This window comes from Amblyomma maculatum, chromosome 8 (genome assembly GCF_055883805.1).
Source record: "Amblyomma maculatum isolate TAMU_Amacu chromosome 8, ASM5588380v1, whole genome shotgun sequence".
NCBI lineage: Eukaryota > Metazoa > Arthropoda > Arachnida > Ixodida > Ixodidae > Amblyomma > Amblyomma maculatum.
Window position 1 is genome coordinate 124,672,548 of NC_139351.1, and position 116,774 is coordinate 124,789,321.

Below are 116,774 nucleotides of genomic sequence, written 5' to 3' on the forward strand. Positions count from 1 at the left end.
AAATCTCGACGCTACGCGCCGCTGCGATACTTACTCGCTAGAAAGCGAGTTCGTGTAGACACCAATCGGGTCGAGTAATGGTGACCTCACTTACTCGACACTTACTCGACCCGGTGCTGTCGAGTCCATGTATACAAGGCTAGTGACTGCGGTACAGCCTCTTATCGAAAGTCGTTGCCGAAGTTCTTCACGCGTCATCCACCCTTCATAAGACAACCTCAAGCTACCATCCCCAGACTAACGGTCTGACTGAGCGATTTCATCGCAGCTTGTCGGACATGTCAATGTACATCACACCAGATCATCGAAATTGGGACACTATTCTACCATATCGTCACATTCGCCTATAATACAGCAGTACAGCGAACTACCGGTTACTCTCCATTTTTCCTTGTTTACGGCCGTCCTCCCACTACAATTCTCGACGCTTCCTTCTTCTCTACGCCCGACTACTCCACATCAGTACCTACCCATTTTTTATCTCGTGTGGCCAGATGCCGTCATCTTGCCCGCCTCAACACGGCAGCGTGCCAGGAAGTCCGCAAAACTCACTATGATTCTACACATCGAGTGGTCTCTTTCCGTCCTGGTGACGAAGTACTGCTTCACACACCATTGCGCAGCCCTGGCCTTAGTGACAAATTCCACTACCGCTGCGTAGGTCCCTATGAAGTCATAAGCCAAACCTCCCCAGTGAACTACAAAGTGACGCCTGTTGATCCCCCAGCTGATCGACGCCACCGTGGAACTGAAATTGTTCGTGTGTCTCGCCTGAAACCGTTTGTGCGCCGCGATGCATCGGTTAGGTAGGAGCGGCCAGGCTGGCCGCTTCCGACCCCCCGGGCAGATTGTGTGAGCCTTCCGTGGATGTTTTAATTTGTACATGCCATGACCTTCCTCTTTCATTTGTACATACCATCATCATCGTCCCGCGGCGCCGGCTCCGGCACGCGCCTGGGTTTTTTTTTGTCACCGGATTAAAACGCTAGACAAGGCATCGCTGGCCTTGCCGTCACGACCTTGTCGTCTCAACCTAGCCTTCTTTCACAATATACCGGGTGTCCCAGCTAACTTGAACCAAGGGTTACAAAATAATATATTTGAGGTAGGTCAGTGAAACCAATTTCATACAACTGCCAGCCTGTTTGCGCACTACAGGCAATTTTTTGTTCTGCAATTACTTAATTAGCTAATTATGTTAATTTCTCTAATTTATTAAATATCGACTTTAGACAAAAAATGTGAATTGGAAAGTTGTAGAGCACCTTCAGAAACCCCCATTCCATTTTTTTGCGGTAAAGAAAGTCTCACGTGTATCCTTTTTTCCGGGCTCAGAAGAAAGCCCGCGAAATACAAATAATACCACGTGACTAGTGCATTTGTGCGTCGCGATTGTGGTGCTCTCAGTCGTGGTTTAAGCGAACGAAATCAGCTGCGGCCGTGTCTTCTTGGCCCCGTTAAAGCGGCAGGCCGATATGCCTGCGATGGTTTCTTCGCCCGGTTCAGACAGCCGGCCCACGTGACGGTGCAGTAGCAGCGAAAGCGGCGAGCCGACACCACCGAGATTCTAACAAGGCCTCCTTCTCTCCCATCAGCGAACGTCACGACAAACGGATGGGCGATAATGTATCAGCCACTGTATCTGCGCATACAAGCTTGGGTAAAGGGGCGAGATGACATCATGTGACTCGACTAAAATTAGCGCTGCATCTTCATTTGCCGGTTCTTTATCGTCATCCGCCTGTCGTGATGATAGGCTGCTGCGGTGCGCAGGTCTGGCCAAAATCGCGGTGGCGACGGGCGAGCTCGAGCTCGCTCGAACCATCGCCAACATTTCTGCCTGCCGCTGCAACGGGACCATCGGGTCACGGCCGCAGCTGATTTCGTTCGCTTAAACCACGACTGAGAGCACCACAATCGCGGCGCACAAATGCGCTAGTCACGTGGTATTATTTGTATTTCGCGGGCTTTCTTCTGAGCCCGGAAAAAGATACACGTGAGACTTTCTTTACCGCAATTAATGGAATGGGGGTTTCTGAAGGTGCTCTGCAACTTTCCAATTCACATTTTTAGTCTAAAGCCGATATTTAATAAATTAGAGAAATTAACATAATTAGCTAATTAAGTAATTGCAAAACAAAAAATTGCCTGTAGTGCGCAAACAGGCTAGCAGTTGTATGCAATTGGTTGCACTGACCTACCTCAAATATATTATTTTGTAACCCTTGGTTCAAGTTAGCTGGGACACCCGGTATATATATATATAGGTACCAAAATTGACCGAGCTAGCGGTTGCTTGCAATACAGGTTAAAAGTAACTTCCCCTTCAGCAAGATTGTGCTCATTAAAGAGTCTCAGGTGACTGAAGTTGACCATGCTCTCTAACCTGTGGATTTTGCCACAGAGTCCACACATTGCGCTAATATATAACAGAAACAATGACGGACGGACTTCATCCACGCGACGGCTGCAGGATGCCCTTTGAATAATGGCTCCTGCCGCAAAAAATATGTGGACCAATCCGTTATCTTGCAGTCGGTGTTAATTAGTAGAAAGAAGTTAGTAGAAAGTTAATTGGTAGGAAACATTTCTTCAAACCCCGACCGCTATATATGCAACATGCAGTACACAAATTCGTTTACTACAGGGCAGATTCCTGTATATATATAGGTACCAAAATTGACCGAGCTAGCGGTTGCTTGCAATACAGGGCAAAAGTAATTTCCCCTGCAGCAATGATGATGAATCAACATTTATTGGGCCCGAAATAAATTGGTGGTGCAAGCTAGCACCAGATGGGGTGGTTTCCTAGTTGCGGGAACCATCGTTTATAGTCTATAAACGTTTGCGGGAGCCATAGGTTTCCAGCAACTCCTTGCCCCTGTTGGTCAGTGCGAGCCGAATCGATAGGGCAGGATTGTGCCCATTAACTTCAGGTGACTGAAGTTGACCGTGCTCTCTACCCTGTGGATTTTGCCGCCGAGTCCATACATTGCACTAATATAACAGAAACAGCAAATATTGACGGCAAACGCGCGTGCACAGTAAGCATAGCTGTTCATGAAGTGCAGTAGCCACACGCTCGTGTGTAGGCTCTAATAAATTTTGATAAATGATAGAAAGGCCACATCCTTGCAGCTATTTGTAATTTCTCTGATACTGAGAACCTGGCTCCACTATGCAGTCCAAGCAACTGAAATGCAAAGTAGTGTAAAAAAGAACTTGTCAAGGTCAGCTGCAAAACATTGTGTGCCTTGCAGCACTCGCACCCCGAGGAACTGCCGAATGATATGCCTCAACGCCTACCATGGCTTGACCGGTTAGATAAGTTAGCATCTCCTTCAAAGTTCTATATAACGTACCTTCTTGATCTTAGACACAGGGCGCATTCGCCACCATGCCCAAAGCTTTTTATACTTCCTGCAACCCTTCAACTCTGAATTTTGTTTTAAATTTCAATTTAGCATCCAACATTCTCGCCCTGCTATTTAGCCACCAATCCTCCAAATGCCTCTTGCGAACCTCTATCACAGGCTCATTCGTTTCCTTTATTTCTAAACCAGTGTGTGACTGCCCGCATCAACATCTGGATGGATACCGACACACTCCAGTATCAGGTGTTTGTTTCTGCAAATCTACTGCAGCTGGCACAAGTTCCAACTTCTTGATTAAACATATTTGTAGCGACGCATTCCAAGATGCTGATCTAGCTTCAAAGAGAAGGCCGTAGACTCTCGGATGTCACAGAATACTTCTTTCTTAATCTTTTTTCATTTTCTATATAGATCTAGAGTATATACTTCTCTTCTGTTGAATTATTCCAGCTTTAACACGTTTTATTTTACCTGTCACTCAATTCTCAAATTTTCATCCAGTCTTCCCACATACTGGCTAGTTTTCCGGCCCTTTGGCGCCACTGAGTTGATAGCATTTAAATACCTTAGCTATCCACCTATTATTGCAAATTTTCCTGACAAAACCTACACAAAATATTAATGCGAAAGCATTACTTCGCTATGTTCACAGATTTCTGTCCGCAGACCGCGTCAGCACACTGCGTCCGCGGAAGGTGTATGCAGCAGTTGTAATTGAAGAGTGATAGAGGTTAATGAGTAGTGTCGATAGAGGGTGACGTAATGTTGTGGACAAAGAATTAATTAGGCCAATAAGTTAATTAATTAAAGGGAAAACATGAAAAATCGTGTCTGCAGCAGTTGAGTAATTGAGAAGCGGTAGATATTAATGAGTGGTGTCAATCAATAGAGGGCGATGCAATGTTGTGTCAGAAAAATAATTAGGCCAATAAGTTAATTATAGGCAAAAATGTAAAAGTAAAAGCAAAAATGGTCTCATTAGTCAATGGCTTGGCGCCACATTTAAATGTATCAAACACTAAAATAGTTCATTAAATCAATTAGGGTGACGTCGTGCTACCGGAAATCGAGCCAATAAAGACCACAGGAAGGAATTGGCGCGTAATTTGAAAGTACCAAAGACTAAAATAGGTAAACAAGAAGTGAATTAAGCAACTAGAAGCAACCAACAGCAGCATGCGTGCTTTCGCATTACTCCAATGCAGATCCTGCAATGCTCATTAAATTTTTTTTTGCTCCAAGCTTCTCGCGCTTTAAAAGACACCCAGCCCATGTCCCCTTGTACTGCTTCGTTCACAGTTTTGCAGATCCTGCAATGCTCATTAAATTTTTTTTTGCTCCAAGCTTCTCGCGCTTTAAAAGACACCCAGCCCATGTCCCCTTGTACTGCTTCGTTCACAGTTTTGCCGTGTGTCCCAAGAACTCATTTTCCCCCAGCTGATTTATTTCTAACCCCGAATGAACTTTGCCCTTAAGCACAAAACGGCCTGCCCGCAGACAAGACCTAGTAGCATTATTGCTTTCCAAATACCTTTTTGTACTTCACACCTGTTGTACCCCCGTAATGTTCTGTGCTTCATTATTGAGGCCTCTGCCCTGCCATGGTGGTGCAGCGTTAGAGCGTCCAAATGCTGTGCCGAAGAATGCGGGATTGAATTCCGGCTGTGGCGGCCGCTTTTCAATGGAGGCAAAAAGCAAGCCACCAGTGTGCTGCGAGATGTCAGTGCATGCCAACTAGTCCCAGGTGGTCAAAATTTCTGATGTCTTCCACAACAGTCTCTCTCATAGTCGCTTTGGGACCTTGAACCCCAATAACCTAACCAAACTATTATTAAGGCATCTCTTCATCCAGTCTCCCTGGTGGTCTGCTTATACTTTTCCTTGTATATCTATCTGTTCTTTGTTTATCCATACCCTCAAGTATTTATATTCCACCAGTCTTCGTATCTTAGCCCTTATGTTGTAAGCTTTTTATCAGTGGAATCGAATACCATCAGACCCAACTTGATTCTGCTGAAGGCAAAACCTACTGCATCTGCCTCCACAGGTATTAACCAATGCTTGTATATCTTACTGGCCATCAGCCAACAGAACAATGTCCCCCATGCACATTAAACCTGGAAGCCATAGCTCTATATCTATTGCGGCTGGTTTACACGAGAGATTAGAACAGATTGCTTTTTCATAGCCTATTTACTATAAACTTCATATAAATTGTGAGCAACAGCGGTGATAGCGGACAACCTTGCCTTAGTCCTTTGCATACCTCAACAGTAGACATGTATTCCCTCCCGTGTAATTTTAGCCTTGTTATCATGGTATGTTTCCTTTAGTAATTCAATTACTTCGTGACCATGCCATTAGAATTGAGTATGCTCCAGTTAAGATCTCTAATTGCAGTACCATATGCACAGCTTATGTCCAGAAAGACTAGATACAGTAATTTTTTTTTCCACCCTGGCTATTTCAATGCATTGTGTTATCTAGGTGCCAACCGGTTCTGAACCTGTTCTGGAGTTATTACTTTCCATCGTTTTTAGGTGCGCAGTCTGTCCACATTCAAGAAAGGTGCATTGCAAGATCTGGTTAGGCCGTTGGGTGAAGTGTCAAAACCTAAATAATAGTTCTTACACTGTAAAAGAAGCAAGAACAAAGCAGCCACAATGGTACCAAAGAAAATGAAACTGCTTCTGCATTCAAAGGAAGCAAATTTATTGCTTCCTCCATAAGCTTTCTTTTTCCAGTTTCGCCGTTTGTTGCTTCTGTAAAGCAAAGCATTCCATCAAATCAACAACATTGTGTATATATATAATGTATATATTTATATATATGCATATACTTAAGGTTAGACAAATATCAGGCAACAACAAATGGTACATTTAAACAATGCATTCATTCCAAAACAAAAAAGGCAGGGCTAAACAAAACATGCTGAACAAGTGGTGACATTTTTTTCAATTAAAAAGAGAAAAAGAGCGCGCAGCAATTTTTAATTCTGTTCATGTGGCGGTCCTCTTCTTTCTCTCAAAAAGCGGTATGTACAGTTCACGCGGGAAAAATGCAGACTACGGTGGCAGCAATGGCAGCTGCAGCGGTAATAGGCCCACCTGCAACTGCGAGTCATCTGCAACAGTCAATGGCAGACGAACAGGCAAGACTGAGAGCAAAGCACATAGGGGACCATGTCTCGTTAAAAAATATCATCTCTATGTACAGTGCTCAGCGAAAACACAGGGCAAATGTGACTGGCAGCAGGTGTCCACTTCCAGTGAGCTGACACAAACACTTTGCACGTACCTCGATTGGAAAAAAACACTCATTTTGTGGCGCTTGTATCGCTGTCTGCACCACACCACATTGTGCAACGTGCCTTCCAGAGGGGCTCAAGGCACACAAAGTGGGGACAAAGCAGCGCAGTATAGTTTTAACATCCGAGAAAAAAACAACAACAACAACGAAACAATGGAATAGAAACACCAAAGTGGGCGTGCCACTGTAGCTCTATGTTGATGAAAGTGTCTTCAAAGGTCTGACTCCTGCCCTTCCTCCATTAAGTGTGCAGGAGATGGGGACACAGGCTGAAAAGCACTTTGCTTCTGCCAAAAGTGTGTAGGGGCAAGCCTAGCTGTTACGTCGCCACAGGGCCACGAGTTGAAGGGCGAGGCAGAAGACGCTGGCTGCGACGACGGTGACGGTCAGGGCCGAGATGTGGGCTGGAGCGAACATGGGGGGCGGGGAGGCCTGGTGCTGTTGTTGCTGCTGCTGTTGCTGCTGCTGGTGCTGCTGCTGGTGCTGCTGAGGAGGCAGAACCTCTGGGACAGTCTCACTGGGAGGAGGAGAAGGAGGCGGGGAGGAGGGTCGCCGAGGAGGCAACAAAAGAGGAGGAGGAGAAGGAGGGTTAGAAGATGGCGGGGACAGGGCGGCAGCGCACTCGCCAGTCGGACCAGCGACCAGCGTGGGATTTGTGCTGAGCTGCGTACTGTCTTGTTCATCGGGACTTGACGGCGGGGAGGCGGGGACAGGTGGCAGAGGACGGCCCGTCATCGCCGTCGCAGGCAATCGTCACGGCTCACAGAGGTATTTCCCTGCGAGTGAGAGGGAACGACCCACCATGACCACCAAAGAGCCAAGCTTTGTCTCAGGCGGAGGTTTAGTAGTGAAAGTTAGGGTAGCTAGAAATGGGGGCAATAGTTAATGACGACGTTAATCACTACATTAGAGTCTCAACAACATGTATCTTATGGTGCCGCAAATATGTTCGCAACAACCAAAATTAGTATCATCCAAAACAAAAAATTAAACCTGGCAGTGCTGATAGCTGTTGGGGTTCCTTGAGGCAAAAAAAATCTGAGAACCTTTGTCCAAGAAGTGAGTTAAACCAAAGTTATGCAAATCAAGTGTCCCTAAACACCATCGGCTTGAGACCAATACTTCAAAGATTTTGAATACCAAATATTAAGGCCAAATCAAACATGCAATACTCGACTATTTGACTGGATATTCAAAGTTATTGACAATCTTCACAGGCCTACAACTTATGGCTGAAGAGATTTACCAAAAAGGCTCCGAGCCGCTGCTTGCTGCATAATGCTTGAGGGTGCAGTTGTAGCTCGTGCGTTCGTATTCTCAGCAGTTCTGCCTGCTGCATACAACACACTCTAGCCAGGCAATTCTATGAATCCGTACCAACCCCGATCGCATCAATGAGGTTATACTGAACCAGATCTACACCAACCAAAAAGCCATGCTCATTTCTCCAAAAAAGTGAACACGCAAAAAAGGCACACAAGTGACATTCAAACATATTCATCGTGTCCAAAATGACCTCCAATCTTGCAACGTCCATCTCGAATTGGCTGTTCGCACTGGATCCAGCTCCTTACGCACATTCCGCAAAATGATCTGGCGGTGGGTACACCCATCCCCCAAGCAAATACAGACTAATCCACCTCCCGCCTTCACACGTTGTACGGAAAGCCCCTGATCTGGAGGCACTCTGAACCCTAATCGTTAAAAAGCAGCGTTCTCACTTCAAAAGACGATTGTGGAAAGCCAATTTGTTCAATGATTACCAGTGTCTCGCCTCGGCCAGGAAGAACGAAAAGGAAGTTCCATTGCTCTGCTGTCCCAGTTATAGTGCACGAAAAAGCGAGGCGCCCGCCTTAGTGAGACGCCTGATATAGACCACGCTACTTACTGCCCAAATAAGAGCACATGTCTTGTATGAAGCTTGCTGGATTGTGCATGTGAATGAGATCCCTGCACGATGAAATTTTGTTACACTGAAATTTGTCTCCCTGCATGGAAAAAAACCACAACATGTTGTACATGCAGTGCACGCACAACGAAATGCTTTATTTCTGATAAAAGCAGTCGGTCAACCTTTTTGCCCTTTTTTTCCGTCCTGAGCATAGGCATCACACGTCATTTTTAGGCCTACAGGTGCTTGATGGCCTCTTCGTCTCCTGTGCTAGCAAGGCGCCCAAGTACTTTGATCACGTCGGCCACTAGGTGATCGGTTGGGATGTTGCACTCGTCCTGAACATCGGCTTCACCTTCGCTGTCATTTCGAGACTTCCCGAAAAGGTCGTTCACATGATCGATTCCACTGTCAATCCTCCTCACCTAAAGCACAATAGTACCTAAAAAGATAATCGTTCAGCTCGACTCTTTTTTGGAACAGGACTATCAATGCGAAGACTCTGCCAATTCTCACCAAGCATCGTTTCTTCCAGTGCGGGCAAGCATAAGTCCGCCTTAGGACTAGCTGCTTCGGCTACTTTGAAGTCCGCTTTCTGAAAGCAGTTCTCAAATCTCTCTTCTTTGAGGTTGTACTCCATGACAGGCACGACATTTCACGTGCCAGAAACTTAAGTGGAGCATTTCAGTTGCAGGCCAAGCAGAAGCTTCTCATTGAGCCACTAGCAATATAGAGCTGAACCGCATTGTAAGGGACGTGCACTGGGGAGCAGTTCTTGTCTCTTATATGAGAGGTCCCTTATAAGCAGGGTACCACGTTCACATTTTCTAAGCAGACCTTATTTCAGCGCAGGCATAATAAGCCAAAAATATGCAATAAGGGTACATCATGTCGCAAAAGCGTTATTAGAGCGTTCATTTATATATTATTGCATTTGTTTGGTAGACCAACACACTGACCACACCTCGCAAATTTCTTACATTTATTTACTGTTGAAATAGTTGTAAATCTTAGTCTGCTTCATGGCTGCATTGATGCTGTTCAACACAGCCTCTCCCAGCTTGAAAATCAGGCCAAGAGCCTCGGGCCGAGGTGCCAAAGCTGTATACGTTGGCAAACTATGTTTGCACCGACTGCAATGTGCGATCGCGATGTGACGTGGCACCACAACTAGTGATTCGCAACTAAGCTATGTGTCTAGTAACACTACAAGAATTCAAGTAAAAAAAGCGCCACGAAATCATAAAAGTAACCAGCTTACCACCGAGGTGCTAGAAGCAGCCAAAACTATAAAACATCACCAGCAGCAATATCCCTCAGAAATGTATGCTTGTTTGACAAAGGGTAACAACGACTGTGAGTAACAAGTCTGTGAATGTCGCTACTCAATGACAAAAAATAAGTGAAGCAAACGAGGAATTTCTGAGTGGAGTAGAAACTGGCTGAATAGCAAACAGAGCAGTTTATTTGTCCACGCCAGAGCAGAACCACTTCTGTTTTTGTCATTTGTTTTGGTCTTGGCTTGGCTATGTCTCCCCGCTTTCTAGGCACAATGACTTGTTTATGTCAGCGGCACAAGCTGAGTGCTTTCTTTGCATTCACCAGATAGATTTGTCGCTAATACTGAAATGCAATGTAATAGACAATTTTCGCTATATTCTTCAGACTAGTGGCCACAACACCTACGGTAATTCGTGATAGGAAGCCTCACTAATTGGAAAACCCAATATGTGCTCTCAATATGCTCGCTCAGATGCTCGCATATGCAGTCCCACTTGTGCTCTTTGTGACAAACCTGAAGAGCTTCTCTGCGTTGCATTTTCACAGTAGGGGCTTCTTCTAGTCATTTCATAGCTGAATGACCTGCTCTTCGTTTGCTGAAGTTAGTTATAATTAATAATAATAGCACAGGTGTGTCTCTCTTTTGTTTTCACTGTAGCTGCTACTGAACGTGGCGATGGATAGTGCCGCATCTTATGTTAAAATGTCTGTTATAAGCAAGACTGAGTACCAAACTTTAAGGCTAAGTTGTCCTTCATAGCCAATTGTCTTCTGCATCCAGTGTCTGTTAAAAAAGAGGTCCAATTAATGAAAGTCATAGGGCGGTAAACCATTTGGGTGAATGATGTCTCTTATAGTACCTGATTGTCTATTACATCCGTCTCTTATACAGGGGTTCAGCTGTATATGCACTTTACATTGCTTATTATCCCTGGTTGAGCGGCTGACTTAGCAACGTGTACCTTGGTGACAGAAGCTTTGCCTCAATACAAGAAAGTACCAAATCTTCAATGTGGTGTGCGGAGCAGTTGTCCAAGGTGACATACAGTTTATGTCCAGCAGTCTTCACATCCATGTCGAAGGCTTGCGGCCAATCACAGAAAATATTGCACGTCATCCATGCTTTTCAGCTCAAAGCGTACTCAATTTTCAGCTGACACAAATTCCTGAAGCTCTGCCACTTCTTGCTGTGGCCAATCATGAGCGCCAAATTCTTGTTGCTATCATTTATGCTGGCACAGAGCAAGACAGAGATGCACAGTTTACTACGTTTTCCACCGTGACACCGTTCCGTTCAGCAGCATCTGATAGAACAACGCCATCATGTTAGCATTGCACACGTCAGCTGGATCATAGCGTGCTAGGATCTTCAGGACTTCCATATCGACCCAAACAGTTCATCCTGTCCTCTCAGCCGATGCCAATCTGTTACTTAAGACTTTGCCTACGATGGCACGAGCACCCATTGTCGACATGAAAATTGCCGTGGATGAACAGACAGGCAAAATCCTCCACCGCAGATGGGAACGTTCTGTTCTCTAGCACACAAACCATGCAAGAACAGGCTTATCCACACCTTCGAACGTGGCAACCTTCAACTTTTCCGATGTGCGTTTATCCTCTACTCTAGGGATTCGAAGATAGAGCCCTTTGCATTCAAAATTGTGAAAGACGAGAGCTATGCGGTATGCTGAATCAGGCAACGTCATTCTCCTTCTTTTCACCATTGTGTACAGTTTGGAGTACATTCACTTTTTTTTTCATGGGCTAAGGCAAAAGCAGCATACTACGCATGTGTCAGGTCAGTCAAAACTGCACGCATGCAGACATCGGTGCTAGTGCCCTCTAGGGGACTTACTCAATATGACGTTCACCAGTGTTGTTCGTGCCACCCCAGACGGCACGGAAAACGGCACGCTTGCGACTGAAAGCCTTGTACAGCCATGCCACGCCTGTTTTTAGGGACGTGCATTGATGCGCACAAGCTTTTCAGCCCCTAAAGTTCTCAGCAAGCTTTTATTCAAGTCTTCTGGTTCACCTTCAGCTAGCAATTAAATTCAATTACGTTGAAAGTGTGCCAGGACTTACTGTATTCATATGAATGTAGGTCAACTAGAATATACGACGGCCAACCAAAATCGGATGGCGGAAAAAAAATATAATGAAAAAGGCATTGGCATTACATTGCTTTAGTAGTGATTGAAAGTCGATCCCCAAATTTGAATTTTCGAACCTGAAAAAGCAATCAACCTGCTTTTTCAGGTTTGTAAACTCACCGTAGGGGTCGACTTGCAATCATGTAAACATGATGGTTTTTCATTGAGAGGCAGGAAAATACATGCTGTCCTATGAACAAGAACTTATAGAAACTGAAATAATTCTTAGTTACACTGAGGATATCGTTACACTGAAGTTCGGTACATCGAGGTTTAACTGATCGGGGTGCCAATGCTCACACCTGTAGTAAGAAGAAAGGGCTCCCTCTTCCTGAGCACCGTCCTATTCATCAGTACTCACCAGATATGATCTGCCGCTTGACTAGGGACACCCGGTAACCCTGGCCCACCAGCTCAAAGCTGGCACCGGACAGGGTGGCGCCCTCACAGAGAAAGCGTGCCTCAAGTGGGCGGGGAGTTGAAGGACCTTGCGACAGAGAAAAGCGTGCCAGCAGGGACCCGCTCTGCTGGCTGCCCGCACTGCCGCCCAGTGGATCGGTCAACCGCCAAAGGGCCCGCTGGGTCTCCCCATTCCACACACACGAGGGCTTGGCCTGCAGTAGCCACACAAATGCCAGAATCCTAATTGGGTGACTCCGATTCTCAGACAAACAGGAGCTGCACGGTGATCCGACGGCATGCTGTGAGCCATTTCAAGAAAGAACCACGTACATGTACATCCCCAGGTGGAAGGATAAGCGCACAACCCATTATGGCTGGCCTAAATACCCCAGATCAACTTTATCCGTGTTGCAGACAAAGGATGTGCAGAGACGTAACGTCTGGCGGCTGAGGTGTACATGGGCCTAAATTTTAAGCCTGAATCCGGCCTGGGCCCTATATGGGCCAAAATTTTAAGCCCAAATCCGGTCCGGACACTACATGGGCCGAAATTTTGAGCCCGAACCCAGCCTGGGCCTTATGCTACAGACCAGAGCCTGGCCCAGCTTGACATTGAAAGGGCCTAGGCCCGACCAGGACCTGTGCTCAGACTTAAGACCCGGGCCCGACTCAACAATGCAGTAGAAGCAGTAGAACTAGAAGCGATGATACAGAAAGAAATAATTTCAAGACAATAATTTTTAAGATCTTGAAGTGTTGAGTTCTTACATCTAAGAGGACAAATTTGTAGAATATACAGACATAGCACATAAGTAGAATATCATTTCAACTTATAAAAAAAAAAACAAAGAGTTATGCTGCTGAAGGTTTGAGACATCTGCGGCGCCCCTGGATGACGAATCTGGCAGTGCTGTTTTTTTTTTTTTTCGCTGCTCTAATTTGTGGCTGCAATGACTAACACATTCTTTGACTTACATTCTTTGCAAAGAAAGCAAGTTTTGGGTAAGCAGCTTCTTTACCTCTCCAAAAGTGCGGTGGCTATCAATCTAAACAAAGGGGTCAATTTGTGTGGCTCATTAACCTTGTCTCGCTCACCGTGGGTGTTTCACATGTGTCTTTCACAGCGTCGGCAAAAGGCCACCCCTGCATTGCCTGCACCGAGAAACATGAGGAAACTCAACCACCATGGATGCTTTCAGCTGTGCCTAGCTTCAGTCAAGACTATGTTGAGGACAGGAGCAAGCCACAACAGAGAAGCGTGAGAGGCAACAGCACGGTGCGGATTTAGAAACATACCTAAATATCTACGTCGTGGAGATGCAAAACTCAATAGCCTACAAGCACTCCCTCTGCTCGGAGGCGTGGAGGAAAGGTGGGTCGACGCCGGGAGAAAATTCTGAAGCTTTTGCGCAGGGAAGACGCAGGAAAATACTGTGCATTCTAGACACCTATCGCACTAAGGTCACATTCGCGCTTCCATAAAAGTTGCACGTGCTCCAACTCGAGGTGTCAGATTCGGCCTGGCTCACCCAAGCCCAATACGTATACCTGACCCGCGCCCGGCCTGAGCCCGAGGGCTTTCGAGTGGCCCGAGCATGGGTCAGATATGGGCTTTTTAACCGACCCGAGTTCGTGCACAGCTCTACTGCCTTCACCGCAAAAACCTGTGCAGGCAATGTGCTTTCCTTTCACAATTCCCTTACAAAGAAGCAGCATTGTTCTGTTCCATTCTCCGCACGTTGGAACTGTACCTATCTGGTTATCACCCGACACAACCCATGCCTAAGCCGAAATTAACATGGTCATGTTGCACCCTTCGTGTCAACAATGCGTCTCAATGACAAAACACCAGGCCGCGCATTCCCCATATGGCCAGACAACTAGTGCAAAATGTTTGGAACAGAACAGGTTGGAAGAGCATTTTAAAGTCAGAGTCACACTGGTCGGCCAGTGTTACTCTAGATAGGAATAGACGCGGCAGCACGCACACATGCATAACGATACTGTACAGCACTTGACTCGACCATGGCTCAGAATAGCACACCTTTCATACAGTCCAAGAACTGGCAGTGTAAGGTGACTCGCACCTATCACGCTTTTCCACTCACTTCACTACCAAAGGCGGAAAGGAAATTAAGCCTATGTTAATGGTACATTAATGGCTAGTGGTAAACAGGTGGTGAGACTAACCCTTTTTGATAATGAGCAGTTGCTAGCTCCAAGGCTTTTCGTGCTGCATGTTTGACATGTGGCATTGGCAACGTTGAGAGAACAGAAAGCTATCAATTTGTTCTGGCCCACCATCCTACATATAATATACAGCGTACAAGTGGAATTCATTGCTCTTTGTTAACTCATTATTTTACTGGGAGTTAAGTATGGGGAAGTAGACCTCAAATACATGTACTTGCAGCTGCAATCCACAGCAACTAGCTCATGCTATGAGGAGCTCACATTTTAAGCAAAACTATCGCAACTGCACAGTAGTCTAAAATCTCATTGTTCTGCGAGAAAATATATTTTTTTTTTTTTCACAAAAAGTTCTGTTCAAAAGCGCCATGAAGCTCCTTCCGTTACAGCCTGTTGAAAAGGCTACACTGTAGACTAGGTAATTGTACTCACAGAATCTACATATTGCTACCACTGAACCAAGTGTTTAGATGGGGAAAAACAAGTTGCTAAAGTTCGCTAAAGTTCCCCCTAAAACTACAATGCTAAAGCACTGCTATCCCAGGATCTCAGAGCCGAGCATAGCACTGTGCAGGCTTCCTATTTCACAAACCTGCACGCCTGTCACGCCGCCATCCACCGACACACCAATGCACAGCCCCGTGAGCGGCGGAAGCCCAGGCGCCAAAGGTGTTGGGTTGGTGATGGACGCAGACTGCCCCGCCACCCCAGTGGCCCCCGTGCCTGCCGGCAGGCTCAGGGCCTTGGCATTGTACTCGTACTCAACCTGCATCACAGAGGAGGAAAGACCAGAGGTGACAAGCTCGGTACCAGACAGGCTCACATGCTGTGCAGTGAACCACATGCAGAATCAAAACGAACTCAAACTTTGCATTGGCTCATTGCATTTAAAGCTAAGTTCATGTGTGTTCCACCACTGCCTGCATTGTTCGCATATTATGCTCTCTCATTATGTTACCTTTCTGTAAACAGCCCTGATCTATATGCTTAGCAACTGTTATCATACACGAGTGCCCTGTGCACCAAGATGTGTAAGAGCCTTAGGCACTTTTAGGATACTCGTTTGAGGTGTACGGGAGAACTCTGCGCTGTCAAGTGGGAAATAGGAAGTGGTGGCAGACCTTGAGGTCAGTGTTGTCCTCCTGAGTTTTCCAGTGGGCTACCAGGAGCAAGGGCGCTGACCGAGCACCGGGACCTGCCCGAACGTGGTACTTGAGGATGTCGATGTTGAAGTAGGAGGCCGACGGTGTCTGCTCGTGCTGCCGCCGCAGCAGACCAGTCAGCACCGACATATTGAACTCGTAGACACACCGGTCACTGGTTGACTGGCTTGCATCCCTGAGGGTGGAATCGTGAAATGGTGCACTTCTAACACCATGAGCTGTATCTGTATTCCAGGGCGGCTCAATCGTCCCCAGTGGCAAACTTATCCTCTAAAGGACACTAGACAAATTGTTTTCTGAGCACCAACATGAAAATTCGCCACACAGATTCGCGGGATTTCACTCAAGATTCACAGAAGATTCATAGATTACTGCCGTCTCCCAGAAATAGTCACACGGTCAAACATTTTCGAGGGATGTGCATTTTCTTCAGAAGATATCATTATTCTCAGCCACGATGTGCAAATACGCACAACAATGGCCACTATTATCATAACCCAGTACCAGGGTTTGGGCGACAAAACCATGCATCAACAGGGCCTTCAAATCATAGTGGCACTCACGGCAGTGCTTGTGCGGGCTGTAATGATGAAATTCAAGCTTCAGGGAAAACAAAAACTGAAGAGTTGCTTGCCATGTTAAGACACGATTGGCAAATTTTTGACTCCTTTGGTGCTTGACCTCGGCCGCCACTTTTTCTCATGCCTGGAGCGCTGGAGCCATCAGATAAAAAAAGGCTGAACTAAGCGGAACCCCTTTAATAAGGATTTAAGAAAAAAAAAAGAAGCTCGTCAACCAGATTTTGAAACTAGTGCAAATAATCCAAGCTGGAACTATCCTAATTGACTGTATGGCTAATTGGGAACACCAATTGGGCGATCTAGAGAAGTTCAGGCTAGGTCAACCACGATAGAGTGTTGCAGCCCACCCTCAATGAAATGTGCCCTCCCTCTCCAAGCGTGTAACTCACAGCGTGACAAGGTTCTTGTTGGGCAGGACATTGTCAAAGCGGGCTGTGTTGACCCTGAAGGCGAGGGTGGCCGGAGACGGGTTGTTGGTGAGCACGTGCACGATGCCCGCCGGGAAGGAGACCTTCATGTCGCCTAGCAGCTTCACCTGGCAGAGGGTCTCGTCGAAGCCCCGAAAGCGGGCGTGCACCACCTCCTGGAAGGCCACTGCCAAAGGGATGGAGTCGCACAGCCCGATGGTCAATGGAGAGGGGCCCCGGGAGGAGCCCAGAGGCATGGGAGTGGTCTTGAAGTCACTACTCAGGCTCCCCACGCTCTCCGTCCGGCTCATTGGCAACGGTGAGGCCCGGCCCCGCATGTTGGTGGTAGCCTGCTCACACCACAAACAGTCCAATAAGTTGCTGCACACATCCTGGTTTCACGACGACAACTGGCTACTCACACAAGCCTGATACTACTCATTGCACAAACTAACACTCCAGGTATCACAAATTTACCACACCGGATCTTTTGTATAGATCAATATGCACAAGCTAATATGAACTATGCCGATTCAGCAAGACAAAGAGTAGAACCCCGCATTGGATTTCCGGGTGCTCCGTTTTCCCCTGTGGGCGAGTCTTGCCATATTAAGGCGTAAAATACACCCCAAAAATTTTTTTCATGCATGTAACAATCTTTATACCCACATCTGCAATGTGGAAATTAGCTATGGTAACACAGAATACAATAAGAACGTCCAAAAAATAACTATTAAAGTCATGAAATGTTTGTCACGCTCACAAAATCACTCAGACCTTCATATACTAGGTTTTCACAAAAATTACAATCTTTGGTGTCACTGGAGTCGGCCGCATCGCCGTTCTTGCGCTCTGCCATGCTCGTTTTAGCGCTCACAACCTGACAATTTTCTCTGTTTAGGACAAGCAAAAAGCAATCAGCTACTCAGTACCCGTGCTGCCATCTATTGGCAAACTGAAAAAAATGCTTCTGACGAAATCTCCTCGTCTTAGACTGTAATCAGAATGGCAGAAAGCTTACGACAAGCTGGACTCGTCATGAGACAGAAATGACAGTTGATGAGCCTGACTCTCCCAAATCACGGGGGGAGGGGTAAAGTTTCGTGCCTTAAAAACGTCACTGTTACATTGTAATTGTAACATTCCCACATGATATGTCGTGCACAAACACTTAAAGCCAGTTCGAGTGAAAAGTACTAACAGCCACGGGGACTTTAAGGGGGGACACGGGTCTTGCGGACCAAAAAATCGCGAAAAAATCACTTTTTAGAAAATGTGATTTGCGAAATCAGTAGCTCTCTATCTACCTATCTGCTAAGTTTTTCATCTCTAGGGTCGGTATTTTAGTCACAATGCCAATTTATATAATCGATGTCGCCCAAATTTGGGCCGAAAACGACCCCCGAAACAACCATTTTTCGCGAGGCGTAGCTCCCATTTTGTGCGCGGCACCGTAGCCATCTTGGTCTCATTCGAAAGAGCCGCCTTTCGTCTTCAAATTGACGCCTCTGCTGTTTACATTCGCCCATTGGTCGCATAAAAAATAGCAAAAAAAGAAAACGTGGCATTTGCAATCCCATTGGCTTTCGGGGTGCACGTGACGATAAGGCGTCCCCGCATTGGTGGAGCTGGCTGACGGCGTCTGCTAGGCGCGCCCGAGCCGCGGGGAGACGGCGGAGACGTGACGCCGGCCGCGCTTGGTTCCGAACCGCGAGGTGCGTTCATGGCAAGAATTTGTGAAAAAAGTAAAAAAAATAGTTGAATAATCATCTCAAGTGATGCCCTGCCCCGGCTGTGCGCGCTCAGTTCAGTTCAGGCGTTCAGTCGTGTCCGACTCTTCGTGACCCTATGGACCATGTCACGCCACGCTTTCCGGTCTCTCACTATCTTCTTAACATCACATAGCTTCATATGCAATGCCTCGAGAATGCCATCTAACCATCGCGTTCGCTGCCTACCCCTTCTCCGGCGACCCTCAACCTTTCCCAACATCAAATCTTTCTCCAGCGACTCCTCTCTTCTCATCAGATGACCAAAGTAGCTGAGCTTTAACTTTAGAATTTGACCTTCCAATGAGCAGTCAGGGTTTATGGTCGACAATATCGACTGATTTGATCTTCTGGCAGTCCAAGGAACTCTTAAGAGTCTTCGCCAGCACCACAATTCAAACGCGTCAATTCTTCGGCGGTCAGCCTTTTTCACAGTCCAACTCTCGCATCCATACATCAAGGCCGACGGAAATCGTGCGCCGAACGATCGTGTGTACGAGCCTGAAGTAGGCCTAGCGTGTTCCCCAGCACGGGGGACTGCTACTGCCAGCGGTCGCACCCGCCGCGACAGTGATAACGCTGGCCGCAGATGAGCAGAAAGATAAGCTCAAAACAGGAAAAGCTTGAACTCGCGCCAACTCTAGCAACGAAGCGGTAGACGGATTGTGTTCGTAACGATGACGGCAGCGCGGCGGACAGTCCGCTTGGCGATGCGGAGTTCACGATCGTCAGATCTAAACAGTTTGCCGAGATTGGCGAAGCGTAAAACATACGGCGGCGATATTGGCATTTAAAAAAGTGAAGGGGGTAAGGAATCGCCGTCAAACTTATTCTCCAATGCGTAAACTGCGGGACACGTCGTCTTCGTAGAGCTCGCCGCGCGTTTGCGCCGATCAGACCTCGTTCATAGTCCTTAGGGAATTCACTTGCTTCCAGTGCAATGCAGAGCACCGGGAAGCAGCAAACAGCTCCAAATTACATTTCTTTTCCGCAATAAACGTTCCTCACCACGGTCTTGATGCGAGGACGTAGCAAAACGACGTACGTAAAAAAAAAAGAAAGAAAAAAAAAAAAAACGAAACGAAAAAGTGACAACTGAATGTGCTGCAACTGCAAATCAAAATGAAAGAGGCGACACTTGGACGTTGGAAAGCAAAGAGACTACATTCCTGGAGGTTTATAGCCATTTTAAATTGTAAACGTGTGCATTGCACCAGTGAATGTCTGAGAGCAGAGAGGAAGCGTGCTTCCTCTGCAGCTTTTCAGACTGCAGCAAAACGAAAGCAGAAGGGCAAACCCAATGCAGATTACTGTCCAGGAGCCTTCTAGGCCACAGTGGCCTGCATTTCTACAGTTTTTGTTTGATTAAATTAGTGTTTGACATTGCAATTCGTTTTTTCCATTTTTCTCAAAATGAAAATTTTGCCTACTCTTCTATTTTGCGGGTGGCATTGTGGCTCTCCTACTCCTTAGATTGTAATGATTTTTATTTTTACTGGCTCGTGAGTGTTAAAGGAACACAATAAAGCTATTATACAAGGTCTCAACTGCATGAAAAATTTTTAAACATACGAAGATGTAGAAAGGGGGTGGTTGCACTTGTGAAGCTGAAACTTAAAACTTCCATAACTTTGGCTTGTAGTAAGGCAGGAGCACAAAACTTGTTTTATTGCGTTCCTTAGACATTCAAGAACAGATCCATGTGCATTTTAGCAATTTCCCTTCAGTAGATATTTTTACAAGCTTCCCGCAAGTCTGGAACAGCAAAGTTGCTGTAACTACTCAGCAAATTTATGTAGAAGAAAACTAACAACATATTTGAAACCAGCACAAGAATTTACATAAACCCTGCAAATTTCATACTGACAGGACAAATATTAAGAAAATTTTGCTCAAGACCCATGTCCCCCCTTAAGGCGGCTTGGCATGACTTGGCTTGACCTGGTCTGTTTGACGATTTACCCACACGTTGCGGTGGGGCATTTCACGCTGCATTAACAGAAGCCATTTGGGCAGGCTGCGCCATCAACATCAGCAGCAGCGGGGAGTGTGTGTCTTTTTTTTTTGCGCTTTCGCACATCTTTCTTTGTGCTGCAGACTTTGTCGCCATGCGCAACATGTCACTTCAAGCTGCATCGCACCACTTTTCTTTGATGTTTGCTTGAATTCGATTGCGTTTCTGTGGAAGAAACGTCGGCCATTATGACCTTCCAGGTGCTGACTGTCGAAGAGATTGTGGCTGAGTGTTGGTGCCAAAACAAGTGGCTATGAACGGGACGGTGAGCCGCTGCTGGAACTAACCTTTAGCGTCAGTTCTAGTGGCCTTAGACCTGCTCAGAAGGTGTATGCGTGCCCAAGTGACGATCGGGAGAGCCACATGACACCGAGTTCTGAAGTGCACTGTGCTCACTGTGTGCGAGAAAATGTGGCAGACAATGCTTCGTGGCTTTTTTTCAGCAACAAACGTGTTCAGCTTGCATCAATGTCAATCTTCAACCTGTCATATTTCCTGGCTCTCAATATATATATATATATATATATATATATATATATACATATATATATATATATACAGTACAACCTCGATAATTCGAACTCGGTTAATTCGAAATCCCGGATAATTCGAAGGTTTTCTGCGGTCCCGTATTTTCCAATGTAAATTTGGCCGGATAATTCGAACAGGCAGCCTGCGCCAGCCCGGTTAATTCGAAAATTTGGACTGCTATGCGGCAATGCCTGATCCATGTTTCGCCGCAAACCCGGCGAAACGACGGCCCTACGGAGCCGCGAGGCAAAGCCACATAGTAATGGTGATGATTTATAGGCGAAGCGCCCCAGCCGGAGCACTCTCTGCACAAAAATCGGTCCACAGTGCGCCTCGCGCACCGCCGAAACACGCGCCTGCAGAGGAGAAGACGTGCTTCACTGCAACATGGCGGGCATACCGGTTTTTATCACGTGACCTCGCCCCCACTCCATCCCTTGGTGTGCTTCGCCCACTCTTCCCCCGTGCCTCCGACGCTGCAAGTACGCCACCACCACCGCCGCGCCGGTCTCGCCTGCGCCATTTCTTTGTGTTGTGCGCTGTGGTTAGGGGTCGGCTACTGTGCCGTTTTTTTGGGCGGGACTGTGCAGAAGTGCTAGCTTTGTGACCGTAGCAGTGCAGAAATGCCAAAGTACAAGACTTTAACGCTGCAGCAGAAGTTCTGCTTGATCCAGGAAGCAGGCAAGAGCGCTTGTTCGAAGACAGAGTTGGCCAAAAGGCATGGCGTGCCCTCTCGACGTTGTCCACAATATTGAGCAACCGATGGACCAAGGCGTCATTCACTACACTAGGAAGATTTATCGGTACCACCTGCTCAAGCGCATGCTCCTTTGCTACGACAATGGCAAGGAGTACTCCATCGACCTCCTCGGAGCCATATGCCTCATGGTGTACGCTTGGAAACAAGTGGAGCCCACATTGATCAGGCGGTGTTTTGAACACGCTGGTTTTTCCAGTGAAAGCACTGTTGATGCCGATGCAGACCACCCATGTACTACTACTCTAGACGAAGAAGGAGCAGAGTATTGCGACCGCATCAATGCGCTCTGCGCAGAGGATGAGTCCAACGCAGTCGGCGAAGCATTGAGAGCGAAGAGCAGACTGGCTACTCTGACTTGGAGAGTGAGATCACTGCTGGTACGAACATGCGCGATGACAGCGGCGATAGCGATGACGACACCGACGAGCCTCCCCGAGCACCTGCTCTTAGTGAAGTTATCGGATCGCTGAACGTTATCCGCAGTTTTGTTGAGTGCCGCGGTGGAAGTTCAGAGATGTTTCGTCTATTTGACCAACTCGAGAGCATGACCTTAGGAGCCGCAAACTACCGGACGCGGCAAACCAGCATCTCTGATTACTTTCAGTAGTAATTCAAAATATGCCGAATAAAGGTAACACGTTCCTGCAACGAACTTTTTTGCCTAAGTCTTATTTCTTGGTGTGTTCGGTTAATTCGAAAACCCGCTTAATTCGAAGATTTCTCGCGGTCCCGATGACTTCGAATTAACGAGGTTGTACTGTATATTATTTTTTTTTTCGATCTATGAATACAGTATCAGCGGGGTACTACTGTAAAATAAAATCTCGTTGATAAAGATTCTCACTGTAACAAAAACAGGCCCCGAAATGTCGCGAATGGAACATACTCGGCACAGAAATGACTTTTATTGGTGCGCTTTGAACAACCTGTCATTTCGCATTGGACTTTTTGTTTCTCAGTGTCCAGAAGCAAGCTTTTCCGAAACTCATAGTAATGAGCCGCAACTGCATCGCATAGCTCACCAGCTGTGACAAAGCCACGAAGAGTGTCTAAAACTTGGTGCTCTGCTAACTTCACCGAGAGAGTCTTCCACACTGCAGATCTCATCAAACGATAAACACACCGAGATGTCATTGGCATACAGCATCTGGATAGGCTGCCAAGGTCAGCACTTCGGATTGCAACGGTGAGGGCAAGAAACTGAGGGCCCTATCTGAGAAAAAAAAAAAAGAAAAAGTAACTTCTCAACGTAAAAGTCAGAGGGGACTTTCATTACGCAGGCAAACATTAGCTAAAACACTGGCCATAAAAATTACTGTTGCTGCAGCTATAGCTACTATTGCCCCTAAGTAGCCTTTTTTCGCTGCCTCTTGAAGCAAAATTCGAAATCATACGAGTTTTTCAGGTATTCTCGCGATCGTATTAGCTGAACCTGCGTCAAAATAAGAATGTACTAATGGAATGAGCGACAGAGCACTATCCCCATTGCTTCACACCCATCATTATTGGTAACGTCACAGGTGAGATGGCTTCAATGTACAAACAATGAATGACAAGTGATGAGAGCACATTTTTGCTGCACTGTGCAAAGGAGCCAAACCACATGAATGGCAGTGAAGGAAATAACTCAGCAATGCTTTAGTGCTGAGGGAAAACAAACTGAGGAAGAAAACACCAGCAACATGCCAATCAACATCTGAAACTGAGCAAAGCTAAGTTAGCTTGGCTGGCTGATACTAGTTGGTTGAGCTACCCCTGCTGAGGAATGGCAGAACGCTTGCCATTCCACATGTGGCAGAGATGCGAAAGTGACTCTGCTGCATTGAACTCAGGTATTGAGTAGGGCTGTTTCGATGATGTCTTGCTGTGCTGGTCACATCTAGGTATGGACAAGGCAGCCCCGCTGCGTCTGTCGTTCTTTTCCCATCCTCATCTTGGCATGCGCTAAGAAATTTTCACGTCACATGCCAACAAGCCCAAACTTCCACGTTAGCCCCTTTAAACTGACCAGAACAAGATCCACGGCATACAAATCATACAAATCAGTGAGCATACGATGCCATAGAATTGTATGAGTATTGGCCAGGGCCTAGCCTAAATGTTTGAATAATGCAGCTATCCGAATTAACGGGGGTTAAATTGACGACAGTCTGCTGTACTCCCAAATCACTCAAAATGTTAGGTTTGTAATACGAACGAAACATTCTAATTTGTTCTGTGCAGATTCCTCCTCCCTTCCACGCCTCCGCTCCTCTAGTGCCCTGCGCTTATGGGTGGACAAGGGACTAAGCAAGCAGAAGACAGCTCACCTCGGAGCGCCGAGATGGTGGCCTGGGCAGAGTGGGCCCACCCGTAAAGGCACTTGTGGGAGTCCCACCCCGGCTGTTAGTGGCACCTCCTCTGCTGGCCTCTGAGCTGGAGGAGTCGCCCGGTGCTGCCTTGTCGTTGAACAGGTCGCTCAGCGCTGCACAGGAGCAGCCGGTTAGAAGCCGTGCTCAAACCAATAACCCATCACACATGCGACACCAGTTGCACGGGTGAGTATGAAGCCACTTTTACGAATGTTTAATGGCTGTCAACGAAAGCAAGCTAGTGTAACGCTGTGTTTCTAAGTGCCTCAAGCATAAATCATCACGTACAAACCAGTAGTGATTAGGGGTGCGTGAATGCTGAAATTTTCAATTATGAATATGGGAAAAAAAGGACCTTCGAATAGCCAACGCCGGATTAGCGGAAAAAAAAAAAGGAAAATAAAAAAAGCAAGCACTGTTTGTCTTATTTCAGAATGCACACGGCATTTGCAAACAAAATTAAACTAGAATTGCACAGACGTGTGTACCCTACTCAAGAACCTGGTATAAATTTTATACAGGATCCCGTATAATGTTTTTTTTTTGTACACGAAGGACCTGTATGACACTGGCTGGAGCTGTCATATTGTTGCTGAATATGGTAAACTCTCATTAATTCGGTCTTCAAGGGGCCACAAAAGATGTCCAAATTGACTGAAAGCTCGAATTACCAAACAGGCCTGAAAAAACTGTCAAAAAATTCAAAACTTTTCAATGTATTCAGTAATTTTCAAATGCTAGGAAATTTCTAAATATCGGTTTTTAAAATACGAACGCAAATCGAATAACGAACGTACCCAATTTCCACTTGAAATTTCGAATGTTTGCACAGCCCTAGTAAACATGCAAAAAAGACAATGCATCTGAAACAATGCGAGAGCAGGAACATCAGCCGCTGTGCGGGCCCTCACCAGCATAACGATCCCAAGAGGGCACGTTGGTCGAGGGAGGCGGCTGCGGAGCTGTTGGTTCTCCATGTCCCAGTGGGGGGCTTTGGAGTCTCGCTGTGGGCGCCGACACACCGCTGTCGAGCGGGAACAGCCCCAGCATGTCAGCCTCAGTGCCTCCACTCTCCCTGCAGTCCAATGTAAGGATGGGCACAACACGACATTCCCCATTTAACGAATGCACCGTTCAGATCAAGAGGGACTATAAAAACTAGGAGCGGGCATGACACAACAGCGTCAATGGCTCTTGTCAGTGGCTTCTGCTGTGGATTCTCGTTTGCTTACATGCACACTGCTACTCGCGCTACCAATAATCCCATAATGTGTACCCCTGCTATATCACACATACTCATTTGCATGAAATCATAAGCTACCACATTATGCGAAGGACCACTTAACATGGATATTGTAAGCCCCGCTTCAACCAAGCAGTAGGAATGTGCCTGCGTGGCCTAGGGCTAGCGTGCCTAACTTGAGATCCAAGGTTACCAGTTTGATTCCCATCTCACCTTCCGTAAAGCTCCTGGCAAATCGGCCACGCCATGTGGTCTCGTGACATCACGTAGCTCGCCGAAAAGTTCACTGAGCCAGATAAGGGCCCTAGAACAGCTCACTAAAAGAAAAAAGAAAACTCACGAGCCCCTTTTTACCCTCCCTCCCTGTTACTTGTGGAAATTTTAGGTGCAAAATATGTATACATTATCCAAACTATCTGTCCTTTCAAGTGATGCGGAGCTATTTGTTGGACCATTCCCTCTTAACTTTAGAAGATTGCAAAAGCAATCGAACTGGCTCCAATATAACTCATTTTAAACAGACAATTTCAATAATCTGACACTAGCATAATCGCCGCAATGATGCGACATGAAGCAGAATGATAGCCTTTTTTCTTTTTTTAAGTACCGATAATGTCCCAACAATACTGGGTCTACACAGCTGGGTCAGAAAGGACGAACGAGTGCAACTGAGTGCAGAGGTCAGCTCACTTTGAATTCTGATTTGCTGGTCGCTTGGGCGCTTCGTCTGGCGTCGACGTGGCACTGTTGTACGCTCTCCGTGCCTGCAGAGTGGAGGAGCAGACAGTTTCCAGCCAATGAATGGACAAAATCTGAACCAAAGGCATCTCGACCAAGATGGCGAGGTCAGGCGCAAAGCATGCAGCTAGCTTGCAAGCACACTCTACACACTGCCACACACAACTGCAGGAAAGATCTGCCGAGTTTCTCTAAGTGCACTTTGCAGAGTTGCAACTCAGGGAAGTTCTAGTTGCAGGCACTACATGGCAACAGTTCTTTCTCTTTTTAAAGGTAATTTCCATCTACTAGATTGCGTTAAATATTCTCTATTCCAGAAGAAGCCTCTGAAGTCGTCACTATGAACAGCATGCTTTGAGCATTACAAATATGATTATAAGATTGATTATATATATAATAATATTTTAACTATATAGATTATATATAGATTTATATAATTTTATATAGATTATAAACATAAAGGCCACTTAAGTTGTTGGTTGTAAACCCACACAGACAGTTTCTTCATGACAATACTTTACAGAACGAATCAAGAGAAGCAAACAGTCAAATGAACTACTGCCTTAAAGAAAAAAAATAGTTTTTGCACACACATTCAATTTGAGTCAATTTATTTTCTTTATACAAAAGGTGCTTTTCTCATTTGCCCTCAATTAGTCTTGCTTTACATCAACTATAGCCACAATGAGTTGTCAAATTGGGCTCTAGGAAACCCTGCGCACCCTGGAGTGCTTTCTGGGATTCCCTGAGCACTTAATGCTACGTGTGCTGCAACTTCCATTCTTCTATGCATCTCTTGCAGCGTTGTATGTAACCAGTTACATGGAATTGATTACTTGCAATAAATGACATCTTCTACTTTTGTAACGCATTCATTCATCAATTATGCAAAGAGTGACATTCTTTGCAATCTAATTATGTAATCCATAACCGTTTACTAGTAGTAACTGATGACATTCTATTGTTGTACCTACCGGTATAACGTTGAGAGCCTGAATTTAGTAGCAAACACTAGAGCTAGCCTGAAATATTCCTTGGGGGTAGAGGCTATGATTGAGCCACAGAGAAGCAGAGAGAAGAAATGATGTGCAAGCATCTTTGGGCATGCAAGACCGTGTGACCTGCATTTGACCAGCTCTGTGCTTTACAATTCAGATTTCTTCACAACTGCTCAACTAAATGTCATGCTCAGTCAAATTGAGCCCTGTACCCTCATAGTGTGAAAAATGATCACGTGCAACTGTTTATGAAATTATGAGTTTGCGGGCAAGGTTTCTGTACACTACAACTGCGCTCTTCCTTTAGGTGCATACACCGAGAAAGTTCCCAGTGTTGTTCTTGATGTTTTCATCACACAGATGCAAGGGGAAAATACTGTCGAATCTACGTAGAAAAACAATTGCAGGTGAAAATCAACAGCGCATGAATTGACACAGACAACAGGCAAAAAAACTAACATCAGCCAATTCTAGTTCATGAATACTTAGGCTATGTAAAAGCACGAAGAAAATAACGTAATACTAATAGATTACTGTTGTGCTACTTTTTGGGGGAGCTACAAGTGGCCTTAACAGACACATTCTACATTTCTCGACCCTTGAAAACGCAGAGACTGCGTTGCTCCACCTCAAAACAACAACATGGCAGGCGGCGCACATCAGCATGCAATTCAACAGGCCAGAAAAATAGCAATTAATAAAAAGCCCAGAACAGAGCTCAGAAAAAAATAAAAAGAGACAGAGAGAGAGAGAAATCGGTGAATGACAGCAAACGCACGAGTCTTCATCCAGAAATGCACCATCCGCTAAAACTCAAATATGCAGCAACATTACAGGTCAGCCAGAGTATGCGACTGCATCACATATTGTCAGCATGCACAGTCAACACCAGGTGAAGCGAAAGAAGTTCATAAGCGCATGCCAGGCTTCTGGGGAGACGGGAGAAATCAAGGCAAATGATGCAGCATCCCGAACGGAGCTATACACTAAAAGGCGTTGAGGGTTTCTGTGCACAGTAGCAAGGCCACGGCTGTACAACATGCCTGTCTGTAGTGCAAGCCAGCAAGAAGCTACCTTGTGCCTGATGTACAACGTTTCTGGCCTCCGACTCTGCAACCGTGACGCCCGTGGCGGAAAGAGAGGAGGAGAGGCAAGAACCAGAAAGGAGAAAAGCTCATCAAGGAACGCACCACACACTCTGGTCAGCGACAGACTCACCCCGCTGGTCATGTGGTACCCACACTAGGTTTTCTCAGACATCAGGCGCAACGCTGCCAAGGCCAGCGCACGTGTTTGGCAAAGCTCGTGTGCCCACGACTAAAAGTAGCACGTGGCTCGTGGTGAGCGAAAAATGATAACATGATACATAAATTTGTCACCACCTTGATGAAAGAAATATATGCTTACTGCTGGGAAAATGAGTGAAATCTGACAATTTGTATTTTGTGTTTGCCCTTTCTATTTCTGCTGCAGTCGATCTCGTTATTGAGAGTAGATACAAACATGACAAGCGCTGGAGGAAAGGCATACCGCACTCGAGGACATCTAAATCCTGCTTCCGCACAGCATGTGTCTTCTCTGATAAACCGGTGCATGTTTTCTTTGAAGGCTCGTTAGGTGCTGCCAGAAAAGACATATGCCAGGCCTCCTCTGAAAGCATTAAATCTATCTCACTCAGAAGTGATGTAGTTTATGGCTTTTAAATTTTGAACCATGAAACCAGCGTGAGTGATACACATTTTCTTTTTTCAGTAGACTACTTGCTAGCCTTCACAGTGTTGTACCTGACGACTCAAACTGTGTATAGATAGGCAGCCGAGATTCTAAACAACTGGTTGGCTCACCCACCCACAGGCTAATGAACGCACACAGCTAGTTGACCAAAAAAGCCTGCAAAAGAGGAACCACTCATCATAGTACAATTAGGATCTTACATACAATGCATTGTCCTCATTATGTAGTATATATATATATATATATATATATATATAGTATAATGCAAAACAATGGGAAAGCCAAAACACACGTTGAAATGAGCCTTGATAAAAAAAGTTTCAAAATGAAGTTTAGCTTAGCTGAACTTTTGTCAAGTTGGAATAATTTCTGCACTTGTGAAGAGTCACAAAGAAACAGGGGCAGAAAGGCTACACCAAATGGGAGCACGCATGACACTTTACACGCTGCTAAGGAAAAGCAGCACTCTACCACAATGGGTGATGACGAAAAACAATAAATAAAATGCCTTCATATATGGCCTCTTGAGGCAAGCAGCCTAACCTGCATTGTAAACAATATGGTGACCGAAAACAACGCTGCTTCTACAGGACTGCAGTTAAGCAAGTACGGCAGCCGAGAAAAAAAAAAAAAAGGAGCTCTTTCAAGGCACCATAATTCAGTGAGAATAGAACCTTGGTTTATGTCTGACACCAAGTGAATAATGAAAATGTCAGACAACCTGCTCTTTTTCCCAGCACGATGAGGCATTCTGTGAAAAGGGGCTAATGAGTAAGAAGAGAGGCAATCTGACTTCAGATGTGATACTCTGTGGATGTGATACTCTCTTGCATACGACACCTTTGAGTGAGTCATGCTATATTGGCTATTTGCTAACAGCTAGAAGGAAGAGAGTGGCAAAAAAAAAATGGCAAGCCACAGCTTTCTGACGAATATATGCTTTATGCACGTATACTATGCAATGAGAACGGTTTGGAAAAGAGCGAATGAGTGAGACTTGATAGGATAAACCCCAGTTTAAGGTAGATAACTAGAGGTTGTGGGGCTAGATCAAATAGTGTGGCAAATGTAGTCGCTGGGCACAATCAATAACTAAAACTAAGCACAGCTTTAGCTTTAGGTGAACCTAAAAACAATTACTGCCTTACTGTCGCCATCTTTGGAGTACTCTTGAGGGAATATTTTGCTAGAAAAGTAAATAATTCCGGAGCACTACCCTTAAGTCTTCTGTCAGCTCACACAGGAGCTGTCTGGAAGAGAAATCACCACTACAGCTGACTGCAACCTCATTGCCAACCATTCAGTTAAATTGATTAGCAGATAACCTAAGCTGATCAGACAGACTGATACATCAAACGCACCATAAAATAATAAATTATCAATCACATATCTATTAATCACATATCAAATCAGCACATCTGCCTAGTGCCTTACTAGCCTCTCTGTACAGCCTTATAGTTTCAAGAATAAGAACACCGACCAGAAAGGAGAGCGCAACCACATGCAAGCTTTGGAAGGCATATTTCATGGAAAAGAAAAAGAAAAATCATGAGCACGACTGGTACACTGATTTTTTCTACGCAACTCAAATGTACTCTTTAAATGGACTGCTTGAAGATTAGGAGCCCCTGATCATTAGTTTCAATTCCGAAAAGTTCCGAAAGTTCCAACATATACAGTCAGAAGCAATGTGCAATCCCTTTGTACGTGTTCCCAATTCTTGTCTGTCTGGTGCTTGGAAAAATATTGATACAGAACACATAGTAAATAAAAAATCAAATTTACGTTGGGTCAATGCAAACAAGGATCAGTGGGAGTGAACGGGGCTCACCGAATGCTGCGGGATCGGTGACAACGATAAGGAGCCGATGGTGGCCCGCAGCTCATCAACGCTCGCACTCATCGGCGCTCCATTGCTCAATGGCTTGATCTCAATGTGGATCCTCCTGTCTCGGTCTTCATCCTCTGCACACAACATACACGACAAAATGCTACCGTAACTAATGCTAGGGATGGAAAAGTGGCTCGTTGTCAAGGATGCTGAATGAATGGTAGAGTGCCAAGTTATAATCAACATTTTGCAAGATCATTTCATCAACTCAGGATGTCACAATGCAAGACCCTGAGAAATTTTCGATCAGCAGCGCTCGTGGCAATTCCCGAAACCACACTGCATAAATTTGCCCGAAATTCGGGCGAAACTCCACAGACATTGTTCGCGCAGAATTTGACAGAAGTATTAAGAAGAGTTCCTCACTCCACCACAAACTCATCCCGGCAGATGAGCTGCCGTCAATGTCCGCACAAAATGAGTTGCAAGCAAAAATGAATCGTCTAAATTCTTTCAACACCCTGCCAATGCTACAACGTCGAGACCCAGTATATGTGAGAGCTTAATGCCATTTTATTCATTATTTTGTTCTGGGTAACACAGCCTCTTTCGCAAGCTGTTACACAAAAGCGCGAAACGGAGCATAAGACAACAAAGAGATATACAAAAACAGGCCCAAGAGATCAATAGTAAAGGGAAACAAATCGGCATTTCAAGTGCCGAGGTGATAATATACTTAGCAGATGATTTCTGTATAAAAAAAAAAGAGAAGACAAAATATCACAATTACACAAGGCAAATATACAAAATAAACGATTGACTAATGAAAGAACAGGGCAAGGGAGATATTACAGTACAAGAACCATAATGAATGAGCTGTTCTTAGCCTCAATAGTAGTTCACGAAGCGATGGGCAGAAGCATCACTGGTTAATGCATCCTATTCCCTAACTGATTGTCAAAAGCGAAAATAAAAAGTACCAAAATGTGTCATAGCAAAATCTAAAATTAGTTACCATATATACTCATGTAATGAGTCACTTTTTTCCAAGAAAATTTGACGTCAGTATGCGGGGGAAGGTTCATTATGCTAAGGAAAAAATTGAGATTTTTTGTTGCGAGAGTATGAAATTTCACATTATGCCCGTCCGTCGTGTTCAGCCGCAATCCCAACTCCGGTTTTCGGCCTCGTTAGCTTCAAAAGGTGTTTGCCGCCACCCCGTGTTCCAACAATTTTGTGGCAGTAGATGGCATCTGCCCCTAAAGTGAACATAATGAGCATCAGGCTCACGCAGCAAGCAAACCCCAAGGGCACACGGCGTCTCGGCACTCTGAATCCCCAGTTTCCTTTTACGATTCAGCACGAGTGTGTGCACGCCTTGAGACAAAACAAGGGTCAATCTGATGCAAAGAAAGCCTACAACACTTCAGCCCTTCCCTCCCCTTCCAGAGAACTTTGCAAGCATCCACAAGAGAGGACGGCAAATCTATTTCCTTGGCTGCAGAGATGACCACTTCGAAAGCCTGAGCCAGTAAGGGAGTTCTACATCGGTAGCTACATCTGCTTACCACTAAAGCAACCTTGAAAACAAATTTCAGCTGCTACTGGTAATATATGAGCAAACAAACCAAAATCTCTTACCTGAATCACCATCTGAACTTGAGTAGAAACTGTCCCGGTCATCTGAGCATGCAGTTGTTAAGGAAACAAAGGCAAACGTTCAGAATTTATTTTGCATCATTGGGCAGTGGAACTGATGCTAACACCAGGAACCATTCAGCTTTTCGAAAGGCAAGCAAAACTCAAAAGACATGTGGGGTACTGTACTTACCAAATCTCAGGTCAGTAAACATTCACTGATTAACTACTCCTGCTGCAGCGGAAACTTAAAGCCAGCCACCATTTCACTTATGACAATTTCAACAAATGGAGAACACATTTGCCCATCTTTCTTATGTGACCTAACAAGTGTCAAACTTAACCTAAAGGCATTTTCAAAAATGCTGACTGTTTAACTTCACAGCATGTCATGTCTTCAGTACATCATATTTTCGTATGGCACAGAGTTAACCACAGCATTTTCTGTGGTAGTCACCATGTTGTGTACTCAAAGGTTAAAAAATAACATAAAAAGCGACACTGCAGCTCACAGCAGAGAAAGTGTAAACAGCCAGACTAGGGAAGCCTAAAACTGGCCTTTATGTGAGCGAATGAGAAACAGGGCCACTAGTCGGGGATGCCAACCAATTGAGCTTTCGGGTGAATGTCCCAGAGATGTCCGAGAAACAAGCTGGCACAGAAATGGTGTAGCGCGTGCACGTCCCAGCAGTCTCAGGGGCTAAAAGCAAAGTTATTTGGTCAGCAGCACACTGCCTGCTTTGGGCTCGCTGGATATCTTCAAATAAACCAGGATTTTAAATAAACTAATTAGGGAACAGGATCAAAGTTCTGCTTTGGTTATATAAGTCAGCTTTAGTCGGATACAACTCAAGTCTGCAGTAACCGCCACACACAATTCCTCCATGACAGAAAGCAGCCCGCTGCCACAGCTTTCACAGTTATCTAAATAAAAAGTTAAGCAAAAGATAAAATTACGAGCTCAAGAATTTCAATGTCGCTGGGTTCTTTGGTAAAATTTCAAGTGATTTTGTTTACTGCTCAGCAGAGCAATACACATGCAGTGTACCCTAACCCATAGCTAGAAAGCGCTTTTCTTTTTTTTTAAAGTTGCCTCCTACTATAGAAAACACAATCCTAAACTATGCAATCTTATCACCAGGGGCACCCACTGCAACCAGGAAGGATACGTTCTTTGTGTCGCTCTGAAGACGGCCGCACTGTGTATCCTTCTTCATCGACTTCCACGCTCTACAGACAGAAAAACAAAATGGTATGAAAGTGTCCAAAAGATGGTGCTGAGAAATCGACGACGGAAATACAGCATACCTGCTCCTCAGATTCCTTGCTGTCACTGTGGAGGCCGCACAATAAGGGAAAAAAGAAAGACACAAGCACAGCTGAAAAACTCTCACTGTTCCACATTCTGCAAACCGGAAGGTCGACCTCCGAAGGAAGCACTATAGTACCTTTGTCACGGCCGCAGAGAAGTAAACCAAACTCTAAAAATGCACCTGAAAGGAATGTTCACATGTGCGAAGCATATTGGCACCTGCTGAATGATGCACAAAGCAAATGATCTTGATAATGCATAGAAAGCGCATACGTGCAGCACTTGTTTGAAAACTAGGTGCACCAGCAATGCAACATGTGCAAGACCCAAGGGACTGCTTCACCCCTAACATCTGAATTGCTTGCTGTCACTAAAGATGCATTACACAGGTGTAGAAACTGTATGCAAGCTTTTTCACTGTGGTGATGAGTCTCTTCTTATCTGTCAGCTTATGGCATGCACTTGGCTCCAATTCGATGTCCCCCTGGAGCTTCTTTCACATCTCCTCTCCTTTACTCTGCGGTCACCACAGTAGCCACAGAAGATACAAAAGAAGCGAGAATTTCCAAACACTTGTAATCAAAGCTTGTTAAGGCATAAGATTGAGCACAGGTCTAGAACCATGTTTGCAGATAAATTCTGTACAGCTCGCCTCAATAATATGTGCAAGTCATAATGGGAGTCAGCGATGCCCTTTTCTGGAAACATGCTCCTCCTTTAGAACCTCGTACAACTAAAATGATGGCACTTTAGGCAATAAATCACAGGTATTTATCTATGGATAGTTGGCGGCAAATACTCGAAATTCCAGATTTTTTAGAGAGACACGCTTAACCGCTCACAAAAAAATTATACCCTTCCCAATTCTTATTTATGCAATTTCTGCTGGGCCTTGATATCTCTATATCTTCATTCTATGCTGTTTTAGATCGTTAATTACACTTCATGAGAGTCATTTCTGTAGGGAAGAATCCTTATGTAAAAAATAACATGCTTGTGAACCCCCCCCCCCCCCCCCTCCCCCCAAAAAAACAAGTACACATATCTTCTGGAACAACACACTTAAATCACGCAAGTAAAGACGACATCTCTGTTTGTTGGCATGCTTACAGGTGAACACTGTGTTGCTTTGAAAAACAATAGTTAAATTTTCAGGAGCATTAACTAGCAGTAACTAAGATGGCAATAATTTAAGCACAAATTCCTTGACTGAAATAAAATACTCTATCGGGAAGATTTCCAAAATTGAAAGAGGGAACACCGCTGGTCCCGAAACAAATCAGAAAAAAAGTCAGTTTCTGATCATGCTTGCCATTAGGTATCTGCTAAGAACTACAACTACTGGCATACTTCGTGGAAGAGGTGGCATGGTGATCTCGGTGGGACATGCATTTTATTTCAGTGCTTTGCGCAATGCAGTGACACCGGGTATGGCATAAAGTTGATAAAAACATGGCCAAATTACACCGATACCTCTTTAAGAGGACGTAGTCATTCTAGAACAATGTACTTTCAAAGCAATGCTACCGCAGTATTCTGTTTCGTGAGCCCTGGTCACATAAATTAATTGCAGAACCAGGGAGCAGGGGATTCTCCAATATGCTTCACAAAACATGCTACTGTTCCGCCGGGTCCATAATGACCACACTGGCGCAACCTGCTCCAGACGATGGCCTGCCAGCTGGATTAGGCCTGCTAATTGTACAATCTGATTAAAACTTTAAAACAATCACAGCAAGCAGAATAAGAATCTTCAAGCAACATACAATTGCAGTCAAACGGTGAGGTTGGTGTTAAGGCGAGTTCGAGAGTGAACCGCAAAGAAACAAACACACACCAATTCAAGCATGCAATTCAAGCACACAGCAGGAGCATGCAGAAGCCTTCGCTGGCAGCACAATACACCGGCCCAATATTGGAGTGTGATTGGAGGTGCACTGGTCCTACGCAGGACCGGCCATTACCAACCTAGTGCCAATGTTGGGCTATTGTTTATGCCACTTAGGGTACACTGGCTGGCGCAGAAAGCGGTTAGTGTGAAGCAGTGCTGTTAGTGCACACAGCCAGCACGTTAAAAAGTGGACACGACGGTCTTTAACACAATGTGACAACTGTGCTGTGCTACTGGGGACGTGGCTTCGACACAGTGATGGACACAGCCGGCACTATTTCACCTCGACAGGCATTCAGTGCGAAAATTTCAGTTAACGAGTTAGAGGCTGCCAACGTTCCGATGATGCTCACCAGCCGGCTGCATTCCGATAAGATTATGATAAAGCAAACTTAAGAACTGAGGCAGTGGCTGTAGCCATGTCCTGTATACAGCTTTTATTCCTTGGCAAAACTTTTGTTCTCCTGAGCGTGTGTATGCGTGCATGCGTGTTTGTACACAAACACATATACTGGCCTCATAGCACTTCCTAATTGTGCGTAGGCAAGAGCCCCTATTTCTTGTACGAATGTCGCATGCCGATATATCTACAAAAAAAACTAAAGCTAAAATTAAAAAAAAAAAGGTCTCAAGCAGAACACGGACTGGTGAAGCTTACTAACTCTTCGTGGTTCTTCACATGCATCCTGCAGCTCTCATCACTGCAAAATGCATTCGCATGAAGCCGACGAAAACATAGAGTGACATTGTATTCATAGGCAGCACAACGAAAAGAAAGCAAATGGGCCCATTTATGATGCACTGCAGCAGAGCTTCATTTTTATGCCATACTGATATTGCGCTTGTGAAGGACATGACTAGTGGCATGCGACACAATGAGTAGAAATTGATATGGTTTAATTGAACAAGATAGCTTGTAGAAGAAAAAAAGAGAAGACATCTCCACATAATAGGAAAGCGTACCTTGTAGGAACATCCAAGCCAGAGTTGGTGCCACTAAGACACTCGTCTACATACGTTTGTGTGCTAAGTATGGCTATGCAGTATATGTCCATGCTATGCGTATGGGTTACTGCGTCTGCTGTAACTACAAGCTGCTGATACGCGATACGCATTACTGCATCTACTGTAACGAAGAGTTGCTGTCACAGTTGTAATCACCACAGGCTGTTGCTGAAAGATATACATGACAATGTTCGCTTGACCTAGGAGCTGTTGCCATTTCCGAGAAAAGACAAATGTAGACCAGTTCGAGAATGCGACGCCTCTCCTGCTCTTGCCTTTCGCCAACGTCTACTGACCTGGACGGCAAGGGCACAACCGACGTGGTTGCCGCGGTGACTGGCACGTGGCAGAGTGAATCAAGGTCAGGCGCTCGCGGATGCTCGATAGAGAGCCTCCGCACGCTACGCTCGCAGGAGGGTGACGGAGCTGGCTCGTGTGAGGCGCTGCCGGCTCGACCCAAAGCGGCTCTGGCCCTAAGGAGCGAGCGCCACCCAGGCGGCCGCCTTGCTTTAGGAGAAGATGAATTTTGCACTCAATCTGTGAAACTCCAATGCATGCACGTTACACACAGCATGTAAACTGGCCAAAAAGTGCCCCGAGACACCTCGCTGCTTTTCCCTCCGAACTAGTTGCGACCGCTGTAACACGTTACGAGGGATCCCATCCAAAAGGGGGACCACAAAGCAACCTAGCGATCCAATTGCTGCATCCTCGTCAGCTGCTTGCTTAAGCAGAAATGCCTAGATATGACCGCCTTTCAGAGACACTAAACATTTCAGGTAATAACTCCTGCATAATTAACGCCCATCTCCAAGCGCTTAGCTTATGATGGCTGATTAGCAATAATTCTCGTCATAGCTCCGCACGGCAGAAAAGCTGTGTGCCAATATGCTGCAACTGCCACACATAGACATTAACATGCCTGCCCCTTTGTGTCTTGTTTTTCAAACCCCGAGATTTACCTCCACATGTAAGAGAAACCTACAGCCAGATGCCATGAACCACTGCCTAAGGGGGCACCTTATAGTACTTCTCCTTGCTAAAAAAAATTACCCTCACAAAATAAAAAATTAACCTGCACAGTTTCACAGAGTGCACCGTATGTCCGAATGTGCTTGCCAAAATAACTTCGGTGGATGTGGCAGCAGCCTAAACGGTTAAAAGCGTGGCCAACACAACAAGCGAGGGGGATTAGTATGGCAAGTGAAGCAAGCTAGTGAAACACACAAACCACAAGTGATGGCAAGTGCAGTTAGTACACACGCAACACACCAAGTACCATTCTAGCCACACTCACATACAGGATTAGTTCACACAAGTGATTAAAAATCTTCTATTTTACAAACTGGACACAGCACAATGGAAAAAGAGTGCCTTACAGAAGATGGCAACACTTATCACTCCAGAATTCATCACAAGGTATATTACCTAACTCTCCTCATCCTAGCTTTTTGAACTCATTCATTGCTGACGTGGTCCTGTACACTGGGCACGTAAAGAAACTGTTGGTTTGCAGGTTAGCGGGCTTGATAGTGGACTTGTGCCATGTATTCATATCGCTACCAACACCAATGACCGCCCAAATCTTGGTCATCCGAAATCAAGAAAAGTATTGTGACGGTTTGCATTTGCTTTCCATTCCCCCCTCCCTACTGCAGTTATGCTCCCATAGAGGCATTACAGTTACCTTTCGTTAACAAATAAGTAGGCACAGAGACCATCAAAGCCATTAACTTTTGCTCACAGTTTAGGAACATTGTTACAAAGAACAACATAACACACTTCATGAGACGAGACAAGCAGTACTCATTGAGAAAAGCGATAGATTCTGATATAGAGTGTGCGACCAGCACAACAGGCTGGCGGAGCTAAGTTACTTTCAACAGCATGCACCTGAGCTGAGAACCGAGAGGGGGGGAGAGAGAGAGAGAAACTGCTTTTAATTTTGATTCAAATGCGAGCCCGCCCCACCGGGTTCCAAAAAACTAAAGCAGTGGGAAGCAATGCAAAAGCCACTGCGCAGAAGAAATGCTGCGTGAAATGTGAAGCAAGTAAAAAGAAAGTTGGCGAGACACTCACGCCTCTCCGCTCGTGGCTGATGCGTCTTTGGAAGACATCTCCTTCTTGCGCTTGCGCTTCTCCTTTTGTCGCTCCCACTTGGTGCGCAGGAACCCTGTCGGCCCCACCAGACGAGAACGTAGCTGTAAATTTAAAGGCCTCCCCCACACTCTCCTCTAGTAATCAATCACACCTCTGTGCAAGACACAAGAACCTAAACGGCCGCAGTGCACTTAATTTCGCAGTTTCTGTCAAGAGAAGTTTGTAGCAAATACGTCTGCAAGAACTCTGAGATGTACGAGATGGGTACAAGAGATGCACAAGACACATCAACATGTATGTGACATATCTCGTACATCTCAGCCCATTTCTTGCGCAGACCATAAAAATTTGCAGAGACTGAGATGTCCGAGACTCGCTGACACATACAACATACATCTCGCATGCAGCTCGGCACAACAGGATGGAACATTGGACAAGCCTACAAACATGAAAATGGCCGTGCAAAGCCCAGTGGTGTTTGCGGTGTCCCTACTCACCACTGTACAAACAGCTTAAACACAAGCGAAAGCAGGCACGCAAGTGTTTATCCAGCGGCAGCAAGCATAGGCTCTACACAACGCTACGCCAACTTTCACTTGCAACGAGTATGCAGTAAGCTAAGCTAATCATTGCCTCTCACTCGACTAACCGGTGCGCAATTCACTTCAACTACACACAAACCTCTAGAGCAACACACCATCGCAATACAGTAAGTTATTAATCCGACAAACTGAAGCTCGAAAAACTAGACCATTGACTGCTATAAAGGTAAGCTCAGAGTTACAAACCCTCAACAGGCAAGGGCTGTCTGTTGACTGTAAGGGCGTGCTACCACCGCATACAAGTATGGTTCTTCGTTTCTGAACTTCATGCATGTGGGTTTTCCGGCCACTCATCGCCTGTTCCGACTAGGCAGCATTCACCATTTTTTTTTAAATGTAAACCAGACATAACAAATGCAAAATGCAAACTTTCAGGAAAGCCCGGTAGATTAGGCAGCAGTCAGATTTGAATGCAGTTTCGAAAATTATTTTCCAAATGCTGACAGGGAGGTTCTTTGCCATTTGCAAATTCTGGTAAAAATTTTACTGTAGGTTTTCCTCTCCGCCCAGACGCATTCTACCAAATTTCGACGTCGTGCGATAATACATACGTGCAGAACTCTATTTTAAAATGTGCCATTTTCATGGCCTCAGTTCAGACAATTTCTGCGAGCAACACTGTGTTTGCGATATCACAAACATTATACCCGCGTTACTGCCCACTCTACATGTGAACATAAAGTTCTGAACCCTCTACTCGGCTATCTCGGGCATTTTATGTACTGCGTCATGAATTGCAGACCTTATTTCCACCTTCCAACTTGCAAGCGAGTATTTTTCTAATACTGTGACGTCACCGTTTCATCAACTGGAACGTCGTTTCCAGCCATAAAACCACTTTCAGATTTGATTTGCTTTCCTTTCATTTTAAAAACAGTTGTACTTCCTTTCAAAAAGCGTCTTTTTTTTTTGCCCGAGTCCGAACACACCAAGGAATGTAATGCAATCAAAAGCTCAAAATTTATTCAAGTTACCCCTAAAGGCCCTCCAAAGAAGGAGGGTATTACAAAGGGGCATTACATTTGATTGTTACAAAATGATGAAAAAAACAACACCGGGGTTGCCCTTTATTGCAAACCCTGACAAAGAAAATTTGTCCTCTGGCTTTGCTGCACAGATCTGTATGCACTAAGCACGTTTAGCTGAAGAAGGTCAAGATAGACTCCCGAATACAGCAACAATGTGAGACGTTTACAATGCCACAGTATGAGACTAAATATTACTAATATAGATCAGACCTTGTGCCCTCTGGCCAGGAAAGTTCCACATTGTGTCTAAGCTAAAGTGCGGTGCTGTTACTTGTTTGACAGTTATTTTAACCGCTTTTGAACTGTGACTGTACTGCTCGCTGACTTAGTTAAGGCCTCTTATGAGTGGCACCAAAGATAGTTTATTTCAGCAATCTATGAAAGGTCCGCACAGGATCGAAGACCTTTAAGCAGCAGCAGCGTTCATCCTTGAAGTTAGGTGACAACGTGATCTAGAAAGCTTTCGAGGAAGGCCTCAGGAAGGTAATGCTCTGTTCATTTTAACTTTACTAGACTGAGCTTGACAATTTCCGTGTGCACAGTCTCCTACCACACATCTAAGGTTTATTGAATCCACTGTCAACAATCCACTTTGCCATAGTAGTAACACAACTCTTTGAGCTGAACAGTTTGAGGATCCCGAAGGTACCTAACTTAACTGCGATCCGAAAACACTCCTATGACAACATATGAGCTGAGGGCTGCAACATGGCTATATTAGTACTTAAACCTACAACATACAACTTTTCTTATTTAATTATCTAAACAAACTTTCGAAAAATGGCAAAAAAAAAAGGAAACAAGATGCAAAAGAGGGCAGAAGGAAGATATACTTCCACTCAGTGCCCCACTTTTGATGCAAGAAACACGAATCTGAAGCTGCATCATTACAGATTCACTCTGTCCATTCCGGGCAAAAAAGAACACAAAAGGAATGATTCACAACTGCAAGGCAAAGAAGGTCACTCACTGTACTAGAATTTGCCCATAGTTTGTTTTGCGACATTTATAGTGCAGAATGAGCCGTAACCAACTCGCACTAACGACCACTCTAATGCAGATCAGCTGTGTCTCACTAGACTTAGCTGCAGCCTGAGATGAGTCAACACATTCCCAAGCCAAGCTCTCCTCATCATGCTTACCGAGGCAGCATTAATTTGTAGGCCAAAAATGAACTCCCTCGCACCGGCTAGCTCCCTATAACTGCCCATGGCTTCAACATGCCGGGCAGCGAGCCCAAGCCATTAGCCACAGCCACTGGCTTGTCAAAAGGTGCTCAGGCATTTGCAATCAACTGACCCTGCAGCCCCTCAGTCCCCTGGAGAAAGTGTACACAATGCTACAAATACTATGTTAGGAAAGCGTGAAAAAATTAGGCCCGAGCACAACACTGACTCATGAACAGCATGAGAATTCTGGGCCAGGCTACACTATGATTACACAGGAGTCAGATTAAATCATGGTAGCCAGTGTAGAACTATTGCCTGGCCACTAATAAGGAAAGCATGGCTTGGAAAGGTGTCTTATTGCTGCTTAGACTTCTCTACCAACAACGACAAACAATGCATTTGAAAAAAAAAAAAAAAAGCGATGAGTCACCACCACTGCCACCGCCGTGACTTCCACTTGGGCTGTTGCCGCTGCTGCTCCCAGAGCGTGAGGGAAGAAAAAAAAGAGCATGTGTTGCGCGGGTGGCAAAAAAAGGAGGTGCAGAGAAGAGGGGAAAGGTGTGATGGTGAGAAGAAAAGGGTGAGGAGGAGAAGGTGAGAGAAATCTGGGTCAACTACTACTCTGCCAAGCACCATCACCACCTAGGCAATAGGGCACAAACAGGAACCTTGGAGCATTTTCCACCACCACCACTAACCACCACCATCACCACTACAAGCCTCGAGACGCCCAAATCTAGAGCAAAGAAGCAAATGCCCCGTTCTGTTCCACATTGATGAACTGAAAGTACATGTTTTGGTTGGTTGGTTGGTTGGTTTGTGGGGTTTAACGTCCCAAAGCAACTCAGGCTATGAGAGACGCCGTAGTGGAGGACTCCGGAAATTTCGACCACCTGGGGTTCTTTAACGTGCACTGACATCGCACAGCACACGGACGCCTTGCTTTTCGCCTCCACCGAAAAGCTGCCGCCGAGGCCGGGAGTACATGTTTTGGATAATGCCAGTATTACACGAGACAGCTGGTACACTACTTTTAAGCATGAAAGTCCAGCTTTGAAGGCACCAACAACGCCGAGGCATTGCCGACTTAAATACACAGATCGTCCCACACAAGTGAGGTGTTCGTTATATTCGTTATGTTTTTAATGTTCGTAACTACAGGGCACGAGGTTTCTTTCAAATTCCAAGGAAGCGAGTTTGTACATACCAGAAAGGGCAGAGCTCAGGCAGTACCCAGAGCACATGGTTAAAGGTGCAAGCAAGAAGGAGAACTACAATGTAAACAGACTTCCAGCGGCTGCAAAAATAGAAGACAGGCTATATTTATATATTTGGCGGAGTAAATATAACACCCAAGAGCAGCGTTTCCGAAGAACTTCACACACACAAAAAGTTGCACGCAAAACTTTACACAGGAACGTTTCAGGGTGACATCACAAGGCTTCGACAAACAAAGATGCTGCACAAGTTCACATTAGGCTCGATGCACCATGTTTAAAAATTTAAAGAACAGATAAAGACCCCCAATGTCTCTATCGCATCCAATTTTTTACAATACAATGAAATACAATCAATCCAGTATAAGTACCATTCTGTCTGCCATTTTGCGACTCGAATAATTGTGGTAAGACCGCAATGACGTCCATAACTGTTGATGTAAAGACGTCATAATCATTCCTCAAAATCACTCGCCTACTACACTAGTGCCATTACGACACAACTGCACATGGTTCCCGCTGCTGCGAACACTGATCCTTCAGCATTTTCTTGATGAGCAGTGAAGTTAATTTTTTTTTTGTCCTATCTTTTACAGGTGCAGCACTGAAGCAGTTTCACATTTAACTGGTAAGTTAAGAGCAGTTCCATACACTGACAGTTTACATTTGTAACTTTTAATGTGACAAAAAAAAGATTGTTACACTTATCTGCGTCAGTCCAGAACATAAAGGGTGGTAACCCAAATGGCTCAATGTTGCAATGGGCAACCAGCCGCAGCTGTTTATCAGATTAAAATTTACTTTTGCAAGTATAGCAGGTAGAGTACCTTGTTTTTGTATCGAAGCACTGGCCAAAAAAGCAGAGCTTGAATGACTTTACTGACGTTTCCATACTGTCACGATATGGCAGGACAATACAAGAGAGAGTCCATATGGACCACACCACATGAGGTGTTTCTTATGAAAAGAAAAAAAGAAAAAGTCGAAAAAGATGTCTTTCACAGATTAGATGATCCTGCCAGTAACTATGATGCACACTGATGATACCTAGGGCTAGAAAAAAAATACTGCCATATATTTCTTGTACTTTGTTTGCATATCACTGCATGCACTTCAATGAAGCAGACTTTTTTGAAATGAATGTCTGCAGCTGAATGGTCCCCGAGTTTCGGTCGGCAACTGTTCTGTAAGTCATAAGGCTTCATCATATCATATGATGCAATGAACAGAAATGTCTATGTCTAGCGTTATCTAAGCGATAAACATATGACAGGCAATACTGTTCTCAATGTGTTCATTGTCACTTTATTATTATAAGCTGTACAACAGCCCCTTGATCCAAAGGTAGCTGTGAACCTCACCTGTTACAGAATTGAACCTTCATCCATATATTCTACATGATTTTGTGCAGTAAGTCCCATTTTTCTTAGAAGGCCAACGAAGAATCTTAAATCTTGAATTGCACACTGGCTTCAAAAAGCACAAGGCGGTCACGGCCATACACCAGGGGCAATGCTTGCATGGCATGTAAAAAGCCTCCGACGTAAAAAACCGTAAAAAGCCTCTGACGGAAGACTTGCTTTCATATTCGTGTCCAACTGCAAAAACTTGTAAAAAATTCCTGAAAACTTCCAATGAGTGGAAAGTGCCAGTAGCCGTAATCAAAAGCCTACTTGCTTGCAAAAGCGTCATGCCGTTGCAGAACAGACCAGAGAACGTCAGCAGCGTGCTCCCATTTTGGCGAGGCATGCAGAGTCCATTTCACTTTTCCCCCCTCCCGTGTTAGTCAAAGCGGTGTGAGCGTTAGGGAGGAAAGGCGAGCAGCGTGGAGTGCTTCGTGGGAGAGACGGTGGTGTGGCAGGGTAAACGTATCTACACCACTTTATAAAAAAATGAAAGAAAAAAACAACCGAAAAGGACAAAAAGGTGAGAAACAAAATGCCACTGAAACTGTTGCAGCTAGAGTGACAAAACATAGAAATAAAACAAAAAGAGGACGGAATATATTAGCAGAACATTAGTCACGACTGGCTAACCAAGGCCATTTGTTAGAAACCAAACACCGGAAAAAAATTGAGGGGTCCCCCACACCCTATGAAAGTGCTGTACCCCGAGCTTTGTGCACCCCGTGGTTCCAACAATTAATGTGCAAGGTATTGCCTATCAATGCAGGTTTCGGCGTAACTAGTTACTGCCAGCAGTTTGTGCTGTGCGCCTTTCTGTTGCCATGTCCCTCATCGATGTACCCAGTTTAGAACAATAGGAGTTGATAAGAGGAAATGGAAATGCCACCCATTAAAACAGGGGCTGCAAGTGCTTAAACATGACACTGTGACACTGCTGCCAAGACAGAGCACAGTGGGAAAGAATGAGTACCCGCACCGAGTGTCAACAAAAAACAGGGTTTCCTTGAGTTTTGTTCTCGTCGAAATGAGATTTTGTAATGGAACCACTAGTATGACCCTGCCTGTCTTCCAAACTGCCATCCACATCTTGCCACACCTGCAGCAACAGTTTCAGCAGCCCCTCAGTGTCTCTCGTTTCTGCTCTACTATCTACCACTACCTTTAGTAAGTGTGAGATTAGAGGGGGGGTTGGGGATGACTTTACATTTAGATGATCGTAGCGAGGTTCTGGCAAGGGACTCTCTCTTGGGAGCAGTGGCCGCAGAGTTGGCTTCGCTGCCGTTTCCACCGACTCCTGTGCCTGAGGTAAGAGGAAAGAGACAACACGGGTGTTTTGGTGACACTTCATTCGCTGGCTGCCTGTCAATGACGTGAATGGTGATGGTTCCCTGCTCCTGCTGAAAAGCCGCGCTGGCATGAAGACCCATCCACTTGGCCAGCGCTATGCAATAAACCCAACACAATGATAAAACTCTTCGTAAGAAATAAAAATAAAGCGCGAGAACTTTGGCTGTCTGGCGTCCTTTGCACTATGCAGAGACGGCTCCCATCATCATCATCATCATCAGCCTGATTATACCCACTGCAGGGCGAAGGCCTCTCCCATATTTCTCCACTTAACCCGGTTCTGTGCTAGCTGCATCCACTCGACCCCTGCGAACTTCTTAATCTCATCCGCCCACCTAACTTTCTGCCGCCCCCTGCTACGCTTTCCTTCCCTTGGAATCCAATTTGTTACCCTCAGCGACCATCGGTTATCCTCTCTTCGCACTACATGTCCTGCCCATGTTCATTTCTTCTTCTTAATTTCCACTAGAATGTCAGTAACTTGAGTTATTTCTCTGACCCACTCTGCATGCTTTCTATCTCTTAATGTTACCCCTACCATTTTTCGTTCCATAGCCCTGGGTTGTCCTCAACTTAAGTAGAACTCTCTTGGTTAGCCTCCACGTTTCAGCCCCATAGGTGAGTACACGCAAGATGCAACGGCTCCCATACCTGGTTTCTAATCTTCATAGCTGCATCTGGTTTAAATGCGCAACTTCCATTTCCACCATGGTTATTGACGAGTGACCACATTGCGGCAGTATCTCAGCTTTCAGCGAGTCCTGTCACCACACCCAGGGACGGTGCACTGACTGCAGAATTTGCTTTTGCCTTCCAAAGCTTCCAAAGACAATAAGAACTCACCTCAACTTTTTTTTTTCTTTTCTTTCTTTTTTTTCCCCCCACTCCTCGAGGTGAAATCTAGTTCAGACAAATGCTGCTCAATTGACTCCTGCCAAAGTGCGGAGGACTCTTGTAAAGTGCGCTTCACAAGTTCTGCGCTACACAATACAGCCATTTATTCTCCTTTTCATGGTGCCATTTGCCACCTGCAGCTATGACAAGCCAAAATTTACAAAAAGTCAGGACCAAGTCAAGACATCAAAGACATGCTGCCTGGCAAGACAAGCAATGCAGCCTCACAGCAAGGAGCCAGCAAATGACTTGGCAGCACACATCTATACACAAGGATGATGGAAAGACAAAAAAAAAGAAAAAGCAAACAACAAAAAAAAAAGCCTAAACATGAGGGTAGAGGAAAGAAGTTCTTGCTGCCTGAGAGAGGAGAGGGGGAGAAACATATTGAAGCCAATGGGGGTGGGAAAGAAGGAAGCAACAGAAACAACCAAGCACAACACAGCAGTGCAATACGCAGCCCAACCGGAAAGGGGGCGAGGGGAGAGAAAGGATATAAGGAAGAACAAACCCGAAAACCCCAAGCACAACAATGAACACTGATCAGTACACTGAAGGAAAACTATGCCATGAAGGAATAAAACACAGTTCCGGAAAAAAAAAAAAGGAAAAGGATAGTTATGTGAACTATTGCTCGGCGACGATGGTGGTATAGTAACTATTTCCAGTTCTCCTGTCCTCACAACATTTAAGCGAACGTTTGCATATGCAGGGAGGCTCCTAACCAATAGTACACAATCCAAGGAGCAAATGAGAGCGTAAAGGAAATGAAGATAAAGATTGTCGCTTGCTTTTAATGCTGCAGCACTACATAATGATGAAACAAAATCAACGAACAGTAAAATTAAAGACATTTATGAGTTTAAGGTGAAGGAAAGGAGGTGGAATGAAAGCAAAAATTCAAAAATAAAGCTGTAGAGCTAAAGTACTTTGCAGGGGGAAAAGGAAAGAGGGGAAAGAGGGGGGGGGTGGGGTGGGGGGGCAAGGATTGTTGCCTCACAATTTTTACTTAGAAGAAACATGCAGTGCTTGCTTAAGAAGTAGGTTTGGTTTTTCTTTTATAAGTTTAATGTCCCACAGCGACTCAGGCTATGAGAGACACCATAGTAAAGGGCTCTGGAAATTTTGACTGTTCTTTAACATGCACTGACATTGCACAGAACACGGGTGCCTTGCTTTTCTTTTCGCCTGCATCAAAAAGCAGCCGCTGTGGCTGGGATTCGATTCCGCATCCTTGGGCACAGCAATAAAGCACCCTAACCACTGCGTCACCACGGCAAGATTTAGGAGAGTCAGCCTACTGCTGGAAATGAGTACAGCTCAGTAGCACGACAAACAAGTGTGAAGCTGGCAAGTTTGTCTCTTAAGCTTTTACTTCCTGCTATGTGAGGAAGTGAAGCCAGCTTTCACATCCTCAGAAGGAGCTGATGAGCAATATAAAAATGAGAAGGGGCTAACGTTGCACTAAAGTATTTTGTACAGGGACATGTCTGCATTCAACTGTGCGTCAGAATGTAGTTATCATAACCAAGACCAAAGCAACTAAGGCCAAGCCCAACAGTAAAACTGGAAACTCTCCAGACATGCCTCTGAATACGAAACAGATCTCTTTGGCATTTTTTTCATCAGCCGTAAAAGGGTAAATGAAATGTGCCAAGTCATTACTGCGGTGAGCACCTTACACTGAACTTAAAATGGAAAGTACGAAACCTGACAAGCTCCAGACAAATTCAGTGAATTTGTGCGGGGTGGTGGAAGAGCTCCAAAGTGATAAAAAAGTTGGAAAGGTCAAGGTAGGCTTCCGCAGAGCTTGCTGCCACGTGGAAGAAAAGTATGTAGTCGTAATCCTAACCAAGGACTAGCAAAACATTTCAGCATGTCATTACCACATGCAGCAGCAATACACAGTGCCTGCAGCTTTAATGCAATAAGAGCGCAATTGCAGACAGCCTCAACGAAATTATAAATATGGCTGTGCAGCAAAAGGTCTGTCCATGGGATCGGTCATATAGACCATTTTACGGCACTCGGAGAAACCGGTTTGACTGGGCTGTTAAGAGGGGGGGTGCCGCCAGCTCTTTCCTTTGTTACGGAAGCAGCCCAGTGTCCCAATATGGCAGCACCCGTCACCCTTCCGTAATTCCGTAAAATCGTCCCGAGCCAGCTGTGCAAATGCTGATAATTAGTGCCTCAAGAGAGAGATAAGCTTGAGATAAGATAAGAGATAAGCTTGCATTGGGCATCTTGAGTACTCACACGCGAGTTTTGTACCATTATTCCTCAGCTGTTACAATAAAAGCACGTTAATTCGAACTCCACGGGACCGGTAAAAAAGTTCGAATTATCCGATGTTCGAATTATCGAATTGCCTCGAAAAAACTGACAAGAACCATCTGCATTACAGTAAATTTACCGTATTTACTCGTGTAAAAACCCACTTGCATAATGAACCCACCCACCCATCCACAATTTTCTCCTTACAATTTGCAAAAAAAAAAAAAAAAAAAAAAGTCGACCGTTCACGCGTCCCTTTGTTTCACACCGTCATGGTCCACAACATATTTCTTGACAGTGCACTAAGATGCTGTGCAGCGATAACATAGTGATGCGCTTTTCTTTCGACGTTGGCTCTAGCAAGGGGGAAAGCGAACTTGGCAAAGTGCCAGCGCTTGTCCAGTTGTGCAAGCCTTATTTTCAGTAGGTTCACTTTATCATGCCATAGGCGATTGGGGCGGGCGCTGTCTACTACCACACGCGATAACAGCAAATGCCTTTTGAAGTGGACGATGCTAAAAGCTGGCATAATGACTGCGGCTCCCCGTCTGCTCTCGTTGACGGCCGATGCACGAAAGGGTGGACGACTCTCGCAAAAGAAAAAAAAAACGCGTAACCCTTAGCGCCCATCCAAAGTCATAGCTCCCTGCGGGCGTTTGCTGGTACCACGCCGACAGAGCTTATGCACATATCTGAATTAACAGGGCTCGAATTAACGAGTATTTAATTGCGAGTTTCGGAGGTTGCGCGGAAGAGAGAGCAGGCAGCCGCGGCCGCCAACCCCTACCCACCGGCGCCACCACGCTGGTCATGGCGCCATTTAGGCTTTACCCACTCTTCCATGGTTCTATCTGGTTCCATCTTCTGTCCTCGTTTCGACGCACGCAGCCTCTAACTATGCTGCTCTTTCTCTGAGGGACCTTTTTTTTTAATTTTTTTTTTTGCGACGTGCTGTGCGCCAAGCCGGCCATACACGGCGGCGCATATTTCGAATTATCCGTTGCAGAACCGACTCGCATTCAAAATAGCAGCTTTTTTGTACCCAGATCTCTATGGAGCTTGGCTGGACCCAGTAGAGTAGTTCGAATTCTCCGAAAATCCAAATTACTGGGGTTCGAATTAACGATCTTTCACTGTACCTACTTCTTTTTGTGGCTGTCCTTGCTGTCACGAGTTTGTGCCAGTTTTTTTTTTTTTTCTTACTTCTGCTGGTCTCTTCTTGGTTGGCCCTCATTTGCTACCATTTTTATCCACCATTTGCACCATTTCTAATTCCTTACCCTAAACACTGCAAATACGTGCCCCCATTACTGTCATGTTTCGACCTCACCTTCACTCCGCTTTTGTTATTTGCTCCGGTTTAGATGTTTATACCAGTCTTTAAGTGCCCTTGGACCATGCGCTTAAACAAATGGTTTCCACTAAAAAAATTGTCAGTGCCTGCATTGGCTTCTCTCTTTCCTGGTTCATTTTTCTTCCAGAACTTGTAGAGAAGTAAGACCTGGTTGCCGTAAATCTTCCCAACCTTGGAAACAATTAGCCTTGGTCAGAGATTCTGCCTGCTCCCAGTACAACCGGAATATTGGAAAATATTAGTCTAGATGCAACCATGTTAGGGAAAATAGTAAGCAAAATTGTTACAAGTTGGAAAAATTATGCTACTATATGTGAACCAAAAGGCCTCGGAAGATAACTCTCATAACTACCATAAATTCTACACCTAAGAATTTAAGAACTCAACATTGTGGCCTTGTTACTTTTTGGACAACCTGGTATGTAGTAGTACCTCGTAGCTACACACAGCCTCGTATGGCTGTGTGCACCAAATGCCTGCCCTGTTCAGTATGTGTATTATATAGTGTATATATCTTCATTTCTGTTTTTATCCTATCCTGTCCTTTCTTCCTGTCGCTCACCACTTTTGATTTCCCCTACCACTTCCTTACTATCCCTTCAGATATTACATAGCAGATACTGGGGGCTGGAAAACATCTTTTCTTTCTGTTTCTTGATATTTATTTAGTATATCTTCTTTCTTTCCTTCCCTTTCTTTCTTTTTTTTCTTTTGTTTTATTATCACGCTATTTTAAATGGACTTCTCATAACCCCTCTCATATATAAGAAAAATTCCATAAGGCAACTTAAGGCTACCTATGAGGAAGCGTGACAGCATTGAGTTCTTAGCTCAGCACCAGTTTTGTTGCTGCATTCGTCAGCACATCACCTGACGCCTACAGGTAGGTCATTGACATTTTTTGGGTAGGCCAAAGGAACATTTCAGACAGTCTCTTGGGGTAGCGCTCAGTGAACGGTCCTTAGTGGTCACTTGGCCTCTGTAACGTCATCATTCCCTTGACTGATCGGTGAAAATTTAATTTCTGAGAGTGCCTGGGTTATGGTGTGGCAGCAACTCCAATGCTACAGTGTTAAAAGAGAAGGCGGTCACTGTCTTCTGAACTATCCTTAGACTGAAAGTGGGAACGGCCCCGCACTCTTGCTATCGCCGTGTTCCTGAACTGCACGAGTCCTGTGATCGATGATTCATGCTAATCTTTTTTGCAAACACATCTACAATGTATACCTTGCCAAGATCACAGCTAGAATTTATTGGTGTTGGAGGGGAGGTCCAACAGGAGATAGCAGTAGCAGCAAGCTCCGTAGGAAGGTGTTATGAATGCGAAAGGTGGTGGAGAGAAAGAGAGGGTGGAACAGTTAGAACCTACCCACGGGAGCGGCAGCAGCAGGCGCATCAGCAGCAGTGGTGGCGTTGTTGTTGGGAGAAGGAGGGGCCGGCGTTTTCGCAGCCGACAGGGATGGAGAGAAAAAAAACAGGTCCAGGAGAGACATGGCGCGGTGACGCCGCCCTTTACCTTCTTTCTTGGCCGCCGGCTGCGGCCCGTTCGTGGCAGCAGCAGCTGCGTTGACGGCAGCTGTCGAGCCCAAGTCGGCTGGCAGTGCAGGCGGCCCGTTTTCGGAGCTCGCGGGTGTGGACGTAGTGAAAAACGGCGGGGAGCCCGCAGATCCAGCATTTGTCGGCGTCAACTGCAGGCCCGGGTCAGGCTCCTCAAAAGTCACCGGTTCTGCATGATAAAAAACGAAGACGTGAATCGAACCACAAATAGGTAGTGACAATGGCTAAAACAAACAGGTAGCCCTAGCACTGAAAAAATTGTACCAGAGTTCACTGATAACTGCTACACTAACCTAAATGCTGTCCTACTGCCCGAATTCCCCTAAATACCTACCAGTCTAAACTCTTGTGAAGAAAAAGGCAGCAATACAAATGAACAATGCAGCAAACCATCAAGTCACAAATAAGGGGTCATCTGCACAGGCGTGCTTACAAGAACACAACAGCAAAAAAAAGCAGGGGAAAAAGACAGGATGCCTGATCTATAAGATATAGCAGAAACCGCTGCCTCTTGCTTTTCAACAGCTCAGATGGCTCATTGACATAGAGACGAAGATAAACACTGCCTTCTTGATGGCCTACAAAACAACCTGGAGTAGCTAACTAAAGAAAAATTGTCCTCCATCCATAACATCGAAAAATGGATAAGTAGCTATATATACTGATTTTTGCATTATACAGGCCCACACTTTGATTTTGCGACTATGCACCAAATGGCTGAAGTTGATGAGCCTAACCTTCCCATCTTGCATCAGCTGTGATACCTACCTCCTTTCACATGAGTATGAGTCTCCATGGAATGCTGGTGCAATTCGCTACCCCGAAAAAAAAAAAGTAGAAGAAGAGAGTGCAGTACCTGGCTTCTCGGAGCCCGTCTGTCGCGCGGCCGCAAACTGGCGCAGCAGTGTCTCGACGTCGAGCGCGTCACATTGCTGCCGGAACTCGGCGTGCACCTGCCCCACGAGGGCGTGGCTGCTGTCGAGGACGCGTGCGTAGCCTGCCAGGAACTCCTTCATGTGCTCCAGGTGGCCCACCTCCAACTCCTGGAACCGCTGGCACGAGCCGGCCATGCGACGTTCAAAGTCCGCCCGTACCACGCCGTGCCGTTCCACTAGTTGCCGGTACTCCTCGCATGCCTGCACCAGTTCGCATTGTTACCGAGAAAGCATCTCCCGCTAGATAATAATAATTATAATAATAATAATTGGTTTACGGGAAAGGAAAGGTGTAAGATCTGTCACACTTTCTCTGTGGACACCTGAACCATGCTGTAAGGGAAGAGAGGAAGGTGGAAAGCGAGAAAGAGGAGCTGTAGTGGAGGGCTACTGAGTAATTTTGACCACCTGGGGATCTTTAATGTGCCTTGACATCGCACAGCACACGGACGCCTCTTTGTTTCACCTCTGCCGAAATGCAGATTGAGGCGGTGGGGATCAAGCTCGGGTACTCCGGCACAGTAATCAAGCATCTTAACCACTGCGCCACCACGACCCGCTAGACCCTGTGCATTTAAGGGAGGACAGGGCTCTTGAAGGGCCAAAAAAATTGTGAAAAAGAAAGTGACTTTTTGACAATTACGAAAATGACATTTTGGAAACCTACAACCCATCTTCTACATACTTAATTTATTCACTCCCTGGGCCATTGATCCCACTTTATAAGGTGCGAGCCGAATAGATCCATCTCAGTTCATTTCGTCTCGTTTTCTCAAAACACAAACTTTTTATGGTTTGCTAGTTTAAAAGGCAGGGGGTAAGGCTGCCAGAACTATCTGCCATGTAATTTCGTAGCCATTCACAAACTTGTGCATGTGCTCGTGATAAAGGTGTGCGAATATTGAAGTATTTGAATCGAATCAAATATGAATGTCGAATATCCAATGAGTGAAAAAAGAAATATACTAAAAATAGTAAATAATCATCTCGTTTATTTCAAAATTCACATGGTATTTGCAAATAAAACTAAACTAGGATTGCACACAAATGTACACCCTACTAAAAAATTCAGTATAAATTTTATACAGGATTCCAAATACCAGATTTTTGTACAAAAAGAACCTGCATGAAACCGCGCAGAGCTGTCATGTTGCTGCTGAATGCAGGAAACTCGTCAATTCGGCCTTGAAGGGACCAGACAAAAATGTCTGCCTTAACCGAATGCACAAATTATCGAATGCGGCTGGAAAACTGCCGAAAACAGTTTGCATCACAAGAATTTTATCGGACAAACATCTGCACGATGGTAGACTTCATTTGAGATGAAACCCCAAACGATGTTTTTTTCCACGTGTCGTAAAGTATTTCGCTTAGTGCACATTATCAGGAGAGCCTCCTCCCCAAAAAAGGCAGGACCCTCTTCACAGAAAGGCCCTGTTGCATTATGAGGATGCCTCACTGCACAATCAACGTATAATTTTTGCGTCAAGCAGCGTATAATTTTTGAACAATAAAAAAATTCCGAATATCAGTTTTTCGAATACGAGTACAAATCAAATAACAAACATATTTGATTCACATTTGAAATTTCAAATATTCACACACCTACAGCGCACGATGCTCGCGTCAGTCACATGGGCTAGTTCACACCGCAGAAAAGCTGCAACCGAATCTATGGCATCGCTCTGCGTCAGCTGCCAGCCCAGCAGCCCCACCTTTCTGGCCTTGGCCTCAGCCTTGTCGAGGTCTCGGGGCGACGACTCGCGGCGGAGTTTCTCAAGCTCAAGGCACCGGGCGGCATAGGCCTCACGGGCCTTGGCCAGGGCCCCCGAGGTCTGCTGCAAGCCCTGCACCACCTCTAACGTGGGGGCCTCCTCCTCTTTCACCTGCTTGTGCCGTCGGTGCTGTTCCTCACAGTAGCGCTGTACCTGCATCATGCCACACATGCCACTGTTATTGCTTCGCTGTCCGATGGCAGCTCAAGAAAGATGGTATTGCCAGTGGCATCCCAGTGGGTCACTCTGAAATAATAATAAAAAACAAATTCAGGCGGGCACTTGAGTCACCTTACATGCAGCAAGATGAAAGCATTTTGGCCGCCCTGCTGCAATCTCTGCTGCGATCCTTGGAACGCCCCTGGTTCCTCGTGAGAGAGAAAGAGAAAGTATCTCTCTCTCTCTCTCTACTGTCCTTCTCTAGAGAGTCTCCTTCTACTCTCTCTAGAGAGGGAGGGGAGAGAGGCTTTCTCTGGAGAGAGAAAGGCAGAGAGGGAGAGATAGTCTCTTTCTCTCTCTTTAGAGAGAGGGAAAGAGGGAGGGGAGAGAGCATCTCTCTTTCTCATCCCTGACTACCATTATTTATCTCTAACCATACTATTGGTCACTATACGCCATGCGCAGCGCCTATAGGGGTGCCACTGAAAGCCGCGTAGTGGCGGCCGTCGAAACCCGAGGCGGGCCTCATGCGACAAGCGTGGCCGTGGTGCGCGCATGCGATCTGCTGTTTGTGCGCGTCTCGCGGGCACTTCTACGGTGACAAGTGTGCGCAAGGGGATCGCCCTTTATAATAGTGGACATGTGTTCAATATCACGGCCGTCTGAAAAGTAATTGCATGGGAAGTTTCAAAACGCATATTGGAAAATGTCTGTTCAATAACCTGCCGCAGCGGCTCATGGCTACTGAGGAAGATCGTTATCGGGACCGAAGTCGACCGCGCCGCCCGCGTTTAAGTGGGGGCGAAACGCAAAATGCAACCATGTGCTGTGCGATGCCAATGCAAGCATTAAGATTGTCTGGCTAAGCATTTCATAAATCTAATGCGTATTGTATATTCCCGGCAGCAGAGGCAACCAAGTTTAAACAAGAAGTGTTCACGGAAGGCGCAATGACAAGCAGGAAACACTGAAAACATAGTTATCATTCAGCTCTGCCACACGGCAGATTTAATACCTTTCCCATCGAATGACGTTCGTTCAAAATGATATTTGTTTGTTGCTACACGAGAAAATATAATGACATTTGATGAAAACGACATTAGGTATTGAATAAGTTTGAGGTACTCATCCGAATGCGATCAACGAGGAAATGTGTTATCTCGACACCAGAGACTTGGTGAGAAGGTACACCCAAAATAAACTACAATGTGCCACCTGCATTAAATACTACTGTGCTTCTATAATTGTGTAGCTAGTCGTGTTTGTGAAATATGCCAAATACCGTCGTAAAAAAAAAAAGGAAAAAAAAAAACCTATCACCTATCGCTGCCAGCCAACCCGTAGCCACCGCACCCAGCGCGGGCGGAACAGGTCGCTCCTGCTGCCGCGGTCCATCGACGCAGAGTCACCGACACGGCAAATTCCTTTCACCACCTTCAGGGAAGCATGCTCTGTTGATCTTTAATAATAAGCGCTTAATTTGATGAAGGAATAAAAAACTGACGATCGCTGTTATGTAACGAAATTTTGGAAGAAGTGAGAACTCCAATACAAGCAAATTTCTGCTATTAGCAGTTGCCGCAGGTGTGACGCAGCTCATCCGATTTCGTTCTCTAGCTCCGCTGCTAAGGCGTCGCCGAAATTACACCTTCCGTTCACTGTAAGACAATTTGTAAGGCAATTGAACTGATACTAAGGCAGTTTTATGAATATCAAACTTACTATTCCCAAAGCGCTTCCAGCTACGGCTCTGATGCGAAACTGTTTAGGCATAGCGACGACTATGGCCTAGCACACGGCCAGAGCGCCGTCGTCGGCCGCTTTCGCGGTCAGCATCATTGCGGTAAGCTCGCGGTATCCGATGCAGCAAGCGTCACGAATTTGCCATATGCTTTCTTGATGAGGCCAAGTTCGGGCATTTTTCGACGGGCTTTAATACACTGAGTGAACGCGCGAAACCGTACGGGAGTCAACGGGGCTGTAGTATGCTGCGTCGTATGGCGATACTCGAAGGTGCTATAAAAGCGCCGTCGGACAGTACACTAGATGCTGCATATTTTACGTGTTGCTCTTGACACTTGCTTTATGCGCAAAGTGTACGCGTTGTTGAAACTCATACGCGTTTCGCAGTCGAGCACACCTTCCGTGCCCTTTCGTAAACAAACGCCGCTGACACTGCCGCTAACTTCGTAACTGATAGTCCTAATCAACAGGTTGGTTACAAGGCATGCAAGACATGAATGTCAATTTAAAGGCTGCTTTCGTTTACAGCGCAATCATCCTCGCAACATATGGAAGGAGCACCAACATTTGCATGTCAATCGCAGTTACCATACTTTGGAAATGTCATTAGCTTTGGTCATGTAGCAGCGCGCCGAAAAAATGACATTAGCCTGAACAAATGTCATTCGGTGCGATTGCTTGCTTCCTGCGTCGAAAAACCGCGATTCACGGCCGCCATCGTTCTCGTGAAGCATCACTGGAAGCTTATACAAACGTGTTCCTTGCTGGCAAGGCTTTATGTCTGTTCGGAAAACCAACTACGCAGCAATTCTTCCGAGACATTGCTAAAGGTTGACAATGGCGTTATATCTGTTAAACCACGACCAAAGGCGAAAACACGATGCGCGCACATAGAGGCTGACATGAACAGCGCCCGACCGAGCCCGCCTACGCTTTGCGGCTTTGGCGACAGGCGGCGTTGTCGGCGTTTTGCGCATCGCGTATATGCCAGAACCCCACCGATATCCCGCACACACTTTCTGCGGACGCCACTCATGCACCGTTAAAGGCTTTCACCTTAAAAGAAAATAAGACAAACGCTGGGCCACAGCCCGCAAGGGTTAGGGCTCTACAAATCACTGCCACGCCAGCAAACGTGTCCAGCAGTGGAGCTCACCTCGCGGACCAGGTCCTGCAGCTGGGCGACCATCTGCGCGTGAAGAGAGGAAAGCTTCTCAGAGGTGATGCGCAGCACTCCCCAGAGAGGCCCGAAGGTGCCCGTCGAGCAGGAGCCAGCTGCCTGACGGGCAAGCTTCGACAGCAGCTTCGAGTTGGACTCCTCCACCACAGACCTGGGAGGAAGAACACAAGAGCCCAACACTCACTCCAACCCCTGCCCCAAGACTGTTTCATTCGTGACGCTGCGACCATCCCACCCAACACAAGAACGTGAACTTGGCTCCCATCGTACTAGAGAAACTCTTTACCCTGCCCCCAAGTGCTTGCACAGGCGGCATGTATCCACAGCATTGAAGGGACACAGAGGACTACTTCATAGATGCCTCCCATGGCCACCACCTTCCAGTTTTGCATCCTCCACTCTTCCTTCCAAGGTAACGAACCTGTATGTGAATGCTCCCTGTGGCAACCATCCTCCTGTTACGTATCCCTCCGCTCTCGTCCAACCCGCCTCCTTCCAGAGTAACCAGCCCTCGAGTGATTTTTGCGGTAAACACCCTCCAGTGATGTACTACTACTACTACAACAACTACTACTACTATTACTACTACTGCTGCTACTACTACAACAGATGTGGCTGTCAGGACGGCTTATGTCTTGGAACCAGTCTTACTTGTTGTGCAGTGCATTTGTGGGTCTTCCACAGGTTTTGTATGGTTTGACAGAAGAAAATTTCTAGCACGTGGGTTAGGGGGCAGTTTCCACCAACCTGCTCTAAACCCAGCACTGTTGCTCCTGCTGCTACCACTGCTACAATTCCATTACTGCTACTGCTACTGCTACCACCACCACCACTATACTACGACCACCAGAACCACCCCACTACTACTATCACTACACTACTATTGCTATTACTATATTACTACTGCTACAACTATGCTACAACCACCACCACTATCACTACTATTATCGCTACTGCTCTACCAGAACAGTGAAAACCCGGGGGTTAAGAAAGAGTCACTTAATTTTCCCGCCTCTCAGTTCACACTTGTGAAGTCTATTCTAAAAAACAACATTCAGTGAGCAACATGTTGACCTGAATAGCGGTATAGTCCAGCCTCATAATCAGTGCTCCAAAAATAGTGTCAATGCACTGCTGTTTACTTCCGCTAGCTTATATAAGAGCTCCACTCTTAGTGAGAGTGGTCCCTTTGTGATTGCAACGCGGTACTCCACCTATACGGGCCAATACCCATTTGTACTTGTTGCTCCTCTGAGAAGCTTGCTTGCCTGCAGAGCATCTCTTGTGCGAGCGGAAGCCCTGCAAATCCCACTCCCCGATGAGGCACAGTCCCAGCAAGCACACAATCGCAGCATTACTGGGCAGGCACACGGCAGCCCTGTCCCCCCCCCCCCCCCCCTTTTAAGGCATTGTTCTTGGGGCCCATTGTTCCCCCTTCAAAGGCAAGTCTGGCAGGCCAGACAAAGAAATGGAAATGAACCTCGCGAATGGGATGGGGGACTGGCAGCAGAAGCTCCGCTCGAACATAAACAGTAATTGGGGTCACAGGGGCAGACAGGGGGGTTGCCTGGGTTGATGCATGTGCACCTATTCGATGCACTGCGTTCGGCACCAGAGGTGGGACCTACGGATCTGCTCCCACCTCAAGTGGAAACACGTGTGTGACACGAGATTGAGTTCTTTGCATGTGCCTGTTAGCAGGCTGGTCTGCCCTTTTGTGCGCTTTCGCAGCAACCACTACCAACCCTTTTGGTAAACAACGCCATCAGCTGCAACAGCCCTGGTCACAAAGAGCTACTGTTGGTTATGAGAATCGGTGGGGAAGAGCAGCCACCACCACCTGTATGCTCTGAAGGTGAGCAAATCTATGGGCCAACCTTATGCTCACCCTGCAGGCAGGCGTGCAATCCCAGATGGGTCAAGCAGAGCCTAGCATTGGCTTCTCTCTCCTTTCTTTTTCACTGTTAGTGTCCAACATTGAAAAACCACTACACTACGCAATTTTCCAGGTGCCTCTACACAAACTGTATCAACTTCCATCAACTCCATCAACTGTATCAGCTTGTATGTATCAACTTCCATTTTTCATATCACTGAACAGGCAACTTTGCTTATTTTTAAAGGGCCCTTTAGTGCACGCTTCGTATGTTTTCTCCACGTCACACCTTTGCCTTAACCACTTTGTTGCCTCTTTATGTGGCCTCACCACTACGTGCTTTGATTATGTGTTCCTATGCATTTTTGCCTTCCTTCCTTTGTTGCCATGCCTCGGTCTCCTCAGGGGCTCATGCTACAGGGTCAAGGTTCTGGATCCAATGTTTTTTAATTATTATTTTTTTGCACATGCTTCAACAACGAAGATGCTTTTCATGACCTTTCGAAAGCCTTGCCCCTTACATTATCTCACCCACAATTTGCTCTGACGTTTTTCCTCACTACTTGCAACTTTGAGTGGCACATTCAAGACCCTTACATGCACCATCCATCCACTTCTTGAAACTGAAGTGGTTTCAACAGCCCTAATTATTTCCCCTACATGCCCCATCCATCCTTTGTACTTGAACTCTTTTTTTTTTTTTTTTTTTTTTAATCAAAGGGATGCCAGTCCTAATCCTCGATTTGCATACAACTCGGTCTTGGGTCTCCTCATTTCACTGATACTGATGCATATAAATGGTTAGGCATATCTCTGTCGTAACCTCTTGCAAGCAGTAGTACCACTAAATTACTACTTTGTAAAATGCTTGTTCACCCGGAATCCCAATATGCTGCCCCAGTATAAGACTGAAGTCAAGTTCACCTAAATTATTAGTCATAAATTATATGTAAGAGCTTTATTTCATTACTTCTACGTACTAACTTATACGCGAATATAAGGGAAATGAAAGCAAAGCACACGTACACCTGGCATACCTTCATATCATGGCAAACTATTTTGACAACACATTTTTCACTCTATACTTCGCTGCCCTCGGCACTGTTATAACTCACTGTTTCTTAAATTCAAACCGCCATGGTTATTATCTCAAAAACATTTAAAAAATACTATAAGCATCCTAGAACGAGGCAGAAACGACTTCACACTCTGAACCCTGTCAGGTATACTAAAAAACTTCTGTTCCCTGTGTTCACAGCACAGATGACAACACGATAGGCACACTGATGCTTATGTTGCTTTCACAGCCCATGGAAAACCCTATGCGCTCAGCCCAGTTAGGCTACGTTTTCTAGAAGAGGAAGGGTTAGTGCAGACCAACCGAGTTGGTGACTGGCTGAATTTGGCTATGGGGCCTGCTTAGCAACATCAGTGGCCGCCCAAGCCAGCATCACCAGCTCGGTGCAGCGAAAATTGTAACCGATTTCTGGAGATTCATGGTCCAAAGTTTATGCTACAGCTGATGAATTCTCAAGACTTCCAACATATGAAGCGTTTCCTCATTGAAATTATGATTTCAGAATGTGGCCAACTAGCCAAAAAGCTTGTTTCACAAGACACCCTCTTTCTGGTACTTTATGAAAGGCTACGAGCTCTGAAATCACACGTGACAAAAGTGAAAGATCAAATACTAGTCACGTGAGGAGTTTTGTTTACCGTGGTTGAGACCAGATAAGCTGACCCTGGATATTTCGAGTTACTGGCTATACTGAACATACAGATTATTTCCTGGAAGATCCTGTGTAATAAGAAAGCCATACTGCGAATTGAACTAAAAATTTTGCCAGCCTTCTGATATATACCCAACTGTGGGCAACGCCCTTACAAGAGGTGCTACCTTCTCGCAGCACTCTTCGATCACTTTCCCCACGCGGACACAGGTCGGTGAAACTCCTTGGTGAGTGAATGTGAGGTGTGCCTGAGACTGACCTTTAGTGCCTTGCACTCCATTGTCATGTCACACCACTATCAAGCAATGCATCTGTCTAGGCCTAGCGGCGACACTAGCTTGGCGTGCAACGTTGCTGAAGGTGTAGCAGAAACCAACTGTACTTTGAATATAATGAGCGACTATTCTATTTACAGTGTGCTGGTAGGAAGTGGATGATATAGGAAGTGGAGAGTTCCAAAGCAGCATCCCCAGCACCTTCGATGCAAAGTGGGCTAAACAAAGCAATGGCTCACAGGCGATGTGCTGCCCGAATGCCGGTGAATGGCCTGTCACTACAACAAGCACGTCACTTATGTAAATGCAATGCGTTCTTGCTTCGAGGCTAAGCTTATTTCTTATAACTTTTTTTACAAATCCAATTCCTGATATATCAAATTATTTCACGATCTCCTTTAAGTTCAACATGTCTGAGTTCAAACATACACACGCTTTATTATAATTTGGTCTGTGGTACTTTAATGAAAATCCTAGTATATTGCTCTACACCGATAGTTTACCTGTGGTCGCAACAGATGCAGAAAACCAATTATCTATGGCATTCATTTCCTTGAATTTCCTGAACCTTCAACCTGCAAAGGCTTCCGAAATCTGGCAAAATAAGTGACAGGCAAGAAAAACAAGACACAAAGTTTTGAGCAGTTTTAGAAATGGGTACCTAAATGAGCAATGCAGTATACTTGGACCACACAGTCACCGTAGCACCACAAAAAGTAAAACGAAAAAGCAACAAAAAAATACTCTCCTCACCACCGTCGAGGTAAGCTGCTGACAACTTACAATAACAAAGAAAAGCCAAGAGGCCACCCTACCTCTCGCGGAAGAACTCCGCCAGGTCCTTGGCCGCGAGGTAGCCATATTTCATGTTGTGGTAGAGCACATCGAAACCATTGTTCTTGTCTCCCTGTGAGAGAAGAAACAGTAGCGAGGAATTAGCAAAACATCCGATCCATGGCCAACATCACTGAGCTACCATTTCAGCTTCAGGACCTTGCCGCTGCTTCCAGAAGCCAACTATGCATACGCTGATGTAATACAATTTACACTGAAAACCTGCGGCAGGGCAAATTTTAACTGCAAGTACCAAATCAAAATTCATAAATAAGAATATGCACGAGTTAAGGCATTAGAAAGAAAGCATTCTTTGTCAACAGCTTCAAACAGAGTCTTCAATTACGTCATGTTCTGCAAGGTGACAGCTGATAATAATTAGTTTCTACCCACCTCTCTAAAATTACAACGGATTACAGCAGAGTAGGCATAAGCACGCATTGCACTGCAGGGAAGGTATAGTGGACTCTAATATGGTTCATACATAGCGGTAGCCGCAATTGTATTATTGACCAGGTCTCTTGGCGTCTGCTGGACACACTACGCACTTATGGCTCATTCGGTTGGGGGACGAGAGCAGAGGCGCCGAGCATTGCACAGCAGTACAGGAGCACGCCGAGCGAGGGTGTAACTGTACTCCCATGAGAACGCTCTCTGCGTGCCAAGAGCAGTGCGCTACGGCCACATGACCGCACTTCACTCCCCAGCATTCTCCGACTGCCCCCATTGGCGGCAGTTGCAACCCAAGGAGAGGCTAACGCTCCGTGAAGTACAGCTTGTTTTGTATGTCTTGTTCTCACAGCGCGGCGATCTGCCTCCTTTGACCCTTTCGATGCCAGCAGTGACTCTCAAGCATGCATACAGCACCTGAGCAGCGCTTTTCGCTCCTGACAAAAATTCGCTTGATTCCGAGAGCTCTCCGAGCGCCGACGCTTTGAAGCCGCCATTTTCATCGTCGCCGACTTCAGAGAGAGAAAAAAAAAAAAAAGATGGCGCGGATATGACTTCCTCTACTCTCGCTTTAGACGAGAGAGCAGGCGGGAGTGCACTCAGGTGCTCTCGGCGGAGGAAAAGCCTTCCTCCTCTACCATTAGAAGCCAGTGATTCTACTCCTGCTCTCTCACTGGAGTGTGCACGCCCGCTTGTCTGAGAGCACTTTCGAAAAGCTCTCGAGTGCACCTGCTCTCCCACTCGAATTCGCCATTAATCCACTTCTGTTCATTGAGATGGGCAGTGTGCAGTCTACCTAGCTGCTTTTGCGGTTTGACAAGCAGCCACCAACTGCCATTTCTCTTCCAACTGGACAGCACATTCAGCATTCATCACAGCTTTTTGCGCTCTGCATGATGCCGCCCACTGAGCGTTCTTTCACAGTCCTCGCCTGCTTCTTCTTAAGCCTTGCAAATGCATTAGGACGCTTTAGCTGCCTTCTCGCCTTCGTGGGCGGTGATGCAAAACTACTCCAGTCGGCAAAACTGCTGGAATCTGAAGGCACGGAAAGACCGGATGTAAGGCCATGATGGCAATTTAGCCAGCGACATGTGCCACGGCCAATTAGCAGCATGCAGCGCAATACTCTGCAGTGATAGAAGACTTTTCTAAAGCATCAAAAAGCATCTTGGTTGCAAGAGCTTGGGCAGCGGCTTCAGCCAACGGAGTACTGGACTGGAGACGTGGCCAGCTCCGATCTTAACACAAACCGTTTTCCCAAATAAATGCTTTATGCCACTGCTAAACCATAAAGAAACAGATGTGACGCTGCTCTACACGTGTCAGCATTGGTTTGAACCCTTCTAGTGATCCCTGGATGGGAAAGTTTTTTTTTTCTTCGTCTCACATGTACGATTTGTACAGAAAATTTAACAGCGTTTTAGTTTCAATTTTGGTGCTGGTTCCTTTGCCGGTTTGGGACGATGTCTGAGTTACGTGAAAAAGAACCTAAATGAGTTTCACACTTTATATGACATTCAAGGCCACTAAATACGTACATACCGTCCCCTATGGAAAGCTTGGCGTGATATGGTCCATAGGGTCCCGAGAGTCGGACACGACTGAACGATTAACCGAACTGATGATGTCATTATGTGTAAAGCAGCTAGCTGATACACGCCAGCACATACTCAAAGTAACAAGCATTCTACATACTGTCAGAAAAAATTAGACCTACAAATATTATAACGATCTTTCAAAAGTGCCTTAAAATGCAAGCTTTGGATAGCTTGGTCACACACTGCCCCACCAGAAACATTCATTTTGCTTGAAAAAAAAATTAAAAAAGTAATAATAACCAGAGATTAGCATAAATTCCACAATAACCATACTCAAGCTATGGAGACGCTTGGTATGAAGGCATCTGAACTAATGATCTCAAGGAAGAAGATAAAAAACTACAAAACATCAAATATGCGACTTCTTTACATTAAACATGATGCTCCATTTAAAGCAATGTCACTCAAGTATACTTTAGAACCACATATTATTCAAAGTACCAACAAAGCTCTTGTGCATGCAAGAGCCATTTGTGGTTCGTGATGTGACAAAAACATGTGCTGAGAAAAGATTGAAGCGTCAACGGTTGCCATCTAACAGAATATAAAAAATGAATAATAAAAAAAAAAGGAATATGTGAGCAGCACTCATGAAGAGATCTCCCTTGCTTTTGAGTGCGTATCTTAACTTCATTCAGCAACATGAATAAAATAATGCTCAAACCTTTCTTTGTTTCCTCATCCAAAAGTTCACCAAGTTAGCAACGGAAGACAAACTACCACCATCATATGGCAGCAGAATACTCGCTGAAGCTCTAAATCCAATGGTTTGATTCAGGAAAACTAAGTATTTACCGAATCTTGCACTCTTAACTTAAAACTACCACAGGACCCTTTCTACACTTGCAATGAGATGGATACCTTTCTTGCAGCTGTATTCTTTCCATGAATTCTGTGAGGCTTCCAAAATGTAAAACATCGCCGTGTAGCACGCATACCCACTATGTATTTCGTACAGTCACAATGAGGTAAGGAAACTGGAAGTGGGTTTAGAGAAACATGCCACCCATAGTGCGGTGCCTCCAAGAGTGAAAGCAAAGGGGCCAAAAACAAAAGACTGTTGGCACCCAGCAAATAAAATCTCCACCTCAGCAACATAGACAACGTAAGAATGTAACATAATCTCTTACGCCCCACTCCACTTGCCCAAGGCTGCAGCTGGCTTGCGTCCAAGAAAGCTGTGGCTGCAATCCTGAGGCATACACAACGCCCTTTTTCCCCTTCCCCTCCTTTGCCATGTAGAGTGGTAGGACATTGGAGAGGGAATAGCAAGAATATTGCCCTGCATTCGTTACCAAGCACCAAAATCTCAGTACTGTGGCATTTCTGCATTTCATACTCTAAAAAGTCACCCACGAAGTCCCCTTGAGCCTACGCTTGACAGCCAAACACAACAGCCACCACCACAAGTAATTCACCCACCCTCGACTACCATGAGGGCTAGTATACCCTTATGATTGCTGGCATTCCAGTGACTTTCCTAGAACAGCAAGCATCCACTTCTTCCCCCATTCGTCCAGTTTCCAATGATAATGGAATAATGAATCTACTAGGCGTCGGAAAAAGAATAAAGAAAGGACACGCCACGCAGGTAAGGCATCCCAGAGTTTCACAGGGCCTCACAAAGTGGGAAAGCTGTACAAGGTGTAATAACAACAATTATGGCAGAGTTAAAGAATTAGCTGAAAAACTGAAAAGAGAAAACGAATACATGCTCAATAAATAATTGTACCGGAAAGCAACAATAAAATAAAAAGGGAAAAATCCTAAAGTAGGATTAAAAGTGTTAATAGATATTTTGCTGCCTTATTGCAGTGCGCAATGGATAAAGGCTCCCTGCCTCTTTCACAACAATAAAGTAGAGAAAAGAACCCTAAAGTAGGCTTGAAGTTGTACATAAATAGCTTTGGTTTGGTCTTTAGGGTTTAACATTCCATTGTGACTCAGGCTATGAGAGACTCCATAGGAGAGAGCTCCGGAAATTTCGACCACCTGGGGTTCTTAAACGTGCACTGACATCGCACAGGTGTAAATAAATATTTTACCGCTTTCCCGCAGTGCGCAACAGATAAAGCCTTCCTGCTTCCTTCAGAAATGAGGTCATACTATTTCCATCAGGTGAGCAAATAGTGTTTGTCACAGGATGTGCCTTTTGTGTTTCACCTCCAGCCAGGACTCAACCAAAATCCTCCAATTTGGTGCCTGAACACCCTAACCATTGAGCTACCATGGCCGCTTTCCCCTTGTAGCGTGTGTATCGACAAGGGATATTGTCATCAGTGCTGCAACTACATATTTTTACATGGTCTGAAGCGTGGATGTGTGTATTTCTATCCTCCCTTTTGCATGAACCTGAGAAGGCTCTCAGTATGGACAAAAGAGAAAATGATTCCTTCGACATGACGTGTACACAAGTGTTTTGCCCTTAGCAGTGATTTCTCTGCTTCAGGTGAATTCCGCATTATTGATATTGCAAAACAGGTGGTGTATTAATGCCATATAAATACAATAGACACAGTAAAAAAATATTTTGAAGAAAGGCAAGCAGGACGAAGACATTGTTCGCCCTTTTTATGCAGACATATTTTAACACGAGAAGTGATAGCAACTTTTTTTTTTTTTCACATTATGATGTTTTGTTTGTTGGGTTTAATGTCCCAAAGCGACTCGGGCTGTGAGAGGCGTCACAGTGGAGGACTCCGGGAATTTCGACCACCTGGGGTTCTTTAATGTGCACTGACATTGCACAGCACGTGGACACCACTCCGTTTCACCTCCATCTTTCACAATATCATGTATGCCTTCTAAGCAGAAATTATTTCCACAATCTTTGGGGTGTTAGGACAATAGCCCACAACATTTCGACATTCCTACTTTCATCAATTATGACACTTCGTACAAAATTTCACACATAATTGCAAACAAAAAATTAACAGCTAGTATTTAGTGCTCAAAAACTAACCAACCGCCTTTCTTATTTAAGCAGAAAAATACTTTTTTTCTGTCTGATTTGCTTTATAGGGTTTAAAGTCCCATGGCCACTCAGGCTATGAAGGATGCTGTGGTGGAGGGCTCCATATTTCTCCTTTATGAAAACAAAAGCGACATCTGAAAGGGCAAACTAATTATGGTGCTTAGTTCCAGCAAAAGAGGCTATTTATACAATGACCCTTCCATAGATTTATGCCCTAAAACCAAGGGGTAAAAACAATGGCAACAAACTTTTTCCCCATTGTTCTAATGGTCTTCTGTGCATTTTAGCTGCAATATGTGTATGAAGTTCCCGAATCGCTACTGTTGTTCCTGAAAAATGTTCTTAATGCCCATTCACATGGGAGCAGTGTGCTGAATAGGTCACAAGTCACATTCTCGCACTTATGGATTTTGAACTTTATTGCTCAGAGTATTCTTTCAATTTTTCGTTTCCGTTCCTGGACATGCACACGATCAGAATGTCCATACACAAGAGGACTACACAGCATGTGCCGCTTGCGTAACTCAATAACAAACTTTACACAAGGATGTCCTTGAACAGATGGCAAGCTATTAACTTTTATAAAATGCACTATGTATATAGTCTTAGCAACCAAGCTCCCAAAGTGAAGTCTGTAAAATAAACCCAGTCAATGAAAAAGCTGCCTTACAGAGTCTATTATGTTTGTTCACCCCCCCCCTCCTCCCTTTCCTCTTTCAGCTAACAATAAAGTACACTAGGTTATGACAAGGAAATATTGTCCAATATAATAATTTTTTTTTGTGGAGACTATAACTAAGCCAGGAGCTAGGCTCCAGAGCTTTGAAACCACTTTTGACCTCAACAGCTCAACAAAGTTGTGCAAGGAAGTTCTCAGAAACACAGTGTTTCTAAATGGCTAATATAAAACTACTTGCTTTGTCTTGCCCCAGTTACTAGTCCTTAGTAATATTTTCCTAGTTACAGGGTCCTTAGGACATGCAACAAATGAGACTCTTTGCACTTATAATTCCTTTGAATAAAGATTTGTCAATGAAACATTTCCAATTATGCCAATACAACATGCCACTGCAACAAAAGTGATGGACAAAAGTGTTAAAAATATGATGAGAATGTCAGTGACCTTAGAAAACTATATGTGAGTGGTGTTCCCTTTATACAAGAAACAATCTCCACAATTAGCAATTAGCACAAAGGAGCAGTATGAGAGAGCAAATGGCAGCACTGATATTGCCAGTCAGCAAAATTGCATATGGCCTCAAATACATCTGACAAAAAGACTTGTCAATCAAATGTTGCCACTCCCCAAGGGCATTATCAAAAGCAATAATGCTCACAGATAATATATACTCCCATAATAAATAGAAAAATTGCTGCTTCCTTTCAAAAACAGCCACACAAAAGGTGCCAGCGCTATGTTATCATAACATATTCACTTCCCTAATGTCATGTTATCAGACTTCAAATACAAGGATGCTTGCCATACCAAAATTCACCCACATTATAATGGGGTCAACAAGCTCATCAGCTGCTATCTGCATGCACAAGGAAGCAAAGAAAAAGCAAGTAATGAAGCAACAGGGACTTGCACAAGGCACTTGTGCAAAACAATTTAGAAAGAACCAGATGAAAAAATTCAAGGAGGTTTAAAGTAGATATATGGACTACTTAATCAGGCAATGACTATCTAATCATAGTAGAACTATGTGGCTGCTCTTTTTTAAAATCATTTTGTGCAAATGCTACTTAGCCCAAAAGTATCAAGTCATGGTGTGCCCTTTTTTCTCAGAAGTGGCTCAACAACTCAGGAAGATACCCTAAGTTAACAATAATTTTCGGAAGTAAACACTTATTTTCAGCTATGACCTTTGGAACTTCCTACTTGGTGCATTAAAAGAGTTCAGTCGTTCAAGCTTTGCATTAATAGCACAAAAACATTTTTATTAGTGAAGTTATAACCACCCTGCTGCACTGTTTTTTTATTTCAATGATTATCCCTGCTGCCCTGTTGGTAATGGATTACGACATAATTATAACGTATTTCTGCCATTTTGTGCATTTGTATTATGCATTTTGTTACAGGATGTCCCTTTAACATCTTCGCTTTGGGACCTCCTTGTGTGACAATTTGCCAAGCACTTGTTCATGTAATCTATTTCTGTCAATAAAAACTTGTAACTTCAAACTCCCTTCCAACTGGTTTTATATTCCAAATTTCACACCTGCTGCTGTCAGTGCATTAGAGAGAAACTGCACTTCGTGATTGCTTTAAAATATGTTCTGCTAATCCATGGCTCTGCTAGCGCCCCCAAAACCTCCTAGTCATTTTTTCTCCATTCTTTTTCGAAGGTGAGTAGGTTGCCGCAAGTTATGGTCAAGTTGTCCTGCACAAAATTGAGATGTTTACATCTCCTCAACAGAAATCCCTAAAGCCCTTCCAACGAAAGCCAAACTGCGAATGAACAGGTTTATGACAGACATGACAGATCACATACTTGGCTCAGTAGATTTGTACCTGATCCCACCCAGCGATGATAGTCCCAGTGTTTGAGCCTAGCAGGCTAGAACACGTGGTCAGCCTTTGTAACAAACATGTGCATCGTCTGCCTTCAACCCCACTTTCAAGAGTAGCTAAAAGCCTCAGAAAAAAATTACAACGGTTCAAAGCTGCTGAACTGAATATTGAGCGAAAGCATTCCTGCGGGTGACCGAGCGTTCTTCACTTTTTCTTCTTCCTCAGCCCACATATAAAAGCCCCGCTTTAACCAAGCCGTATGAATGTGCCTCTAGGGGTAACGTGAATGCCAGGGTCCTAGCAGGCTGTCTGACATAACCGTCCCATGTGAAACAAGAGACCGAAGTTGGCAGCTCCTGCCAGCCCACACCCTAGTGTCACGTGGGGTGTGACGTCACAGCGTCACGTGGATAAGACGTGGCTACCGGCCGCGTTACCCTGAAGGCTCGAAACCTAGAGTAGTATTGCTTTCGCAATAAAAAAAATGTACCTTATTTGGCAACTATGTTTCAGTCACTGAGGGGGGATTGAGTTTGTTTTACCAGGGCCAGCTGATCCTCTAATTGCGGAAATGCCTACGTGGTCCAAGGCATCAAGACAACCTTTCTCCTTTCCCTGCCATATAATCTTTTTTCTCGTATTCTCAGTCAATACACATAGCTCAGCATAAGGCACAAATATCAATAGCAAGCAACACCTGCTCAGCTAGCAGAGGCCAACCAAAACAGTTACAATCCTTGCTGGGCAGCAATCATCATATTCCCAGCAAAGGTGAGGGACCTTGCTAAGCTCCTATAATCGAGGACAATCTTCTGTGGTTACGCGGCGAAAGATACTGAGCCAAAATGCATCAGATCACAACTTTTCAATAATCGGTCGCTGGACACTGCCATATTACTTGCTGGACTGCATTTTGCGCTAGCACAGTGGAAGCTGCAGCGGAACCGGTTTTTCTACAGTCCAAAGAGGAGGCGTTTCAACATCTCCCTCTCCCGATGAAAAGGTGTTTAGCCCCTACAAATATTTTGCTGGTGTTTGCTCTAGAATATCATACTGCAATGGAGTTAATAATGTTATTATTAAAGCAGATTATATGACAATACTGACCAGCATAGCCTGAGTATAACATGAGGCATGCATGTTGATGGCAGGCCATGACGCAAAGGCAGGCCAAGTCTCCCAGTAAGTTTCAGTATTGCTTTTGCAGTCGCGCTTGTTTTGGCAATGTAAATCGTGTGGACAACTCATCAGTCGTAAATTTACATTTACGTGAACCTTCAGTTGCATAAAGGAGAACACTTCCTGGTATTTGGAAATTCGAAAGCATTTGTCCTGTACACTTCTCTCATCCTTATCTGTCAAAGCGCTTACAAATTTACAATAAAAGAACAGTTGGTTCAACATCAAGACGAACTAAAATCAAAACCACAACTGAACTACTAGCTGCCCTGCCGTGGTGGTGCAGTGGTTAAGATGCCAGACCACCGGCGGCTGCATTTCAATGGAAGCGAAGTGAAGAGGTGTCCGTGTGCTATGCAATGTCAGTGCACGTTAAAGATCCCCAGGTGGTCGAAATTACTGAGTAGCCTTCCGCTACAACACCCCTTTCTCTCTCACTGCTTTCACTCCCACCTTCCTCTCTTCCTTTAGGGCACGGTTCAGGTGTCCACAGAACAAATGTGACAGATACTGCACCTTTCCTTTCCTGTGAACCAATTGTTATATTAACTACTTGCTGCAGTAACATACCTGAACTACTTGGCATAGTAAATACTGCAGGGAAAGCTCCACCTCCGTAGCCTTGGCTGCACAGCCCCACTAAGCTGTTCTTCAGTACAGATGAGGATAGCCAGCTCCTTGTCCTAAACAAGCCTTCTGTCACAGGTCTACTCAAATGGTAGATATTTCCCACAATTCTTTTGCCATGAACTTTCTTCTGCAACAATGGCTCATGGGTCTTTGCTCAGAAAAAGAGAACATCAGGAAACTTCATAATTTCCATAAGTATGAAAACTGTTGACTGTCTTCCACAATGACACTCACTATCATAACTGATCACCAATGCTAGAGGTTCATATGAACATTATGCATTCTACAGAAGACAAATGTGGCGTAAGTGAACTGCGGGTTTGTAATCTCAGGGAGCATATAGTACCTAAGAGCTTTGTACAACAGTGTGCTGATGACTGGAGACGCAGATGGCCAATCAATGTATGTCATCAAGATATTTCACTCTCTTTTGGAAACTGGTCGGGGTGCTTGGCTACTAAGCTGGATAACCCAACTTCAATCCTGGCTACAGCTGACACGTTTCAATGGAGACGAAATGCTGTATGTAGTAAGTGGATGTTGAAGAAGCTCAGTTAACCCAAACTAATATGGAGCTCTTCACTACAATATCCCTTGTTCCAATAATGTACCAAATGAAAAGTTGACAGGAAAAACAAGCCATACATAACTGCATAGAAGTTATTTTACATTTAACGTTCCAACCAGTACTACTTACCGAGTGTTCCAGATTTAAAAATACAAAAAGAAAGGTACAATTTTATCGCTTACCGAATTACATCTTCACTTCTAAAGAAACTGACATCCCTACTGTTCTAGCCGTATGAGCTCAACATAGTCGACAAATGCTGTCTTTACATAACTGCAAAGTCTCCTAGCAATGAGGTAATGAACACGTTATACAACTCTTTTTTTCCTACTCCTAACCAAACTATATTGTAACATGGAACAACTTAGTTCATTTAATATGAACCTTTCACCAAGCTCTCAAGATAACGAAACTTTCAAAGCAAAACGGCGCATGCTTGAGTGTTTTCGTGCAAGTCTACCAAGTCGAGCGTGCTGTCCTCGAATCACAAAGCCTTGCACAAGACCCAGCGCGCTCTTCTCAAAGGCTCGCGCGTCAAGTCGATTACGAAAGGGCTCGGAGCAGCCGGTAATTGGTTTCGCCGCGGACGCCGTGCCTTCATCGCTCACGAAAGCGAATCGACGGTCCCGACGTCGTTTCGTGCGAAAGTGCTGGACGCGATCTCCCGTAGAGGAGACTCGGCAGTTTACCCAGCGGGGACGAGATGCCTCGCCTTCACCGATTACGAGGAATAATAGGTCAGCGCAGATAATGATGACCGGAACAGCAGTGCCGCTGGCCTGGCACAAACCAGCCACCGACCGCAAAAATCGTCGCGGTACCGGCAGTGCGTGATCAGCGAACCACGAAGCTCTGCGGTCACGAACCGCGGCTCTGGCTGCGAGGTCACCGAAGCAGCCCTCTCCGGCTGTTCCTAAGCCAAGTATCAGACATATGGCATCGCTACGCGCGAAGTTCATTTTCGAAGTGTGCGCGCGGAATCTTACAACGCACAGCTCCAAATACACGCGCAGTAAACCACGGCAAAAAAAAAGGCACAATGCACCTGCCTGTCGTCAACAGCTTTTTACTACTGAGCTACAACGGGACGAAATCAAACGACAGTGAGCGAGCTGAGTCACGCGGTTGCAATGACGCCCGCCGCCGCCCGTCTGCAGACCACCACGCGCGCGCGCGGCGAGAACCACCAGAAACCACGAAAGCAGGCGCTCGTCAACAAACAACGGCCGATTACCTTGCTGAGAGCAAAACAAAACACGCACCGCCGTCGCGACGTAAATAAAGAACCAAAAAGGAAGATACGCGAAAGGACGTGCCCGAGCCAACGCGGTGACAGGCCCCAGTGCACACGCGACCGCTTTCGCTACGTGAATACACTGCAAGCACCCACACTGCCGTGCTCGTGAAAGCAACCGAGGCAAACATCGTCCGTTCAACCGCAGCCAACGGGGAACAGTGAGCACGTCGCTTAAACTAATCAAATCAGAGCCCACAGCCTATTCTGCCCGTCGCTTGCGTGCTACTCCTGGTGTAGATGCATTTATTTCCGTTCTGCCTCACTTTCTTCCTTCCCCCTGCGCTGCAAGTCCCTCTCTCGATGCCTCTGTACGCATCAACGGCTCTGTGAGCGACTGAAAAGACAAATAAATCGGGCTCCTGTAAGCATGGCATTGCACTCAAAGCACAGGCTGGGGAACACCGCTAGTCGGTACTCGCCGCATACTTGGAGCGCATGTCAACACGCAGCCTCGAGACACAGCGGTGACCGTGGCAATGTTTAGGCGTAAGCGCGGACCCGTCGGGTTTGCTGCGCTATCGCCAAGAGGTGATCGGACCGTCACATCAGAGGGACGGGTAGGAAGTGTCGGGCCGCTGTCGATGAAGCCGACAGCGGTGCTGCGCTGTCCGCGTCGGTGCACCGCTTGGAGAAAATCGGTACGCACCCAAAAGTAGTCACGGAAGTCCACGGTCATTTTGGAGTCATGGGAATGGCAGGGTGTGGGGGAGATAAAATCCTCGCTGTCGTTGGGAGGTCGAGTTCGCCGATGGCGTTGGCCAAATATCACGCACAGAACGCACCAGCGCAGCCCCCAGAGCAAGCAACGCGAACGAGACCACTAAACGAGATTCGACGAGAAGTCGCCATCCCGGTCGTTTCGGCCGTTGGCATCATGTAGTGTCGCATCACGAGAACAATTTTGAATATCCAAAATCAAATAATAGTTATACTGGTAAGACATAGCTTGCTAAAAAATAAGACGTGTAGCACGTCTATGTAGACTGTTGATTACTATGACCGTTGCATGCACAGTGCTGATTTTTCTTCCTTGAACCCCCTCTGATTCGTTGGATTTGCCTTAACTGCCACATAAACTGCAGTTAATAAAAAAAGTAAAGATGATGTTCTTATAAGCTTGGAAAATTGCTGTTCATGCTAAATAGCTGGGGACACTTTTCGTCCAACAGCGAACTTCCTTCCCGTCCAACTTTCATGCTTTCATGGCTCCCGCACCGCAATCGGCATCGCGAATCGTCAACTAGTCGAAGGCGGCGGAGCTCGCAACAAAATTCTCGCTAAAACCTAGGCGCAGGGACCAAATACTAGTTCTGAGGCCCCTAATAAACGTGGGAACATCCAGCAAATCCGTTTTCCCGAGCAGAAACGTAAGTGTGGCTCGTCAGAGCCAATGGAAATTATTTTTCTGCAGCTATGAATGGGTGGTTGTCCGCCATGAGCGAACTATTCTTTTGTTTGCCATACTTCTTTCCCTCCTCTCATCTTTCTATCCTCCTCTTCGTAAGGGCGCTCGTTCGCTCGTTCCGTCTTATCCCTCTCGTTCTCTCCTCTTAAACCCCCTCTCCTCCGCGCTCTTTGTCTTTTTTTTTTTTGTCTTTTTTTTTTCTTTCTGCACTTTGATGGTGCGCTCTTCGCGAGCGTGCTTGAGCGCTTTCGCGTGCTGCGGAACTTTCTCTGGTGTTATGAACTCCGGTTCATCTGAGACTCCTGCTGTGAGCAGTTTGGGGACTACCTTCGGTGTTATATTTTTTGCATGGTTGATCGTCTGTCAGGTTTTTACGCAGTGGGGAAAAAATTACGAAATCGTTCAGCAACATCAAGGCATGTTTCACTTCAAGAAGGTGCCGACCTCTTTACGATATGCGCATCTGCACACGCAAAACACACACACACACACACACACACACACACACACACACACACACACACACACACACACACACACACACACACACACACACACACACACACACATACATATATATATATATATATATATATATATATATATATATATATATATATATATATATATAATCGGTAAATATGCTGTACGTAATCTCCCACGCCCAACGCTTGCTTCAGGATGTGCCAATATCAGTTGTTCACTGGTAGCGGCACTTCTGTCATAATAAACACGTACCCCTTTTTTACACATTTACGCCTCGGTTGTTTAAGTAGAGAGAATGAGGCTGGAGCCAAAGAGACCCATCATCTGCAGGTTCTCGCAGCATCCCGAGCGAGGCATCATATGAAGAGGACATGCTGCGTGCTTTTGTATGATGTTCTGTACTTCTGCCACCCCAACTGTTCACGAGCTGCACAAATCAAGCTGTTTGAACGGGGCCCAGTCATGCTTTTATTTGAAATATGATTTGCAATTTAGAAAGCAAATATATTTGTTTCGTAGCCAATAACTGCATGCAAAAATGTAGGGTAGCTATATGGGAACAGTATTATAATTATAATTAATTATAATTATTGTAGTTATAATTAAACTCAAACAATTAACTTGTATGCACTCAAGGCGGTGGGCTGCCTCGTGTCTAGATGGCTGCACACCTCAAAGGCCTGTCCACTAAAGGTTTCAGTAAAGAAGCGAAGCCTGGAAAAAGCTGCAACTCTTCGTTTTATGACCCAAAAGTTGGAACTGTCACCGAGCTGCAGAGTTGCTTGCAGGGCTAGTTGATTCTATGCCATCATTCTTGGAGCAGCTAAACCTTTTAGCCGTACACTAGAAATGTTGACACTAGTTTATAATTTTAAAATTTTAATTCTAGCAAAGCTGCGTGGTGTTTTCAGTGAATGTCGATACACTGCAGCTCAAGTTAAACCTACTGCATTATTTTGAAAAGTGAATTGACTATTCTGGATAGGTTGGTTTACAATATGATGCAGAATTAACCACAGGGGACTTTTTAGGCTACGGCACGCCATATGGTGTTTCACGTCTTCGAAGCTACGTGTGATCTAGTTCCTAACATTTTATATTTGATTTGACAAATGCCATTCGTTGATGCAATGTACTTGCAGAACAGGGCCACTGTGTGCTGTCTTGCATTGTCTTGGAGGCTTTAAGTTGTAACGATTCTGACGTGAACATTTTTTTTTTCAATACGCAGTGGCAGTTACACAGTCAACTTTGAGCTTTATGTGTTTAGTCTTTCATCAATGCATAGTTATCGCGGGTGCCACATGCAAGGGCCTCTGGCATACGTGCAGCCATCTTCAGGTACCAACCTTACTGACGCAAGTAAGACAACTCCTCTGCTCAGAAGACGATCACCAAAATGGGCACTGTTTACCGAAGGTGATCACTCAGCAATTTAGCACCTCGCAGTTGCTCTTGTGTTTGCTGCCACACGACAGTGTTTTTCCTAGCGATATGAGTAAGGCCGTATAATGTTCGCCACATTATACAGCTCTCTCGAAATCTGCAAATCTGACGGATGAGGCGAATCCGGATTCGGTGCCGGTGTAGTGCCTAAGTCACAAGTACATGCAAAAGACCTGCCACCCATTTGCACCTTCGTCTGTTTTGAACAGACATCGACAAACGAAGAAAGTGGTATCTCATAAACTTTCATGGTAGATGGTACTTATGCTTTGTGCTAAAAGAGCACAAAGCACTTTCTGCATAAAACGCACCCTGGAGGACTAAACCATCTGCATACTCTACGGCATGCCTTGTAACCCAATAGCAAGTGACACCAATGGCTGCATTTTTGAATTTTCAGCATTTTCTACTCTCACCATACATGCATGCAGTCGGATCTATATTGGTTGAAACAAATCACCCTAATGACAACACACTTTGACGGTACCTGCACAGCAGTCACACTCTTGCTGATCCTGCGGTGATGTAATTGTACGCCTTGAGAAATTTAAACCTTTATGAACTTAAGGGAAACGCTAATGATTAATAATTTATAAAACAAACTAGTTGGTGATGTCAGCTTGTGTCATGCCTGGCAGCAAGTCGGCATTGGGAGTCGTACCTGTCTCAGCACGCAGAGCATGTGATACGTCAACGCTTCCACACATTTCCATCTGGGGTTAAACCAATCCCGCACAGGCTCCACAGCCTTGTTAAAGTGTGGTTAGCAAAACTTTCATTGGTCAATGTTTGTCGTTGAGTCATATGGGTATGGGTAATGTGGAAAACGAACGGGCATAATCACAAGCCTGGCTAGCTTATCACAGCACTGCAGTCTAGGGTCAATACCTTGCAGTAGCAGATATCCTGCAGCAGCAACTGGTGTGTCGTCATGTGTCGTCATATGAAAGCTAAAAGCTATTTATTCTTTTTCTGTGGCTGTTTTGATTTTTCATTCAAAGGAATCAACCAATGACCAAAACGTGTTATGAGGCTATAGTGGAAATGAAAACATTGTGCCTCGGATAAAAATTGAGCATTATAAACGAGGATATATGATTTCAGTTTTGCATTGAAAGCACATAAAACAAAAAAGTGCAATTTCGCGGTGAAAACTTTTAGTTATCAGTGCATCCCATCACGTGACCACATCACAGTAGAATATCACTGATTTGCATTTAGTGCACTGTGGTGTTTTTCTTTTAGGGTTTTCTATAGCTTACGCCATCCCCAATGCACCCTTTGCATTGCTGATGCTTATCTCACTAGATGGTGCCACAGTGTCTTACATTTCTTGGATCAGTGCAGCTATGGTCCGCTTAAAGTTTACTCTACAAAACTTAAGCCACTTGCTCTAAAAGATTTGGACATGGAAACTAAGATGGACGCGACTGTATACCAAAATTTCTTAATTTCTCTCTGGCAGGTGCACAGTATATTAGTCTACGGTACATCATTTTCGTCGACGTGCAATCAGTCGCCATCACACTCACTGATCATGGTTTCATCTAGCATCAGGATACATAAACACAGGCGTGTGTACTCATTGAAAAATTCTCGGTAAAAATCGTTAATGCGTTTCTAACACAATCGCTCTAGAATTAAGCACCTTTGCCAGCAAGCCTTTCATTGTGCTTAAAAAGTTGGAGGCTTAAAATTCAGTGGTTGGCCTCTTAAATGCCTAATGCTCTGATTGATGACATCTGTAGATACTATATTAATTGGGTATCGCATAGTGTTAAACAGATCGGTAGTTTGCTTAGCACAAGCCTGGTTTTCTCTACCATCTGAGGCTGCGGGTTCTACCCTAGGCAGGTTGTCTAAACGTGTCCAAACCACTTATGCCTCCAGTAAGGCCACTCGACTGTTACGGGAAGCATCGGAACATTTCTGTACTTTGCACAAATGGCACAGTCAGTAAAATTTATCTGCTCTGCAGCAAATGCTGCATAAGCCAGAGATGGGTTGGTGTTCCAGTAAAGAGCTTCATAAGGCACCTTGTGGAACTTTGTAAAGATTGTGGGCACGTTTCCCAGGGTTACGTCACCGGGAAGATGCTGTATTTGTCTTGCCAAGAACTGTAAAAAGAAGATGGGGTGCTGTATAAGCGGGAGACCGTGGCATGTCTGGCATTCTTTCCCATCGTTCCTATACTGCCAAGCTGTGGTGAGGATCAAGCGGCAAAAAAGGGAAAGAAAAACACATCTGAGTCAAATGGGTTAGGTGACGCATTCGTGGGCAGAAGTAGGTATCGGTCCGTTCTGTTTGCCTATTTCTATATTCACCCTGGGTATGAGTTGTGAGGGAAAATGTGGAGGCCATTTTTAATCACCAATATCTCTTTTTTATGGGGGGAGGGGGAGAGAATGATCGGCAATTCAATATCTGGAAGTGTCATCAGCTTTCCTTGCTTCCTCAGTTGACACCCTTCTGATGTCCCTTTAAAAAGAAGTGTCTTTTCTACTAATAGCAAAATCGACGGCTTATGATAGTCATATATGGTTACTTCTTTTATGCTTGCAAAGTATTTATTCCAGATTGCAATAAAGTTTGGAGCTGTGAGTGTGTGTCTCATCTTCCTCTTGTCCTCGCCTCTTCTGCGCTTCACAAATAAAGAAAGTGAGCTGTGTGCAAGGTGCCAGAAGTGTAAATTTTGACACACTTCTTTTTATTAACCCACTAAGCTTGAAAATTTGTTTCCTCTTAATCCTACAAAAGACCTGCTGACAAATTTTCTTGCTAGTAGCCTCATTTTTAGTCCCGGCCACCATGGCCACTTAGTATTGCTGCTACATTCTTACTGTCATAGTACATCGGTTGAAAACACACTTTTTGGACAGCAATGCTATGCATGCTTCTCTTTGTGTATTTGCAGAAGGTTCTAAAACATTATTAGCTGCTAAGATTTTTGTGGTTTGCCTTTGATTTCTGATCGCAACTCCTTGAAAGCTGCTTGTTAGGGCTCTGAAAGACTTGGGCAACCCCTTTCTCCTTGCTTTGCTTGTTTGGCATTACTGGTAGTGGTGCTTGGTTCACGCTGTGCAGCTCTCTACATGTACATATGAGCCAAAACAATTCATTCTTAGAGACCTTTAAGGTGCTTTTGTCACTGGGCATCAGCAAACCTACCCACCGAGCTTGAGAAAGTAGCGTTTGGAGCAATAGGGGATCAAAATTTGCACTGATTGTAGTCGGATACTACTCTGGAATGAATGGCTAATGCCCCTCAGAGGAGGTGCGTCAGCCAGTGTTGTCGACCAGTTGTCATGAAGTCTTGAATAATCTCCTTAGGCATGCTATTGTGTCATTGTGGGAGTGACAGATGAAAGGGGATTCACTGCTGCTTTATCTGATTGAATGTGATGTCAATGAAACCAGTCGACCCCACTGGCTTCAGTGAAGGGCCTTTCCTGAAGGGCGTCTAATGCTTCGTTCTTGAGCTGCATTTGACTGCAGAGGGATATAAGGTAGCAAAAGATGTAAGCAAATATTTTTTCTCCACCTGTCAGTATTCGTTGTCACAGTTTGGCACATAAGGGTAGACAGCACAGTTGCTAGCCATTGTCTTGGCTTGATATCCTTTGAAGCACAAATGTTTACCAAGGACAAAAGCATGAAGCTGGCACTCATACTGTTCTCCTTGTGCCTCGAAGAGATGGGAGTTCTCGGCAGTGAGTGAGGCTGATAAAATTCGAGCGTGGGTTCAAATCCCACTTCTCAGACGTTATCAGCCTCACTCACTTGGGGTGAAGACGAGCCACTGCGTCGATGACACGATGAGGTTAATTGAGAAAAAAAAGTTTAATACGGTCGCACATTACAGAACAAACGAACACACCATTTTCCGCACACAGCCTGCACAACACATGCACACTTGCTGTCCCAGCCGTTGCTCTGTAGTTCGCAGACAACGCCGGATGTGTTCCATGATGATGATAGTTCTTGATGTGCTACCGCACAGAATCTGTGCCCTCTAATGCTGGAGAAGGACGGGAAGTCACTCATACGAAAAAAAAAAAAAAATAACTAACACTAGTTGTCTTCAAAAAGCAACTAGGAGCTCCACATTTTTTTTCATAGACAACAAAACATGTCATGTAACATTCTAGCATTCGTCTTTGCTTTCGTATTGTAGATGACTGAGTGCAGACTTCCTTCTTTGTTATCAGCCTTAAATACCACTTTAATGCCAAACCTTGCACTCATCTTTATCTCTCACATTGAGGAGCCATAAAAGTAGCAGTGTGTTTGAACATTCTTTTGATTTTGAGGAACATGCGCGAGGTTCTTTCACTTTTCAAGCAGAAGGTGACGGCCAGCCTCACATGGAGTTGCTGTGGGCACACCTCCTCTCCTGAAGAGCTGTCCCTCTCTTTGCCTTGTCAGGAAGTAGGAAGGCTCATGGCTCAGCTGGAATTGGACCCACTGTTCCTCAAGGCCCTGCGCCTGCTCCACTCCAAGGCCAAGGACTCGTCCGAGCAGCTTCGACAGCTCATCGAAGACACGCTGGTACAACGCCAGGGCACCACGGGCTCTGCTGGCAGGGACACCAAAACACTGCTCACCACCATCAAGCTGGCAAGTGGCCCTCTTTGTCAGCCCCCTCCCCTTCTCTTTAGGCCTGGAACTTCTGGCTGTGTGGTGGTGGTCACTCAGACTGCACTGAGCAACTGTGTGCTGATCTCCACTCAGTGCTGGACTGGCTTTGTGCAAAAAGGGAAAGGAAGAATAGTTGATGCCAATACTATGTGCTTAAGTCCCAACACTAGAACTGCTGTGACATTCCGCTGTCATTTATCGAAGATTGGCTCTTCTCATGCATTTTGTGGTATTACCTTGACTCCTGTGGGGATGCGCAGCTGGTTTGCACTCTGGAACTTGCCTTCATTTCATCTATTGAGCCAGCGTTTTGTACTTGTCTGATGAATGGTTTCCAGTATTGTTTTTGAGAGAGATCTCCTTGTTGGTTGAGGGCCATATCGCATGCGCCTGCTACATTCTGCGTTCAATTCTCTTCACACAGTGAGCTGTGAAGGCATTTTGTGGCTCCCGAATATTGTCACGGGTGAAAACAGAGAAGCGGCAACGGCCGGTTGGGCAGCCTGCAGTCAACGACGGACTTCTGTTCCCTTGTCTTTTCTACGAGGGAGCCGCACCGATGGCAAGGACCGATGCCACTCAGACAGTTACCCATAATACATGCGGCATTCCGCCTCACCTCAAGAGGAGCATCGTCCCGATTCTAAAAAGATAGAAGGAAAAAAAATATATATAGTGGCAGAGAAACAGACAGTGTACAAGGTAGCAGCAATGTACAGGTATCTAAGCAACTGCTGTTGCTGTGTCTAGAGTTGATGCTCTAGTGATTGTTGTAGGACTTGTTGCAAGGGTACTTCAGGAATCTGTTCTGTTACCCTTTTATTACACAGGCAGGCTATTTCAATTAGATATGAACGAGGTTTGTTACTATAGGAAGATTAATGAGGCACCGTGTAAAAAAGGCAATAAACAGGGTTGCACAGGTTGTGGTAGCCTCACTTAGCAAGTTAGCTGCAGTTCAGTTTGCGGCTATTCCACAGTTCTAGCCCCACTAATCAAGGATGGAACCCACATTGTTATTTATTTACATGTTAGCTACACCAACACAATGACGTTTTCATGGGGGAAAGTAAAACAGAGTTATAAAACACCGTTGGGTCATAGATAGATCAGGAAAAGGATTCATGGTGCATGGTGAAAAGCAGCAATGATGTAACAGAAGAAGAAAACAAAAATGCCAGTTTAAAAATGGTGAAGCAGAAGACAATGCCTTGTATATGATACTTACCAACATACTCTTGTAGGTGCCTTGTCTTGACAATTACAGATATAAATACCTCGGAAGACGGTTGGCAAGGAAGTCACCTCTCTGAACAAGCCAACGTGAAATACTGCAGAAAAAGAGGCGTCGGTCTGTCATGCTGACTTATATTTGAGAACCATAGAAGATCAGTAACCACATTTCTGACAGAATGTAAAGATTTGAGATAAAACAAGAGCATTTATCAGCGGCTGGCTACATATAGTTTCAGATGCAGTGCAGCAGAAAACAATTTATTCCTCTCATTTTCAGCAAGATCATCAAGTGCAAAGTTTCGATCTATTATGGGCTTTAAAAAAAAATGAATAGCTACATGATTGTTAAACATTGTTCATGACCTTCCTTGCAGTCACTTCAGACTTGGATATGGGATTGTTTCAAGAGGTACTGATTTTTGTCAATGTGGTAATTACTTGGAATTTAAACCTCAATTCTTGCCCTCCAATGTTTAAGGACTCCTGTGACCTCATGGGCTGTATTCCAGAAATATATTCTCGATGTCATAGATTTTCATTGTTTCGTGTGTACCCTGATAGTGGTGTCCAGAATAGGAAATAGAGTCCTAGCGAGGAATCCTTGTTGCGGTGCCGAACACATTATCGTCTTTCAGCTGCTGGAACAAGGGTTGAAAGAGTGGAAAAATGTGGTCTTGCTGAACTCTTTGAAGCATTGCATGCCTGGTGGCCGGGCATGAAACACGCCTTTTGCATACCTTCCAGAGGTGCCCATAAGAGGAGACGGCCAATGTGCTATTTCCCTGTCAGTGAGCTTTCCGCCTAGAGTCAAAGTGCCTTGTGTTGTCTTCTAATGTGACCTTTTTGCCTTTTTTGATTTGTTCCCTTGTGAACATATTAATTTGTTTTATGGGATCCAGCTTGAGAAGATTGGCTTGCTTATTTCTTTGCATGCTCTTGCTCAGGCCAAAGAAACACTGAGGACAAATTTAAAAGCCCACTGCAATGAGATTTTTCCATAAAAAGAGTGCTTTCTAGTTGCGTGTCAAAAGAGAGCAGTGAGAACAAGATATAACATTTGCAGTAGAGCTGAGTGTGTTGTGAATCGCTCCCAGAAAGAGCTGTTTTTTAATTCGAAACTGGAAGAGAAAAAAAAAGAACAGCCATATTCAAGAGCTCGAAATGACGTACATACAGGCCCACACAGAACCTTGGGTGCTGAAGTTGTGACATTTCAGCGACTTGTTGCCGCTTGTAGAGTAGACATGTCACGCCATCCACTTCAGGACAGTCATTACGATATGTCCTTGCTGGTGTAGATGTCCAGATGTAAGTTTGAATCAAGCGGCAGTAAAATTCTAGTTGCAGTTTTTGCAGCTACAAATGTGGTTTTTGCTGCTGGATGAAATATCAGCGTGGACAGAAAGAGCCTTAGGTTCAATTGTTGATAAGGACAAAAATTGTGTACATTTGGACGAGTAGCTGACTGAGAAGTGGGATGTCGGCGGTGCCTCCCGTGCTTTCATGGCGCGCTCACTGATGATCTCATGGTGCCGCAGGAGAGCGATGGACGGGCGCACCTTCTCGGGAGGAGACAGTCCCCCAAGCAGGAGGTTGGCAGCAATGGAGGGCCGCCCGCACTGTCCGCCGTACGGAGCTTCTCATCACCAAGCGATGAGCCAAGGCGCAAGGACCCACCACCGCTGGAGTGCAAGCCACCCCCTCTCCCAGCAAAGCCAGACACCCCGTCACCTGTCCTGGAGGCAAGCGCCCATGTTCTACCCGGGGACTATCTCTCACCAGTTGCTCAAACCATCTGGGGCCAGTTAAAACATGGGACTTGAAGCATCTTTGCTTTGTTGCGATTAGACCTAGAAGGCATTGTTTCAGGTCTGTATCATATTCCTCTACAAAGAAGGTGCTTCATATACCAACACGTCTTTAACGTGCACTGACATCTTAAAAGTGCTCATGTGCTGTGCATTCTCAGTGGATGTTAACTATCTTCTGGCGGTCTAAGTTAATCTGGAGCTCTTCACTACGGTATCCCTCGTGGCCCGAGTCACTTTGAGATATTAAAACCCACACATATCATACCAAACTGCGTACCATAATACACAGTGTTAATAATTCTTCAAAGTTGCCTGCCTTGTATGCATCAGCAGTCTCCTGGTAATTTGTTTCATTATCTTTTGTCAGTGCTGCTCGTGGCAGTTGCCCACCTATTTTAAAATAGTACTAAAATTTTGTGATGTGATCTTCATCACATACTTTCCATTATTTGTTTGGTTGCGAGTTCTTACGATTCATCAATGTCCTTGTGTAGGTTAGCGGCCTCCTAGAAGCCAAACGTGCTCGCACAGAATCGCCGCAACTAGTGTCATCCCACTCGGCTTCGCCAGCTAGTCGCCTCGCCTCGTCCTCTTCTCCCGATTCGAGTAGCGATGGGGAAGACTTCACTGTTGACATGGGTCAAGTTTGTGTGATGTGCAAGTGAGTGGAACACTGCTTTTTTCCCTCTTTGGATTGTGGAACATCTATGATCTGCCTTCTTAGTTGGGGCTGTTTACAGAGAAAGCATGACAGCTACGTCTGAAATGAACAGAGAACTGAAAATCATGCTGTGCTTGTGGTTTGGGCTGACAGCTCGTCTGTTAGTTCGTCATTTTGAAAATGTCCCCGTTCTATCATTGTTGAGTGTCAGGATGCCGAGAGATGTTTTTGATAGTCTTGAATGAGAAAAGATGAGAAATCCCACTAAAATAGGTTTCTTTTTTTTCTATAAAACAAGCCCTCTGTACCGAGAGAATTCTCCAACTAAATGGCGTAGTGCATTCCACAGTTAATTCTACCTTGTATGCTGTCCATTCCTCACATTCGTAGCCAGCAAGATGTGACTGCAAAGAATCAGCTAATAGAGTGTCAAGAGTGTCACTGCCTCTACCATCAGGTGAGTGTTTGGATGAAAGCATTAACAACCTGTCGTGGTGAATGTAGTTTCTCTTAGTTGCGCATCACATGAAGCCGACTTGTGTGGTCGGCTGCTAAGCTGAACTGCCCCCTCGAAGCATTGTGGCGGTCATCCACGTGAAATGACATCATTGCATAGCAAAGCCACAACTGAACCTTTAAGTGCATTCTCACATCAACATACAACAGTGCTGAAGGTTGTGCCCCACATTCCTCATAACTCTTCTCCTGATTCGCGCAGGAGTGCCATAGGCCACCTGCAACCGACTATGATGTCAACGACCCCCGCCTAGTCTGGTACTGCGCCCGATGCACGAAAAATATGAAGAAAATGGTGAGCCAAGTCGACATGCCAGCTTTGTCTTGCGTGAAAGTGCGACCGTGTCAATTTTCCACAATGGCTGCTTGAACAAAAAAATTCAGTGTTGGTGCGTGCAGTTTATACTTGTAAATCAACCAGCGATGACACCTTTACTTCATTTTTTGGCCTTTACTAGCCTATTAATGCTCCAGTTTTGATGGATAGGTCTAGTTAGAATGCCGTAGTCTCGCTGATAAAGGCTAGTCTAAATTTTTCCTTACTGTAGGGATGCTGAGGAAGCAGTGTAAAGATGCTATGCTGCACCACCATTCAATATCCGACGGAGATCTACAGTCTATTCTGATCTTGATGTCACGAGTTTGAATTGAGCGGTTAAATGAATAAAAAAAAAAATGCTTCATTTTTAAGCTGAACTTAAAATTAAGACATCATGGTAGCCAGTAAGAGTCAGAATTGATTTTTACTAAAGAAAGAAGTTTGTTGTATTTGTTCTCTGTATCGCTTTAAACGAAACAAACTTTGAATGAAAGGAGTTTTCTGCAACCCGTCTGGCCCCACTTGCCCGAAATGACGTTTTCTCTTTGATGTGTTCCAAGATAATAGGTAGATAGCTAAGTCTGTGCTGCCTGTTCAGACCATCAAGCCTCCCAAGCCAGCGTCCAAGATGACCTTTGGTGTCCCGCGCGAGCTCACTCCACCGAGCAAGCCGGAAACACCGCCACCACTCACATCACAGCCTTTCAAACGCTCCGAGCTTAAGGTGAGAAAACGGAGACATATTTGTGTCGGCAATTTTGTTTGTCTCTCTCTACTTGTTACTTAGCAGTTTCACTGGCAATGCACCTCGTGAGAGGCTGCTTCACAGTGGCACGTTTGATGGGGAACAACCCATTTTGATTTTTCTCGGGTCGCACTTTCATCGAATTGCAACTTAAGAAATGTACCTTCAACAGTGCTCCGTAGCTTTACAGCATTTCCAAGGTAAAAGATGCATTACACGTAATGTGCTGTTTGTCTGATTGAAATAGACCTAAATGGAAAACACTGATTTCAGAGCAAAGTCTCAAATGAAGCTAGTTAGACAACATCTTTGTATGACCAGGCTTGCACTGTCCTGATAAGTTAGTTATATGGGGTTTTATGGCGCATAAGTAACTTAGGCCATCATGCGCCCTGAAAGCTCTTTGACAGACAGTAGACAGTGGACGTGGCGGAATTGTAATCATTCTTCTTCCCTTGTACAAAACATAGGCATTTTAGCACAAATGTATCTTTGTTACAAAGCATACCTGGAATGACAAAAAGAAAAAACGCGGGGAAGTGTCAGTGCCAACAGTACTTTAAGATATGAGGTCGCCTTTCACCTTTTTCCACTTGCATCCTTCACCTCCTGTGCTTTCATTGCTATCTCTGTCTACCACAAGTTTCTACTTAACGGTTAAGCTAACCAGAGGCTGGCTTACACACTGGTCCGCTCTTCTTTTGACATGGAAGGCCCTGCGTGCTTCCTCCCTCTTATGCCCAGGTTCCTGCACTGTCTTCCTCTTGTGGTCCAAACAAGCCCATTGGACTCGCTGGGCTTGCAGCAAACCTGAGCAAGCCGAAACCATTGAAGCCGCTGGGCTCCGTCGCACAGCCGCAGAAGCCTTTACCGTCCGCATTCCAGAATCTCTCGAGCTTAGCCACGGCTGCGGCCGCCATCAAATCCTCTTCTCCTTCCTCCTCCTCCTCCTCTTCCTCCACCAGTTCCTCTTCTCGAGGAAACAATGGTGGGAATGGCAGTTTGGCCTCCTCGTCGGGGCCCTCGCCGCCGACTCTGGTCCCTGCGACCAGTACTGCAGGCGGCAACGGAAAGTCCGCATCCTCATCTCTGCTTATGTCTGCGGACAAGCGGCTACAGATCATGAAGAAGAAAGCCGCAGCAAAGATGCAGGAGAAGCGACGAGTGACGTCAAAGTAACACGCTTGCCGCTGCTTCCCTTTGCAGATCCGTTGTTGTTGTTGCACACACAACACCGCTTGACACACTGGTGTACCAGTGCCATGACTTGTTTGAGTCTGGGTGCCACTTCCTTTGTGTGGAACTTATTTAAATGGAACATCCTCAGCTGGTGTGTCACAAGTCACATTCGATTGACAGGCTTTGTTGTTGGTCTTCCTCTTTATCTGTTGACGTTTTGCTGCTTTTGAACTTGTCACTGACTTCAGAAGTGCGTACTCATTGCAAGGAGGTTCAATCATTGCATATGAACACAATTTGTTTTTGAGACAGCGTGACCACTCGAGATGATCTGGGAAGCAAGCTTGTTTATGTAGACGCATATGTCTTACTGCGTTTCAAGCTCACTGAACACATAACTTGCCGTGTTTTGTTGATTGTTTCGTATGAACAGTCTGACGGTGGGGATAGCGCATTCCAGCTCGTCGAGCTGGCATTTAGTAATTTAATCCTCCTCAGTTGGATAGCGTTGCTTTCCAGCAAGGCCAGGCTGTGTACGTGTGTGTGATGGAGAACCTTGTTGAAAGCAGTCGGTCCTTAGTTTTGGCAGTTCTATTCAGGGCATTGTGCCGCAACTCCAGGTCCGCTTTTGTTTCCACTACACGCTGTTTTGACCATGTTGGAAAATCACTTCGACTTTTGTCTGTGGAGTGCTGGCCATGTCCAGCTGGTACAACCCTACTTGAGGATAAATTATTTATCTTGTCGAAAACAAGTGAGCAGCAAGTTCGTCGTGTTGAACTCGGCACCAAATGCTAGTCCCATAAATCCATTGTTCAGCAATGCCATGGAAAACAGAGCGGTGAAAGAACAGTGGTCGGGCATTTCATCCTTACTGGCCGAAGGCATTGCTAGAACTACACAATGCACACTTACAGTTAGCCGAGGTGTAATGAGATTTGTATAGCTCTACCCTGTGATGTACAAAGGACACTGTGGTACCATTGCCAACCTACTGTCACCGCACAGAGAAGGTTGTGGGTGGAAATAGTAAAAAAAAATATATACAGGAGGGATTATCTTGCAGCTTCCAGCAAGGATTACCTCATTGGGAGGCAAGGCAAGAAGGTAAATTAGAGCTTAAGTCTGTTCTCTGAACGATACGGTACCCCAATTTTGGCTCCCTGCTCATATTGCAGCTTTATTTTCAGCTGCGATTTTGAAAAAAGCTAACTTAGGTAACATACCCGCAGGGGAAATACTAAATGATTGGCTTTTTGTAAATTTTTAAGATGTTTAAAAAATTCAAAGGACACTTATGCTCCACCATTAATTTAGGGCACGATGCGACAGCATTAACAACTTTAGTCTGCAGTTCCTCATGTGGGTCCTTCTTTGTGTACATGCACTTTGGTGCTTGCTTAATCATTGGTTCTTTAATTCGTGCCTCCGTTATCTCACCTATACTTGTTAGCATACAGCCATAAGCTGCCGCATTGCATGAAAGGCCACCCGGTATAAATATAAAGTCCTGCTTTATTCAATTCATACTAACATACCTGCATGACTTGGGCATAGCATGTTTGGCTCAAGATCCAAGGGTTCGATTACCATCTCAACCTCCCATCTCGGTGGAGCTGCCCGGATCGGCAGCTCCTGCCAACTCCACTATGTCACGCGGTCTCGTGACATCACACAACCGGCCGACCAATCAGTATCCGGTCTTGCCACCTGCCAACTACCACCTGCTGCAGGCTTGTTCGTGATTTTCCGCTTACAACGACAGCAATGCCAGGTTTTCTCAAAGAAGGCATTAAACGCTACCATGTTAAAATTTATTTTATGCAAGAAGCCTAGAACTGCTTCTTTACACTTTCACAAAAGTAACACTAGTTTGCTGCACCACAGAAATGGTTGAAATAAGCACCTTTAATTATGTCCTACTATGTTCACATGAAATTTCTCCTGTTTGCCACTAGGTGGCCATCTGACTGCAAACTGTATTTTCAGATGTCTTAGGATGTAAAGCTATGGAAGAAAATTTATTTAAAAGGGCACATGTGCACTGTTAGAAGATTCGTAGAAACAGCGGGTTATGTTTTACTGGAACATGGTCAATATCCACCTAGGTGTGGTGCAGCCATGGTTGTTATCTGAGTCCCTAGGGTTAACAGACAGCAAAAGTAACATGAACGAATCAGCATTACACATTGGCAAAAAGCAATTGGAAGGTTGTTGGTTTAAAACTCCACAGGTGACGTAAAGGTGCAAGCTTGGGATTGAAAATTGGACAGACATACACTCAACAATATTATCTATAATCTCTCTATTTGTCTTAAGATGTAAATTTTGAGAGGTTGGTTAGAGAGATAAAAAAAAAAAGCATACTGAGTATGGTGGCACCTGCCACCACCCTAGTACAAACGCGGCATTCCTGTCATCTATCCACTGTCTAGTATTTATCTTGTGGGACTGTACTGCTGAAGTTCATGCATTATCAGTTGTGGTGCTGCAGCACATTGTGCTTTCTCCTAATGGTGGCGAGGAAGGGAAGAGAGGACTTGGAAGGAATCAAAGGCAGGTGTGTCCTGTGGTGTTACTCAATATGGCCGCCTCCTAGGGCCACACGCTAAGCCTAGGTCAGGGGTGGAAATGCTGCTCCATTTGCTCCATTCTGCTTTTCCTGCTCCGAAATGCAGTATTGTTCCAAAACTGCTCCAAACTAGCTGTCTTGATGTTCTGCCATCAAATTTAGCAGAACATGGGAACAATGTCACAGCATCAGTGGTAAACATATAGCTTCTTGCACTGCGCTTAACACACACAAAAATTTTCTAAAGGAGGGAAGCATGAAGCATAATAAATATTTTTTCGCAAGTAAAATTTAGTTTGAGCAGCAGGTGATTGGAGGGAATTGTGAAAAAAATGCACTGTGTGACATAGCATCTCCTCCTAGCCTTTTGAATCACTGGTGGAAAGAAAAGCGAGAGCAGCAAGCGAAGCAGATAGTGCAAACTACTGTGATAGCGCCAACTGCATCAGTTATTCTAATTGTTCTGCTGTGAAAACAAGAAGGCACTTCACCTCGAACATTTCTGTCAGTGCCAAGCTTGTCAGGCCTATGGCAGTGTAGTAATACTTGAAGCGTTATGGGTTGGTACACCAATGATGTTGATCATTAGGAAGCTTCTCAAGAGTATTAGAAAGCCGTACAGGGCCTATTGCTAAGACGTTAAAAATGAGCCCCAGCATTGCTCTAGCAAAGAATGATGAGCTATTTGGCAGGAGGCAGTAAAGTAAAAAAGCTGAAGGTAGGATGAAAAGGCTACCCTTTAGTGCCATCTATCTTTCCTAAAGGCACAACTGACCAGTGCTTGGCAATTTATCAGCGTAGGGATGGGATCAAAAAGGATATGTAGAAGATAGAGAGCAGAAATGTCATGCCCAATAATCTGAACTTCAAATTAGTGCCGCTGCTTTAGTGCATCGAAGTAATAGACTCGACATTTGAATCTATCAAATCAAAATAAGCAAATGCTTTAGGTCAGACTAAGTGTTCAGTTATGAAGTGCACCAACAAGCGTTCCACTGCTGCTAGTCTGTTTCATGTTGTTGCTAAGGTTAGCCTGTGTTATATATTTTTACATGCTATGGTTGTTTGTCTTCTAAGAGTAGAGTGCAAAGTCTGAAAGGCATTGAACTAGGAATCAGATGGGAGATTTTGTATTTCAGAAAGAGTGCGATTATCAAATATCAAAGGTGTTTGACCTAAGGAAATTGCTCCAGAACATACTTCAAACGCTCCAAAACTCTTGTTTCATTGCTCCAAAGCTGCTCTAAATGGCATTATTACTGCTCCCAAAGATGCTCCGAAATGCTCGAGCCTGCTTCCATGTGCGTGCAAAGAGAAACAAGTTAAAAATTTGTGCAAGGAAATAAATTAATTTCCTTTTTTTCCACTACAGTAGTATACTGCAGGTTTGAAGCCACCGATAGACTGCGAAATATCCAGGGGTTGCATTCTGTAACCTTCTGTAACCCCTGTAGGTGTTGTGGATTCCCATTGAAATATGCATTGGCAGACAGCATCTGTTATACAGTAAAACCTCGTTACAAGAGACACTTAAGGAACCCAAAAAAGATGTCTCTTCTAAGCAAGGTCTCTTGTAACAAAAAATTCTAAAAGCACTTTGTCAGTTTATTGCACATCAGCATATAAATGCATTCACACGCATTAACAGGAAAATTTTCAGGAAAGCTTAAAGAAGTCATTCATACTACTAGTATGTATTTTTGTGAGTGCAGAGTGTATTCCTTCCCAAATTCTGGAGGTAAAGGACTTCTCTTGTTGCTCTAATACCTTTGAAACTCTCTTACGTGCTCGTCACCTTCAGATGCTGACACTTTTCCTCTGAAATGTTCTCGTAGTCATCCTTTGTGGAACATGTGCCACTTACTTGCGGGAGAATTGCACAGTCTGTAAGCTCTTCGGGAGCACATCTGCAGATACGAATTCCTCAAAAGATTCTGGTGCCTCAGCAGTCTCTTGGATGCTCACCCAAGCTTCATCTTCAAGGAAGCTTTCCACAGTATCCATATATGGGCCCTCTTACATCATGTCACCACATTTAAAACCTGCTTGTCTGAAACGGTTTTACACAGCTTCATTTCTTAGGCCGTTCCAGACACCTGAAATCACCTGTACAGCAAACTTCGCATCAATTACTATTGTACAGTCTTGCTGCCTGTCGAGCAACAGGCATTCTACCAACCTTGTTTTGTACAGCAACTTGACAGAGTGCATAATGGCTTTGTCTATTGGTTGAAGGTAGGGTGTGGAGTTTGGTGGGAAAAATAACTTTGGTGGCTTTAAGCACGAGAACTTCGGTGCTTTTGGTGCTGCAAGAAACATTGTTTGCAAAGAGAAAGACATCAGGATTCTGATGCTTTATCTTGTGATCAAATTTTAACACCGAGGAGTTAAAAATGCTGGATGTCATTCATGCATTTTTATTTGCTTCATAGGTGACAGTAATGCAGTGCCAGTGGCTTAAACAATGGGGTCGTTTTGACTTTCCAATCATGGGGAAGCACTTCTCAGTTCCTGATATATACAACAAGAAGGATACTGATATGGAACAGAATTTAGCTAAGGGAATCTGAAGTGCATCATGTACGAGTTGGTACACATCAGCTGCATTGCATGAGCACACCTGGGTTATGTCTCTTCTAAATAGGGAAGATTTTACTCCAGGGACCTGAAAAAGTTGTCCTTAGTAAGCGAGTGTCTCTTGTAACCATGTCTCTTGTATGCAATTTTGTTAACATGGAAGACATAGTAAAACCAACCAAACCATTTTCAAATGTCTCTTATAACCGAGTGTCTCTTGTAACGAGATTCAACTGTATTGGGATAAACATGCAAATGCCGCTATATTATAGAAGGTATGGTTGCGATAGTAAACATTATTTATCCTGTTTGATGATAAGTAACTTCATTCAAAAGGATGATAGAATTTCAATGGTGCACATAGTCTCCCATGTGTGGAGAATGCATAAGCATGCCAAATTTTGTTGTAGCCAACCTAAATTTGCAAGTTGCCAATGAGCTGGCTATAGGCAAATTACATTGAGCACTAATTTTGGTCAAATTCGGATGAAGTCAAATTTTGGGGACGACCCGCCTAAACTTAGAAGTCACCGCTGAGTTGGCCATTGTTAAATTAGGTTCCACACCAATTTTGGGGATGCAGACAAATACTTTCTGTACACGCTTGCTGCAGACAAGTTTAGCGGAGACTTTTTGCAGACACCTTATGTGGACACTTTTTGCACCGTGAGCATCTTAATTCGTGCATTAAAGTGCGTGGTTGTTAAGGCTACAGGGACCAACCACTGTGGCATTGTGTTTGTGAGCACTGGTTGACCAGCGTTGTTACTGCTGAGCAAGCAAGCATGACGATGCATTTGACATGCATCGAAAATAAGAATTGAACTGAAGTATGGGAGCTTTGATTTATCATTTTCTTTCCTATATCCTGCTGCTTTCATTGTGGCTGATGTCGTAACCAGCGAAATGGAAAGCAATATTACAAAATATGACAGCAGGACTGGCATTCATTGTCATTAACCCAAGCCTTCAGGGCATGCAAGTAATGTTGCTTTAACAGTCTAGCTCATATGCCTTCTAGTAGCATGTTTAATCCCAGATTGAGCTGAAGAAGTACTTAGTAGCCAGTTTCTCATGGCTGGAGCCTGACAGCTTGCTGGCATTGATGGCCTCTTATTACAGAGACTAAGAAACTAACCAAGCTCCTAGTGTTCCTACCCAAATTTCAATCATTAGTATTAATAGCAAGCTCTGCCACGGTTGCGCAGTGGTTAAGCTGCCCGACTACTGTGCCGGAGTACCAGGGTTCAAACCCGACCGCTGGTGGCTGCATTTTGATGGAGGCAAAATGGAAAGGCATCCATGTGCTGTGTGATGTCAGTGCACGGCAAAGATCCCCAGGTGGTCATAATTACTCCGTAGCCCTCCACTACGGCTCCTCTTTCTTATTTTCCATTTTCACTCCCACTCCCACCTGCCCCGCCGGGGTGGCGCAGTGGTTAGGGCGGTCGGCTACTGTTCCCAAGGATGCGGGATCGAATCCCGGCCTCGGCGGCTGCGTTTCAATGGCGGGGAAATGGAGTGGCGTCCGTGTGTTATGCGATGTCAATGCATGTTAAAGAACCTCAGTTGGTCGAAATTTCTGGAGTCCTCCAGTATGGCGTCTATCATAGCCTGAGTCACTGTGGGACGTTAAACCCCACAAGCCAAGCCCTTTACTCTCACTTTCCTCCCTTCCTTTACAGTGTGGTTCAGGTGTTCTTGGAAAAGTGTGTTATAGATAATACACCTTTTCTTTCCTGTAAACCAATTATTATTATTTTATTATTATTAAGAGCAATGCATCTGAAGAGAGCTGTTGAAGGTTTGTTAAGGAGACCTATAGTAAAATCTTGTTAATTTGACCCCCAGTAATTCAGGCAATTAAAACTGGGAGCATGTTCCCAACCAATGCCCATGTAATATACAGTGTTAGGTACTCATTAATTTGGGTAGGGGCATTAATTTAGGGTACAACCCACACAACCACTAATCACCGGAACAGACCTCCCTGGACCTGAATTACACAGAAAAGTGGTGCCCACACACATGGCAGGCACGATGACAATTTCAAGAGCCCCGTTTCCAAAATTAGTGCAGTCACACAACTTCAGTTTCACTCCACTCCATACTACACTACTCTCGTTTCGGATTTTACATGGGCATCACTTTTTTTATTTTATTTTGGAATAGCCTCATGCGATTCTGACTCGGGTATATCTCCCCCGCCTGCATCCACGTACTCATTCTAACACGCTGAAACTGCGCGCTGGCCACCCGTTGTTCTTAGTCCATGCAGTGAAGCATCTTCAAAATGTGACGCCCAATATTGAACTGAAAATTTACATAGTCCCACTTGAAAGCAAGTGGAAATTCAAATTGTTCCACTTGAAAGCTAGAGTTTTCATAAATGGTCCCACTTGAAAACAGGTGGTTTCACTAAATTCTAGTTGTTACATATATATGAACATTTGCTGTGAAAGTTTAACATATTAAATTATATTCACTGCTTGCGCAATCACTGCACACAAATGTATAAAATAATTTCGCTCAGTGGACAAGTCATCAATGGCATCAGCATGACGTTCTTATGAGGAGGATAAATGGAAGCAAAAGTGTGTTCAGTGAATGGATACATTGAGTTGATAGTATTAGTGTCCGACTTGTTTGCCGTGCGTGATAGATTCCTCTATGTTTGTCTTGACTTCCATGGAAGTATATGTGATTCTCATTACATCATACCACTTGTAAGTAGTTTATGTAGCAATGAGACTGTATACCACTTGTAAGTAGTTTATGTAGCAATGAGACTGTTTTGCAATTGGGACCATTTACAGTGGTTTTAAGGCAAAAGCCTTAAAGAGCTCATGAGTGGTGTCCGCAGAAACTGCGTGCGAGATGTATCCGCGAGATTCCGCAGGAAATCGGTGGGGTTCTGGTATACAGTGACTGATAGTTATAGTTAGTGATAGATAATGACAGTGAGTAATTAGAGTTTCTCTCTACTGAGGGTCTCTAGAGAGATACAGAGAATGGAGAGGGGGAGAGAGTTTTTTCTAGAGAGATGCTCTTTTTCTTGAGGAATCGGGGGGCATTCCAAGTATCACAGCAGGGAAGCCAAAATGGTATCGCGGTGTTGCATGTAAGATGACTTAAGTGCTCCCATGAAATTTTTTTTCGAACAAGTACCATTTGCAAGTGGTGCCACTTCACTTATAAGTGGTATCATTTTCAGGTGGGACCTGTTCCATAAACAACTTTGAAATAGTCCTACTTTGAATTTTCACCTAGGTAGGGCTGTTTGTAAAAAGGCACCACTGCGCAAAGGATAGTGGGTGCGTGTACGCTTTCGGTGTTATTCTTCGACACTGCCGACAGTGTCCACAAAGCAAAGCACTTGACAAAACTAGTAAAAACTGTCATTCTCACTTGGGCTTTATGCTGATTGGAGACAACCATTGTGCGGGCGTTCATTCGACAAAATTACTGTGATGCAAATTGTCTTCGGCAGTTTTTCTGCGGCCACTCGATAATTCAAACATTTCCGGTCCCTCGAAAACTAAATTAGCGACATTTGACTGTAGTGTCGCCTAAGTTAAATGAAGAGGCATCAAGCCAATTCACCTAATGCATCCCTTGTCTTCCATGTTGTTTAGTACCATCAGAGGTGACATCAGGAACCATATTACGCAGTTATCACATTATATAATGTCACAAAACCTTCAGTTCCACTCTTATTGGTCAATATGCCCACCAGTCAGAATTGAGTGGGATTGATTTGTGGCAACTTTCGTGATATGACTGTTGCGTAATATCGCCATTAGAATGCTCTACACCAATCTCGTATGGCAGCAGTCTGAGGCCAGCGTCCTCAGTTTCATCAAAAGTGATAACAGGAGCAACGCTGCCGCACATGACATTAAGCATTACATCATCGGAAGCCACATTGCTTGGACAACTGCCATGTGTTTCTGATTTCTGGTTCACTTTGCTATGAATGCACTATCGCGGCAGTCTAGCACGCAGCAATACGAGTTGGCAGCTAGTTTGAATTACTGTTGTACCAGTCAGTGCTGTTTAATCTTGAAAATGTTTCATCGCCTTATTCAGGTGGTTGCTCTGCCCTCACTCGTGCTCCTTTTTTCGGCTTGTACTGTGCATGCGCAGCTCATTTCATTTGTGTCGCAAAATATCGCCATTAGTTCAGAGGTGTCTTGTGGTGTTGATTGGTTGGTGAGGAGTGTGACATCATGAGACTTGGCAGGTCACATAGTTGAGCACTAATTGCTCATTGGGGGTGCGTGATGTCACAAAACCACGTGACCCGGCAGGTGTTCTCGCAGGTGACATAGCCAAGCACTGGCCGGTCACTTTGGTGTGTGACATCATGAGACCACGTGACGTGGCCAAGTTTTCAGCAATAGTGCTGGTCATGTGACACGGCTGAGAGTGATGACGGTAGGCTGGAACCACAACCTTTAAGTTCTTATAAATAATACAGAAAAGTGGCAATTAGCATTAGCACATTCGTCTGTAATGACAGGAACCTCTAGAAACAGCATTGCTTCTAATGTCACATTCTATATTACACCTGAAAAGTTTTGAACCAGCTGTGTGTGTAGCAGATGAATTTTCACGCAGTCTCAAGAGTGTGCCTCGTGTCGTGAAAAGAAAGTAATTCTCTTCGACTACTGTAAAAGAAGCTTAAATGACATAGAATCAATGCAGAATTCAAAAGAAGTGTCTTTAAAGGAACCACTGTGGGACATCATTCTTATTTCGGTGGTTCATAAGAGATGTACTTGTTCCTGTGAGCAAGCTAATGGAGCACTGCACAGGACTAGCTTGCACATTATTGCACACATTTGAAAATGACCACTCTTTGTGTAATCCTTATTCTGCAAATGTGTTTCACTGTTCCATGTACTTTTGTTCCGTACTATAGCTTTGAGCACTAGGTGTGCATTACTATTCGGACTTCCTTTCACTGTCACGGCTGCCTCAAGTGGGTGGAATGTCACATTGTTGGAGCTCATTCTTAGAAAGCTTTTCTTAAACCTGAGGAGAGGAAAGTGAAAATATAAACTTGGTATGCTCTGTGAGGGGTCTTCCTTGTGATTATGGAAAAGTGCCACAACAGCGGTACAAAAGAACAGCATTGTGGAATACTGGCATACACCAGGGAACAGGTTTACAACAATTTTTGAAAAATAGTTCTCATCTTCTAGGCACAGTCTCACCTCTTGCTGTTGCATGACACAAAGCTACAACCAAGACAATGTACAAATGTGTGAGTTGAAGGATAAAGTCTCCTTGAGAAATCACTGCACCCTCTGTGTGTGCTGCTTACATTACTGCCAGTAAGTATGGACTCGGACTTTGTAGTGAAAGAAATGTTATGTACAGCCTCCATTATAGTTCCAGTCAAGTCAGGAAAACTTGATTCAAAAACGCTAACAGCTCAAGCCAGTTCTTGGTTTCAAACTGCCCGCAATGGCCGCATTTCGATGGAGGGCGATGTACAAAAGCGTCGGTGTGCTGCGTGACATCAATGCATGTCAGGAATCTCCAGGTGGTCAAAATTGCTCCGCAGCCCTCCACTAGTGCACCTGTTTCTTTCACTCCCACCTTCCTTTGTTTCTTTACTGAGTAGTTCGGGTATCCACTGAGAAGTGTGACAGTGACTGCACCTTTCCTTTCCTATAAACCAATTTACAATTCTTTTTTAACAAGCCAGTGCACATGAGAACAGAGAACTGTGTGATTAGTAATGATGGTGATTACTAATATAATGTTACCACTATCATGTGCACTTGGAGCTAGTATAAAAAGGCAGGAGGTTGATAGTATGCGGAGTAGAAGGAAAAACAAACAAATAAATAAACAAAAAGCAGTTGATTGAGCTTATGGGTGGGGTCCTTAGTTTCCTCAGTTAATACACAGCAAAGAGCTAGGAGCACGGAAAATAATCCGAGAAAACGCATTTTTTGAAATGCAGCGCATAAAGAAACATTACGCGTCAGATAGCATATGAAAATTCTGGTGAACAAGTTTGACTGTGTGATGACTGCCACACTGGTCTTTTCAGTTGTCAAGGCAACCAATTTCTTCAAACCAATCTTCAAACCAATTTGAAGTGCCTTATATATCTTGCATGGTTATTGCCGGCTTAAGCACGCACGAAAGAAAGTGAGAACCACTGCGGCCATGTTAGTCCCAGCCTTCCTTACAGCCCAGAAAAGGAAAATGCGGTCTGCTATCCTGAACTTGCAAAAAATGGCTCGTACCTCAGCCGTAGCAAGTAAGGAGACTGATCGCTTGTCACATGCGCACAGGTCTCTACTCCATTTCTTCATTTCTCACCGTTCTTCTCAGATTGTTATGACTGGCTTGCAAGTGCGTGAATATAGCACACTACTGAATTTATCCACTTCACTATGAACATGCCACATGGATTACTCCATAAAAATGTGCTTCTGAGAAGAGAGAACTGCTTTTCAAGTCTGCAAGCTGAAAGTATTGTAGGTTAATGTTTGCTTGTAGCAGCAAATATGAAGGTTTACTGTTTGGAAAAGTTTCATTTGCAAAGTTTTGTTATATTCAAAACTTATTTTCTTTTTTTTTGCTGTCTGACAGCACCTAAAGCTAAACTTCTTCATTACACCCGACTGCAAGTAGATCTAAAACACAAATTTACCGCGACTTCCTGAAAACTTGAGATGCTGAACTAGAGCTGACAGTCAAAACACATTTAGAAATGACTTCGAACAGGAGGCCGTGTCGCCGCCACAGATGTGCACTTAGCAGTCACGTGTACACATATCCGTAGTGCCTTTGGTTATCTTGAGTGAATTTACAATACAAATGAACTAAATTGTGAAATAACATGGTACACATTTGAAAGTTAATAATCAATTTCGCACTCTCTCAACAGTACATATTGTACTGTTATTCTGTTCTGTGGAAACCTTAACTACAGTCAACACTTGCAACAAACAATGGCTTAGTAAGAACGAAGCCAGCGTGACTGTTCGGATGCACTCCCAGCTCTGGCACTGAGCCTTAGATCTAACAATTGTCCTCGGACATGGTGGTAGGTTTTACAAATGTGCAGGTGCCACGCAAGTGCAGGAACATGACATGTACTACTAAAAAGAAAAGCCATTCCTGTACTTCACACTCTTCTATGCCTCCCAGTATGTGAACCTTGTGGAAGATCTGGAGAGAGTGAGCCCGTTTTAATTGGGAAAAAAAAAAATTTAGTTTTAGGCTGGTTTATGGAGAAATTCATGACACTTGGAGCCAACTGATAATTGTTCCATACACTAGTTTGATCTGCTACAAAATTATCACTCAAAAATCAATTATACAATTACAAAAATTACAAAAGCGACTTTAAACCTTAAAAAATAAACTGGATGCACTGCTTGCTTTCCAAAGCCAGGGCAGAAACAGAACGGGAAAAATACACTTGGCCATATAAAATTTGCTAAATAAAATAAACATAAAACTTCCTCAAGCCCATGGCGATTAAAGTGTACCACATAGCATGCATACCAGCTTATCGACATTGCCCTTAAGGGTGGTCTTCAAGTTCAGGGCAAACCGACCTGATGCTTCTGTGCATATGAAATGAAAATGCCAGGTGCATTGCAGAGTTTTGGGATGGTTTCAGGCCACTTGATAACGCAGAAAATGCCAGGTGCATTGCAGAGTTTTGGGATGGTTTCAGGCCACTTGATAACGCACCATTACAACATGATGGCCCTAATGACCCTCCACATTGTGAAGGTAGCAACATTCACGTTACCGTCAGTCCCCTCACTTTCACTGAGTTTTCTCTATCTTCACCTGTGACTGGCCCAGTGTGGTCATGTGATGAGTCACACTAAAGGGAACCACATTCGTTACTGCGCCTGGGCCTTTTCTACTGGTTTAGTCTAGAATATATGTACAGTTTTTGTCAAAAAGCTTAGAGCCTAGGAGCCTGTTTCTAAGCCGTGTAGTTACACGCTTTTAGCATTCATGCAAGTCATTCTCAATGGAGAAGGAAAAAATATTTGTCTTGAGATTTCAAACGCTGAAAATGCACTATGAGCTGCACGGTGTGAAACAAACTCCCTGACCTCTAAACTTTTGACAAAGACTGTACCGGCTCGAACTCTTCACTCTGTCAAATTTAAATGTCTCAAGCTGAATATGAACCAAACTCAAATAGTCATGTTTGAAATCAAGATTCACACACCCCTGGACAGTATTTTTAGATAAGGAATGTAGATGGGGTTAGTGAAACATGACATTGATAGTAGTTAATGCATCGGGATGCAAGGTTTACTTCATTTGAAAATAAACCACGCTACCTCTCACTTGTATACCGTGCATAAATGGAGAACATGGAATGGCAGTTCTTATCTAACATAATGCTATGACTCTGCAAGCCAGCTCTCCCTTCTGAAAAAGAGCGCTGAAAGGTTTTCCACACTTGACATCATGAAATGGCAAAGTTGCCGCGTCTGGGAGTGCTGGCACAGGAAAGCTAACAAACGTTTCCTCAATCCCCGAGAAGATGGGGTAACGAGTTGTTCCAAAGCAAACACCACATTATGTCCACAATCGCAACAAATAGCGCAGACTAACGCTGACAGCATGACTGCACTCGGCTGGTTGCTTCTTCACTTGCACTGCCTTAAAAAATGCACCAAGTTTTTGCAGCAGACCTTCTATGTGGATTCAGAACAGTCTGCACCTGGAGACCCGTGTCATCTTGTCTCTCGACAGCATACAAGCTCCGGTGTCATGGAGGAGTCCTGGACTTCAACGATGTTGCCGTCCTCATCGAAACAGACTGATGCCTCTTTTGCGCTTTCTTCAGCAACTTGCTTCTGACGCAGCAGGTGCAGAGTGTACAGGAGGTCATCTCTACGAAGCTCTTCATCAGCAGGATTCAGGTGAACCGCAGAACAGAAGCTTCTCAGCGCCTGGTAAAAAAACGAGGCTGTTTTAAGCGTAGTGCAGCATAGGCGGACTGCCTGGCCTTTGCATCACGTCACATTGATTGACCACACAGCCACAACTGCTTTAAACAAGAGGAGATAGTCCACTGACTATTGCATGGCCCAGCTGAGTTATACTAGCACAAACCAAATACTGCCACAGTCAAATTAGAGCCCCTTTTGTTTGATTTTTTTTTTCATAACTTAAGAATAGACATCAGGCGCCATATATTTTAGTTAAAACAAGGTACAAAGCATGTTTTTCAAGAAATCCTTTCATCATTCAGTTTTTATTTTTGCTATGTAAAACTAGTATTTGCACATATTTTTAATCGAATATATTTTTTTTTAAGTTCAATACACGTTGCTTTCTCATGTACATTACATACTATGTACACATGCAGCAACTCTGCATTCTTGCTGAGCCTGCCTGTCAATCTTTGTATTTACACGCCTGGCATGTCAACTCTGGAGATGGGCTGTCGAATCCAGTGTCACAGGGTGAGTCCTGGTCATGATAGCTACGTTTTGGAGAAGGCAAAATACACCATGCACTCTGTGATGTTAATGCATATTAAAGAACCCCTGTGGTCTAAATAGATCTGGAGCACCCGATTCTGGCATCCCTTGTAGCCCATGAACGGGTTTTCAACACATACCTGTATGCTAAAAAAACATTCAATGCAACAGCTGCCATTTGGTGCTAGAACAGGTGTCAGTAAAACGTGTGGCACGACACAACAATGCCAATAAGATGCCAGGCCAGTACCTATGTTCGGAATGCTTGCTTCTAATAGTGCTTAAACTCGTGAGGTGAGCCGTGCCGCAGATATGACGGGCAATAAAGGAGGCTTATCTTGGCAACTGGATGCAAACAATGCCCTTGAACAGGTTAAAGGTAGCTGCTAGTTTCCATGGAGTAATTTAGGTTTTATGCACTTTTATTGGGATAAGCTGCATTAAAGCAATTCTTTACAAAATATGCTTTAAGAAGGTTATGTTTCACCCAAAAAGAAATGGCCTTAATTGCAAGCTTAGCATAAAGACAACTAACAACTAAACAGCAGTGTGAATCGGCAGTCACAGAAGCTGTACACAGTGCAAAGATGGAAATTTACTACTTTTGCAATGAGAAACGTAAGTTGGGAGGGACACTTAAGTTCCATCCCAAGGGCATCACACAATAGCCAACTGTACTCAGAGTTGTTTTTTCAGACTGAATGAAGAACGAAAAGGAAACAGCGCAGGCCTGTCAACTGGTTCTTGCCGAATCATTTCAAAGTGGTGTAATGTTTACTGCTAGCAAGCCATCTGCCAGGGCAGCAGCATATCTCGGATTGCGGGGATTCCAGTGTTCGCTGCATGTTGCACCATTATGTAAGCCACTATAAACAGCAGAACAAAACTGGCCCCATGCACTTTGCTACTTAATTATTACTTCTGTAACTGTTAACTTTCCAATTACACACATACCGCTTGCAATGTAAGACCACGTGGCGTACACATAAAGTGCACCTGTTCGCAACACATGAAAACATGCCTTACGTGGCTTTGTTTGTAGCACAGCTCACAACATGAGGGTCATATTTCGAGTCTCACCCTGTTCTTCAAATTTTTCTTCAAGCAAAACTTATTTCTTTATAAATTTACATTGAATGTGGCATATTTTGAGCACTTACATTCTTTCCGTGAAGTTGTATTGAACTTTAGCACTGTGGGGTGCTTGAAATCACCACGCGATCTGACGTCATGGCCCATGTCATCCAATCAGGATTATTTACTCACTACCAATGAGGCCAACTTTTCTGACACACAGGACCCTTACGCTGTCGTATAAAATATGCCAACAAACCTTTACTGGTCAAAATTGGGTCTTCCCAGCTGGCCAACGGAATTCTATCCGCACTTCAAGGAAACAAATAGCCTGGGCCATCCAGTTAAATAATGCAGCACAAAATTTTGAAGCTGCAATAAAATCACCCGCTCTTTTTGCCTGATGCTTTTACTAGTGGGAGGCATTAACAAGTAATTCACAGTGCATAACAAGAGCACTACTCTCAAACAAAATAAGAGCGCTTGCCATGTGAATCTCCCCCAGTTGCAGCCGGGCTCGTCCCAGGGTCTGGTGTGCAACCCACCAACAGGGGTCAAGCTTGACGACCTGTTCTGCCTCCTGGACAGCTGCAAAGTCTTCCCGCAGCAACATCAGCACCTGGAGGGTGGACGTCACGTTGCCTACCCAAGCTTCTGCGAATTTGGTGCAACAGCTGACATCCCACAACCTTCACCATAGTTTGAATCTATCAGCAGCTGTATCATGCCCACCAAAGGGGAAATTCACAGACGATTCTGCAGATGCTACTGCTGCTTTGGTCTAACTCACTTTCAAATGGCCAGAGACTGAAGCCATCTAATACTAATGATTACACAAAAGGCCATATAGCATGAAAATTACCAAGAAACCAGTAGAAGGGCCTTTAATACAGCATAACATGATGTACAATCGTGAGCGAAAGTGGTATACAACACTCAGTCAGTGACAGGGCTAAAGAAAACTGCATCTAAATGCCATCTAGTGACAACGTAAAGAACAGTGACATCGGCACATGCATGTGGATTAAATGGTGCACCACCACTATTGTCTCAATCTTAGATAACTGTTGCTAAGTAAAGTTGGGATGCAGTTTTCTCGAGCTCCGCCACCGGCTGAGTGTTGTATACCACTTTTGCTCACCACTGTACCTCTTCATTTCATGGGTAAGCCAATACTGCATCATTCTCTTTCAATAAACACAACAAACAGTCATACTGGCTCGCAAAAGCCTACAAAATATAGCAGTAAAGAAAATACCCAAGAGATGCCAATAGCTTTTATTACCTGGGCTCTCATTTCGTGGATGGCAACATCACCAGGAGTTAGCTGCAGGGCTTCATCGAACTTTTTCAGTGCTTCCCAGTACCTGAAATTTTGCACACAGTAATGTATTCCTACTTATTGACAATGCGACACTGTCTTCTTAGCAGGTAGCCGCTTAGATCACACCTCTAACCGGAAGGCTTTTTCAGAGTCACAATTACTCTCCTTGCCAGGAAAGGCAATGGAACTCCAGAACAACCTGTGTGAATGTCAACCAGTAGAGTTCTCAGTGCTGCGTAAAATTGTAATTTGAAAATGAAGTCTGAAATGCAAGGAGGAATAGCGTGTAGAAATGACAAACAGACCAGGAACCACAAGGTCGAGAGCTAACACCTCAATTGTTTATGCACTATTTTGTACCACGCATGTTAACCAACTGGCTCAACTTTCTGCTTTTATGTCATGTACCCATATAATCAGTATTGCTGTAAAGTGGAACACTGGTGAGGTTTAGCATGGCATTGATGTAGAGTCATACAAGTTAGCTTGAAATATAATGGCAACCTGGTCTGAAACCTACTAGCAGTTTTATGCAGCTACAACAGTACACACAAATTTATTTCAACCAAAACAGTTATGATGAGAGGTGTGCCTTTCTTGCACCTCAGATCATACCTTGAATCACATTATTTTAGTGTTTTGCATATGTCACTTAGTACAATAAATATCGTCTTCACAGGTGTTATCACTGTGAATAATTTCACTTAAAATTAGACACAACCAACAATCTCGAGGCTGCACTATCTCGTTGGTTTATGTTAGATGGTTGCATAGAAACAAACATGGCTTTTTATCCTTTTTCTGGAACGCCAGGCTAGCTTGTCCATGATTCAACGGACATAGGCATGGTGACGATTTTCATTATGACAGGAGACATGCCAACAAAGCCGATATTGAGGCTTTAAGCTAAAAGTCTACGACAGGCTACACAGGTGATGGGATAAGGAAGTTACCACGAACATCAAAAAAATTAACAAATGGGTCCTTGCGCGGAGGAAAGAGCAAAACTGAAAAGGAAATGCTACATAATGATTCGAGAGGCAGCACCCTCGCATTGGAAGCTGGATTACATTAAAATGGAGCTAGTAAGACTGTAGACATAAAGGGTCGCTGCGCTCGCTGAAACGGACCTTTGCAGCTCGGCTAGCATAGTTCCCTCCTGTCTGAGGCGGCGGCTTTTCTGGGCACAGTCTTCAAGCAACAGGTTCCTTCGGCGTTTGTAGCCGCTCAACCAATCTACGCCGTCAGGCGGATCGCAGTTCTCATCCGCGGCGTTTTCTTCAAACGCCGCCGAGACGTTTGTCGCAACTTTCCCACCTGCTTTCCTCTTCCAGCCAAATGCTGCTGCTTTCATACTTGCGTATGGCAACCAATAACGTGAGAAGCTGCCTAACACAATTATTCACGACCAAAATTCTCTGAGTAAGTAGTCAAAATCGCATAACACCCAGCGACATTTTGAATTGATCACAATAACACTTGCACTCACACGATTTCATCCTCTATGCTGACACGCTGCTTGCTTAATACCATAGAGTGAATATAATGTTTATAATTACCTTTCATTCAATGTCAGATAAAAATTACAGTAGGTTTTCAAAATAAGTAGAAACTTTTCCGCAGCGCTGATGTGTACCTTTGAGTGATACAGGGGTTTTACTACCTTTGCGCAGAGCCGCCATGGAGCCGCCTTCGCGCTCAGGGAATAGCGTCGTCTGCTACAGAAGTGCGGCCACGGTACGGCGTTCCACTGTGTTTCCGAATTTCCGAAAGACGCTGAACTCGCGCTTCGTTACAGTGGCTAGAATAGGGTAGCTTCGTGTCGCTTTTGATTGCGACAGCAATACTGCGCCAGGTTTCGGCCCGTCGCGTGGTCCACGGCGGAGGCCACATTTGACCTTGAACAGCCGCAGGAAAAAGATGAAGACACAAGAAGAAGAAGACGAAAAGATAACAAAGAAGTCCTGTCACACGGGAAGTTTCAATGCCCATTGAGTCGATGGAGATCGATCTCAATGGGGATCGGCTACTACTACACGGCGATTTTCAATGATGCTTGAACTCGATCGACATTGACTCAATGAGGTTCGCGAATGGCCATTGGAATGCTAAGGAACATTGAGAGCAGCCCCGCATTCACTTTAAGATGAAAAACAAGACATAAACTTAGAAGAAACAAAGCATCTTCTAGATTAAATCATTTAAACTACATTAAATAGTTCGCCAACTAATTTTTCGCAAGTCAAAATGATCGAATATGCGGCGTTGAGATGTAAATTCGAACTGACGCTGTTTTAGGCTATCTAGCTGCTGTTCTGTGGCAGTGCGGCATGCTGCAGTGTTTCGCTTATGTTCGCCCTTTAAAATGTTTGCGACAACCGGAACCAAGAAGAGCCCCACATGTGCTTATAATGATAGCGGCTACGAATGCAGCAAAGACTGCGGCGATTTTATATATATATATATATATATATATATATATATATTATTCGAGGAGTTTGCCATCAAGCATAGTGAAAAGGGAGCGGGGAGTAGGAGGAAACTAGAAGAAAGAGTGCAAACAGGTCTCCTTAAATAATCACACAGGTTGCCGATAAACTGATTGTTCAGCGTCCACTTTCTGTAATCACATTCACGGTCCCACGTACCGCAGGCCTACGTGAGGCTGCGCCGAACTGTGGCAGCAGCGCTGGCGCAAAACGAATGCGGTGATTTCACATCGTTCGGCGGCGTTCCGCTGTCGCTTTCCTGTGGGTTATGCCGTGCTGCGAGGTATCTGAATACTCTTCTCTGAACGAACTTTCATTTAATAGTAGCTGTTAGTGCGATATCCGCCTCGTTTTATCCTGTTTTACTTTATATTTTTACTGGGTGTTAATACCCGTGGCGCCATCTGTCGGATGACACGCTCACTACTCAATAATCATTGAAATTTGCCGTGTGGCATTGGTGCATCTCGATGACCCTCGAAAATTCTAATGGCCATTCACTCAATAGGCATTGAGATTGCCCGTGTGACAAAGACGAAGAAGAAGACGACGAAGAAGACTAAGACGAATAATATTAAATAATAATTGGCTCACAGGAAGGGAAAGGCGCAGTAACTGTCATGTCACACTTGCTCTGTGGACACCCGAACCGCGCCGTAAGGGAAGGGAAGAAGGTGGGAATGAAAAAGAGAAAGAGGAGCCGTAGTGGAGGGCTACGGGGTAATTTCGACAACCTGGGGATCTTTAACGTGCGCTGACATCGGGCATATCCTGGCCCTACGGGGCTGGGACGGTAGGTCAACGCCGCTTGCGGCGGGGGCTAGTCAGCCACTGATTTTTATCTGTTGTAGGCCGTCATTTCACCCGGCACTATTTCGGTGGGGGTGGAAGACGGCTGTTGTTGCGGCGCGCGTCTTTCTCTCCCTCTTCTTTTCTTTCTTGTCTATTTTCTCTTCTGTCTTAGTGGCGTCCGTGTGCTGTGCGATGTCAGCGCACGTTAAAGATCCCCAGGTGGTCAAAATTACTCCGTAGCCCTCCACTACGGCTCCTCTTTCTCTCTTTCCATTTCATCTCCACCTTCCTCCCTTCCCTCACGGCGCGGTTCAGGTGTCCACAGAAAGCGAGTGAGACAGTTACAGCGCCTTTCCCTTCCAGTGAAGAAGAATTGGTTCACAGGAAGGGAAAGACGCAGTAACTGTCACACTTGCTCTGTGGACACCCGAACCGCGCCATAAGGGAAGGGAGGGAGGTGGGAATGAAAGTGGAAAGAGAGAAAGAGGAGCCGTAGGGGAGGGCTACGGAGTAATTTCGACCACCTGGGGATCTTTAACGTGCGCTGACATCGCACAGCACACGGACGCCACTTCGTTTCGCCTCCATCGAAACGCAGCCGCCGCGGTCGGGTTCGAACCCGGGAACTCCGGCACAGTAGTCGGGCGTCTTACCACTGCACCACCCCGGCGGGGCAACCCTTCCAGTGAACCAATTATTATTCTCTTCTGTCCGCACGAGGCAGCGGAGGTGGCTCAGCTACAGAGCCAGTAGCAGGCCCGTGCATTTTCTTTTCTTTCTGCCTACAACCACAACAACAACAACGCTGACATCGTACAGCACACGGACGCCTCTTCGTTTCGCCTCCTCGAAACGCAGCCGCCGCGGTCGGGTTCGAACCCGGGAACTCCGGCACAGTAGTCGGGCGTCTTCCTACTGCACCACCCCGGCGGGGCTAAGACGAAGAAGAAGACAAATTCAGACGAAAAAGACAAAGAAGAAGACGAAGAACGCTCGGTCACCCGCAGCTCCCCCTGTATGGGTATGTGCCATCAAATTACAGAACAACAACGACGCCCGCAGCTATGCTTTCGCTCTACATTCGGTTTAACAGCATTGAACCCTTCTCATTTATATGTGGGCTGGTAGCTTACGCTCTTGCGTCATACTATTAAAGGATGAGCTTATGTGTCCCCAATAATGTAGCAGTGTAAGGACAGTGATATGGTATGATAGGGGAATAATGTAGCAGGCAAAAGAAGCTTCCGCCGTTGCTACCAAAACTAATTTTTTTAAGTTTACGGACTTATGTCCCGGAACAGTAAGGACGATATTTTTTTTAATTGGTTCACAGGAAAGGGAAGGCGCAGTATCTGTCACGCTGCCTAGAAATAAAAATAGGCTTCTGCGATAATTATTCGCTTTAGGCACAACAGTCACTTTCGTGCGTGTGCATTTCGAAATTTGGTTTTAATGGTTACGCGCATATACATGTACGCATACGTCCAAACAATGACGGGCACTGCCGCGTACTCCAACACTTACAGTCGCGTTAGGTGTCAATCGATAGGTTATACCAACGTTATACCAAAAGTTCATCAGGTCTCGCTATGCGTTAAAGCTACGCTGCCTTTAGTAATGGAGGGAATTCGTTTAAACTAAACGCTATGAATAGGTACGACGGCGATATCTGTTGAATTTGAGTAAATTAATTCCCCCAGTCGAACAAACGACTTCACGCAGCATCGAGCGATCGATTTACTGGGTGCATTAGATTTTTGGACTGCTTGCACATGACAGGTCTCGGCCTCCGTTCCGACGAGAAGCGTTATGGTCACGTCGTGACCTTGTAAGCTGCCGCCATCGTCTTTCGCCGACCATCAGTCACTACGATGCAGTTCTTTCTCAGTGGCGCCGCGTGTAAGTTCTGACGCGTGTGTATACTGAAGAGAGATAACAGAGGAGCGAATTAATCGATGCCTTTCACGAAGTGCGGCATATTCAGCGCAGCTGCTTGCCGCTGCTGCTTGCGAAGTTCTCCTAAGGTCGAAGTAGCCCAACTGGCTGCGCTCGAAAGCAGACGAAATTGTTTGCAAAAACATTCGCAAGCTGCTCTAGTACACAGCGGTTCGCATTCAACTGGCCTGCGCGCAGAAAAAAATAGCGAAATAGCTAAGGGCAGAACTTATATATGAACAGCACGAGCAAACAATCCGTGTTCAGAGCTCTGAACGCATCCGTGTTTAGTGAATTGTAAGACAAATAAGTACAAGGGTTCAACGCTGCTAAAGCAAATATTGAGCGAAAGCATTAGCTGCGGGTGACCGAGCGTTCTTCTTTTTCTCTTTTTGTTCTTCCTCAGTCCACATATAAAGCCCTGCTTTAACCAACCCATATGAACGTGCCTTAGTGGCCTATATATGGGTAACGTGAATGTCAGGGTCCTAGCAGGCTGATTCTGACATAACCGTCCCATGTGAAAGGATCGAGACCCTAGTTGGCAGCTCCTGCCAGCTCGTGTGTCACGTGGGGTGTGACGTCACAGCGTCACGTGGGTAAGACGTAACTGCGGACGGGTCACGCGAAGGTTTGAAAGTGTGAGTGGTATTGCTTTCGCAATAAAAGGCGAAGATACAAGATTCAAACGTTTTACACGCGTTGTGGGGTCGGCGGCCATATTGAGCTAGACTCCTTGCGCCTTCTGAGCACTCTTCGTATCCCTCCTGCACACTGCCTCGGGCGATAAACAGTGACACAAGCCCTGTAGCTGGTCTCTATGCAACTAGAGACCAGCTAAAGAGCTGGTGTCACTGTTAAAAGCCCGATACCATGTGCAGGATTATGAAGAATACGCAGAACGCGCAAGGAGTCCAACTCGATATGGCCGCTGGCACCTTTAGCTGTACCGGTTCACAGCTTCTAGGCCGAGAAAATCGAACGCCAACTTGGGTTAGCAAGTACCCAACTGAAATAGGCCGACGGCCGACCATCGGTAAACGACTGGGCAGAATTCGGCAGCCAGTTTTCTCGGGACGCCAATGCAGGCCCAAAAGTGGACCCTGGTTGGCTAGCAATTACTCTGAGTAATAGTTGGCCGAAGACTTTCAGTCAACTATCGGCAATTGTTAGGGAATTAGTCGGCACCAAATGCTCGGCAGCCAAAACATAGCTTAAAGTAGGGCTGTACATAGTGATTGATCATGAGGTTGTTCAAGTAGCATGCATGATTTTAATGAATGTATTTGCATTATGTTTGCATAAAGGCGGCAGAGCGCAGTTGTAAATAAAGTTATCATGCAGCAACATCATCATGTCTCTTTCTTAACTTGACTTGCGTAGGTCACTGGCTCTGTAACGAGTGCCTCATGTGGGAATACATAATCACGCTGAAAGTTGTGATTAGACGTGTGTCGTAAAATTCGCGATATTGTTTCAACTTTGCAGAGTTTATTCGGAGGGTGACTATTTTTTTCACGAAGCACATGAGTGCTTTATTCGCAACGTTACGGACTGACATTTGAAACTATGCAGGCAAGGTTTTGCATTGCTTGGAGGGTCATAGTCTTAAAGGTCGGCCTCCGTCCTTGGTAAACATACTCGAACCTAGGTCAGTCACTCTGCTTGTCGACATCGGGTCTACATAGGGTGGACTTGGGGCCTACGGAGTCGGCTGGTATAAAGCAAGTAAACAAAAGCAAGCCCAACCTTGACCAAGCATAGAGTTTCTTACCTTACCTAGAGGGAAAGCTGTGCTGCCATCTATGGGAGTTTACATGGAGTTTCCAGACGGCCAGTTCAGCTACCATGGGCGCTCAAAGCATCATGGGCCGGAGAGCTACCGAGTGCAGAACTACAACTTTTGGCCAAAACTAATGCAAACATAAACATTGCTCTACCGTAAATAATGTCCTAAGATTGAATATTGTGACTCTAAATTGCAAAAAGAGAGAGAAACAGCATGTCAGTGTGAGATTTACCTAATATAAGCGATGGCTCTTTCTCCTATTGGCTTAGTTTTGAGCAGCACAAATACAAATATTTCGCACTTAATAGGCAAAATTTGAAACAGAACAACTTTATAAAAATATTTATGGTTGTGCAATAACTTAAGGAAGTTTTTAGTGGCATTTCAGGAAACAGAAAACATTTATTGGCGACGTCTGCTTTTGCGCCTTCGCTACTACGGCTTTCGCGGTCTATGTACGCACCTTCAAGTGATGATGATGACGAAAAAGAAACATCGCAGTAACGCCACTCCACGTACCCGAGAAAAACCGACTGTCCCGCAACAAGTAGCACACCGGCCCATGATTCTTTGCGCGCCCATGGTGGCTGAAGTGCAGCGCCCTCAGCTTTCCCTCTAGTTAGTGTAAGGAACTCTATGTGACCAAGCGTAGGTTAAGGTCGGCCATGTTGGTGTTTCAGTTCGGTAGGCCGGGACTTCGCAGGACTGAAAATCGAACGGGCCCACTGGCGATTTTGCAAGCCTTTATGAGTGGGTGCTATCGTGAACTAGAATACTTTTTGAGAGGCCACACGTGAGCATGCGCTCGGCGATCTGAATGGTCCAGCTATCGTCCAGTCACGGCGATAGCATGTTACGCACTCACTGGCCGCCCGCTCGCCGAACGAATGTTTCTACCAGGGAGCTTACATAACGAAACCCGAGCAGGCAGAAAAGATTCCTGGCATTATTATTGGGAAATAATTTATGCTTGATCATATAATTGTACTGGGTCTGTTCCTTAAGTGCAACTCGAGAAAAAGCAGTGATTTAAAGGCAGCCGGGGAGTAAGATATGCATGCCGGGTGTCCCTCCTGTCCAAAATTATAAAAATATAACTAGGTTTTATCTATTTTGGTTTGGCTAGTGGGGTGTAGCGTCCCACAGTGACTCAGGCTATGAGAGCCGCCGTACTGGAGACTCCGGAAATTTCGACCAACTGAGGTTCTTTAACGCGCACTGACATCGCAACGGACGCCACTCCGTTTCGCCTCCATAGAAACGCAGCCGCCGAGGCCGGGATTCGATCCCGCCTCCTTGGAGGAGGAGGAGGAAACTTTATTGAGGAGAATTTCGAGAGTTCTTTCTTCGTGGGAGTTCGCTTCTCCTCAAGCCGCCCCAGGGGTGGTCATCGCTCGATGGCGCTCGACGACCTCCTTGGCCCAAGCCGTGATTGCGTTTTGCCGGCTTGGATCAGAGCTAAGCAATGCGGCCTCCCACTGTTCCGAATTGGTAATCTGCAGGCCCTCCGGCGGATGCATGCTTTCGCTGTGTTACGGTGGGTAGATTTAAGTCGAGCGCCTTAACCGCGGCGCCACCACGGCGGAGCCGAAGTATATATTTTAGCCCTGGGGCTATAGGGAACCTGCACTGGCTAGGTGGCGCTGCATTTGTTCCGCAGGGCGCCTAAAATATGTTACTCTTAGCCGCTTGGTTCTCGATAAACGACCAAGTATATTCATCATTGTTATAGATACACATGTGACAGATAACGTCCTTGCCTAGGAACTCTCGATGTAGCCCAGTTATCTGATGCGCCATGCAAAGCTTCGACAGAGAGTGCAATCTGATCCCTGTAAGCTCATGCAGGTGGCGTGAAAATGCCCTACTAAAACGCCTCAAAGGTATTTGCTCTTCTCACTAGGCTATGTGTTTGTTGGTTTGTGGGGTTTAACGTCCCAAAGCAACTCAGGCTATGAGAGTCGCCGTAGTGGAGGACTCCGGAAATTTCGACCTCCTGTGGTTCTTTAACGTGCACTGACATCGCACAGCACACGGGCGCCTTGCTTTTCGCCTCCACCGAAAAGCGGCCGCCGAGGCCGGGAATCGATCCCGCGTCCTTGGGAACAGTAGTCGAGCGCCGTAACCACTGCGCCACCCCGGCGGGGCACTAGGCTATGTGTTACGGCGCGGCGATCGCCACAGCCAACTTCATTGCAGGGTGCCTATATTGGGGGATACGGCGGACACCAGGTGAGAAGCAGAATGCTTCAATCTACCTAACGAACAAAATAGGAATTTATTTTACGTGTCTGCTGTGTCGTCAGAATTGGAGCTCGTCCTCCAAATAAAATAACCAAGATCAAATTTATTGCAAATTTTATCGCGCGTTACAAGGTCCACAAATTTCACCCTGAAAGCGGCCCCGCACCGTAAATCAGCGCTGGCCATCCTATGTGACGCTCCACCCGCAGATTTCGTTATTCTGCTGGCATCACCTGAGTTCAAGAGGATAGTTAAGCGGGCGAGTTGGTAATACAGCGCTTGTCCCTGTTGTTTCTTCCTGTCGACCCCGTTTGATCGCGCTGTTTTTTTGGATGATGTATCGCCTGAGTGCCTGACGGGTGCGCGGCAGTTGACAATAGAGAGATTTAGCTTACCGTGAGCCGCCACCGCGCGTTGCACTGCGCATGCCCAGATCCCCTTGACGCCGATAGATGACGCCACATACTTAATGTTGGCACATAGACCTGCCGCGTCGGGACCAATCAGCTTATGCGCCCCGCTCACGCGCGGTAGAGGGTCACGGTGGCGGATCGCGGTAAGCTAAATCTCTCTAATTTTGCATCGACCGCGGCCTAGCTTATTGTCGCCGCGTCGCTACCCACGCAGTCGTTTCGCTTGCGATTTGGCCTCAAAGCGCCGGGGGAGGAGCAATCTAAGCTGGATGTACTTACTTGGAGCTGTGTTACGGTGGGTACATTCAATTTTCCAGTCCCGGAATACTTGCTAACAGAGTTTCGGCTTTCGCTCTGGTATGAAGTAGCGTTACGGCCACATGACCTTTGCAAGCCATCGCCTGCTTTAGCAGACGATGCTAACGATATGGCACCACGACGCAGTTCTTTTGCGATGCTGCGCGCACGCTTATCATCTGACGTGCGTGCAATACTAAAGATAGATAATAGAAGCGCGAATCAATCGACGCTTTTCGCGAATGGAGCACGGCATGCCTGAATGTGAAACATTCGACGTAACTCGTTTCGAAAGGTTAACTTGCCGTTGCGGGCTGTCCGTGAAGTTCTTCCAAGGACCCAGCTCTCAGCACGCGCTCGAAAGCAGCGAAAACAACATATATTAGTATTTGCTGCGAATTATTGTTATCTTTATCAACTGCCAACAGTTGCCGGTATGCGGCCTTATCGCTTTGCTTGGAACGCGCAGAACGATCTATAGGTAATGCCGCGAAGATTTCGCGCTCTTGATTCACGCTCAGTGTTGCCCTATGGACGTGGCTTTAGCATTCTTTGTAACGCAAGGTACGCCGACCTTTACTTTTAAGGATTGCAGCTACACGCGAATGCTTCCACATTGTTTCAGATTGTTCCAGTTGCCTTTGGCGACTTTATTTCGATATTTACTTGCAGTGCCGGGAGTAGCGACCATTCGACGACTAGCGAACAGGTCTGCTGCTACCGCTGCCGCCGAGTTGCTTTGTTCTTCGCCGGTGCAAGTCAGCCCCATAAAAAATTGGTTGGCGGGTTTCAAACCGGCTGAGTTTAGTTAACGAGTGTAAGGTCAGTAAGCCTCGCGCAGGGTTACATCAGCAGGATTGCCTTATTCAGTCTGCCGCTTCAGACAGAGTATATAGACTTCGACAGCCCGGGAACTGCATCATCTGTGCTGAGGAAGCGAACAGCAGCTAAGCAGCTGCTGGTTACGTAATTGCGAGGGTGCACGACGTCACTCGCGGTTCGGCCGGCACTGATCCGCAGGAGCGAGCGCGCGGTGCAGCTGAAGCTCGCGCTTGCGCAGTACCTAAATTGCGCAGAGGAACGCTGTACGGAGAACTTTGATAACAATATATATCCGCCACGTAACCATAATCAAAATCGCCACAGCCGACAAGGTAAGAATTATTGCTGCACACGTATTCGGGTAATATCTAAAAAAAAAAAAAAAGAGAAAAGAAACTGAACGACTTTGTGTTACCCCTCGGGGGACGGTAAAACCGATGCGTTGATTTTTGCATTGTACCTGTAATTATCACAAAGTCGGACGTTACTTTGCGGAAGTCATGCACAATTTCGCGCTCGTTACGGGCTGCAACATGAAGTGCAAAGCTACTGCATGTCTTCCAGAATAATTTGGAAGGGATTGCAACCTTGCGAATTTAACATTTTGCAACCATCGTGATGCCACGTTTCTGATACCATCTCAATACTGAGTTTTACTTATGATAGTACAGAAATGAAGTGAGAATACACTATTTTTCACTCACATATACATGCAATCACGTGAGGAGCGGATTAGAAAAAAATTCGAGATTCGACACCTTTAGAAGAAAATATTTTTTATAATTCATTGCAGAATCCATGACGCGCGCCTATTCAATCTGAACTCTTATCAGCACCGCAGTGCCTACTTTTTCTGTCTGGCCTACACATATTCCCCCCCCCCCCCTCCCACACACACGCACTGCACACGCACACGTATATATATTTAACCTCCTTGGCCGGAGTATTCCAGAAGAATGGCTGACAGGGCGAGCTGGTGAACCATGACGGACAGTTATATCCCGTCCTCGAGTGGCGCATTTCGGTACAGCCACAGGCACCCGATCGAAATCCTGGTGCATGCTACGAACTCCAGATGGTCGAAATTATTAATGCAATACAGTTGAAGTTGCCGTGCACTAAAAATCGGGTGCCGCTGTTGTGAGTGAAAAGTCACTAGCATGGCCCTGGCAGTGGGTAGCTGGTAGGTGACATGGTCACGGACTGATTGAACGGGTTACCTGCCATTACGTTTGGTAGGAACTGCCAACTCGGGCCTCTTTTTTCATATGGGAGGGG

At 45.1% G+C, this 116,774-nt stretch overlaps 3 protein-coding genes across 11 annotated transcripts; 1 reads left to right on the forward strand and 2 right to left on the reverse strand.

Annotated features, from left to right (window-relative positions):
- Nucleotides 1–6,062: 6,062 nt before the first annotated feature.
- On the reverse strand, nucleotides 6,063–74,090 carry LOC146182473 (F-BAR domain only protein 2). Of its 9 annotated transcripts, none has more exons than XM_084577594.1 (22): nucleotides 73,882–74,090; nucleotides 62,006–62,097; nucleotides 57,286–57,460; nucleotides 54,168–54,380; nucleotides 52,374–52,653; nucleotides 51,330–51,686; nucleotides 45,296–45,391; nucleotides 38,649–38,742; nucleotides 36,866–37,072; nucleotides 33,670–33,694; nucleotides 33,531–33,591; nucleotides 32,365–32,406; nucleotides 30,724–30,857; nucleotides 26,113–26,186; nucleotides 25,091–25,254; nucleotides 24,138–24,292; nucleotides 16,737–17,104; nucleotides 15,725–15,941; nucleotides 15,196–15,369; nucleotides 13,509–13,565; nucleotides 12,373–12,625; nucleotides 6,063–7,459 (listed from the first exon to the last, which is right to left on the reverse strand). In XM_084577594.1, the coding sequence occupies exons 1-22, from the start codon at nucleotides 73,909–73,911 to the stop codon at nucleotides 7,437–7,439; spliced, it is 3,291 nt and encodes a 1,096-aa protein (XP_084433720.1). In that variant the 5' UTR covers nucleotides 73,912–74,090; the 3' UTR covers nucleotides 6,063–7,436. The 9 variants fall into 9 exon arrangements, with proteins under 9 accessions (XP_084433720.1, XP_084433723.1, XP_084433722.1 ...); XM_084577597.1 differs by having other exon boundaries at nucleotides 36,866–37,042; nucleotides 51,477–51,686; nucleotides 73,882–74,088; XM_084577596.1 differs by having other exon boundaries at nucleotides 51,477–51,686; nucleotides 73,882–74,088.
- Nucleotides 74,091–74,438: 348 nt separating this feature from the next.
- IntS12 (integrator complex subunit 12) lies at nucleotides 74,439–98,126 on the forward strand. The gene is made up of 8 exons (XM_084577603.1): nucleotides 74,439–74,602; nucleotides 80,998–81,189; nucleotides 83,985–84,188; nucleotides 84,752–84,918; nucleotides 85,309–85,375; nucleotides 85,637–85,729; nucleotides 86,352–86,477; nucleotides 87,243–98,126. Exons 2-8 carry the CDS (start codon nucleotides 81,013–81,015, stop codon nucleotides 87,675–87,677), a joined length of 1,269 nt encoding a protein of 422 aa, XP_084433729.1. The 5' UTR covers nucleotides 74,439–74,602; nucleotides 80,998–81,012; the 3' UTR covers nucleotides 87,678–98,126.
- A 2,982-nt stretch (nucleotides 98,127–101,108) lies between these two features.
- On the reverse strand, nucleotides 101,109–106,204 carry LOC146182475 (tetratricopeptide repeat protein 33-like). Its single transcript, XM_084577604.1, has 4 exons — nucleotides 105,846–106,204; nucleotides 104,677–104,758; nucleotides 103,879–104,010; nucleotides 101,109–101,783 (listed from the first exon to the last, which is right to left on the reverse strand). Exons 1-4 carry the CDS (start codon nucleotides 106,067–106,069, stop codon nucleotides 101,565–101,567), a joined length of 657 nt encoding a protein of 218 aa, XP_084433730.1. The 5' UTR covers nucleotides 106,070–106,204; the 3' UTR covers nucleotides 101,109–101,564.
- Between the last annotated feature and the right edge of the window lie 10,570 nt (nucleotides 106,205–116,774).

What these genes read in the sequence shown, in the direction of transcription:
- LOC146182473 (XM_084577594.1), bottom strand. Translation starts at nt 73,911, where the DNA reads ATGACCGTGGACTTCCGTGACTACTTTTGG. An exon ending in TCAGCCACGAGCGGAGAGGC is followed by an intron (nt 37,073 to 38,648) that starts GTGAGTGTCTCG and finishes TCCTAAAGCAAG; the next exon opens with GCGGCCGCCTGGGTGGCGCT. An exon ending in GCAAGGAATCTGAGGAGCAG is followed by an intron (nt 33,592 to 33,669) that starts GTATGCTGTATT and finishes TTCTGTCTGTAG; the next exon opens with AGCGTGGAAGTCGATGAAGA.
- IntS12 (XM_084577603.1), top strand. Translation starts at nt 81,013, where the DNA reads ATGGCTCAGCTGGAATTGGACCCACTGTTCCTCAAGGCCCTGCGCCTG. An exon ending in CCCCGTCACCTGTCCTGGAG is followed by an intron (nt 84,189 to 84,751) that starts GCAAGCGCCCAT and finishes GTCCTTGTGTAG; the next exon opens with GTTAGCGGCCTCCTAGAAGC. An exon ending in CGAAAAATATGAAGAAAATG is followed by an intron (nt 85,730 to 86,351) that starts GTGAGCCAAGTC and finishes CTGCCTGTTCAG; the next exon opens with ACCATCAAGCCTCCCAAGCC.
- LOC146182475 (XM_084577604.1), bottom strand. Translation starts at nt 106,069, where the DNA reads ATGAAAGCAGCAGCATTTGGCTGGAAGAGGAAAGCAGGTGGGAAAGTT. An exon ending in ATGCTAGCCGAGCTGCAAAG is followed by an intron (nt 104,759 to 105,845) that starts GTCCGTTTCAGC and finishes GCAAAATTTCAG; the next exon opens with GTACTGGGAAGCACTGAAAA. An exon ending in AACTGGGGGAGATTCACATG is followed by an intron (nt 101,784 to 103,878) that starts GCAAGCGCTCTT and finishes TTTTTTTACCAG; the next exon opens with GCGCTGAGAAGCTTCTGTTC.